Source organism: Pituophis catenifer, unplaced genomic scaffold, assembly GCF_029215685.1.
Source record: "Pituophis catenifer annectens isolate HBS135680 unplaced genomic scaffold, rPitCat1.0.hap2 SCAF_2, whole genome shotgun sequence".
Classification (NCBI taxonomy): domain Eukaryota; kingdom Metazoa; phylum Chordata; class Lepidosauria; order Squamata; family Colubridae; genus Pituophis; species Pituophis catenifer.
In genome coordinates this window covers 15,268,480-15,409,683 of record NW_027256882.1, presented here as the reverse complement: position 1 = coordinate 15,409,683, position 141,204 = coordinate 15,268,480, and the positions used below count along the sequence as shown (strand labels likewise).

The 141,204-nt window shown below is 47.6% G+C and overlaps 4 protein-coding genes and 1 pseudogene across 7 annotated transcripts; 4 read left to right on the top strand and 1 right to left on the bottom strand.

Annotated features, from left to right (window-relative positions):
- The window catches only part of LOC139311815 (class I histocompatibility antigen, F10 alpha chain-like), an 11,076-nt pseudogene extending 6,957 nt beyond the window's left edge, over positions 1-4,119 (bottom strand).
- Positions 4,120-14,601: 10,482 nt separating this feature from the next.
- On the top strand, positions 14,602-35,730 carry LOC139311807 (major histocompatibility complex class I-related gene protein-like). Of its 4 annotated transcripts, XM_070936329.1 has the most exons (7): positions 14,617-14,887; positions 20,703-20,978; positions 23,728-24,009; positions 26,398-26,490; positions 27,956-27,988; positions 29,213-29,246; positions 29,956-30,106. In XM_070936329.1, exons 1-6 carry the CDS (start codon positions 14,629-14,631, stop codon positions 29,230-29,232), a joined length of 963 nt encoding a protein of 320 aa, XP_070792430.1. In that variant the 5' UTR covers positions 14,617-14,628; the 3' UTR covers positions 29,233-29,246; positions 29,956-30,106. The 4 variants fall into 4 exon arrangements, with proteins under 4 accessions (XP_070792431.1, XP_070792430.1, XP_070792428.1 ...); XM_070936330.1 differs by lacking the exons at positions 29,213-29,246; positions 29,956-30,106 and adding an exon at positions 35,613-35,730 and having other exon boundaries at positions 14,602-14,887; XM_070936327.1 differs by lacking the exons at positions 29,213-29,246; positions 29,956-30,106 and adding an exon at positions 35,613-35,730 and having other exon boundaries at positions 26,389-26,490.
- Positions 35,731-45,623: 9,893 nt separating this feature from the next.
- On the top strand, positions 45,624-62,016 carry LOC139311821 (major histocompatibility complex class I-related gene protein-like). The gene is made up of 7 exons (XM_070936342.1): positions 45,624-45,703; positions 47,051-47,326; positions 58,093-58,368; positions 59,148-59,429; positions 60,625-60,726; positions 61,236-61,280; positions 61,958-62,016. Exons 1-7 carry the CDS (start codon positions 45,643-45,645, stop codon positions 62,014-62,016), a joined length of 1,101 nt encoding a protein of 366 aa, XP_070792443.1. The 5' UTR covers positions 45,624-45,642.
- Positions 62,017-76,434: 14,418 nt separating this feature from the next.
- Positions 76,435-100,164, top strand: LOC139311811 (class I histocompatibility antigen, F10 alpha chain-like). Its single transcript, XM_070936334.1, has 7 exons — positions 76,435-76,510; positions 81,580-81,855; positions 86,976-87,251; positions 89,218-89,499; positions 93,986-94,000; positions 99,541-99,618; positions 100,124-100,164. Exons 1-7 carry the CDS (start codon positions 76,435-76,437, stop codon positions 100,162-100,164), a joined length of 1,044 nt encoding a protein of 347 aa, XP_070792435.1.
- Positions 100,165-107,177: 7,013 nt separating this feature from the next.
- LOC139311804 (major histocompatibility complex class I-related gene protein-like) lies at positions 107,178-139,310 on the top strand. The gene is made up of 8 exons (XM_070936322.1): positions 107,178-107,412; positions 110,753-111,028; positions 120,548-120,823; positions 133,372-133,653; positions 135,730-135,831; positions 136,133-136,165; positions 138,140-138,173; positions 139,238-139,310. The coding sequence occupies exons 1-7, from the start codon at positions 107,343-107,345 to the stop codon at positions 138,157-138,159; spliced, it is 1,059 nt and encodes a 352-aa protein (XP_070792423.1). The 5' UTR covers positions 107,178-107,342; the 3' UTR covers positions 138,160-138,173; positions 139,238-139,310.
- The last annotated feature ends 1,894 nt before the right edge of the window (positions 139,311-141,204 follow it).

The window sequence follows — 141,204 nt, the reverse complement described above, 5'->3', positions numbered from 1 at the left end:
ACTTTGCTCCTCCCTCGGAAAGAAAAGAACCCCTCATTCATGGGCCTTTTTGCCCAAGTGGGGACACTACTAGTGTCTTATTAATGGTAGAAGTGGAGCCCCCCAGTGATGGGAGTGGGAGGTGCACCGTCAGGGACGAGACTGGGAGGGAGCCTTCTGTGAGATGTGAGGGGAAGGAGAGTTAGTGGGAGGAAATTAAGGTTGCCCACCACTCTTGGCTACAGTTTGGGTTGTTTCATTGAAGAACCCCAAATGGTGGCCTCACTGTGGGCAGTGAACAGGATACCCTTAAATGCTTTTCCTGCCTGATCCACACAGACACCCGCAAGGCAGAGGATGCATTTCCTGGTCCATTGAACGGCTGCCTGGCAATGGGAACCAATCAGTTCTTCCCATGTCCTGGAGAGGTGCTGGGAGGGGAGAAGAAGGATTCCCACCAGGGCAAACAGACTCCGCACAAGGGACCCAAAAGGGCTGAATGTGCACAAGAAATCCAACCGTAAAGGTGGAAAGTGTAGCCTGGATCGAGATACTCACCTCTCCTGAGCAGGGTCTCATTCCCATAGGACAGGTGCTTCCCCAGCCACTCAATGCAGATTTCCTCCAGGTAGGACTTGTCTCTCTGATTCAATCCTGCAATATGATCCCATTTCCTCTGGGTGATCTGGGCCAGAGGATCGGGAGCCACCCAGGTGAGGATCTCCTTGTCGAAGGTGAGGAAGGTCCTCCCTTCGTAGCCAAACTGCATAAACCCTCTTTTGCTCCCGTCTCTCCGGAGCTCACAGCCATACATCCACTGTATTATATGAAGTCCTGAAATAGGGACAAGATGATGGTTTGGGGAGTCCTCAAGATAAACAGAGATCCCCCTCCCTGCAGGGACTTTTGACACTGGAGGGAGGCACTGATTCCCCCATTTCCTCCCTAACAATCAAGGAAAAGAAAGACTCCATCACTAACCGCCCTTCTCCCCTCCCTCAACCCGCCTTCCTACATTTTCCCTCCCAGGATGGAGCCCCTGAACCTCCCCAGGAAAAAGCAAAGCTGGAAAAGCCAGCAGAGGATCCCAAGGGAGACCGAGAAAAGAAGGAGTCACAGAAGAAACGGAGGGACGGAAATCCCTTCCATCTTTCCTTCTACCATTTCTCTGTTGGGGAGACTCGGGGGGGGGCGGAGGAAGGGATCCCAGAGAGGGAACAGTTGCCTGAATCTGCGGCTGCAAAGAGGAACTCAAAATCTCATGGTCTCAAAGAGGATCTGGATGATCTACACAAAAGCTTGCAGGGATCCCTGTGACCATAAAACTTGGTCTACGTTCACAAATAGCACCAAGTCACAAAGGCTGGTTCCCACTTTGAGCTAACCAGAAACAAACCATGGCTTAATGTAATGTGGGAATGAAGCCTTGAAGGGCAACAAAGGAATATTTTCCTTAGTGACAGCAGCAAGTGGCCCAATCTGATCTGGACACCCAAAGGGTTATTGAAAGGAGTTTGAAATTTACAGTTTCTGCAAGGCCCTGGAGAAGATATTTCAACTTAAAGTGAACAGATACTTGGATTTAAAATAAAACTGAATGTTTGAAAAAACCAAAAGGAAATCCTGAAATGTTTCTACTCCTGTTTGGGCTTGAGAGGGAGGAAGGATGCCAGAAACTCTCAAATCTAATGGAAAACCACCTGTAAGTACAGTTGAACTAAACTGACCAGTCCTTTTCCTCCCTTTTCACCCCAGGAATGACGGGTTGAGGGATCCTTTCTCTGCATCTTCTGCTCAGCCAGAAAACTTCCCTTTGGAGGAAGAGAAAGATCCTAGTGAGCTGCAGTCTGATCCTGCCCTTGAGAAGAGATTCCCTGATCTCTACCTAGGAAAAATAGTTTTGGATTTCTGTTCAAGAAGAGTCTCCTGCCATTCACAGGAAGGCACTAAATATTTGGCTGCAGTTTTCAACTTCTGAGAACAAGCTTTTCTTATTTCAGAAGCATCAAAAGCTAAGACAGAAATTGTCTTATTTCACTTGAAGATGACATGTGTTCTTATCTCAAGTTTGGCACAGAACTGAATATTCCTGCAGCAAAAAGAAGGCACAGGGATCTCATTGAAAAGGCAAGTTTCATTTTTTTTATTTTTAGTGTAAGAACACTATTAATGCATCTCTACAGGTCTACGCATGAAACAATTTTGACCTTTCTCTGATCCTGCATGTTCAGGGGTTACCTGCGGCCTGAAAAATAGTTCAAGGGTTCCTGGAGAGTCAAAAGGCTGAGAATGGCTGCTTTAGAGCAGCTAAAATATATTTACATTTAGAACTACTGAGAGGAATATCAGAAGCCACTTTTTTGTATTTTTTCTTTATTTTCTTCAGTTGTTTTCTTTTCTTGTACTTTTTTATTTTTTTTTTATTTTTTTTAGCTCCTTTACTTTATGTTACCTTCTGTTAGTTTTTATTTTTTGTTTAAAAGGTTTAAGGCAAATTATATTAAAAAATTAAAAAGACCAACAGGATGTCAGCAATCATTAAAATGGTATTGAAACCAGAGAGGCTATTGTCACAAAGCCTTAGAGTAAATCAAGAGTGCCACCACATCTGGAATATTGTGAGCAGTTTCTGGTCACCAGACCTCCAAAAGGACTGGAGGGAGCCCACGAAGGTCCAGAGAAGGCGACTCAGGCGATGGGAAGGTGGAAGCAGCCTCCCTTTGAGGAAAGGTTGGGACATTTGGGGCTGTTGAGCCTGGAAAGGAGGCTCCCCTCCACTCTGGCCGGTCTCCTTCCTCCTTCCTCCACCAGGGGGAGCCCTCTGGGTCCAGCTCTGCTCCCGTGAGAGGCCAGCAGGGGGCCTGGAGGGATCTGGGGAGACCCTCAGGGATCAGGGGCAGAACTGGCAGAGCTCTGGGGGTCACCTGTAGAGGGGGAGGGGCAAGGAAAGGGGGGAAGAATTGGGGGGGCTGCAGCTCCTTGGGATGAAAGGAGGGAAAATGGCTCCTGTTTGTGGAGAAGGTTGAGCTCAGCCCAAAGCAGCCTCTCTTTACACACACATTTCCTTGCAGACCCTCCCCAAATAAGGTTCCTTGAAGGTGAATCTTGTCCCCCAAAGATGGCAGAAGGGGGGGGCTGCAGAAGAAAGAGTCTCCAGGGCAGCCCCACCAAGAGGGCCGTGCAGGAGTTCAGCCTGAGGGACCAAGGATGGGAAGCCATGAAGGCTCTGAGAGACTCTGGAAGGGCCCCAAATGGAGGTTTCTTTCTTTTCCGTCTCTTCCCCATGAAGATTGGGAGGATCCTGGCCCTGAGATCCCCCCCCACAAAAGCCCCCACCCCCCATTTGGTCCTCCCAGCCTCTCCTTCCAACTGGAGGGTGAGAAGAAGCTCCTGGCATTTGGGCCCCTCTCGCCCCTCCAAAAAGGGGGAGAAGGAAAGGGATCTAGTCTCCCCAGGTGGATCTGCACTTGATCCCTGCCTCTTTTCAGGGAGGGGGGTAGGCCTGTGATTCCCTTCCTCCCCCACAGCAGAAGATCCACCAAGGCCAGAACCTCCATCTTTCATGGGGGGAGGGGAGATTTCGGTCTCTTTTTACCTCAGTTTATATCCATATCCATATCAACATTCAGAAAGACAGAAGGATAAATTTAAACATCTTTTTATTAACTGCACTTGGCAGAAAATGTCAGCTATGGAGGGAAGGAGAAGCTTATATTGATTTAAAAAAAAGAATAAACATATAAAAAAGACTTTTTAAAAGGTGTGGAGGCAGCCTTTCCCTTTGAAGGGACCCATTACTTTCTCCCCCCTCTGGTTCCTGGGGAGGGGATTATGGGGCCGGAGGAGCCACCAGACCCATCACTCACCTTCGCTCTGGTTGTAGCGACTCCTCAGAATCTCCAGGTTTTCTCTGAACATCTCCTCTTGGGCACGTGCCATCTGGGTGTTTCTGTCCCAGTACTGGGGATCCTCCTTCCCCACCTTCTCCATCCAGGAGACTCGAGGCTCCATCCTCTGGCTGTGGCTGTCGTAGTGAACGATGACCTGACCATCCACGTACCCCACAAAGACAAAGTGGGGCAGCCCCTGATTGGGGTCCGAGATGGAGGAGTAGAAATACTTCATGGAGTGGGAGGAGGCGCCTGGAAGGGACCCAGGGGGGAAGAGTTAGGGGGCTTCAGTCAAGGACCCTGATCCCATGGAGGCTCCCATCTGAGGCTCTGGGGAGGAAGAAGGCAGAAGAAGAAGAGGAGGAGGAGAGTTGGGGGGCAGAGGAGGAAGTGGAGGAAGGAATGGGGAGATGGTGGGAAAAGAGGTAGGAAGTGAACTGAGGGAGCGACTGAGAGGGAAAGAAGCAGCTTCTGGAAGGACTGAAGAAGGTGGGGGTGAGAGAGGAGGGGAAGGGAAGGGAGCAGCAATGAAATGACTTGGCCCCCCAGATCTTCCTCCTCATCCCTGTCCTCCCACCCCCACCCCACTGGAAAATTCCCCCTCCCTTCCCAGAGACATTTGTTAAGTGAGTTTCGCTCCATTTTACAAATTTTCTTGCCACAGTTGTTAAATGAATCATTGCAGTTGTTAAATGAATAGCCCGGTTGTTAAGTGAATCTGGCTTCTCCATTGACTTTGCTTGTCAGAACATTGCAAAAGGGAGTCACGTGATACGGGGACACTGCAACTGTCATAAACATGAACCAGTTGCCAAGCATCCAAATCTCGGTCACGTAACCATGGTCATAAGTGTGAAAAATTGTCATACTGTCACTATTTTCAATGACACTGAAACTTTGAACGGTCACTAAATGAACTGTTGTAAGTCGAGGACTACCTGTAGTCCTACTGCCCATTCCCTCCAGTATGGTCTCTCAGCCCTTCCCAGTCCAAGGCAAAGGCCTGGGCCTCCTTCTTCCTGCTCCTCCCCACAATCCCAGGGGCTTCTCAGAGCTTTTGGGGAGAGGGAGCCCCAGATCCACTTCCTGCTCTGGGGAGATTTCAGAATCCAAAGGGATCAGAGCTTTTCTCTAAGAGAAGGAGGGGGGATCGGACTCTCCGTGATCCAGAACCTGCTTCTTTCCCTTGTGGGGCTGAGCAATGAGGAAGTCTGAAGTCTGCCTGGGAGGAGAAACATGTGAATCTAATGCAGGTTGGGCATCTTCACATTCATGAATCCTCTTTATGTCAGGAACGGCTGGTGAGTTTGGGCCTGTCTGTGTCCAAACAAGCGATTCAATTCATGGTCACCCTCCAGAGGTTCTTCTCTTCTTCTGCCTCCAACCCGGCCTTTTTCATCCTTAAGATCCTGACAGCTTTTTTAATGCCTTCGGAAATGCTGCTCCCTTCAAGCAGTAGTTTCTCAGAGCAAACAACCAGGAACACCCCAAGGCCCCTTCCTGATTCCTAAGGAACAATTGTACATTTTAAATACTTTGGATTCTGCAAACTGACCCATGCTGAGCACTCCTGAAAGGGAAGGAGGAGGATTTTGGGTGGTAAAATCCCTGCCTGGCCTAGAGAAAAGCTCTGGGGATGTTGGGGTTTAGGATGGAGGAGAAAGTGAACGTCCTAAAGGCAGAAACATTATTCAAGGAGTGTTTCTCTCCAAGCTTTTCTCCTGCTGCATTCACAGGGCAGCCTTATCCTGACACTTCAATGCCACCAGCCTTGGCATCGGCCAATACACCAAACAGCTTTTTTTTTTTTTTTTTTTTTTTAATTTGATTTATATGCCGCCCTTCTCCGGAGACTCAGGGCGGCTTACAATGCTTTGAGCAATAGCCTTCATTCTTTTGTATATTTTATACAAAGTCAGCTTATTGCCCCCACAAACTGGGTCCTCATTTCACCTACCTTAGAAAGGATGGAAGGCTGAGTCAACCTTGAGCCTTGGAGAGATTCGAACCAGCAGAAATTGCAGGCAGCTGTGTTAATAACAGGGTGCACTAAACCCTTGTACTATACGAGCATCGACTGCCAAGGGCTTTACTTCATCAGATAAACAGAAAATACATACAAATTGCAAATAGTCCAGTTCCAAAGAAGAAACCTTCGGCAGCTTTAAGCGTTGTTCAAGTGACTAGCCAGAGTTAGTTTTTGTCCGTCACAGAGTCTTAAATGGCCACCACACTCTCTTATATAGTCTCTGGGGTGTGGTCCAGTGACTCAGTTATAATCCCTGGCACGCCTCCTTAACTGCTGCAGCCGTTTATCACGCCTTCGTTGGCGTGGATCCAGGAACGACAGATCACCTCCCTCGCTCTCATCGGAGACACCTGGCTCCTGGCTAATCTCCTCTTCCTCGGCCGGCACTTGAGGCAGTGCCAGAGGGGAGGGGCCTGGAGAGGGAGGCCTGGCCGACTCCTCTTCTTCATGTTCGGAGCCTTCTTCCTCCGATGAGATAGGCTCGGAGGGCGGGGCCACAACACTCTGGCATGCAGAGCCCTCATCAGAGCCTTCCCCAGATTCCAGGACTGGCCCATGTTTCTCCCCAACCTTCTCACTGTCCGAGTCTGCCGCCAGTGGCAGGCCACAACAGTCAGCCCCAAGAAAGGCAGAAATGACCCCCAGGAAGCTTGGGGAGGGGGTTGATCTTGGCTATCCGACTCTTCTCAACATACAGGTGAAACTCGAAAAATTAGAATATCATGCAAAAGTTCATTTATTTCAGTAATGCAACTTAAAAGGTGAAACTAATATATGAGATAGACTCATTACATGCAAAGCGAGATAGTTCAAGCCTTGATTTGTCATACTTTTGATGATTATCAAAAGCATGAAAACCCTCATGAAAACCCCAAATTCACAATCTCAGAAAATTAGAATATTGTGAAAAGGTAAATAAATAACCGGGAGACCATAAATACAATACACAAAAGTGAAATGAGCACCAAGACTTTGGGAGCTGCTGATGACCTTGAGCTGGCTCTTGGACTGTGGACCAACTAAACAACTCTTTTGTATGCTCTTCTTTTAAATAAACACACACTCACACTTGGAAGGCAAGGCTTTACTTTGGTTGAGGTTCCTGGGGACATTGCTAATTCCATGACCTGAAAATCAAACTGATACTATAGGACTACAATTAATTACAGCCAGGGCTTCCCGGGATTTTAAGCTTCATTATTAGCACTTTAAAAGGGGATATTTGTGCTTTTAACTAGAGAGGCTGGGTCTCTTTTTTTTTAAACTTTAAGGAAGCATAATGTCTATGGAGATTCTCAGTCATCCGGGCCATTTCTTTTGGTATCTGAGAATTTTCTTCCTCAGCAACTACACAAGAGAAAATGTCTTCTGGAAGCCCTTGGATACACTTGCAAGCATTAATTGCCCCTTGTGGAATGCCCTCTAGAATCATCGTTTTCTATTGTTCAAGTTTTGCATTTAATCCATCTCTTTTTTTAATGTAAGGGTTTTTTTTTTTTTTTTAAGACAAACAAACATTTCATACATCAATCATTCCGCCCCTGTGGCATCTCGGGGTATCTTCTTCCATTCTTTTTGTTCTTCTTCTTCCAGAAGTTTCTTCTATCTTAATCGTCATCCAAACTACTATAACCGTTCATTCCTATAACCATATTCCTATCATCGAATTTTTACACCTAATTATAAAATTAATCATTTATATCTCTTTTCCAACCAGCAATAAAAATAATTGTATAATAAGTAGGGGGTTGGACTAGATGACCTCCAAGGTCCTGTTATTCTGTAAGAGCCAACAATAACACAGGTCCCTAGGCAACACACACACACACACAGAGAGACACACACTCTTTTCCACAGCTCCTGCATTCCTCATTGTGAGTTCTGCTACAGAAAAACACCCCTTTCTAACCGCTTTACTTCCACACAAGAATACACACCTTCTTTCCCCACACCCTCAGTTCTTTCACAGCACAACTTTTACTGGCCATTTTGTTGTACTCTTCCTGGGGAGAGGCCTTGAAGAGACAGGACGAAAACAGCACAGCTGGTAGCAACGTTCTGGACAGACGCCTCTGTCTCACACACAGCCCTTAAGGTCCCAAAGTGATGCCTGCATTTGCAGCCTTTTTTTCAGTGGTTCGTGAAATCCTTGTGCAGCTTCAGCAGCTCCTCGGCTCAAGGAAGGAGAAAGCGATTCAGCATGTTGAGTCCCATCGCGTTCCCATTGTTCTCTATTTACGTTGCCTCCAAAGTGAAAATTCAGAAAAAAGAAAAATGTTATCTTAAAATCAACTACGTCCCTTTTTAGTCAGTGGTGGTCTTTGGAAGGTGGAAGGAAGATGGCAGCACTCTTTGCCTTCTTAGCTGAAATGGTAGATATGGAATGGGAGACAATATACCTTCTTGGCTATGAAAGCAATGCCAGGTCTTTCTTTATCATCTCCCAAATAATAAAATTGTGTGTTCTTTTCAACACAGTTGAATAAAAATAATAACATTACAGCCTCAACCTTTTACTTTTCCAAACTTAATACGTATTAGCCAAAGGCTGTCCTGAGCTGCTTCGGCCTGTCTCCTGGCATTTGGCTCCTTTCCAAAATCCTGGCTCAGGAAGCAGCCCAGCCTCTCATTTGCCAGGGATTCTCCAGACCCACAAAGGCCAGATTCACACAGGAGATGTAACTGGGTCAGTCATGCATCTGAGAGATTCGTTTCCATAACCTTCTCACGTTGAGTTTCCTGCAACCTTGGTGAATTTTCCCTTCTGGGACTTGTGTGTATTGTGTGTGGATCCCAATTGCAGGAGATGCTGCACCATAAAGCGACCAGTCAGTTAAAACAGAGGAAGGTTACGCCTGCTGTGGACCCAGAGAGAAAAGAGAGGATCTGAAGGGGAGGCTCAACCTGCAGACGGCCGGTTTCCAGGGACTCACCAGGAATTGGAAGCTCCCTCTAATGGCCTCGGCCTTCTTCATCGGTAGAGATACAGATGGGTGAAAGGGAGGCAGAAAGTCCCTCGGTTAGCCGGAGCCTCCATTAGGTTCTGTTTTCCCTGCAAGGCTGGCCAAGAACTCAGGCTGGGAGGAGGGAGGCAACTGTCAGCTGTTTATTTCTGCAGAAATGGAGAGCCTGACCTTTGGGACAGAGGTCCAAATCTAGCATGCTGTGTAAAATACGGTTCAGATATTCACACAGAAAGTTTCTTATTTACAAGCAATCAATGTGAATTCTTTCACAGGATTAGTGTTCACATCTGGTCAATTACATCTGTCCTTTTGGGTACAAGATTACATTTGTTGTACTTCGTACAAGAGAGCAAAACCTTCCTATCCTATCATTGTCAGGAATCTCCTGTCCCAGGTCTGTAGTTTGTCTGTCTGTCTGTCTGACAAAGAAGCCGGCAAAGAGAAAGAGAGTTTACACAATCCAGCAGCTAATTGGATCAGTTCCATCTTTCGCTGGCTTGTTTCTACGTAATTTGATTAATTTCTGTCTGGATTGGTGCTTAAAACAGTATTTGAGACTTTTCTTCTGATGGGATGGTTTTCCCTTCCCCCCCACTTTGCTAATTGAGAGGAGAAACTGCTAAGCCTCAAGCCAGCAGGGGGCGCCATTCTCCACCTCATCCCTGTTTCCGGAAATTCTTAGGGCCTTGCTTAGACTTGGATCTGAATGATTTTTCAAACATTTATATTCTTTTATGTTCTATATTTTATATTCTTGAACTATCAAGCTATCCCCTCTTCTTCCCCACAGACAGGGCCTAATTTCCACTCTGTACATGCTCAGTGGAAAGGTGACTGCAGAAGAAAGGAGATGATTCAAGCCCTGAAAAGACCATTGGATGTTTCTCATACTTTGTTCATCGTAGGAAATGTAAAATCAGCTGAATTTCGGGATCTTAGTAACAACTGTAATCGGAAGAGGGATTTATTATTTTAGTCCAAGGAGTCTCCAGAAGAACCGCCAAAGGAGAGAGCAGCCATCTAAGTTTATTTTGGGAAAAGAGAAAAGTTTGAAGCTTCCTAAAGATTCATGGCTTCACCAGAGAAGAAAAAGAAACAGGGAATTTATATACTGTATTTGATACCTTTGGCATTTTCCCATAGAAAGAAATATCTTCGCCTTGAAGATGCCGCAAAAAAGCCTTTGAGCATTTTTATCCAGAGCGAAGATCATTTGGGGAGTCTGAGGTAAAACACAGAATCATAGGACTGGAAAGGACCTCAGAGGTCTCCTAGTCCAACCCTCAGATCCAGTCAGGAGACCTAATACCATCCAAGCTTAACTGTTCTCCAATCTATTTTTGGAAACTTCCAGTGAGGGAGGACTCACAATTCCAAGATGTAATTTATTCCACTGATTAATTGTTCTCATTTTAAAAAAAATTATCTTTCTAGAGATAAAAGAAATTGGATCTCTATTTAACAAGCTTCCAACCCAATGACTTCTTGTCCTGCCCTCTGGAGCTTTGGAGAAGAGGTCAATCCCTTCTTCTCTGGGATAGTCCCTCAGCCTTCCATCCTTTCTAAGGTAGGTAAATTGAGGACCCAGTTTGTGGGGGCAATAAACTGACTTTGTATAAAATATACAAAAGTATGAAGGCTATTGCTTAACGCATTGTAAGCCGTCCTGAGTCTCCGGAGAAGGGCGGCATATAAATCAATTTTTTTAAAAAAAGTGCTGGAAGACAGTTATCCTGACACCCCACTCCCCAGTTCTTCTGTTCCACAGGCTGGGCATCTCTTTCTCTCTCTCTCTCTCTCAATGGTTCCTCATACCATTTAATCTTCCTTTATCCTCTTTATTGCTTCTCTCCGCATTCTTTCCAGGGTCTCAGCATCTTTTTTGAATTGTGGAGATCAGAAGTGGATCCAGCATTTCAAGGGGGGCCTCACTTGTGCATTTCTCGGGTTCTCTGCATGTTCTCCTTCTGTTGATGCAGCCCAGGACTGCACTGGCCTTTTTGATCCCCTCCCCCTCGACTGCGCCCCTCCCCCCAGGTTTAAAGAGCCCCCCCCTCTCTTTTCCGAGTCCCGCAGCTCTGCCCCTCCCCCAAGAGGCGGAATGCCTGGAAGGGGATTTCCTGCTGGAACTTTCGCTTTCCTTTCCCCTCCTCTCTGGCCGGTTGCGCCTGGACATCTGCCTAGCAACAATGACGACACGGGGATATCTTTTTTCTACTGGTTGAGCCTGCCCAATCGCCGGCTTGCTCTGGGTTGTTGCGTTGTTGATCGCCTGGGCAGCTTCTTTCTCTGCCTGCGACTTCAGAAACCCTGAGCTGAGGTTCGCGGTCAGGATGGCTCTGCGCTCCCTGTCCCTTGTGGTGGTGGTGGCGGTGGTCGTTCTGCGGGAGACCTGCTTCGGTGAGTCCCTTTGGGGGCGTCGGGGGTTCCGGCCCCTTTTTCTATTGTTGGGAATCCATCCAGGGAATCTCTCTCTCTCCCAAAAAGTTTCTTCCCAGAAAGAGAATCCTGATTCGGTCCTCTTTCTAGTCCGCTCCCCCTCCCCCTCTGGCCACTCTCAGAAGGGATGGATGGGACTCTGCTGCCTATTCCCCCCCAGGAGAGCCCCCCCCCCGGAGCAGGACAAGGGTGGCCCCTCCAGATCTCAGTCCAGTCTACCTGAGTGCCCCTCCCAATTTCAAAGTGGAGGTTGTGGGAAAGCGGCGTTTCCATGGGATCAGGACAATTCACGAACCTCCTGGCTGCCTTCGCCCAACCCCTCCGCCTGGGTGGCCTCTCCTGCCTTTTGGGGGCCTTGGTGGCTCTTGGTGGCTTCTGGTGCTGGGAGGACCCGGCTTGTTTCTGGAAGCTGTTTGGTGTATTGGCTGATGCCAAGGCTGGTGCCATTGAAGTGTCGGGATAAGGCTGCCCTGTGAATGCAGCAGGAGAAGAGCCTCGAGAGAAACACTCCTTGAATAACGTTTCCGCCTTTAGGACGTTCACTTTCTCCTCCATCCTAAACCCCAAAATCCCCAGAGCTTTTCTCTAGGACAGGCAGGGATTTTCCACCCAAAATCCTCCTCCTTCCATTTCAGGAGTGCTCAGCATGGGTCAGTTTGCAGAATCCAAAGTATTTAAAAAGTACAATTGTTCCTTAGGAATCAGGAAGGGGCCTTGGGGTGTTCCTAGTTGTTTGCTCTGAGAAACGACCGTTTGAAGGGAGCAGCATTTCCGAAGGCATTAAAAAAGCTGTCAGGATCTTAAGGATGAAAAAGGCCGGGTTGGAGGCAGAAGAAGAGAAGAACCTCTGGAGGGTGACCATGAATTGAATCGCTTGCTTGGACACAGATAGGCCCAAACTCACCAGCCGTTCCTGACTGGAGGCACATTCCCCATTGTGAGGATGCCAAACCTATGCACACCTGTGTTATAGTCACACGTGTCATTTCTGACATGAAGAGGATTCGTGGCTGTGAGGACACCCAACCTGTGTTACATTCACACATTTCTCCTCCCAGGCAGACTTCAGACTTCCTCATTGCTCAGCCCCACAAGGGAAAGAAGCAGGTTCTGGATCACGGAGAGTCCGATCCCCCCTCCTTCTCTTAGAGAAAAGCTCTGATCCCTTTGGATTCTGAAATCTCCCCAGAGCAGGAAGTGGATCTGGGGCTCCCTCTCCCCAAAAGCTCCGAGAAGCCCCTGGGATTGTGGGGAGGAGCAGGAAGAAGGAGGCCCAGGCTTTTCACTTGGATTGGGGAGGGCTGGGAGACCATACTGGAGGGAATGGACAGTAGGACTACAGGTAGTCCTCAACTTACAACAGTTCATTTAGTGACCGTTCAAAGTTGCAATGTCATTGAAAAAAGTGACGTATGACCATTTTTTCACACTTATGACCATTTTAGCATCCTCATTGTCACATGACCGAGATTTGGATGCTTGGCAACTGGTTCATATTTATGACGGTTCCAGTGTCCCCGTATCACCTGATCCCCTTTTGCAAAGTTCTGACAAGCAATGACAATGGAGAAGCCAGATTCACTTAACAACCGGGTTATTAGTTTAACAACTGCAATGATTCATTTAACAACTGTGGCAAGAAAAGTTGTAAAATGGAGCAAAAAACTCACATAACAAATGTCTCACTTAGCAACAAAAAATGTAGGCTCAATTATGGTCATAAGTCGAGGACTACCTGTATTTATTTCTCTGGGCTTTGGAGGTTCTGCCCTTTTGTATGCAGACCCAGGTTCTGCCCAAATACGTCCCATGAACGATCCTGAAAATGATCTTCAAAATCTTTGGTGCCCTGAAATAATTTCCGATCTGAAGAGCTTTCAGAATGGACACAAACAAGGAGCCTTGGCGATTTTCCAGTTTAATCTTATTTTCTTTTAATTCTTTTAATCCACTTACAAGCCGTTGTTTTTCTGTTCATTGGGCAGCCTTAGAGTCTCTTCCGTTTTTCTATTTTGACCCTCCAGACAGAGACTGAATTTAGGGAGAGGACCCCAGCTGAGCCCCCCACCCCAAATATGGGCGATGGCAGCAGAAACTCCCAACATCCTCCTTGGGGGCAGGGGGTGGGCCCAGGGTGGGGAGGCCAATGGTTTTCTGGGGGTGAGGAGAATTCTGGGAGTTGAAGTCCAAGTGTCGGAGTCTGAGAAACTCTTAATTTAGGCCTTTAGGTTGAGAGTCACTGATCACGTGAAGAGTTGGGTAGCCAGGATCTCAATCCCCTCCAAGGTGGCTGAGGGGCATTTCTGCCTTTCTTTGTGCTGACCAAGTGCAGGATCAGCCCCAGAGGAGGAGAAGGGTCAGAGCAGCTTCTGGGGAAAGTGAAGGGGGAGATTCAGGGGAAATCTGGTGCATTGCAAAGGTCTTTGAAGGAGAGTTTGAGGGCCCTAATTGGGTTGCTGAAAGGAAGAAATCTGGGGATAATCAGACTGAGATTTTCTGTGGAAGGAGGAGGAGCCCCTCTGAGTCCTGGGTTCAAAATCTGATTCTTGCTCAGATGGCTGAACTCTGGGAGGGGAGGGGGGATTTTCCAGCCAGGAAGGGGGGGGGAACAGGGATGAGGAGGAAGATCTGGGGGGCTAAGTCACTTCATTGCTGCTCCCTTCCCTCCCCCCTTTGCCCTTCCCCATTTGGGTTTCCCCCTAAGGATCCCATGGCCTCTGCTCTCACCCGGATTCCCCCTCCCCCATTTTATAAAATCCCTCCCCAAATCTGCACCTATTAACAGTCCAGGTTGGCCTTCAGTGAAGTCAGGATGGTGTTTTTTTTTGTTCTGTGAATGGAAAGGAGGGGGGACCAGGGGGGGTTTCCTGCTGCTTTTGAGCTTCTGGGAGGGTGCAATCCCCCCTTTTACCTGTGCAGCCATTGCAGCTTCCTTGGGGCAGAGGCTGAGCAACCCAGAAGGGGGTTTGAGGGAGGCCTTGCTGGAAGGGGGGAGGGCACAATTGGGGCAGGTAAAGTTTTGGGGGACCCTCCCCTCCTCTCTCACCCCTCCCCCACCTTCCCTTCCCTCCAACCCTTCAGTCCTTCCAGAAGCTCCTTTTTTCCCCTTTCAATCACTCCCTCATTTCCATCTCCTGCCTCTTCTTCCACCATCTCCCCCTTCCTTCCTTCCTTCCTTCCTCCTCTGCCCCCCAACTCTCCTCTTCCTCTTCTTCCTTCTTTCTCCCCAGAGCCTCAGATGGGAGCCTCCATGGGATCAGGGTCCTTGGCTGAAGCCCCCTAACTTTTCCCCTCTGGCTCCCTTCCAGGCGCCTCCTCCCACTCCATGAAGTATTTCTTCACCTCCATCTCAGAGCCCAGTCAGGGGCTGCCCCACTTTGTCGCTCTGGGATTTGTGGATGATCAACTCTTCAGTTCCTATGACAGCCACAGCCAGAGGGTGAAGCCTCGAATCTCCTGGATGGAGAAGTTTGGGAAGGACAATCCCCAATACTGGGACACTCAGACCCAGGGAGTACGTGACTCTGAGGAGGCGTCCAGAGAAAACCTGGAGATTCTGAGGAATCGCTACAATCAGAGTGAAGGTGAGTGATGGGTCTGGTGGCTCCTCTGGCCCCATAATCCCCTCCCCAGGAACCAGAGGGGGGAGAAAGAAATGGGTCCCTTCAAAGGGAAAGGCTGCCTCCACACCTTTTAAAAAGTCATTTTTTATATGTTTATTCTTTTTTAAAAAAATCAATATAAGCTTCTTCCCTCCATAGCTGACATTTTCTGCCAAGTGCAGTTAATAAAAAGATGTTTAAATTTATCCTTCTGTCTTTCTGAATGTTGATATGGATATGGATATAAACTGAGGTAAAAAGGGACCGAAATCTCCCCTCCCCCCATGAAAGATGGAGGATCTGGCCTTGGTGGATCCCCTGCTGTGGGGGAGGAAGGGAATTACAGATCCCCCCCCAAAAAAAACAGGCAGGTGGATCCTAATTAAATCCTGGGGGAAGCAGGTCCTCCTCCTTCTGTCTGTTTCCACCCCAGAGAAATGAGGGATCGAGTGCAGATCCACCTGGGGAGACTAGATCCCTTTCCTTCTCCCCCTTTTTGGAGGGGCGAGTGGGGCCCAAATGCCAGGAGCTCCTTCTCACCCTCCAGTTGGAAGGAGAGGCCGGGAGGACCAAATGGGGGGCTGGGGGCTTTCGTGGGGGGGGGATCTCAGGGCCAGGATCCTCCCAATCTTCATGGGGAAGAGACGGAAAAGAAAGAAACCTCCATTTGGGGCCCTTCCAGAGTCTCTCAGAGCCTTCATGGCTTCCCATCCTTGGTCCCTCAGGCTGAACTCCTGCACGGCCCTCTTGGTGGGGCTGCCCTGGAGGGGGGGAGACTCTTTCTTCTGCAGCCCCCCCCTTCTGCCATCTTTGGGGGACAAGATTCACCTCCAAGGAACCTTATTTGGGGGGGTCTGCAAGCAAATGTGTGTGTAAAGAGAGGCTGCTTTTGGCTGAGGAAAAGCTTCTCCACAAACAGGAGCCATTTTCCCTCCTTTCATCCCAAGGAGCTGCAGCCCCCCCAATTCTTCCCCCCTTTCCTTGCCCCTCCCCCTCTACAGGTGACCCCCAGAGCTCTGCCAGTTCTGCCCCTGATCCCTGAGGGTCTCCCCAGATCCCTCCAGGCCCCCTGCTGGCCTCTCACGGGAGCAGAGCTGGACCCAGAGGGCTCCCCCTGGTGGAGGAAGGAGGAAGGAGACCGGCCAGAGTGGAGGGGAGCCTCCTTTCCAGGCTCAACAGCCCCAAATGTCCCAACCTTTCCTCAAAGGGAGGCTGCTTCCTCCCTCCCATCACCTGAGTCGCCTCCTCTGGACCTTCCCAGGCTCCCTCCTCCCTTTTCGGAGGTCTGGTGACCAGAAACTGCTCACAATATTCCAGATGTGGCTGCACCCTTGATTTATGCCAAGGCTTTCTGACATTAGCTTTTGTGATTTCAATACTAATTTAATGATCCCTCACATCCTGTGCACCTTTTAAATTTTTAAATATAATTTGTATTAAACCTTTTGAACAAGAGATAAAAACTAATAGAAGGTAACATAAAGTAAAGGAGATAAAAGAAAGAAATCAAAGGAAAAAACCGATTGAAGAAAATGAAGAAAAAAGACACCAAGAAGTGATTTTTGATATTTTTCATGGCAGTTCTAAGGTAAATATATTTTAGCCTCTCTAAAGCAGCTTTTCTGCACCTTTTGACCCTGGAGGAAACCTTGAACTATTTTTCAGGCCTCAGGAAACCCCTGAACATCCAGCCTCAGAGATAGGCCGGAATTGTTTCATGGATAGACCTGTAGAGATGCATTAATAGTGTTCTTCCGCTAATAATAAAAAAAAATGAAACTTGCCTTTTCGATTTGTTGCAGAGATATTCAGTTCTGTGCCAAACATGAGATAAAAACACATTTCCTCGCAGGATCCCTTCCCCTGAGATTGTTGGGTGTGATCCTCTCCTTTTGAGATTGGACTCAGGGGTTCAGTTGGGCTTGTTGCTGATGTACCTGCCTCCCAGCTGCGTTACAACAGCCCTGCCTGTGCTGCTAGAGGCGGTAGCTGGGCTGACGGTGGAGTTCCCCAGGCTTATGATACTGGGGGACTTCAATTTGCCGTCACTTGGTGAATCCTCAGATGCGGCTCAGGAGTTCATGGCTTCCATGACAACCATGGATCTGACCCAAGTAATTCAGGGTCTGACTCATTGGGTAGGGGGGGACACACACTTGACCTGCTGTTTCTTTCAGGGCAGTGGAGATATGATCTGGAATTAAAGGGTATAGATGCTTCTCCCTTGTCGTGGTCAGATCATTTCCTGCTAAGGTTAGACTTCAGGACGCTACTCCTCCATCGCAGGGAGGCGGAACCGATTAAGTGGTACCGCCCCAGGCACCTAATGGATCCTGAAGGGTTCCAGAAGGAGCTTGGGGAGATACCTGACTCCCATGTTCACAGTCCGGCTGAGTCCCTGGTGGCTGCCTGGAATAGGGTGGCATCTGGGGCACTGGACTGGATTGCGCCTTTGCGACCTCTCCATGGCAGTGGATCCAGGAAAGCTCCCTCGTTTATCGAGAAGCTCCGGGAGATGAAGCGCCAGAAGAGACGTCTAGAGCGACGCTGGAGGACCAGTAACTCTGAATCTGACCGAACACTCTTAAGAGCCTTTATTAGGACTTTTTTAGTGGCAATATGGGCAACAAAATGTTCGCATTTTTCTGCACTTATTGCATCCGCGGATTCGTGCCCAGCCGCCCTATTTAGGGTGACTTGCTCCCTCCTTAATGTAGGGGGAGTGGAGGAGCCCTTGCAGGGTAGAGCTGAGGAGTTTGTGCAGTTTCTGTCGGATAAAGTTGCTCAGATTCGGATGGACCTGGACTCTGATTGGGCAATTCCGACCGAGATGACGGGGACAGGTCTTAGTCCCATTGTGTGGGATGAGTTTGAGCCTGTGACTCCTGAGGAAGTGGACAAGGCTGTAGGAGCGATGAGTTCCTCCACTTGTTTGTTGGACCTGTGCCCCTCCTGGGTGGTTTCGGCCAGCAGGGAGGTGACACGAGGCTGGCTCCAGGCTTTAGTTAACGCGTCCTTGAGGGAAGGGGCCTTCCCGCAACCATTAAAGGAAGTGGTTGTAAGGCCCCTCCTCAAGAAGCCTTCCCTGGATCTAGCAGAATTAAAGAACTTTCGTCCAGTCTCCAACCTACCCTTTGTGGGAAAGGTTGTAGAGAAAGTGGTGGCACTTCAACTCCTGCGGTCATTGGAGGAAACGGATTATCTAGACCCTTTTCAGTCTGGCTTCAGGCCTGGCTACAGCACGGAAACTGCTTTGGTCACGCTGATGGATGATCTCTGGTGAGCCTGAGATGTGGGTCATTCCTCCATCTTGGTGCTACTTGATCTCTCAGCGGCTTTCAATACCATTGACCATGGTATCCTTCTGGGACGACTAAGGGAGCTGGGAGTGGGAGGCACCATGTTACGGTGGTTCCCCTCCTATCTCTCTGGTCCGTCATAGTCGGTGTTGGTAGGAGGACAGAGGTCGACCCCTAGGCCCCTCGTTTGCGGGGTGCCTCAGGGCTCGGTCCTCTCTCCCCTCCTATTTAACATCTACATGAAGCCGCTGGGTGAGATCATCCGATGACACGGGGTGAGGTATCAGCAATACGCTGATGATACCCAGCTGTATATCTCTACCCTGCGTCAATTCAGTGATGCAGTGGATGTGATGTGCCGGTGCCTGGAGGCTGTGAGGGTCTGGATGGGAGTCAACAGGCTCAGACTTAACCCAGACAAGACCGAATGGCTGTGGGTATTGTCTCCTAAAGACTATGTTGACTGTCCATCCTTGGTTCTGGGGGTGGGGGAGAAATAGTCCCCCTCAGAACGGGCTCGCAATTTGGGTGTCCTCCTAGGATTAGAGCAACATCTGACAGCTGTGGCTAGGGGGACCTTTGCACAGGTTCGCCTGGTGCACCAATTGCGACCCTACTTGGATCAGGAGGCTCTCCTCACAGTCACTCATGCCCTTGTCACCTCACGGTTAGATTATTGCAATGCGCTCTACATGGGGCTCCCCTTGAAAAGTGTTCGGAGACTACAGTTGGTCCAGAACGCAGCCGTGCAAGCTGTCGTGGGTGCACATTACACCAATTCTCTGCGAGCTGCACTGGCTCCCTATTGTTGTCCGGTCACAATTCAAGGTGTTGGTTATTACCTTTAAAGCCCTACATGGCTCAGGGCCAGGTTGTCTTTGAGACCGCCTTCTACCGCATAGCTCCCAGCGACCGGTAAGATCCCACAGAGTGGGTTTCCTCCGGGTCCCATCAGCTAAACAATGTCTGCTGGAGGGCCTGCAGGGGAGGGCCTTCTCTGTGGTTGCCCCAGCTCTCTGGAACCAGTTACCTCCTGAGGTCTGGACATCCCCACCCTATTGGCCTTCCGAAAAGCAGTGAAGACCTGGCTATTCTGGCAGGCCTGGGGCCGTTGATCTCGCTCTTGCGATCTGGCAAGATCCGGCCATGAATGGTATGAATGAGTTTTAATGTTTTTAATTTTTAAATGTTTTTATTAGGATTTTAAATGTATTGTGAGCTGCCCTGAGTCTTCGGAGAGGGGCGGCATATAAATTGAATTAAATTGAAATTGAAATTGAAAATTTCATCTTCAACTGAAAGAAGACAGTTTCTGTCTTAGCTTTTGATGCTTCTGAAGTACGACAGAGCTTCTTCTCAGAAGTTGAAAACTGCAGCCACATGTTCAGGGCCTTCCTGTGAATGGCAGGAGATTAATCTTGGACAGAAATCCACAACTCTTTTTCCCATGGGCAGATCAGGGAATCTCCTCTCGAGGGCAGGATCAGACTGCAGCTCACTAGGATCTTCCTCTTCCTCCAAAGGGAAGTTCTCAGGCTGAGCAGAAGATGCAGAGAAAGGATCCCTCACCTGTCAATCCTGGGTGTGGAAAGGGAGGGAAAGAACTGGTCAGTTTAGTTCAACTCTACTTACAGGAGGTTTTCCATTAGATTTGAGAGTTCCTGGCATCCTTACTCCCTCTCAAGCCCAAACAGGAGTAGGAACATTTCAGGGTTTGCTTTTGGTTTTTTCAAACATTTAGTTTTCTTTTAAATCCAAGATTCTGTTCACTTGAAGTTGAAATATCTTCTCCAGGGCCTTGTAGAGACTGTGAACTTCAAACTTCATTTCAAAGGTCAATAACCCTTTGGGTCTCCAGATGAGACTGGGCCACTTGCTGCTGTTGCTAAGGAAAATATTCCTTTGTGGCCCTTCGAGGCTTCATTCCCATATTGCACTAAACCATGGTTTGTTTCTGGTTAACACAATGTGGGAACCAGCCCTTGTGACTTGGTGCTATTTCTGAACGTAGACCAAGATTTATGGTCACAGAGGGATCCCTGCAAGCTTTTGGATAGATCAACCAGATCCTCTTTGAGACCACGACATTCTCAGTCCCTTTTGCAGCCGCAGATTCAGGCTTCAGATTCCCTCTCAGGGATCCCTTCCTCCCCCCCACCTCCCCCAGAGGAACAGCAGAAAGAAAGATGGAAGGATCTCCGTCCCTCCGTTTCTCTTACCACTCCTTCTTTTCTCAGTCTCTCTTGGGATCCTCTGCTGGCTTTTCCAGATTCCCATTTCCTGGGGAGCTTCAGGGACTCTGTACTGGGGGGAGGGGGGGAAATGCAGGGAGGCAGGTAGAGGGAGGAGAGAAGGGCGGTTAGTGATGGGGGTTTCTTTTCCTTGAAAGCTAGGGAGGAAATGGGGGTCTCAGTGCCTCTGTCAAAGTCCCTGCAGGGAGGGAGGCAGCTCCATCTATCTTTGGGACTCCCCAAACCATCCTCCTGTCTATCTTTTAGGCCTGCACACATGGCAGAACATGTATGGCTGTGAGCTCTGGGGAGACGGGAGCAAAGGAGGGTTTAACCAATATGGCTACGAAGGGAAGACCTTCATCACGTTTGACAAGGAGACCCTCACCTGGGTGGCTCCCGATCCCCTGGCCCGGATCACCCAGAGGAAATGGGACGCTGATCTAGGATGGAATCAGGGACAGAAGACCTACCTGGAGGAAATCTGCATTGAGTGGCTGGAGAAGTACTTGTCCTACGGGAATGAGACGCTGCTGAGGACAGGTGAGCATCTGAATGCAGACTGGACTTTCCTCCTTTATGGCCGGATCTCTTGTACACATTCAGCCCCTTTGGGTCCCTGGTCTGGAGCTTGTTTGCCCTGGTGGGAATCCTCCCCCTTTCAGCCTCTCTCCAAGACATGGGAAGCCCCGTTTGGTTCTCATTGCCAGGCAGCCATTCAATGGACCAGGAAATGCAGCCTCTGCCTGGCAGCTGCCTGGGTGGATCAGGCAGGACAATCACTTAGTGGTGTCCTGTTCACTGCCCACAATGAGGCAACCATTTGGGGCTATTCAGTGAAACTTCCACTAGCCAAACTGTAGTCAAGTGTGGTGGGCACCTTTAATTTCCCCCCATTAACTCTGCTTCTCCCCACATCCCCATAAGGGGTTCCCTCCCTGCCTTGTACCTGATGGTGCATCTCCCACCCCCACCACTAGAGGGCGCCACTTCTACCATTAATAAGACATTCTCAGTGCCCCCACTTGGGCAAAGAAGGCCATGGATGAGGGGTTCTTTTCTTTCCTTTCCAGGACGGTGGGGGGAGCAAAGTTTCTGTCAAACCTCAAACAGGTTCCCACAATTCTCAGTGAGCCTTTCTCAAAACAACCCCCTCCCCACCTTCAGGAACACCCCTCACCCCACAGGGCGGCTCACGTTACAATCGTTTCCTAGAATTTTTTATTACTTTACCATATAGACCCATGATGGCGAACCTATGGCACGCGTGTCACAGGTGGCACGCAGAGCCCTTACTGCGGGCATGCCAGCCGTCGCCCCAGCCCAGCTCCAAAGCACATGCGTGCACCTCCCACCTGCCAGCTGGTCTTCGGGTCTCTGCCACGTATGTGCACGGGGGTGGGGCCTTTTTTTTTTTTTAATTTGATTTATATCCCCGATCTCTGCAGGTTCCACCCTCTGCAGGTGCCTCTCCGTGGCAGGAAGGCAGGAGAAAGCTAGGACGCGATCGGGAAGAAACTGCAAAGATTGGAGGAGGCATGGAAGGCAGGAGGCAGCTAGGATTCGATGGGGGAGAAACTGTAAAGATTGGAGAAGGCAGGAAAGCAGGAGAAAGCTAGGATGTGATCTCCACAGTTTCTCCCTCATCGAGTCCTAGCTGCCTCCCCCCCCCACCCCGTTTTGGGCCTGAAAAGCCTCCTGCACCAACCCGGAAGCCAAAACGGGGCCCAGGGCGCATGCGCGGGGAGCACTCACATTGCATTTTGGGGGTCTGTCACGGGGGCACCAAAAAGGTTAACCATCACTGATATAGACCATTCCTCTCCCCTAGGTCTACCGATTCCCCCCTGGGGTCCTTAATCCCTCCAGGATCAGTTGGATGAAATTAGGATCAATGGAGGAATCCATCTCCCCCCCCCCCCCCCGATGATTGCCCACAGCCCATCCCAGCCTGGGGAGGACCTTCTCTCTCTTCCATTGGCATCAATCTCTCTCTCCTCCCCCCTTTCAGAGACAAAATCTCTTTTCCAAATTGGTCTGTGTGAGATTCCCTTTGATCTCTCTTCCCTTGGAAAGAGGCTTGGAGGAGCCTCAGGTTCAGGGGAGCAGAAGAGGATGCAAAAAGTAGGGAGAAACTTCTATGTTGTTGTCGTCTTTAAGGGAACTTAAAAGAGCATCTGCGCTATCCCTCCCCTGAAGGGAGCAGCCCAAGATCAGTCAGAGTTCAAAGCAATCAGAGAGGAACTTTCTTGGACCTTCAATTTGCTTCTGGAGGTTTTTCAGGTTGAGTCCCTGGGAACAGTGGTGGGTTTCAAAAATTTTTACTACCAGTTCTGTGGGTGTGGCTTGGTGGGTGTGGCAGGGGAAGGATATTGTAAAATCTCCATTCCCACCCCACTCCAGGGGAAGGTTACTGTAAAACCCCCATTTCCTCCCAATCAGCTGGGACTTGGGAGGCAGAGAACAGGTAGGGGCAGAGCCAGTCAGAATTTTTACTACCGGTTCTCCGAACCACTCAAAATTTCCGCTACCGGTTCTCCAAAACTGCTCAGAACCTGCTGAAACCCACCTCTGCCTGGGAAGGGCTCAAAACCAGGAGTTCTTGTGATTGAGCGTTTTCCAGATTTGGAGCATTTCCTGAAACTCTTGGAGACGCTGCAAGTGTGGAATTTAAATCTTTGGGTTAAAACAAAGTGGTGGGAGATTTCCTGCCCCTCTAAGTTTCTCATCCACGGACTGAAGGGAAGGGAAATTAGAGTAGGAGAGAGGGGAAGAGAGGAGGAGAAGGAGAAGGGGAGGGGAAGTAGATAAGAGAAGAGGAGGAGGAGGAGAGAAAGTAGGAAAGAAAGAAAAGAGCGAGATGGTAGGTTGGAGGAGAAAGATTGCTGCACAATAAAAAAGAGGAAATGGAAGAAAGGCAACCCCGAACAAATACAAATATATTAAGATAAAGAATGAATTGTTAAAGAATAAAAGGGAATAAACATGAATAAATAGTAAAATTAGAATGTAAGGGCAAATGAAGATATCGTGTATGTAAGTAAGCATAGAAATAGTGAGATATGATAAAAAAGTGGGGGGGGAGAAGATTTTGGCAAGAATTGTAATTGAGTAAAATATATTTGAATTTAATTAATTGTATAAGACAAGAAACGGCCAATACTCTGTTCAAAAAAGATGTGGGGAAATGGGGGGGGGGGGACCAATAAAACTTGTAAATGTGCAAGTTTCTCATCCACCTTCCAGGCTCTGGAGGGGCTCAGAGTTAATTCTGGGGGTGCCGTTTCTGCAGAGACCCCAAAGGTGACGGTGAGCAGCAGGACAGAGGTGGACGATGGGATGGAGACGCACATCTGCCAGGTCCACGGCTTCTACCCCAGGGAGATCGATGCCTCCTGGACGAGGGACGGGGAGGTCTGGCTACAGGACACCCTCCATGAGTCTGTGGCCCCCAATGCGGATGGGACCTACCACTACTGGATCAGTGTCAAGATTGATCCCAAAGAGAGAGACCACTATCGATGCCACGTGGAACATGACAGCCTGCAGGAGCCTCTGGACTTGGAACTGAAGGGTGAGAGGCTGCAGGGAGGAGAAGGCTGGGCTCTTTGGCAGGCTGGAGGGTTGTGGGAGAGAAATCTGACCCCAATTGTGTCCAGGTGTGAACATACCTGAGCTTTAATCCACTGGTTTTTCTAGAGTTTGAGGTTGGTGAAGCTGCAGGGACCAGACCATAGAACTGGCTTTAGGTGATGGAAACTACAGACTCCCATCACAATACTTGGCCGATCCTGATGAAATGCCCTTAGATCCTCTCTGAGGCCTTCCCTGTTTCTTGCCCCCAGCAGAAAAGCAGCAGTTATGCTGAGCACCAGAAAGAGATTTCCTTTTGTTTACAGTTCCTAAAGTAGAAGAATCAGGAGTCTGGTAGCCCCTTTTCTGAAGGCAAATTCTGATTAAAACGGATGAACTGCAGCTGAGTTCAGGAAATGCAGAGAGTAGCTGGACTGATGCTTCAGGAGTCAGAAAAGAAAGTACCAAAGTCTCAGTTTTTTCTCATTAGAGACTAACAGGATTTCCTGCTTTAAAGGTCAAAAGGTCACTCTGTGTTGCTGCTCTAAGAAAGAAGTTGCACATTATTTTATGATACGATACATGAATTCCCGAGGCTCAGCATAAAACCCAAGGAAAAGATCCCTCTCTCATAAGCGTCCCTAATGTTTTTTACATGGACGTCCAAATTTGCAAAATTCAAATTCTAATTTTTTTATTGATGATTGTCACCACGATACAAGAAATATTCAAATGTAATTGTTATGCTGATATCCCAGGGAAAATAAAATATTTCTTTTATTTTTCTGGTTGTTTATAGCAAGCATCAATTCACAAGTGGCATGATTGCTATTCAATGGGAATTCTGAATTTTGTGCAAGAGAAATTTAAATTTGAAGTTCCCTCCTCAAACCTGCCCCCCCTCCCCCAAGCAATACCAATTTATGATACTTTGCTAAGACCATACTTGGAATTCTTCATCCAGTTTTGGTCGCCACGATATAGAAAAGATGTTGAGACTCTGGAAAGAGTGCAGAGAAGAGCAAGAAAGATGATCAGGAGCCTGGAGGCTAAAATATATGAAGAGCAGTTGCAGGAATTGGGCATTTCTAGTTTAATGAAAAGAAGGACTAGGGGAGACATGATACGTTCCAATATCTCAGGGGCTGCCACAAAGAAGAGGGAGTCAAGCTATTCTCCAAAGCCCCTGAGGGCAGGACAAGAAGCAGTGGGTGGAAACTAAACAAGGAGAGAAGCAACCTAGAACTGAGGAGAAATTTCCTGACAGGGAGAACAATTCATCAGTGGAATGGCTTCCCTTCAGAAGTTGTGGCTGCTCCATCACCAGAAACGTTTCAGAAGAGACTGGAGAGCCACTTGTCTGGAAGGGTAGAGGGCCTCTGGAATGAGCAGGGGGTTGGACTGGAAGACCTCCAAGGTCCCTTCCAACTCTGTGACTCCGTTATTCTATTTCTGCCATTTGTGGGACCATCCAGAAGCTGCTTATCACCATATTCCATTTTTCATGCTAAAGTTCTGGAAGCACAAATTATAATTTTTTGTTATTCCTGGACTGGCCAAGGAAAATGAAAGTATATATTTAAAAAAAAAGTCTAGGAGATATGAACTATTTTACCTGAAATAATAAAATGCAAACATTCAAACTGAAGAAAAAAGCGTACAGATCTGCCCAATTCCACTCAGAGTCATGGCTTATTGGAGCAGCCTATAAAAACAACAAAAATGTTTTTGTTTTAACAAATTTTGTTGATATTATTGTGTTGGTGAAGTTTTTGTTTTGCAAGCTGCTAAGAGTCACAAGGTGGCAAACGGCTGTTTTTGAGTGGAAAAGCCAAAGATGAATTCAGTTGCCTTCATGCTGGGCTGGGGTGAGAAGGAGGCAGCGTCATGAGGACACGTCCTCTAACAACAGTTAGCAAGGCGTCTTCATCTTACCTTGAGAAGGACACAAAAATGAACCCTTGGAGTTTTTAATTTTGGGTATTTCCAGCATTCACTTCTTTAGGTCTCTTCCCTGATTGGGAGGATTGTTTGGGGTTCTCCGTCAATGATCTGCTCTTTCTCTGTGGGAGCCCCTGCCCTTTGGAATGAACTGCCCCCGGACATACGCAAGATCTCTGACCTCCGAGTTTTCCGCTGTGCTCTTAAGACCCTGCTCTTCCGACAGGCAGGGCTAGCTTCATAAATTGAGTTTTAAATTTGGAGTTCTTAAATTCTTGGGTTTTTTAGTTAATTGGTCTTAAATGTAATACTTTTAATAATTTTTAAATTTAAATTGTGATATTTATATTGTGTTTTTACCTGGCTGTACACCGCCCCGAGTCCTTTGGGAGAGGGGCGGTATAGAAATAAAATTATCTATCTATCTATCTATCTTCGGAACCAACAGATTCAAAATCCAACCTGGGGCTCATCATCGGCTACGTTGCGGCTGCTCTTGTCCCGGTGGGTGTGATTGCTGGGATCCTCCTGGTATTCTTCAGTAAGTATCTTTTCTAAGGGGGGGGGGGGTGATGGAAGGAAAATGGGGAGATTCCCTCCAAGTCTCTCCCTTTGGGAAACTTATCAGCTTCAGAAGTCCTGTTTTCCCAGCCCTCTTGGGGAGCATCTGAGATCTCAGCCTCTTGCTGGGACTCCAGTCTCAATTCAGCTGAGTCTGAGATTCAGGCAGTCCTGTCTTCTTCTGAGCTGGGAAGGGGCATCGCAGTTCCGTCCTTTTCAAAGGCTTTGGTCAAAGAGCAGCAGAGAAGGATTTCCATGGAAACCTTCCTCCCCTCCCAGTTGCTGCTGCTGCTTCCCCCAGTTCCCCTCCATCCATCTCAGAGGGAGCAGGTCTCTCTTGGGGCAAATCAGGAGATAGATTTGTATTTTGAAGATCTTTCTGTCTTTGTTCATGGGACAAAGTGACTGTGAAGTATCTCCTGGGGTTCTTTCTCCTAAGGAGGGGGAGTTTGGATGATCTCTGGTGGCTTCTTTTGAGCTTTCACTGATTTTTATCCTTGCAGAGAGACGTCAAGATGTCTACAGAGTAGCACCAAATGAGTGACTTGTCCTCTTTACATGTAATCTCCGATTTAGAGCAGGGACCAGAGGCACCATTAATTGAGAGGGGTGTGTGTATGTATGTTTGTGTGTGCTATCTTCCTCTTCCTTCGAAGAGGCCGGGGAAGATGGGCCCCCTTTTCATTACAGCTAGGCCAGGGATGGGTTACACTTACTTTTATTATTGTTTTACATTGGGAGCGCGTACAGTCCTTCTGCATGCGTGCAGCGCTTCTGCACATGCACTGAATGTCTGTGATGACGGGTGGGTGGAGCCTCCCACCGCCACTACTACCGGTTAGCAAGATCCGGAGCAAACCGGTAGGAATCCACCACTGAGCTAGGGTGTTAGTGGGAGTGGAGTCCTCCAGGAGAAACATCTGGGAGAAGGAACCTTCAAGACGATGAGAAGACCCGGCTGGTGGAAGGTCCCTCTGACTGAGAACATGCTCTGCTTCCCAAGTAGGCAGCAAGGGAAGGCTTGGCCAAAGGAGAGTCAGAAGCTCCATAAAATTAGGGGTCAACGGGGGGGGGCATTTTGAGAGAAAAGGAGCTTTGGGGGATGCCGCCTGATCTCCTCTTGGTCTCCCATCACAAGGCTCACTAAGTACGAACTGGTAAGAAAAAGAAACTTTGGATCCATCTGCATCTTTTTAAGTCAGCCCTGCCTTCTGGCTTTGTGTGATCTACACATACATTTTAAGAATTCTTTCCGATGCCTTTTAGCCAAAGCTGTTTGATCCAAACTCTCTCCATGTGTTTGTGAGTCTTTGATTGTGTGTGAGAGAGAGAGGGAGGGAGGGAGGGAGGGAGGGAGGGAGCTGGAGCCAGAAAAAGTTGAGCTTCTCCACCTATAAGCCAAGAGAGCAACTTTCTCACCCTCTTTATCTTTCTTTCTTTTCCAGCAAGTGACAAAGGATCCAACAGTTCAGGCCAGGGTAAGTCGGAGGGAGCTGCTGCTGCTCCTACATGAGCCATTCTGTCCCTTTGCAAGCCTTTGGGTGCATGGAAAGATGAAAAGAGGGAGAGGCCCCCCTTTTTAAAGCCCCCCCCCAATTCATCCTCCCTGGGTTCCCTCTATGTCCAGTTCTAGTGAAATAATTAAAAGAGTCAGTTTGGTTTAGTGTTGAGGGCACCAAGTGAGTCTAACTGGGTTGACGGTGAGTTCTAGTCCTGCCATAGGCATGAAAACCGGCCGGCTGTCACAAAATTCACTTTCCTTGCACTGGTTCATCCTGCAGAGGAGAAGGGAAACTCTCCCTGTTGGATTCAGGCAGAGGAGGCAGCCCACAGACTGCATGGTGGAGCCTTGGCCCCCATTGGAGGAAAGAGCCCTCAATTCTTTGAGGAGAAATGGGGAAACCACTTGCGATGCCATGATTCCCAGTGGTTAGAGACTCTTCTGGTGGCATAGCTGAGACGTGACTGACTGTGGAAGGGTTGGGGGGGGGATTCCCTCTTTCAGAGATGTGCCCAGCTGGGTTTAGGGTTTGGCCCCAACCAAGATCCCAGCCAAGATTGGTGGGTTTACAGTGGTCATCTGAGAATCTCTTCTGGCACTCAGGATGCTCCCACTCCACGATTCTGGTTGTGACTCCCTGTTTCTGAAGCTGGGCTCACTGGACCAGTTGGGCTTGTTGCTACCTTACCAGCCTCCCTGCTGCATGGCCACCTCCCTGCCTCAATTGCTGGGGGCCACCTCAGGGTGGGCATGGACTTGCCCAGGATTATGGTCCTGGGAGACTTCAATCTGCCACATCTGGGTTTGGCCTCGGAAGCAGCCCAGGGGTTCATGGCCTCCATGGTGGACATGGGCCTCTCCCAGACCATCCTGGACCCATCTCAAGACAGTGGTCAATAAACTCCGGATGTGATCTTCTTGTCAGACAAAGGCGACATGATCTGATGGGGGAATCTGGTTTTTATTTACTGTTTTAAATATTCTACATGGCATTTTATTGAATTTTACTGTAAACTTCCTAGAGTTACCTGGGCGAGATGGGTGACACAGATATTTAATAATAAATAAATAAATAAAAAGTCAGACGTCCTCTGAGAAGTTCATGAACCTGCAGAGGTTGAATGGTGAAGAGAGAGATTTGTCCTCCTCAGAGGATCCAGACAAGGCAGAGACTCACTCGGCGTCTTTCTCTCCAATGCAGGAAGCAACCAGGTCATTTAGCTGCTCCCTCGCACGTGAGTTTCCCCCTCTGGAGGCTGCATGGGGGGAGAGGGAGGGGGGGGCTTGACCTCAAATGACCAGTGGATGAGGAACATAGATTGGGAAATCCCTCTTCTCTCTCCTGTTCATCTCAACCACTGCAAGGGGAGGAATTGGGGGGGGGGGGAATTGGGACTATGGGGGAGGGTCTGCCTGCCCCCAAACTCTTATCCAGCAAGGCCAGACTGTGGCCAGACCCCTCTCACGATCTGACTATCTTGGGTCAGGAGGCTGAGAGACCTGCAAAGAGGAGATCAGAGGGTTCCCAGTGCAAGGAGGGAAAGAGGGACAAAAGAGGGACTTCCTGAGGGTCCTGCAGTCATGGATGGAGAGGGGGATTCTCTCCCCTCCTTGTTCCCATCTGGGAATCCCTCCCTCCAGATGCTGAAGGGAAGACCTGGACTCTCTGGAGGCCATGAATCCATTTCCACTTGTATTTGAGGGGGGATATTGATACGTGTTGTATAACTTGTGGGGCAGGTTCTCACCCCTCTCAGGAGCCAGTCCCAGCCCTGCCCCTCCCCTCCTGCAATTCTGAAAATCCCACCCGGCTGTTCCCTCTCTTGAGGCTTCTGCTCCTTCACTGGGCTGATCTTTGCTGATCCCTCAGCCTGGGCGGTGGGATTCCTCCTCTGGGCTCCCTCCCAGACTGACCCTGCTCCCTCCCTGACTCACCCTTGGCAGCATGAGTGGACACTCCCAGCATGAGGAGAGGAGAGAAAATGGGATCAGCCTTCTTCTAAATTAGGCCAGACTCTCAGGAGGAGCTTTTCAGGACCTTCCAACATGCTGGAACCAGGATATATTTTGGGTGTTTTGTGATGGCTTTTATCATCAAATCAGTAACCATTGCTTTTTTAATTGAGGAACAGAGGAAGAAAGAAAATCTTATATTTTTATAATTCTGGGATCAAAAGGACTCAACTCTGGGTTTAGTAGATATTTATTTAATTATATATATCCTGCTGAAGGTATCAAAGATACCCAACACACCTTCATCCTCCTATTTTCCCCACAACAAGGACAACCCTGTGAGGTGAGCTGGGCTGAGAGGGAGGGACTGGCCCAAGGTCACCCAGCTGGCTTCCATGGCTGACACAGGACTTGAACTCACAGTCACTTTCTAGCCTGCTGCCTTCACCACTAGACCAAACTGGCTTGTGGGGCTCGTAATATCTTTGTAACATAGCTTGTAGCAGCTATGTTGGGATTTCAGATGACCTTTAATGGGCTCCTGCTGAGTAACAGGTTTTAGAGAAGGATTCAGAGGAAATGGGGAGAGGGGAGTAATAGGATGAAGAGTTGCTGGTTTTACTTTAAGGGTGATTGAGAAACTGTTAATCTCCATCATACTTGCTTGGGTTGAAAGGGGACTTTTTTTCCCATCTATTTTTTTTATTAGTTGTATAATAGATAGTATGTATAACACAGGCCTGTCAAACTGGCGGCCCATGGGCCGGATGCGTCACACACAGGCCACGCCCACCCCGGCTCTGCAAAGGCAAAAAACGTCATAATCCGTCATGAGCCGACCCACAATGCGATCACGTTTAACATATCTGATATAATGTATAATAGAACCTTCCAAAAAATTATTTCTTTTAAAAAAGAAGCGTGCGTTTTGAGATTTATGCATTGAAGTAGTTAATGTATTTCAATGTTTTTAAAGATTAAAGTTGACCATTTGTTTGATCCTCCAAAGTTTGATAAATAATTAATATACCAAGTATAGCTTTCAAACACTAAATTTTTCAAGATTGTCATTTATGGATTTTCATGCTGTAGAAAAAGGGAACAAGAGATATGTTAAGGAATTCGCAGAGTAACCCTTAAGTAGCAAGGGTGTGCACATGAAAGCGATTGAGAGTAGTTACGAATAAACACAGCCAACACACAGATACACTGAGTTGTGTTTCCTTTCAGGAAATAGTAAGGCACAGTCCAATAAACAGTCCAGGTCATACATGTATAAAGCAGGAGATAGCAAAACGACAGTCCAGGGATAATCCAATAACAAAGTCTTCTTACCAGTCGTCGTAGTCATTCACAATAAACAGTTCTTCTGGATTTGCAAACAGTAGCATACAGAGATATCAGAGCAAGAACAACAAAGAGAAAACAAACCATGTTTCTAGCTTCCTCTCAAGGAGATTGGCTACAGAGCTAACCAATCAGGACACAGTATGATGCAATACAGCAGTCTTAAAGCTATATTGAGGGTTTATATATTGCCAACCCAAGAAGTCAGGTAATAATTATTTCCTAACAAGATCGATTTCATAGCCAGGCTGCCACTTCCTTAACAACTGTACATATATTGTAAAGATTGACAAAACTGTTTACTGAAAATAAATGCTTTTGCCTGGGATTTTAAGCTTCATTATTAGCATTTTAAAAGGAGATATTTGTGCTTTTTACGTGGCAGGCTGGATCTCTCTCTCTCTTTTTTTTTTACGTTAAGGAAGCATAATGTCTATGGAGATTCTCAGTCATCCAGGTCATGGTTGTCCCAAAGGCGCTTTTTCAAGAGGCAACTGGACTTTCCAGTTTTCCTTTGAAGATGTTTTGCTTCTCATCCAAGAAGCTTCTTCAACTCTGACTGGATGGTGGGGAATGGAAGGATTTGGAAGGAGAAAATGGAAGGAGGGTTACGACATCAGCTATCTCCAATCTACAACACAGTCCTTTCAACAGTTCCAAGAAGGCTCCACACCCATTTGCATCACTCAGGTGACCCTGATGATAAATTTCCAGGTGACCTTAACAACTTGCTAAAAGAACACAAACATCCAACTGTCTGCAAGGTGTATAAATCCTTCCATTCCTCCTCATCCAGTCAGAGCTGAAGAAGCTTCTTGGATGAGAAGCAAAATGCCTTGAAAACAAAACAAAACCAGAAAGTCTAATTTAAGGAAGCATGTTTTTGTCTCCTTAGCCAAGGCCGTTTCTTTTGGTATCAGAACTTTCTTCCTCAGTAACTACACAACAGAAAATGTCTTCTGGAAGACCTTGGATATACAGTACTTGCAAGCATTAAGCAAGATACAAATTGATCTAGAAAAGGGAATATGTAGACCATACGGTTTGCCACAGTGATGAAATCTAAAATTTGATACTACCAGTTCTGTGGGTGTGGGGGGGTAAAGTGACTGGGTGGGTGTGGCCAATTTTTTTTTAAAACTTTTAAAACCATTTTTTCTACAACCTCTTCGGTGAAGAGGTTGTAAAAAAAATGCTTTCAAAAGGCGCTGACGATCCCAGCTGAGTTGCCTGATCAGCAGAGGCTTTTTTTCTTTTAAAAGCCTTTGATGATCGCAGCTGAGCCGTGCGATCATCAGAAGCTTTTTTTTTTACTTTTAAAAACATTTTTTCTGCCGAAGAGGTGGTAGAAAATATGCTTTTTAAAGTAAAAAAAAAAAAAGCCTCTGATGATTGTGTGGCTCAGCTAGGCATGGGGGTGGGGGCAGGGATTTTTGCTACTGGGTCTCTGAACCACCCGCCTCCAGCGCTACCGGATCGGGTGATCCGGTCCGAACCGGGAGCATTTCACCCCTGGTTTGCCACTTGTTGAATGCCCTCTAGAATCGTCGTTTTCTATTGTTCAAGTTTTGCATTTAATCCATCTCTTTTATTGTTTTATCTCTTGCTTTCTGACATATCACATATACCAAAGGTTTGGATTTGTTTCTGTAACTGATAAAAAGATTTCGGCCCGTCACAGGTTCTTTTAACTATATACCCAATTTGGTGGACTCGCGACATATAAGTGGTCTAGGGTTTCCTGCCTGAGTAGGGGGTTGGACTGGATGATCTCCAAGGTCCTGTTATTCTGTAAGAGCCAACAATAACACAGGTCCCTAGACAACACACACACACACACTCCTCACACTTTTCCACAGCTACTCCAACCTGCATTCCTCACTGTGAGTTCTGCTACAGAAAAACACCCCTTTCTAACCGCTTTACTTCCACACAAAAATACACACCTTCTTTCCCCACACCCTCAGTCCTTTCACAGCACAACTTTTACTGGCCATTTTGTTGTACTCTTCCTGGGGAGAGGCCTTGAAGAGACAGGACAAAAACAGCACAGCTGGTAGCAACGTTCTGGACAGACGGCTCTCTCTCACACACAGCCCTTAATGAAGGTTTTATGTTTTGCCTGAATTTCTTGGTGTTTCCTATTTCCTGGTGGGCAAAGAAGCTCCTTTGCAAAGGGAAAAGCATCTCTCTCATATTCAGGGATCAAGTTCTTATCAGCTCCAGGCCAAAGTTGGGGTGCCGGAGTTTGGAGGCCACAGCAGTGCCTGCCTAAAGAATCTCTCTTTAATGGACGATACAGAGTTACAAATGGGCTGCCTGCAGTCCCTAAAATGGTGGAAGGCTCCCTGCAGTCAACTTAAAATGGCTGATGGTGACTGCCAAAAGGGTCCGACTCAACATGGCAGATGGTGCTTCCCCCCACCACTTGAAGTTGACAAAAAACCCCAGTCCCTCAGTGCCTCCAGGCGTGTCAAAAAGATATGCCTGCATTTGCAGCCTGTTTTCAGCAGTTTGTGAAAGCCTTGTGCAGCTTCAACAGCTCCTCGGCTCAAAAAAGGAGAAAGCAATTCAGCATGTTGAGTCCCATCGTGCTCCCATTGTTCTCTATTTACGTTGCCTCCAAAGGGAAAACTCAGAAAAAGGAAAAAAATCTTATCTTAAAATCAACGACATCCCCCTTAATCAGTGGTGGTCTTTGGAAGGTGGGAGGAAGATGGCAGCATTTGGTTTCTTCTTAGCTGAAACGGTAAATGTGGGGTGGGAGATAATAAACCTTCTTAGCTATGAAAGCAGTGGCAGTTCTTTATTACCTCTCAAGTAATAATATTGTGTGTTCTCTTCCATACACTTGAATAAAAATAATAACATTAGAACCTCAACCTTTTACTTTTGCAAACTTAATATGTATTAGCCATTTCTATAAGAAGAAAATTTTTCTAATCAACAAAATCCAAACTCAATGTATCATATTTTTCTACCCCAACCACAGAATCCAGAAGTGGTTTCCAAGTAGAAAGAAAATTGGATGTATTTTTTTTCTTTGATTAAAGCACTTAATCTGGCCCATTCTCACTGCTGTCGACATGGATAACAATGAAGTTATCTTTGTTTTATAAAGTTATCGCTGTTAAAAGAAAGCTATTTTTGCAAGTTCTTTGTCCATTACTCCTAAAAGAAAAGTCTCTGGTTTAATTTTTATATTCATTTTGAGAATCTTTATTAAAAGAATTCTTTATTAAAATATGAATGTTATCCCAATAGTTTAAAAACATTGTGCAATTTTTATTGAGTCATTTTATTATTAATTGGCTAGAATGAAGGATTTGATGTGATCAGCAATGCAGCCAGTTCCTTGAGATCCCTAATCCCATTCCCAAAACCATATTTTAAGAGACTCCTGGAAGGATATCAAGGATGGCTACCACAGCAGAAAAGGCCCATCTCCTGGGCCCCATTACATGTGGCGCCTTAACAGCCAAGACCCACAACATACCTCTTCTGTTAGAGCTGGTGGGGTGGCAGATGTAATCGGAAGAGGGGGTCTCATTCCATGAAGGGCTTCAAAGGTCAAAAACAGCACCCTCTATTGGACCCAGAAGGAAACTGGCAATGAACGCATCTTGTGGAGCAAAGATGTAATGTGTGCCGTTCTTGGGGTGCATATATTATAACTGCCCTGTGCTGTTACAGATAGTGAGTTGCGGTAAGTAGTTACCTTAAGAATTAAGAGCTGTCTCCTTAAGAGATTGCATTGTGGGAGATGTAGTGAGAGATCGCATTATGGGAAATGTAGTCCATGACATGTGACCTTATCTGTGTGTCTGATTGGCCACTGAGGCTCTCTGCCGGGATTTTAGAACAAAGACCTGGCCATATGTTGAATTACCTCAGAGGAGAGAACATGCTTTCTGAACAGGGAGTCAGAACTACCATCCTTTTACACTAGGAAATGGGACAGATTATGAAATATGGATGCACCTCACCTGGACTCACTATGATTGTAAGTCTTATGTGTTCAAGGATTCCCAAATAAATATAATCTGCATGAAAACCTGTTTGCTAGAGTTTATCTGCCTGTTCCCAGTGGAGCCAGATGCCTGGGGAACAGAACAGTAAAAGGATGTAGATGCCTGGACCCCTCCCTTTCTTTTGGAGTATTGATGGACATTCTGTTTGAGTGAAAATGCATCTCTTCTCTGTGCACAACTTATAAAAGGACTTTGTTTGCATCTAATTGAGACCTTTGCTTAGCCATGAAAGTGACAAAACTTGCTTTCCTTCTCTTTGCCTGAGTGAAGTATTCTGCTCAGCGGTAAAAGGCAGAAGAAGAAAGACAGTTCTTGTGCTAGCTAAGAAGATTGCCCTGCCATAAAGAGGCCCAGGGGCTGCATGTTTGAATCACCTTTGGCAGTAAAAGGACAGAAAGAGAAAGACAATTCTTGGGCTAGCTAAGAAGACTGCCCTGCCATAAAGGGGCCCAGGGCTGCATGTTTCAATCACCTTTGCAAAGTTTGTGTGTATGTTGTTTAGAAGTTTACTTCGTCAGTAAAACGAAAAGCCTTATTTTAACACGAAGTAATCCGAGCCACCTAGGCTCTTTGGAGATTGAATTTGCATGATACAAGTTGCTTCCCAGCCTGACCACTCAATGTGCATTTGAAAAGAAACAATCCAGCCACAGTGCATGCTGTTGCTTTGAATCTTGCTTGAATAAAATACTGGAAAGCTAAATCCCCTTTACAGGGCAAGCAACTAAAGCCCAAAGGAACCCAAGTCGAGGAAAGCCTCTTAGGGTCTTCAAATAGGACAGTTGCTTTGCAGCTCTATACAAAGGAACACGCTGAAACCAGTTTAACCCAAGCATTAGTTAGGTAACAGCACCCTAGTGGCCAAAGGTGTACTGCACCCCCAGTGGTCAACAGGCAAACTGCAACAACGTCTCCTAAAGTTTGCAATGCACCCCAGTGGACAACAGGCAAACTGCAACGACGTCTCCTAGAGTTTGCAACGCACCCCAGCGGTCAACAGGCAAACTGCAACAACGTCTCCTAAAGTTTGCAACGCACCCCAGTGGACAACAGGCAAACTGCAACGACGTCTCCTAGAGTTTGCAACGCACCCCAGCGGTCAACAGGCAAACTGCAACAACGTCTCCTAGAGTTTGCAACGCACCCCAGCAGTCAACAGGTGAACTGCATCGACATCCCCTAGAGTTTACAGCGCACCCCAGAGGTCAACAGGCGAACTGCAACAACGTCTCCTAAAGTTTGCAACGCACCCCAGTGGACAACAGGCAAACTGCAACGACGTCTCCTAGAGTTTGCAACGCACCCCAGCGGTCAACAGGCAAACTGCAACAACGTCTCCTAGAGTTTGCAACGCACCCCAGCAGTCAACAGGCGAACTGCATCAACATCTCCTAGAGTTTGCAGCGCACCCCAGAGGTCAACAGGCGAACTGCAACAACATCTCCTAAAGTTTGCAGGAAGTTCCCCAAGTTTCCCAGTCATGGCTGAGACCTCTAATAAGTCAGCAGAGTTGAACCTCCCAGCTAATCTTGACACACCTGAAGCATCGGAGGCCGTGGAGTCTTATCCAATCATGGCAGAAGCATATGATTCATCAGGAATGATGACCCTTCCATCACCCAACCTCGACACAATTCCAGAAGTGAATGTCCAAAATTCCAAAGAGGCTGAAGCTCATCAGAGAACCTATGACCTCAGGCAGCACAGGAAGCTCACTGGTATTATGCAGTCAAGCCTGAAGGAAGATTGGGACAAGCATTATCGTCGCAACAAAAGGTATTGGGAGAAGTTGCAACAGATCTGCAACAGGCCCGTGGATGAGCTTTCACAGGGCTGCATCCGTACGTTGGTGAATGAAATGGATGAGCTTTATAAGCAATGGAAGACTTCTGAAAGCCATCTTGTCAACATCCAGCAGCAGCTAGAAGACCCAGAACTCGTGGGGGACATGCAACGCTTAGAGATGTTGAGTGCGGAACGTAGGAAAATATTTCAAAGTTGTAAGGACTCCTTCCACACGGCGCTCCAGGCGAAAGGCACATCAAGGAAGAAAGCCTCCTCACCCCAACGCTCACATGCATCTATTGCTCATTCTTTCAAGAAAGCTGCGAGTGAGAAGGCCCAATCCAAAGCAACCCATCGCTCACACGCATAATCCCATCGGTCACAAGTGGTCCCCTCTTACAAGTCATCCCGGTCTCGGCAGGGTAGCAGTGTTTCACAACAATCTTCTGCCTCAGGTTCCTTCCATCCTTCCAAAGCATCTTCCCATCACAGCCATTCATCCAGAGCCTCCACAGCGAGGAGTTTCGCTGCCCGGGCCGCAGAGGCACGAGCCGAAGCTGCAGTGGCCAAAGCAACCTTGAGAGTGGCAAAGGAAGAACAATTGCTGAAGGAAGAAATGGCCAAAGTTCAGGCCAGAAAACAGGAAGAAATGGCCAAAGTTCAGGCCAGACTAGACTATTTGAAGTATGAAAAAGAGACACTGGGAAAAGTAACACTGGCTGAAGCTTTAGAGGCGGCGGCTGAACACGCTTCACTCAACTTCAATCCTGGACAGTTAGAGGAGGAGGACTCGGATGAGCGTGTCAAAGCCTATGTTGAGGACCAGAACTCCCCACAGCAGGGACAAAGAGGAGAACTTCACCCACCGGCTCTACGAATTACTCAGACAGCAGATATCGTAAGATCTAGACCACGAAACTCCTCCTTTGAAAATGCACGACCTACCCCGGCAAATGAAGACATTCGGGGCAACCAGAGTACTCCTTCAGCAGCAATGAAGGCATCTCTGGAGCCAAGCCCGCAAACAACCATGAGACACCACCTCAGAGTGGAGGCTAAGGAGTTCCAGCCAAACCTGCCAGGCGTTCCGAGTGCCGACGTCCAGCCCAATGGAGGTACTCCACTTGCCTGCCAGAAAAAGGACCTATCATCACCTGTGGCATGGAAAGATGAAATTGGCCATAAACACTCTGTAGGGAACTACCAGCCAGCGTTGGCACTTAATCCTGCCCTAGCCAACGCAGTAGGGCGAACCTTGCCACCACCCCCATTGTATAACTCTTCTGAAGTCCAAAAGGATACTGCAACATCCTGGAGAAGGATGGACCTGGCACATAGGGGAGTACACAAGTTCTCCGACAAATCAGGCATAGATTACATGCTATGGAAGCTTCTGTTTGTAAATGCCATTAAAGGCGAACGACTGGAACCAGTCGAGGAACTCGGTCATATGTTCACATGGCTAGGCCCACAATCAGTACAAGCAGTAAAGGGGGTCTACGCAGCAAAAATGTACGAGCCAGTCGAAGCCCTCAAGCTATCATGGGAAATACTTGATGAGCGGTATGGGGCAGCTACGATGACAGAATCCTCATTCCTAGAGCGGGTCGACAACTTCCCTGCCATGGATCTCAGTAACCCTGAAGAACTATGGAACTTCTCTGATCTCCTTACACAGCTACGATCAGCACAAATGGATCCCACCTTGCCGGGACTTAGCTGTCTCGACCTGTATAAGACACAAAGGTCTATCGTTGAAAAACTGCCAATGAAACTGATTGATGCATGGATCGAGCTAGCTAATAATTACAGGGCAAAGAACCTTGGCAGAGAACCACCCTTCGCCGCCCTTCAAGAATTTGTTGCCCACATGTCGAAGAGGTACAATGATCCACGAAATAAAGGTTTTACAATACGAAGAACCTATGCCAGCAGAAAAACCAATCAAAGCCTTGGTCCGATCAAGAGCCCAGTGCAGGCCGCAAGAGGAACAGCCGCTGTGTCAGTGCATAGCACAGAGGTCATTCCCCTGTCAACAAGGAACTCCGATGTAAAGCCGTCTAAGAGTGCTCTACATCAACCTCAGAAAGCGAAGGAAGAACCCATTTGTCCACTGCACAAGACCTCGCATTCTCTGAATAAGTGCAGAGAATTCCGAAAGAAGCCCTTGGGTGAAAGGAAGGCACTGATCAGGGAGTACAAAGTCTGCTTCAAATGCTGTGAGTCTGCAGACCACATGGCCAAAACTTGCACAGTTAAGGTGCTATGTTATCTATGCAAAAGTGACCAGCACCCAACCGCCTTGCATCTAGAGCATGAGTCGACACCACAGCCGATTCCCACTCCACGGTCGACCTCTACCTCTCCTACGACTAATGAGTCTCAGAATGACAATGAAACGCACCCAGAAGTGACAAGTGTCAACTGCACTTCAGTATGCGGAGACTCACCGTCACCTCGTTCATGCCACCCGATCTGCCTAGCTAAAGTCTATGCAGCTGGACACCCAGAAGAAGCAGTGAAAATGTATGTGGTAGTGGACGCGCAGAGCAACCAATCGTTGGCCAAACCAGCTTTCTTTGACCGCTTTAACATTCAATCCAAAGAAACGCACTTCACAATGTCGACATGTATGGGGGTACAGCGCACGGCGGGGAGGAGAGCTACCGGATTCTGCATAGAATCAATAGATGGGAGTGCTAAATTCACATTGCCACCACTGCTAGAATGTGACGCTTTACCAGACAACCGCAGTCAAATCGCAACACCAGAGGTAGTAAGCAATATACCTCACCTGAGACACATAGCCAATCTCTTCCCCTCCCTAGACCCTGAAGCCGAAATCCTGCTCTTGTTGGGTGCAGACGCCCCCGAAGCCTTCCCTCCCCAGGAAGCGGTCAGAGGCCCAGCAGGCTCTCCGTGTGCCCTCAAGACAGACCTTGGATGGGCCATCATAGGACCTGTTTGTATCGACCGGCTACGAGACCCCCCCTGACTTCTACCAAGTAGTTCTAGACCAGTCACCAACATGGAAGAAGACCTTGAAGATTGAACCTCAAGCTTTGCATGAATCGTGTCCACTTCACTGTTTGCATTGTTTGATGCTATTACCTTGTTTACTTTAGTCACTTAGATAGCCACATTGCATTGTTTCTGCTATGCCTTTGGTTATCTCAGTCAGGTACTTAGTTAATTAGTTACGTAGATAGTTACATTGCATTATTTTCTGCTATGACTATGTTTATCTCAATTAAGTAGTTAGTTAGTAGTGGAATTTATAATTCCAGGCGGGGAGTGTGCTGTTACAGATAGTGAGTTGCGGTAAGTAGTTACCTTAAGAATTAAGAGCTGTCTCCTTAAGAGATTGCATTGTGGGAGATGTAGTGAGAGATCGCATTATGGGAAATGTAGTCCATGACATGTGACCTTATCTGTGTGTCTGATTGGCCACTGAGGCTCTCTGCCGGGATTTTAGAACAAAGACCTGGCCATATGTTGAATTACCTCAGAGGAGAGAACATGCTTTCTGAACAGGGAGTCAGAACTACCATCCTTTTACACTAGGAAATGGGACAGATTATGAAATATGGATGCACCTCACCTGGACTCACTATGATTGTAAGTCTTATGTGTTCAAGGATTCCCAAATAAATATAATCTGCATGAAAACCTGTTTGCTAGAGTTTATCTGCCTGTTCCCAGTGGAGCCAGATGCCTGGGGAACAGAACATGCCCACATCACCACATTTTGTACCAGCTGAAACTTTCCAGATGCTCTTCTAGGGCAGCCCCATGTAGAGTACATTAGCGTAGTGCATCCAGGATGGCGATATACATTTGACTAATAAATCAATAAATCCTGGGCATCCCTAAGGAAGCAGTCCGGAGAGGCTGTGCGTGGGGAGTGTCTGGGTAGATAAGGGTCCTCCCCAAATGGGGCATGTGGAGGGCTGTGCCTGGAGAAAGGGGACCGAGAATGTTTGGGCAAAGCAGCTGCCTCTCCTTCCTCTGATTTCCACAGGCAAAGGCTGTTCTGAGGGGCTTTGGCCTGTCTTATGTTTGGCTCCTTTCAAAAATCCGGCCTCAGGAAGCAGCCCAGCCTCTCATTTGCCAGGGATTTTCCAGACCTGTAAAGGCCAGATTCACACAGCGGATGTAACTGATACAAGAGATACATTTCCATAATCTTCTCACATTGGGTTACCTGCAACCTTGGTAAATTTTCCCTTCAGGAACTTGTAATGTGTCAGGATTCCATTTGCACAAGATGCATAAACCAACCAGCCAGTTAAAACCGACGAAGGTTACGCCTGCTGTGGACCCAGAGGGAAAAGAGAGGATCTGACGGGGAGGCTCATCCTGCAGAGTCCGGTTTCCAGGGACTCCCCAGGAATTGGAAGGTCCCTCTAATGGCCTCGGCCTTCTTCCTCGATAGACGGGTGAAAGGGAGCCTCCGTTGGGTTCTGTTTTCCCTGCAAGGCTGGCCAGGAAGTCAGGCTGGAATGAGGGAGGCGACTTTCAGCTGTTTATTCCTGCAGAAATGGAGAGCCGGACCTTTTGAACAGAGGTCCAAATCAAGGTGCTGTGTAAAATGCATCTCAGATATTCACACAGAAAGTTTGTTATTTACAAGCAATCGATGTGAATTCTTTCACAGGATTAGTGTTCACATCTGATCAATTACATTTGTCCTTTTGGATACAAGGTTACATTTGCTGTACTTAATACGAGAGCAAAATCTTCCTATTCTGTCATTGTCAGGAATTGCCTGTCGCAGGTCTGTACTTTGTCTGTCTGTCTGTCTGTCTGACAAAGAAGCCGGCAAAGAGAAAGGGAGCTTACACAATCCAGCAGCTAATTTGATCAGTTCCATCTTTCGCTGGCTTGTTTCTACGTAATTTGATTAATTTCTGGCTGGCTTGGTGCTTAAAACAGTATTTGAGACTTTTCTTCAGATGGGATGGTTTTTTCTTTCCCCCTTTGCTAATTGAAAGGAGAAACTGCTAAGCCTCAAGCCAGCAGGGGGCGCCATTCTCCACCTCATCCCTGTTTCCGGAAATTCTTAGGGCCCGCCTTGCTGAGACTCTCTGGATTTGAAAGATTTTTCAAAGATTTATATTCTGTTATGTTCTATATTTTATATTCCTGAACTAGCAAGCTATCCCCTCCTCTTTCCCACAGACAGGGCCAAATTTCCACTCTGTACATGCTCAGTGGAAAGGTGACTGCAGAAGAAAGGAGATGATTCAAGCCCTGAAAGGACCATTGGAAGTTTCTCATAATTTGTTCATCGTAGGAAATGTAAAATCAGCTGACTCTGGGGATCATAATAACAAAAGTAATCGGAAGAGGGATTTATTATTTTAGTCCAAGGAGTCTCCAGAAGAACTGCCAAAGGAGAGAGCAGCCATCTTACTTTATTGTGGGAAAAGAGAAGAGTTTGAAGCTTCCTAAAGATTCATGGCTTCACCAGAGAAGAAAAAGAAACAGGGAATTTATATACTGTGTTTGATACCTCTGGCATTTTCCCTAGAAAGAAATATCTTCACCCTGAAGATGACACAAAAAAGCCTTTGAACATGTTTATCCAGAGCAAAGATTATTTGGGGTGTCTGACATAAAACACAGAATCATAGGACTGGAAAGAACCCCAAGTCCAGGCAGGAGATCTAATACCTTGGGCCTTGGATCGAGTGGTGCCTTTGCGGCCTCTGACCCGGTGTCAATCCCTCGCAGCTCCTTGGCTCACCGAGGAGCTGAGGGAGATGAAACGCCGGAAAAGACGCCTAGAAAGCGGTTGGAGGGCCAGTCTCGCTGAATCTGACCGAACACTGGTAAGGTCGCATATTAAGACCTACTTAGTGGCGATAAAAGCGGCAAAGTTTAATTACTTTTCTGCTCTTATTGCATCATCAGAGAATCGTCCGGACGCCCTGTTCAGGGTGACCCGCTCCCTGCGTGGGAGGACTCCCTGGAAGGCAGGGCCGAGGATTTCGGACAATATCTGTATGACAAAATTGCTCAGATCCGGGGGGATTTGGACTCTGACTGGATAGATTTGGGCAGGGTGGCGAGGAATAGTCTTGAGAACGTTATCTGGGAAGAGTTTGACTCTGTGACCCCTGATGACGTGGACAGGATTCTGGGGAGACTTAGTGCAGCCACATGTTTACTGGATCTGTGTCCCTCCTGGTTAGTACTGGCTTCTCAGGAGGTTACACGAGGCTGGCTCCAGGAAATTATTAACGCTTCGTTGAGTGAGGGTTACTTCCCCACAGCCTTGAAAGAGGCGGTGCTGAGGCCTCTCCTCAAGAAGCCTTCCCTGGACCCGGCAGTATTAGCCAACTATCGTCCTGGCTCCAACCTTCGCTTTGTGGCAAAGGTTGTCGAGAGTGTGGTCGCATGACAGTTTCCGCAGTACCTGGAGGAAACATCTTATCTAGATCCGTTCCAGTCGGGTTTCAGGCCCGGGCACAGCATGGAAATGGCATTGGTCGCGTTGGTAGATGATCTCTGGATGGCTCGGGACAGGGGTTGCTCCTCTGTTCTGGCCCTGTTAGACCTCTCAGCAGCTTTTGATACCATCGACCATGGTATCATGCTGCACCGGTTGGAAGAGTTGGGGATGGGGGGTATCGTGTTACGGTGGTTCTCCTCCTTTCTCTCAGACCGGTCGCAGTTCGTGTTGGCAGGGGGGCAAAGGTCGACCTCGAGGCCTCTTATATGTGGAGTGCCTCAGGGGTTGGTCCTCTCGCCGCTTCTGTTCAACATTTATGTGAAGCCGCTGGGCGAGATCATCCGTGGCTTTGGGGTGAAGTACCACCAGTACACTGATGACACCCAGCTGTACATCTCCACCCCAGGCCACCCCAACGATGCCCTTGAAGTGATGTCCCGGTGCCTGGAGGCTGTGCGGATCTGGATGGGGAGACACAGGCTCAGGCTCAACCCTTCCAAGACTGAGTGGCTGTGGTACCTGGCACCCCGATATAGTCAGTTGACTCCATCACTGACTAATGGGGGCGAGTCTTTGGCCCCCTCGGAGAGGGCTTGCAATCTGGGAGTCCTCCTCGATACGCAGCTGTCCTTGGAGGAACATTTGACGGCTGTTGCCAGGGGGACTTTTGGTCAGATTCGCCTAATCTGCAAGTTGCGGCCATTTCTTGATCGGGATTCCCTGTGCACAGTCACTCATGCCCTCGTCACCTCTCGCCTGGACTACTGCAACGCTCTCTACATGGGGCTCCCCTTGAAGAGCACCCAGAGGCTCCAACTGGTCCAGAATGCGGCCACGCGGGTAGTCACGGGAGCCGCATGGCGCTCCCATACAACACCTCTCCTGCGTGAGCTGCACTGGCTCCCAGCGGTCTTCTGGGTGCGCTTCAAGGTGTTGGTTATCACCTTTAAAGTGCTCCATGGCATAGGACCTAGTTATCTTTGAGACCTCCTGCTGCTACCGACGGCCTCCCATCGACCTGTGCGCTCCCACAGAGAGGGCCTCCTCGGGGTGCCATCAGCCAAACAATGTAGGCTGGTGACCGCCAGAGGGAGGGTCTTCTTTGTGGGGGCACCTACCCTCTGGAATCAGCTGCCCCCAGAGATAAGGAGAATCCAAGACCTCGGTGCCTTCCGCCGTGCCCTTAAAACCTTCTTTTTTCCAGCAAGCCGGGCTGGCCTAACACTTTTTAAAATTAAAAACACTTTATATATATATATAATTTATATATATCTTTTTAATTGTATTTTAATGTTTGTAGTTTATGCTTTTACTTGGCTGTTCACCGCCCTGAGTCCTCAGGGAGAAGGGTGGTATACAAATTTAAATAAATAAATAAATAAATAAATAATACCATCCAAGCCTAACGGTTCTCTAGTCTATGTTTGAAAACTTCCAGTGATGGAGCTCTCACAATTCCAAGATGTCAGTTATTCCACTGATTAATTGTTCTCATTTTAAAAAAAATTATCTTTCTAGATTGGATCTCTGTTTAACAAGCTTCGAACCCAATGACTTCTTGTCCTGCCCTCTGGGGCTTTGGAAAAGAGGTCAATCCCTTCTTCTCTGGGATAGTCCCTCAAGTGCTGGAAGACAGTTATCCTGACACATACACCTGTTCGATAGGCTGGGCATCCCTCTGTTTATGCAGCCCAAGACTGCCTTGGCTTTTTTGACAGCTCCACCTGATCCCCTCCCCCTCGCCTGCGCCCCTCCCCCCAGGATTAGAGAACCCCCCCTCTTTTTCGACTCCGCAGCTCTGCCCCTCCCCCAAGAGGCGGAATGCCTGAAAGGGGATTTCCTAATGGAACTTTCGCTTTCCTTTCCCCTCCTCTCTGGCCAGTTGCGCCTGGACATCCGCCTAGCAACAATGACGACATGGGGATATATTTTTTCTACTGGTTGAGCTTGCCCAATCACCGGCTTGCTCTGGGTTGTTCCTTGTCGGTGACCCGGGGCGCGTCTTTCTCTGCCCGCGACTTCAAAAGCTCTGAGCGCAGGCTGAGGATCGCGGCCTGGATGGCTCTGCGCTTGCTGTCTCTTCTGGTGGTGGGGGTCGCTCTGCTGGAGAGCTGCTTCGGTGAGTCCCTTTGGGGGCGTCGGAATTTTGTATCTTTATGTTGGATTCCCCAGAGGGGCTTTAAAGATGACAGGACCCTCCAGACAGAGACTGAATTTAGGGAGAGGATCCCAGCTGAGCCCCCCACCCCAAATATGGGCGATGGCAGCAGAAACTCCCACCATCCTCCTTGGGGGCAGGGGGTGGGGCCAGGGTGGAGGGGCCAATGGTTTTCTGGGGGTGAGGAGAATTCTGGGAGTTGAAGTCCAAGTGTCGGAGTCTGAGAAACTCTTAATTTAGGCCTTTACGTTGAGAGTAACACTGATCATGTGAAGAGTTGGGTAGCCAGGATCTCAATCCCCTCCAAGGTGGCTGAGGGGCATTTTTGCCTTTCTTTGTGCTGACCAAGTGCAGGATCAGCCCCAGAGGAGGAGAAGGGTCAGAGCAGCTTCTGGGGAAAGTGAAGGGGGAGATTCAGAGGGAATCTGGTGCATTGCAAAGGTCCTTGAAGGAGAGTTTGAGGGCCCTAATTGGGTTGCTGAAAGGAAGAAATCTTGGTTTAATCAGACTGAGATTTTCTGTGGAAGGAGGAGGAGCCCCTCTGAGTCCTGGGTTCAAAATCTGATTCTTGCTCAGATGGCTGAACTCTGGGAGGGGAGGGGGGATTTTCCAGCCGGGAGGGGGGGGACAGGGGGAAGATCTGGGGGTCTAAGTCACTTCATTGCTGCTCCCTTCCCTCCCCCCTTTCCCTTCCCCATTTGGGTTCCCCCCAAAGGATCCCATGGCCTCTGGTCTCACCCGGATTCCCCCTCCCCCGTTTTATAAAACCCCTCCCCAAATCTGCACCTATTAACAGTCCAGGTTGGCCTTCAGTGAAGTCAGGATGGGGTTTTTTTTGTTCTGTGAATGGAAAGGAGGGGGGACCAGGGGGGGTTTCCTGCTGCTTTTGAGCTTCTGGGAGGGTGGAATCCCCCCTTTTACCTGTGCAGCCATTGCAGCTTCCTTGGGGCAGAGGCTGAGCAACCCAGAAGGGGGTTTGAGGGAGGCCTTGCTGGAAGGGGGGAGGGCACATTTGGGGCAGGTAAAGTTTGGGGGATCCTCCCCTCTTCTCTCACCCTCCCACCTTCCCTTCCCTCCAACCCTTCAGTCCCTCCAGAAGCTGCTTTTTTTCCCTCTCAGTCGCTCCCTCAGTTCACCTCCTGCCTCTTCTTCCACCATCTCCCCCTTCCTTCCTCCCTTCCTCCTCTGCCCCCCAACTCTCCTCCTCTTCTTCTTCCTTCTTTCTCCCAGAGCCTCAGATGGGAGCCTCCATGGGATCAGGGTCCTTGGCTGAAGCCCCCTAACTTTTCCCCTCTGGCTCCCTTCCAGGCGCCTCTTCCCACTCCCTGAAGTATTTCTATACCGCCATCTCGGAGCCCAGTCAGGGGCTGCCCCACTTTGTCACTCTGGGGTTTGTGGATGATCAACTCTTCAGTTACTACGACAGCAACAGCCAGAAGGAGCAGCCTCGAGTCTCCTGGATGGAGAAGTTTAGGAAGGAGGATCCCCAGTACTGGGACAGAAGCACCCAGGGAGCACATAGGGAAGAGGAGGCGTTCAGAAAAAATCTGGAGATTCTGAGGAATCGCTACAATCAGAGTGAAGGTGAGTGATGGGTTGGGTGGGTCCTCCTGCCCCATAATCCCCTCCCCAGGAACCAGAGCGGGGAGAAAGCAAAAGTTCAAAGCGAAAGGCGGCTTCCACATCTTTTAAAAAGTCTTTTTTTATATGTTTATTCTTTTTTTTAATAATATAAGATTGTCCTTACCACCATAACTGACATTTTCTGCCAACTAGAGTTAATAAAAAAATGTTTAAATTTATCCTTCTCTCTTTCTGAATATTGATATGGATATTGATATAAACTGAGGTAAAAAGAGACTGAAATTTCCCCTCCCCCCATGAAAGATGGAGGTTCTGGCCTTGGTGGATCTCTTGCTGTGGGGGAGGAAGGGAATCACAGATCCCCCCCCCCCCATAAAAGCAGGCAGGTGGATCCTAAAGAGATCCTGGGGGAAGCAGGTCCTTCTCCTTCTGTCTGTTTCCACCCCAGAGAAATGAGGGATCGAGTGCAGATCCACCTGGGGAGACTAGATCCCTTTCCTTCTCCCCCTTTTTGGAGGGGCGAGTGGGGCCCAAATGCCAGGAGCTTCTTCTCACCCTCCAGTTGGAAGGAGAGGCCGGGAGGACCAAATGGGGGGTGGGGGCTTTTGTGGGGGGGGATCTCAGGGCCAGGATCCTCCCAATCTTCATGGGGAAGAGACGGAAAAGAAAGAAACCTCCATTTGGGGCCCTTCCAGAGTCTCTCAGAGCCTTCATGGCTTCCCATCCTTGGTCCCTCAAGCTTAACTCCTGCACGGCCCTCTTGGTGGGGCTGCCCTGGAGGGAGGGAGACTCTTTCTTCAGCAGCCCCCCCTTCTGCCATCTTTGGGGGACAAGATTCACCTTCAAGGAATCTTATTTAGGGAGGGGCTGCAAGGAAATGTGTGTGCAACAATAGGCTGCTTTGGGCTGAGATCAACCTTCTCCACAAACAGGAGCCATTTTCTCTCCTTTCATCCCAAGGAGCTGCAGCCTCTCCCCCTTCTTCCACCCTTTCCTTGCCCCTCCCCCCTCCAGGCAGACCCCAGAGCTCTGCCAGTCCTGCCCCTGATTTCCGAGGGTCTCCCACCCCCATCCCTCCAGGCCCCCTGCTGGCCTCTCAGGGGAGCAGAGCTGGACCCAGAGGGCTCCCCCTGGTGGAGAAAGGAGGAAGGAGACCAGCCAGAGTGGAGGGGAGCCTCCTTTCCAGGCTCAACAGCCCCAAATGTCCCAACCTTCCCTCAAAGGGAGGCTGCTTCCACCCTCCCATCACCTCAGTCGCCTCCTCTGGACCTTCTCCGGCTCCCTCCTCTCCTTTTGGAGGTCTTTGACCAGAACTGCATACAATATTCTAGACGTGGTGGCATCCTTGATTTACTCTAAGGCTTTGTGACAATAGCCTCTCTGAGTTTTCAATACTATGTCATGATCCCTGTCATCCTGTTCGCCTTTTAAATTTTTTAATATAATTTGTATTAAATCTTTTCAATGAGAACATAAAAACCAATGTAAAATAATGCAAAGGAAAGATGACAAAGGAAAGAAATCAAAGAAAAATAAAACAAGAAAACAAGTTGAAGAAAAGGACTAAAGAAAGAAAAACATAAAGTGGCTTCTGATATTCTTCACAGCAGTTATAAATATAAATATATTTTAGCCTCTCTAAAGCAGCCTTTCTTAATCTTTTCACCCTGCAGGAACCCTTGAACTATTTTTCAGGCCTCAGGAAACCTCAGAATATCCAGGCTCAGAGATAGCCCAGAATTGTTTCATGCGTAGACCAGTAGAGATGCATTAACAGAATTCCTACACTAAACATTAAAAAATAAAACTTGCCTTTTCAGTGTCATCCCTCTGCTTACATTTTGCTGCACAAATATTCAATTATGTCCAGTGGTGGGATTCAGCGAGTTCGCACCACTTCGGGAGAAACGGTTGTTAACTTTCTGAGCAGTTTGGCAAACTGGTTGTTGGAAGAAATCATTTGGGCAGAGAACCGGTTGTTAAATTACTTGAATCCCACCAATGATTATGTCCCAGATATTTCATCTTCAACTGAAATAAGACAATTTCTGTCTTAGCTTATGATGCTTCTGAAATGAGACAGAATTTGTTCTCAGAAGTTGAAAACTGCTGCCAGATGTTCAGTGCTTTCCGGTGAATGGCAGGAGATTCTTCTTGGGCAGAAATCCAGAACTCTTTTTCCCATGGGGAGATCAGGGAATCTCCTTGTTAGATTGGCGCAGGGAAAGGAAGACGCGACCAGCGTTGGTCCATTCAGTACCTTTATTTCAGCTCTGAATGAGGGCAGACGGCTGTGCTGCCGGAGCTCTTTTATACGCTTCGGCAGACTCAGCCGTCCAATGACAGTTGTTTGAATTTCCCGCCGGTGGATTAGCCAATCCCCGGCGGATGTCCTTATAAGGACATAACACCCCTCCCCTCCTAGTTCGAAGTCTGTCTATCAACACTAATGAATGTCCCATAGTCCCGCAGGTAGGAGGGAAGCTTGTTGGTCCTGGCTGACCTGCGCAGTTCCATTTGAGTTTCGCCGCCGGCCGGAGCAGGCAGAGCTCCTGTCCCCTCCGGCTCCCGACCCGGGATGGTCCGGAATTCGGCCGTTGAGTGTGCGGGCCCTGACCCAGCACCTCCGGCCGCATCGTCTGGATTTACCCGCTGGTGGCACTGGTCCTTTCCCTGACCGGGATCCCTGGAACCTCGCGGCTGGGCATCACTGTCGACCCGGGGGTGACGTCTGATGTCCGGTAAGTCCATTACCATTACCATTACCATTACCCTTGCGGCTTCTGTTGGTGGCTCTGTTGTTGTTGTTGTTGTTGTTGTTGTTGTTGTTGTCTTTGTGTGTTGGCTTGTCGTGGCGGGTGGCCGACCCCGCCGGGGGATCGCCCGTCTATCGTGTCGGGCTGGTGCAGTTCGACCTTGCTGGGGTGGTGTTGGTCGACCCTGCCGGCGTGGTGATGGTGGTCTCCCTCACTGGGGTGTCGCTGGCTGGCTCTGCTGGGGCGTTGTGGGCCTCCCTCCCTGGGTTGTCCCTGGTCTACTACCTTGCATCGGTGGAGGTCTCCCTCGCCGGGGTGTGGTAGGTCGCCCTCGCCGGGGGGTTGCGGATCTCCCTCTGTGTGTTGTCCCCGGTCTACTTCGTCGTGGAGGTGGAGGTCTCTCTCGCTGGGGTGGCGAATGGCCTCCTCACCGGCGTGGTGCTGACTCCCCTCGGGCTGCGGGTACCGGTCTACTCCCCTGGATCGGTGATGACTCGACTTGCTGTGGAGGTGTGGGTCTACCTCGCCGGGATGGGGCAGGCCTACCTCGCCGGGGTGTTGCAGGCCTACCTCGCTGGGGTGTGGCAGGCCTACCTCATCGGGGTGTTGCAGGCCTACCTCATCGGGGCATTGTAGGCCTACCTCGTAAGGGTGTTGGAGTCCTACCTTGTCAGGCTGGTTTCCTTCCGCTTCCCTCCACCTTTTCCAGAGCTGGTCGATGTGACGTCTACAGACCTGTCCATCTTCCAGCTCCACTCTATAAGACTTCGGGCCGGTTGTGCTCTCAATTCTTCCTTTAAGCCATTTTGGAAACCCGTGGAAATTGAGCACGAAGACCAGGTCTCCTATGGCAAAGGCGCGGGGCAGGCGTCTGGCATCTGATGGCACCTCCGGATTGTACAGGGGGTGCAGCCGGTCCAGATGTGACCTCAGTCTTCTGCCTATCAGCAGTTCGGCCGGGCTCTTGTGCGTTGTTGAGTGCGGCGTGATGTGTTGGGTGAGGAGGAACTGGTCGATCCTCTCTTGCCAGTCGCCGGTGCCCATCTTGGTGAGAGCTTCCTTGGTGAGCCTCACCATCCTTTCAGCTTGCCCATTTCCGGCCGGTCTGTAGGGGGCAACCAGGGCATGGCAGATGCCCAGTCCTGCCAGGAACGTTTCCATGGGCTTGGATGTGAGCTGTGGCCCATTGTCGGAAACGAGGACATCCAGTAGCCCGTGCGTGGTGAATAGTGTCCGGAGCGCCTTGGTGGTGGCTTCTGTTGTTGTGGATGCCATGGGCACGACCTCCAGCCACTTCGAGAAGGCATCCACGACGATGAGGAGGTATCTTCCACTCATTGGACCTGTGAAGTCTATGTGGATTCTCGACCATGGACTGCTGGGAGCCTCCCACTCTGTAGACTGGGCATGAGGTGGCGCTGGGCGGACTTCCTGGCACGGGTCACATCTGGCTACCCAGGTTTCTATATCCTTGTCCAGGGTTGGCCACCACACGTAGCTTCGTGCCAACCCCTTCATGCGAACGATGCCTGAGTGCCCCCTATGCAGAGTCTCTAGTGTCTTATGTTGGAGTGATCTGGGAATCATGACCTTGTCGCCCCACAGGAGGCAGTCTTTCATGGTGGCTAGCTCTTGCTGCTTCCTGACAAATGGGGTGAATTCTTCTGCCATCTTCCCCGTGGGCCACCCGCGCAGAACCCAAGACAGTACATGTTTGAGTGTTTGGTCCTTCTGGGTCTGCGCTGCCACATCTGCGGAGGTGACTGGGCAAGCGAGGTCATTGTCAATATGGAATAGTCCAAGTGTGGGGGCTGGGTCTTCCACCGGCTCCTGGGATGGGCATCTACTCAGGGCATCGGCGTTTCCGATGGTCTTGCCGGGTCTGTGGGTTAGGATATATGAGTACCCAGCAAGGAAAATTGCCCAGCGTGTCATCCTGGGAGACATGTAGCTTGGTGTGGGTTTGTCGCCCGCGAACAGTCCCAACAATGGCTTATGGTCCGTGATAACTGTAAAGCTCCTGCCATACAGGTACTCATGGAAGCGCTTGATGCCCGCGACGATGGCCAAGGCTTCCTTATCCAGCTGACTGTAGTTCCTTTCGGTGCTGGACATCGTTTTTGAAAAATATGCGATGGGCACCTCTGTTCCATTTGGGAGTTGGTGACTGAGGACTGCTCCAATCCCGTATGGTGACGCGTCGCAGGTCAGCAGGAGGGGTAGCGTCTCGTGGTATTGCATGAGGACGCTGTCTGAAGAGAGCAATCCTTTGATGTTTTGAAAGGCTGTTTCCTCCTCTGTCCCCCATTTCCACGTACCGCTTTCCCCAACAGGCGATGGAGTGGTTCAGCAGCTGTGGCTTTCTGTTTTAAAAAGACACTGTAAAAATTCAGTAGTTCCAAGCCTGAAGCTCCGCTTTGTTTTTGGGGGCTGGAGCTTCGTGAATAGCCTTAACTTTAGATTTGGTGGGGTGGATGCCAGTTCCATCAATGAGATAGCCCAGGAACTCGACCTCCTGGACCCCAATGATGCACTTATCTCTCCTGACTCTTTTTTTTTTTTTATTGAAAAAGTTTTCAAATACAAATTTCCCCCCCTTTTTTTTCCCCCTCCCCCTCCCCCTCCCTAACCCCCCCTCCCCACCCATCCCCCCCTGTGACTTCTTCGTAACCAAAAAAGAAAAACCCTAATTCATAACAGATTACTTACTCCCTCCTCTAAATATTGACCTTTACTTACTAAAAATATTATTAATATTATAACATCCCCCTTTATCCATACATTTCAGAAAAGAAAAAAAAAAGACATTATACTATAACATTATAAAATAACTTCTAATTTAGCATAATAGTATTATAACTCCCAATTTGGCAATAATCTGCCCTTTTTCTCCTCTCACAAACTTAAATCTATATATTATTACAACAATTCAAAACCACCTTCCACTTTAAGACTATACGATAAATCCTACTTTAACATTTAATCTTCTACGTATATTACTATAACCTTACAAAGCGGCCTTCCCGATAAAATCTAATTTAACATTTATTCCACTCTATCCATTTCCTCCACTCCCCTAAATATATCACTTAAAAATCCCTTTTCTTAAACTAATCAGTCTAATAACTAGCTTATTCACCCACTATCCTGCAAAATTACCATACACAACAATTCTTAATATCTTTGATTCACTGCCCACACTACTTAAATATATATATATATATATATATATATATATATATATATATATATATATATATATATATATATATTCCTTTATATCTAAATAAAAAAGAAAAGACAATGACTTTAAATTTATAGTCCAAACAATATCTTCTTTGAAGTCTTTCCACTGGATTGGTAGAACCAACATCCATAATAGGGTAACATAGCTTGCTGGTGCAACAGTTTATTCAGAATCTTCAATCATATCTACCCCCATCAGTAGCAAATATCTTCTTATATGTATAAAAGTAAAAACAACCACCCGAGTGACATTAAAATTATATTCCATATAGTAATAATTGTGGGTTTCATCAGGATTATTGATTCCCATCATCGTAGTGGGTAACAAACCGATCTTCTGCATGCCCCAGCATAATTCTCTTGCCTTATGATTCAAAATAATTATAATATATTTATCAACACAAAAATAAATTCCAAAGTGGATAATTCAGATCCATCAGTTTAAGGCTCTTTTCACGTCCCAAGATTACGGCCATGCAGAGATCTGCCCCTATCCTCAGGATGATATTGACCAATACGTCGCCTCCTCTATGTTTTCACATAATCATTCATATTTTGAAGTCACTGGCTTCACTGTTGCTTGATTTAGAAATTTCTATTTTTATGCAACCTATTTCTTTTTTTCTTTTCTTTTTGTGGGTTTAATTTCCATCCTGGTTTCCTTTCTACAAATTGTGTATCATCTGGTCGGTTTTCATTCTGCTTTGTAGATTGGTCTTGTTGGTTTTGTTTTTGTGTCTCATATTTCTTTTCCCCTAATTGGTTTCCATACTTGTCTTTGCCTTGATGAGTCATCACATTAAAGTTTTCTACTTTACCAGACTTTTGATCAGCATCCATTTTAGGTTTTTCTTCTGAGCCATTATCCTGAGTGTTTGTCAGATCATTTTCAATTTTTTGAATTCTATTGTCCAATTTATCTTGACTTTCTTCCATTTTAGACTCTAGTAAATTAATATTTGTAGCCAACTGTATCATAAATTCTGAAAAACCATTAGCCACTTTTAAAAATTTTTGCTCCAAAAAATCAAACTTAGATTTCACCAATTCTTTAATTTCCTGCTTAAATTTTTCAAGTTGCTGATTCACAATCTCATCCCTTCTTTCAATCTCCTCTAAAAGAAATTCTATTATATTAAAATCAGGTTTCTGAGACTGAAGAGTTAAAACTTGTTCCTTTAAATTGTTAGTGGGGGAATCCCCCCCCCTACTTGTTTATCTGACTTTGCAAGTCTCAGTGCCATGTTTCCGCCCAGGCAGGCTTTGTTAAAAGAAAAAAAAAAACAAGAAAAAAGACTTCTTTCCAGTCAGCAACAATATCAAGTCTCCAGGGGAAAAAGAGAGAAAGAAACACAGGAGCGGAGTTTTGTCTACAAATGTAGCCAGTGGTATTTATTCCGCTACATTGTAATAATAGAAAACGGAAGGACTTTCCCTTTCAGACTCTTCTCCAGTCGCGGCAGACGCCATTTTAAAAAACTTTTTTCCTCTTTCTCTTCCTCTTTTCTCTTAAGTAATTTTTAAAAGATAAGTAAAATACTTGCGCTTCAGTATTACAGGTCCAGCTCACATTTTCTTTGAGTAATCTGTCAAATTCGCAGGCTTGCTTTTGACGCCTGGCTCTGCATTAGCAGAGGTCTCCCAAAGCCCGGAGCAGCGGCTGGGGATACGGGGCATCTCATCCGCTCCGTCCCAAAAGTAAAAGAAAAACTTTTGGGACTCTGCAGAGAGTTCTACCCACCCCTGCCGGCTCTATCTCTGTTTCCTCATGGAAACGGAGTTTTTTCGAGCCGCCATTCCGTTGTGAAGGCGGCTCTGACAGGCAATGGAAGCTGACGATCCCGAAGGAGCATCTGGCGGCGGCCAGCAGCAAACCGGAAGCCTTCTCTCCTGACTCTTAAACCCTTCTCCTTAAAGCACTGCAGAACTCGCTTCAGTCGCTCAAGTAGCTGGGTTTTAGAGTGGCCAGAGATTAAGACATCGTCGAAATATGGCACCACCCCTGGAATGCCTTGAAGAAGGCGTTCCATCATAGATTGAAATATTCCTGGGGCTGCGCTGACTCCAAATTGGAGGCGGTTACATTTAAATGTGCCCCTGTGGGTGACAATTGTTTGTGCCTCTGCTGTTTTTTCATCTACTGGCAGTTGCTGGTAAGCCTGGGCCAGGTCCAGTTTGGCAAATATTGACCCACTCCCCAGTGAATGCAGCAGATGTTGCACCACTGGAACTGGGTATGCACTCTGTTGCAAGGCCTTGTTGATTGAACATTTATAGTCAGCACAGATGCGCACAGATCCATCATGTTTCATGGGGGTCACAATGGGGGTCTCCCATGCCGCATGATCAATTGGCTCCAATACGCCTTGGGCAATCAGCTTATCTAGCTGAGCATCTACTTTGGGCCTCAAGGCAAAAGGAACTCTGCGGGGCTTAAGCCTAATTGGTGTAATTGCCTTATCTAAATTGAAGGAAATGGGCTTTCCCACAAATTTCCCCAGCTTACCATCGAAGACTTCCTTGAACTCTTCGAGGAGGGTGTCGAGTTCATCCTGCCGGATTTGGTGAATCCCTCTGATCTCGAGCCCTAGTGGCTTGAACCATTCCATGCCTAATAGGTTCGGGCAGCTGTTCTGAACAATGGTGATGGGGAGATCGCCCTGGAAGTTGTGGTAGGAAATCCGAAGTGACGTTCTTCCCAGGACTCCAATCGGGTTTCCTCCAAAGTCGACCAGCCTTGACCGTAAGGGCTTCAAGTCTCTCTTGCAGACTCCAGGCTTGAGACGCTTCAGCTGCTGCCAGTCCATGATGGAGTAGATCGATCCCGAGTCTACTTCCATGGAACATGGAGTCCCTTCCACGTGCACCGTCACGTGGCACTTGGTGGTGCTGTTGTCGTCTGAGTGGTCTATGGTCGTCTGATGGACTGCTTTCCTCCGGGCGCCGTCACTTTCTCCCCATCTGGGCTGGTAGGAGGACCGTCTAGATGATCTCGCGTAGTCGTCATGATTTTCGCGCGGCTGGTGGCTGGACGGTTCTGGGGCTGGATCCTCGGCTCTGCAGGCTTCAGCGATGTGACCCCTCTTGTTGCAGCGTCTGCAGGTCACATCTCTCCACCTGCACTTGGCCCTGGCATGGTCTCCTCAGCAGCTGGCACAACGCTCCCCCCGGTCGCCATTTTGAGTGGTTTCCCACCTTGGGGGTCTGCAGACCTTGTGAACGGCCATTTCTTCCTCCAAGTCTGATCCGGCAGCTGACTCTTCCGTGGATGATTGGGGTGCCCTATGGATCTTGTGGATCCCCTTGGCTCTTAGCATTGCGGCTGCTGCTTTCTGGCTCTTCTGCGGTCGTCGTCCAGGTCTCGGATGTTGTTGCCCCTCAGGAACTGGCGAAACCGAATCATGTAGGACTTCCATTTCTCCTTTCCTGGTCGGAAAGGGGCTAGCATCAGCAAAGCGGTTTCTGGTGCTGCCATGCTTCAGGTGGCCTCTAATCAGTGACTCCAGCTCAGTGACTAGCTCTTTTGCGTTGTTGGCAGAGTGCCACGAGGTTCGTCGCTGTGGTCCTTGGTACCTTCGTCGCCAGTGTTAGATCAGCGCAGGGAAAGGAAGACACGACCAGCGTTGGTCCATTCAGTACCTTTATTTCAGCTCTGAATGAGGGCAGACGGCTGTGCTGCCGGAGCTCTTTTAAACGCTTCGGCAGACTCAGCCGTCCAATGACAGTTGTTTGAATTTCCCGCCGGTGGATTAGCCAATCCCCGGCGGATGTCCTTATAAGGACATAACACTCCACTCGAGGGCAGGATCAGACTGCAGCTCCCAAGGATCTTCCTCTTCCTCCAAAGGGAAGTTCTCTGACTGAGCAGGAGATGCAGGGAAAGGATCCCTGCAGGCCTTCCAGGTGATTTTCCATTAGATTTGAGACTTCCTGGCATCTTTCCTCACTCTCAAGCCCAAGCAGATGTAGAAAGGTTTCAGAATTTCCTTTTCTTTCCTTTTTAAATCCAAGAATCTGGTCACTTGAAGTTGAAATATCTTCTCCAGGGCCTTGCAAAGACTGTGAACTTCAAGCTCCTTTCAAAGGTCAATAACCCTTTGGGTGTCCAGATCAGACTGGGCCACTTGCTGCTGTTGCTGAGGAAAAGATTCCTTTGTGGCCCTTCGAGGCTTCATTCCCTCTTTGCACTAAGCCCTGGTTTGTTTCTGGTTAGCCCAAAGTGGGAAGCATCCCTTCTGACTTGGTGCTATTGGTGAATGCAGAGCATGATTTACAGCCACAGGGATCCCTGAAAGGTTCTCAGATCGTCTGGATCCTCTTTGAGGCCACAAGATTCTTAGTCCCTCTTGGATGTTGTTGATTCAGGCAACTGTTTCCTCTGGGATCCTTTTCTTCCCCCCCCCCCCGAGCCCCCTCCCAGCATAGGAGAGAGAGAGAAAAAGACAGAGGAAGCTCTGCCCCTCTGTTCCTTCTGCGCCCCCTTCTTGGTCCTCCTCAGAATCCCCACAGTTTTTTATTGATCCTGGGAAGCTGAAAGGGGGATTCGCCAGCTGCCCATTTCCTGATGAGGTTCAGGGGCTCCATCAGGGGAGATGCAGGAACCCAGGCCGACCTGTAGGGGGTGCTGAAATGGGACAGTTGGGGGGAATTGCTATGGAGGAAATGGAGGTGTCAGTGCCTCCTTCCAGTCTCAAATCCCTGTAGGGAGGGGGGGCTCTGTGTCCCCTGATGACTCCCCAAACCATCCTCCTGTCCCTCTTTCAGGCCTTCACACATGGCAGAGGATGTATGGCTGTGAACTCCAGGGAAACAGGAGCAAAAGAGGGTTTATGCAGTATGGCTACGAAGGGAGGCCCTTCATCGCCTTCGACAAGGAGACCCTCACCTGGGTGGCTCCTGAACCCCTGGCCCAGCTCACTCAAAGGAAATGGGATGCTCTTTCATTACGCAATCAGTACTTTAAGTTCTACCTGGAGGAGAAATGCATTGTGTCCCTGAAGAAGTACCTGTCCTACGGGAATGAGACGCTGCTGAGGACAGGTGAGGATCTGGACCCAGGCTGGACTTTCTTCCTTTATGAACAGATTTTTGGACACATTCTGCCCCTTTGAGTTCTGGTTTTCAGCTTGGATGCCAGGGTAAGAATCCTCTTCTTAAGCCTGTTTGGGATCCATTAGAGACCCCTCCCCACAATTGCCAACAGCTCCTCTCTCTTCCATTGGCCTCACCTCGCTCTGCTCCCCTTTGAGAGAGAGAATCTCTTTTCCAAATTAACCAGGGAGAGATTCCTAAAGCCCTGAATTCCTTGCTTTGGTTCCCATTCTACTCCTCTTGGAAAGTGTTGCCCTATGCTAAATAAAATAAATAATCCTGAAATTGTGGTTGTGTCTCTTAAAAGAGCCCTAGAACAGCCTCAGATTTGGAGAAATGGATCCCAAGAGTAGGGAGAAATATCTGCATTGTTATATTTTTATGGGAACCCTTAAAGAGCATCTCCACTATCCCTCCCCTGAAGGGAGCAGGCCAAGATCACTCAGAGTTCAAAGCAGTCAGAGAGGAATTTCCTTGGACCCTCAATTCACTGCTGGAGGTTTTTCAGGCTGAGTCCCTGGGAAGGACTCAAAATCAGGAGTTCTTGTGGTTGAGCATTTTCCAGATTTGGAGCATTTCCTGAAACTCTTGGAGACGCTGCAAGTGTGGAATGTAAATCTTTGGGTAAAAGCTAAGTGACGGGAGATTTCCTGCCCCTCCAAGTTTCTCATCCACCTTCCAGGCTCTGGAGGGGCTCAAAGTTAATTCCGGGGGTGCCGTTTCTGCAGAGACCCCAGTGGTGACGGTGACCAGAAGGACGGAAGTGGAGGATGGGATGGAGACGCACGTCTGCCGCATAGATGGCTTCTACCCCAGGGACATCGATGCCTCCTGGAAGAGGGATGGGGAGGTCTGGGAGGAAGAAACCTTCCATGGGTCTGTGGCCCCCAACGCAGATGGGACCTACCACTACTGGATCAGCATCCGGATTGATCCCAAAGAGAGGGACCGCTATCGGTGCCACGTGGAGCACGACGGCCTGCAGGAGCCTCTGGACGTGGTCATAAAGGGTGAGAGGCTGCGGGGAGGGAAAGGCTGGGCTCTTCAGCAGATTATAGGATTATGGGAGAGAAATCTGGCCTCAGCTGTGTCCAGATGTGAGCATACCTGAGCCTTAATCCGTTGGTTTTTCCCATGTTTCAAATTAATGGACCTGCAGGGACCAGTCCATGTAATTGGCTTCAGGGGACTTTAGAGAAGCAACAGAGCCCATCATAAGATCTGGTGAATCCAGATGAAGTGCATTTAGATCCTTCTCTTGGCCTCTGTCCCTCCCCTGTTTATTGCCTCTAGCCGAGGAGCAGCAATCATGCTGAGCATCCCCAAAAGATGTTGTTTTCTTGAGAATCCCCAAAGTCAGGAGGAGTCTCGTAGTCCAGGGGTGGGTTCTACTTACCTTTACTACTGGTTCGCAACGGGGTCACTTCTGCGCATGTGCAGATCGTCATTTATGACATCTGGGCGGATGGGTGGAGCCTCCCACCGATTTTACTACTGGTTCTATAGAACCGGACAGAACCGGGAGCAACTCACCACTGTCGTAGTCCCTTTTCTCAAGGCCAACTTTCATTAAAATGGATGAAGTGCAGCTGACTCCAGGAAATGCACAGAGTGGCTGGCGTGATAAAGGGGTTATCGGTCTGAACTTTTGAGCTGAGCAGCTAAAGAGGAATGTCAGCTGCCTTCATGAGCTTGGCTGTTATGAAATGAAGACAGTGTCATAAGAACATGTGAAGGTGTCTTCAACCTACCATTAGAGGGAGCCCCTTAGACTGTTTAATTTGGGAACTTTCCAGTCATTTGGCTGCACATAAAACCCTGGTGGCTCAGTGGTTGAAAAGCAGCATTGCGGGCTAATTCTGCCCACTGCCTGGAGTTCGATCCTGATGGGCTCAAGGTTGACAGCCTTCCATCCTTCCGAGGTTGATAAAATGAGGACCCAGATTGTTGGGGGCAAGATGCTGGCTGTGTAAATTGCTTAGAGATGGCTGCACAGCACTGTGAAGCAGTATATAAGCCTAAATGCTATTGCAATTCCACAGAAAATCTGGGATTATCCAAAGAGTTTTTCATTTCAGCAGCCCAATTAGGGCCTGAATCCATAATTTCCAGGTGCTAGAAAGGTTGTTGTTATTAGGCCTTTGCCCTAATTGGGATGATCATTTGGGGTCATCCTTCAATTATCTGCTCTTTCTCCCAATTCAGAACCAACCAATTCAAAATCCAACCTGGGGCTCATCATTGGCTGCCCAATGGCTGTACTTGTGATTGTGATTGTTGTGATTTTGGCTTTTTGTTACTTTCGCAGTAAGTATTCTTTTTTGGATGATTGGGGGAAGATGGGGAGCTTCCTCCCAAGTCTCTCCCTTTGGGGAGCTTCTTCTGGGCTTCCTTCTGTCCTGTTTTCCCAGCCCTCTTGGGGAGCATCTGAGATCTCAGCCTCTTGCTGGGACTCCAGTCTCAATTCAGCTGAGTCTGAGATTCAGGCAGTCCTGTCTTCTTCTGAGCTGGGAAGAGGCATCCCAGTTCTGTCCCTTTCTAACCCTTTGGTCAAAGAGCAGCAGAGAAGGATTTCCATGAAAACCTTCCTCCCCTCCCAGTTGCTGTTGCTCCCTTCCCCCATTTCCCCTTCATCCATCTCAGAGGCAGCAGGCAGCAAATCAGGAGATACATTTGTATTTTGAAGATCTTCCTGTCTTTGTTGATGGGACAAAGAGTCTGTGAAATACCTCCGGGGGTTCTTCCTCCTACAGAGGGAGTGATTGGGTGATCTCTGGTGGATTCTTTTGAGCTTTCACTGATTTTTATCCTTGCAGAGCGACGTCAAAAGCGACGTCAAAATGACTGCAATGCAGCACCAAGTGAGTGATTTGTCCTCTTTACATGTAATCTCCAATTTAGAGCAGGGATCAGAAAGACCATCAGTTGAGGTGTGTGTGTTTGTGTGTGTGTGTGTGTGTGTTTAAACACAAAAGAATCTCATGCAGCTACAGAGTTGTACTGTCTTCCACTTCCTCTTAAGAACTAGACAGGGGAAAATGGGTCCCTTTTCATTACAGCCAGGCTGTTCTTAGGAGTGGAGACACCAGAGGTCGCCATGGGCAAATAGGTGGCAATATAAAACAAAGAAACAAACAAATAAATACAAATAAGCAAGCAAACTTTGGTGGATCTCCTCTTGGTCTCCCATCACAAGATTCTCTAACTACGAACTGGTTGATAAAAGAGATTTTGGCTCCATCTGTATCTCATGCCGGCCCTGCCCTCTGGCTGAAGAATTGTTGAATTATTGTTCTGTATGGACATACCTGTATATATAAATTTCAAGAATTCTTTCTGATGCCTTCTAGCCAAAGCAGTTTGGTTCAAACTCTCTCCATGTTATTTGTGGGTCTTTGATGGTGTGGGAGAGAGAAAGGGAGGGAGGGAGCTGGAGTCAGAAAGAGCTGAGTTTCTCCACCTATAAGCCAAAAGAGAGAGAGGGAGGGAGGGAGGGAGAGAGACCTCCTCACGCTCTTTTCTTTCCTTCTTTTTCCAGCACCTGAGGAAGGATCCAACTGTTCAGACCAGGGTAAGTCAGAGGGAGCTGCTGCCTGAGCCATTCTGTCTTTTTGCAAGACTTTGGGTGGATGGGGAGATGAAAAGAGGGAGAGGCCCCCATTTTTTAGAGCCCCTCCCCAATTTCATCCTCCCTGTGTTCCCTCTGTGTCGGCTTCTGGTGAAATAATTATAATTAGAGTCAGTTTCATTTAGTGGTGAGGGCACCAGGCGAGACCATGAGTTCTAGTCCCGCCTTAGGCATGAAAGCCGGCTGGGTGTCACACATTTCACTTTCCCTGCACTGGTTCATTCTGCAGAGGAGAAGGGAAACTCTCCCTGTTGGATTCAGGCAGCCTAGAGTCTGGCCCCCTTTGGAGCAAAGAGCCCCCAATTATTTGAGGGGAAATAGGGAAACCACCGTCGATGCCATGATCCCCAGTGGTTAGAGACTCTTCTGCTGGCATAGCTGAGACCTGGCTGGCTCTGGGCTGGGGTGGGGGGGTTTCCCTCTCTCAGAGATGTGCCCAGCTGGACTTAGGGTTTGGCCCCAAGGAGACCCCGGGGCAGGGGAGGTGGGGTGGCAGTGGTCCTCTGAGAATCTCTTTTGGCTTTCAGGGGCCTGGCTCCCCACGTCACTGGTTGTGAAACCCCATTTCTGAATCTGGTGTTTATTTATTGTTTTAAATATTCTACATGACATTTTATTGAATTTTATTGGCGAGATGGGTGAGATAGAAATTTAATAGCAAATGAAGAAAACATCTGATATCCTCTGAGAAGTTCATGAAGCTGTGGCCTCTCAGAGAAAAGAATGTTATTTTGACTGCCTATCTCCCCAGCTCCATACTATCCCCCCTCCCAGTTATCCACAGTACTAAATGTGGCAGGCCTGAAGATCCAATGCCCAAAATGGCTTCCAGGCCTGACATAAAGACTCACTCTTTGTGAGTCGGGTTGTGAGTCACGGAAACGGCATTGGTCGCATTGGTAGATGATCTCTGGAGGGCTCGGGACAGAGGTTGCTCCTCTGTTCTGGTCCTATTAGACCTCTCAGCGGCTTTTGATACCATCGACCATGGTATCATGCTGCGCCGGTTGGAGGGACTGGGAATGGGAGGCACTTTCTTACGGTGGTTCTCCTCCTATCTCTCCGACCGGTCGCAATCCGTGTTGGCTGGAGGGCAGAGGTCGACCTCATTTGTGGGATGCCACAAGGGTCGGTCCTCTCGCCTCTCCTATTCAACATTTATGTGAAGCCGCTGGGCGAGATCATCCGTGGTTTTGGAGTGCAGTGCCATCTGTACGCTGATGACACCCAGCTGTACATCTCCACCCCGGACCACCCCAACGATGCCTTTGAAGTGATGTCCCGCCTGGAGGCCGTGCAGGTCTGGATGGGGAGGAACAGGCTCCGACTCAAACCCTCCAAGACTGAGTGGCTGTGGCTGCGTGCCATCGCTGACTATTGGGGGCGAGACATTGGCCCCCACGGAGAGGGCGCGCAACTTGGGTGTCCTCCTGGATGCACTTTAGAAGAGCATATGACGGCCGTGGCCAGGGGAGCTTTCTATCAGGTTCGCCTGATACGCCAGTTGCGCCCCTTTCTGGATTGGGACTCCCTATGCATGGTCACTCATGCCCTTGTTACTTCCCGCCTGGACTACTGCAATGCTCTCTACCTGGGGCTCCCCTTGAGGAGCACTCGGAGGCTCCAACTGGTGCAGAATGCGGCCGCGCAGGTGCTTATGGGGGCGACATGGCGCTCCCACGTGACACCTCTCCTGCGCAAGCTGCATTGGCTTCCAGTGGTCTTCCGGGTGCGCTTCAAGGTATTGGTTCTCATCTTCAAAGCGCTCCATGGCTTAGGGCCCGGTTATCTACGAGACCACCTTCTGCCACCGATAACCTCCCACCGGTCAATACGCTCCCACAGAGAGGGCCTCCTCAGGGTGCCGTCTGTCAGGCAATGTCGGCTGGCGACCCCCTGGGGAAGAGCCTTCTCTGTGGGGGCACCCGCCCTCTGGAATGAGCTACCCCCAGGGATACGACTGATCCCGGACCTCCGTACTTTCCGCCGGGCCCTGAAGACTTTTTTATTTCAGCAAGCCAGGCTGGGTTAAAATCTTTTAATTGGGGAATTTTATGGGTAAGGGGTTTTAAATTGGGGAAGCCATCGATTTAATTTCGTTTTAAAGTATTTTAATATTTGTATTGTGTGTTTTTAATCTTGGCTGTTCACCGCCCCGAGTCCTTCGGGAGAGGGGGCGGTATAAAAATTTAATAAATAAATAAATAAATAAAATAAATACTCTTTGTCTGTCTCTCCAATACAGGAAGCAACCAGGTGCTCTTGCAGCCCTCTTGCAGGTGAGTGGCCCCATTGGCCGCTGTATGGGGGGAGAGGGAGTAAGGGAGGGGAGAGCTTTGAAGTCCAAGGACCAACTGATAGTGAAGATAATTTGGGAAACCCCTCTTCTCTCTCCTGTTTATGTCAAACACTGCGGGATAAGGAATTTGGGGCTCTGAGGAAGGGTCTGTCTGCCCCAACCTCTTATCCTGAATGGCCAAAATGTGGCCCCTCTCAGGATCTGACTGTCTTGGATCAGGAGGCTCAGAGTCCTGCAAAGAGGAGATCTGAGTGTTCTTATTGTGGGGGGGGGGGGGAGACAAGGGGGAGACAAGGGCCGTCTTGAGGGTCATGGATGGAGAGGGGGCTTCTCTCCCCTCCTTGAGTCCATCTAGGATTCTCTCCCTCCAGATGTTGAAGGAACATCTGGACTCTCTGGAGGCCATGAATCCATTTGCACTTGTCTCTGAGGGCAAAATTGCTTAGCGCATTGTAAGCCGCCCTGAGTCTCCGGAGAAGGGCGGCATATAAATCAAATTAAAAAAAAAAAAAAATGGAGTAGAATTGAATTTGTGCATTTGAGGGGCAGGTGGGGCAGGTTCTCACCTATTTTAGCAGCCAGTCCCAGCCCTGCCCCTCCCCTCTTGTAAATCCCACCCAGCTGATCCCTCTCTTGAGGTTGCTGCTTCTGCTCCTTCACTGGGCAGATCGGTGCTGATCCCTCAGCCTGGACTGTGTGATTCCTCCTCTTGGCTCCCTCCCAGACTGACCCTGCCTGATTTTTCCCTCCTTTTTGCAGTGCGAGTGGACACTCCCACCATGAGGAGAGAGAAGAGAAGATGGAATTGACCACATTGAGAAGGGACTGAAGGGCTCCTTCTGAATTAGGCCGGATTCTCAGGAGGAGCCCTTCAGTCCCTTCCAGCATGCTGGAACCAGGATATATTTGGGGTCTTACTCCTCAGGTGCTTAATTTTATGCAATTTTATGCCCAAGAGTGCAGAGACCCTTGATAAATGGGGAAGAAGTCCCCATATTACAATGGATGCTTTCTAAGCAAAGAAGTGAAAATAGTGAAAGTGAAAAGTGAAATTGAAAAGAATGGGGTCTTTCACCCAAACTCCTTTTGGGCTTCCCAGATGCCTTCAAGAGCTGGCCATCTTTGAGAGGCTATAAATTAGACTATTTAAAGCAGGCACTTCCAACCTGGGATCCGTGGACCACCTGCAGCCTTGGACAGCTACAGGCCCACAAAACTTTTAATGTTATAGTAAAAATATAAAGGAAGTTATTTATATACGTTAACTATATTATATATTTTATTTGCGGTCCAAGACAATTTCTCCTCACTCAGTACAGGCCAGGCAAATCCAAAAGTTGGACACGGTTGCTTTAAAGCATTTTGTGAGGATTCAATCAGTATTTGAGCATTTTCTACCGATTCAAAAGTTTTAGAAATGTATTTATTTCTTAAGACACCTAAACAACTTTAGGCAGCTCATAAAAATAGTCAAACTATGAAGAACATAAAAGCTGTACGACAAAAACTAAAAACTTGGGACCTCCACCTTCCTTTCTGGAGCCCCCACATCCTTCTGCAGAATGGTACAAGGTGCTACGCATGGTGGCCACCGCATCAAACATGGTTGCTTTCCCAAGTCCCTCCTCGGCCAGCAACAATATTCTTTAGCCAAGAGCTGGCATTGACCATTTTTCCTGAAGTCGGGACATGGCTACAAAGCCAGATTTTGATGCCCTTCTGAAAGGCTAAGAGGAGGGGGAATCTGCTCGTGGGTCTTCCAAAATGTAGGGGCAGCCATGAGAAAGGGAGACTTCCAAGGCTTTAGGAGATGGCCTTATTTCAAGAAGGGAAGGTGTCCACCCTATCCGGTCTAGTGGCAGATACCCTCGGTGAGAGACGATACCGCAAACAGCCTGATCTGATGCCATGCCATGTATTTCATTCAATGTAATGAGGAACTGGAGAAGCAATCACAGGGAAAATTTTTTGAACAGAGACAAAATGGCTGAAAATTACACAGCAACTACTTTTATACTCTCACAAACACATTCCACGCTTCTTTATCCCTTCAAGAGTTGCTGCCAGGGAGACATTTTTCACTGAGGTAGTTTTTCTCAGACAACATGGAGTCCTCCAGATAGGTTAGACTTCAACTCCCATCATGCCCTGCTGCCAGGCTGCTCTCTGGAGACAATTGACCTAAGCTGGTTGCAAATAAAGCAAATTCTCTGAAAGAATTTGGTAATCCAGGAGCGAGATTCTCCCTTTCAGGGAAATGGGGCGAGGGGAAATCATCTTGTCTTTTTTCAGATTAAACAAGAATTTGCAATGGCCTTTTGATGGTTTTAGCGCTGTAGGGGAAGGAGTGGCAGAGCCTGCAGGTGGCGTTAAAAGAGGGATCAGCCTAGAATCCCTACATAGCCACAAGCAAGCTAAATCCAATCCTTCAATTCTGTTAACTTTTCTTTAACTCCTATGAGGTGCTAACTGTTAGCTGAGAAGATTCCTGTGCATAGGCATGGGTAACAATAAATCAGTTTAATTCGACCTTCGTGTGTGGACTTGCTCTTTCATCCCTGACAGGAGCCTTGCCAATAAACACATTGTCCGGCTGCCCTTAGACTTCCCTTCGAAGATGACTACCCAGAAACATCTGGGTTTCAAAGTTTCCTTGGTTATCTTGACTGTCACAAGGGAGGCTCAGATTGAGGGGAGGAGACCGAAAATGAGCAGCCAGCTCCAGAATTATTGTCAGGGAATTGCGCAAGTGGTGTCCAAATGGAGTCAGATGCAACCTTGTAGTTTTAAATAAATGAATATATTTACAGTAAATAAGATAGGCAAACAGGAGCATTGCCAGGTAAATCAATACAACAGGTATATCATGAGGTAAATCACAGAGAACCCACACAGCCCACAGGAAAAAAAATGGCGGGAAACAAGGAAATTCCCCTTTGACAGCAACCAATCACAGCTCAGATTCCCTCATGCAGTGGCCAGCTCTCTAACCAGTTAGCTATAACTCTCTGTTCTTACTAATTGCCCAACCCTGCACTACTGCTGCTATTAAACTTTAAATATCTTAACAATTATTGACAGATAATGAACTAAAGGCCCTGGATAGGAAGACAAGATGGGTGGGTGGGTGGGTGGGTGGATGGATGGATAGAGTGATGTGGCAACCAGGGAGGTGACTGGAGACTGGATCCAGGGAACTATCAATGCTTCTTTGAGGGATGGGGTCTTCCCTGCTGTACTTAAGGAGGCGGTGGTTCGTCCCCTTCTCAAGAAGCCTGCTCTGGATCCGGCCTCCCTGAACAACTTTTGTCCTGTCTCCAATCTTTGCTTTATAGCGAAGATTGTTGAGTCTGTGGTGGCATACCAACTTCCACAATTCCTGGAGGAAACGGATTACCTGGACCCGTACTAATCAGGCTTCAGGCACGGACACAGCACGGAAATGGCATTGGTCGCCCTGGTGAATGATCTCTGGCGTGCCCGGGATTGGGGTGATTCCTCCATCCTGATGCTACTTGACCTCTCAGCGGCTTTCGATACCATCGACCATGGTATCCTACTGTGAAGGCTCCGGGGGCTGGGAGTGGGAGGCACTGTTTTACAGTGGTTCTTCTCCTATCTCTCGGGCCATACGCAGTTTGTTTGGGCAGGGGAGGGCAGAGATCCTCCCTGAGGCCCCTCACTTGTGGGGTGCCGCAGGGGTCGGTTCTTTCCCCCCTGCTCTTTAACAACTATTTGAAGCCACTGGGTGAGATTATTCATCGTTTCAGGGTGAGGTATCAGTATGCTGATGATACCCAGCTCTACATCTCCACCCCGGACCAACCCAGTGTTGCCCTTTCCGTGATGTCCCAGTGCCTGGAGGCAGTACGGGTCTGGGTGGGTAGGAACAAGCTCAGACTCAACCCCTCCAAGACTGAGTGGCTGTGGATGCCGGCGTCACCTGATCTAGTACCCCCACCACTTCAGATGGGAGGGGAGTTGCTGACTCCCTCTGAAAGGCTTCATAATCTAGGCGTCCTCCTTGATCCTCGGCTGTCCCTGGTGGATCATCTGATGGCCGTGACAAGGGGGGCTTTTGCACAGGTTCGTCTAGTGCGCCAGTTGTGTCCTTTCCTAGACAGGGATGCCCTTCGCACAGTCACTCATGCTCTCATTATTTCTCGGCTGGATTACTGCAATGCCCTCTACATGGGGCTGCCCTTGGGGTGCACCCGGAGGCTTCAACTGGCCCAGAATGCGGTCCAGAATCACATTACCCCACCACCACCAAGCCACGCCCACAGAACTGGTAGTAACAAATTTTACATTTCACCCCTGCCCTGATCTTAACCACAGCAGAGATTTATTATTTTAGTCCCAGGATTCCCCAGAACTGCCAAAGGAGAGAACAGCCATCTGTTTATTTTGGGAAAACTGAAGAGTTTGCAGCTTCCTAAAGCTTCATGGCTTCACCAGAGAAGAAAAGGAAACAGGGAATTTACATCCTCTGTTGGATACTTCTGACCTTCTCCCCTAGGAAGACGGCTCTGCACTTTGAAGATGCAATAAAAGCTTTTCATCCAGAGTGAAGATCACTTGGGGTTTTTCACCTACAACATAAGTTCATCGGGCTGGAAGGGACCTCAGAGGTCTTCTAGTCCAACCCTCAGCTCAAAGCTAGAGAGCTTACTCCATCCTAGTCAAAACGGTTGTCTTGTCCATTTTTGAAAACCTCCAGTGACCCACAACTCCAGGAGGCAAGCTATTCCATCGATTAATTATTCTCAATATCAGAAAATTTCCCCTAAAATTGGATCTCTCTTTAACAAGCTTCCAGCAGAGGTGGTATTCAGCAGGTTCTGGCCAGTTCTGGAGAGCCGGTAGCGGAAATTTTGAGTAGTTCGGAGAACTGGTAAATACCACCTCTGACTGGCCCCACCCCCATCTTTTCTCTGCCTCCTGAGTCCCAGCTGATCAGGAGGAAATGGGGATTCTGCAGTAACCTTCCCCTGGAGTGGGGTGGGAATGGATATTTTACAGTACCCTTCCCCTGCCATTTATTTATTATTTATTTATTAGTCATATTTCTATGCCGCCCACTCTCCAAGGTCTCTGGGCGGCTATGCCATGCCCAAGCCACGCCCACCAATCTATGCCATGCCCACCAATCTATGCCACACCCACCAAGCCACACTCATAGAACCAGTATTAAAAAAATGGGAATCCCACAACCGGCTTTCAGCTTTTGTTTCTTGTCCTGCCCTCTGGGGTTTAAAGAATAAATCAATCCTCTCTTCTCTATGACAGCTCCCCATGTACTGGGAGCCTGTTCTCATGTCCCCCCTCAACCTTCCCTTGGATAGGCTGGACATATTTAGGTCCCTCAGACATTCTCCAGACAACTTTATCATCTTCCTTGATCTTCTCTGCACCCTTTCTAAGGTCTCTGCATCTTTTTTTTTGTATCCTGGTGACCAGAATTGTTACCCAGTATCCCAAATGTGGCCTCACTAGTGCAGGATAAAGCGGTGCTATCACTTCTCCTGATCTTGATATTATCCCTCCGTTGATGCGGTGCAGGGCTGCACTGGCTTTTTTGGCAGCTCCCCCTGATCCGTGGCTGCAAGGGGCTCTGAGGGGGTCCCCCCTTCCTCTTGCCTGCGCCCCTCCCCCAAGACCCAGAGAGCCCTCCCCCTTTCCCCAATCCTGCAGTTCTGACCCTCCCCAAAAGAGGCGGAGTCCCTGGAAGGGGATTTCCTGATGGCCCTTTCACTTTCCTTTCCCCTCCTCTCTCGCCTGGACGTCTGCCTAGCAATAATGACGACATGGGAAAAGCTTTTTTTTTTTTGATTGGTTGAGCTCAGCCAATCGCCAGCTTGCTCTGAGTTGTTCCGTTGTTGATGACCCGGAGGGGGGTCTTTCTCTGCTTGCGAATGCTGGAAAGCGGAGCACAGTTTAGGATCACAGCCAGGATGGCTCTGCGCTCTGTGGCTCAGTCGCTTCTCCTGTTGGTGGCGGTCGCTTTACAGGAGAGGTGCTTCGGTGAGTCCCTTTGGGGACTTCGGGGGCTCCTGGCTCTTTTTCTCCTGGCGGGAATCCATCCAGGGAATCTCTCTCTTTCTCCTCCCTCCCAAAGTTTATTTCCAGAAAGAGAATCCTGATTCGGTCCTCTTTCCAGTCTGCTCCCACTCTCAGAAGAGGACCCCAAAGCATGGGTGGGACTCTGCTGCCACCCCGTCCCCCTCCCCGGAGAGCCCCTCTGGGAACAGGACAAGGGTGGCCCCTCCAGATGTCAGTCAAATCTGCCTGGGCACCCCTAAATGCAATTCTTTCCCTCCCCCAAAGTGGAGGTTGCTGGAAAGCAGCGTTTGCACGTGATCAGGTCAATTCACGAACTTCGCCCAACTCCCTCCGCCTGGGTCGCCTCTCCTGCCTTTGATGGGGCTTTTTTGGCTCATTGTGGCTTCTGCTGCTGGGACCCGGCTTGTTTCTGGAATCGGTTCCGTGTATTGGAAGATGCGGGGACTGCTGGAATCTAGCGATCGGGTTAAGACTGCCATTCGAACGTAGCAGGCTAAGAATCCGGAGAGAAAGGCTCCTTGAATAATAAGCTTTCTAATGATCCCCCCTTCTTGACTGTCACTTTCTCCTCGATCCTCATACCCCCCCTCCCAACCCCCGTCCTAAACCCCGATATCCCCGAGGCTTTTTTCTAGAACAGGCAGGAATTTTTCCACCTAAAATCCTCCTTTTTCCATTTCAGGAGCATGGGACAGTTTGCAGAATTAAACATATTTAAAATTTACTATTAGTAAATTAGTAATCAGATAGGAGCCTTGGGTGTTCCTAGTTGTTTGCTCTGAGAAACTATTAATGGAGCAGCTTTTCTAAAGGCATTTTAAAAAATGTCAGAATATTAATCATTGAATAGGTGGGTTGGAGGCAGAAGAAGAGAAGCAGCTCTGAATAGTGAGCTTGATTGGACAGAGACAGGCCCAAACTCTCCAACCATTCCTGACTTGAGGAGGGTTCATGATTGTGAGGACGCCCAACCTGCATTACAGTTACACGTTTCTCCTCCCAGGCAGACTTCAGACTTCCTCATTGCTCAGCCCCACAAGGGAAAGAAACGAGTTCTGGATCATGGAGAGTCCGATCCCCCCTCCTTCTCTTAGAGAAAAGCTCTGATCCCTTTGGATTCTGAAATCTCCCCAGAGCTAGAATTGGATCCCTCTCCCCAAAAGCTCTGAGAAGCCCCTGGGATTGTGGGAGGAGCAGGAAGAAGGAGGCCCAGGCCTTTGCCTTGGGACTGGGAAAGAAAAGGAGAGGAGAGGAGAGAGGAGAGGAGAGGAGAGGAGAGGAGAGGAGAGGAGAGGAGGGAAGGGAAGGGAAGGGAAGGGAAGGGAAGGGAAGGGAAGAGAAGAGAAGAGAAGAGAAGAGAAGAGAAGAGAAGAGAAGAGAAGAGAAGAGAAGAGAAGAGAAGAGAAGAGAAGAGAAGAAGAGAAGAATATTCTTGACTGAAACCCCCTAACTCTGCCCCTCTGGCTCCCTTCCAGGCACCTCCTCCCACTCTCTGAAGTATTTTTCCGCCACCATCTTGGAGCCTTTGTCATTGTTGGGTACGTGGATGGTCAGGTCTTTGTTCACTATGACAGCCACAGCCCGAAGATGCAGCCTCAAGTCTCCTGGATGGAGAAGTTTGGGAAGGAGGACCCCCAGTACTGGGATAGAGAGACCCAGCTATGACGTAAACCCCTGTGTATTGTAGCTGGTGGCCAACCCTTTAATTGTAGAATTGCCCAAGAGTTCTGGAAACACAGTGATCTGGGTTGTCACAGATCTTTTCTCAAAGCAGGTTCACTTCATCCCATGCCAAAAGATCCCTACGACCAAAACTTTAGCTAAGCTGTTTTTGGTCCACATATACCGCTTGCACCTCCACAATGTATTATTTCAACAGAGGGGTCAGTTCACATCCAAGTTCTGGAAAGCCTTTTTGGACCTATTCGGAACCAAACAGGGACTTACATTAGTTCTAGTTATCATCTGTGAACAAATGGGGCCACGGAACGAACGAACTCAGTTCAGGAAAAGTACCTGCGTTTTATTAACTATCAGCAGGACAACTGAACCGAGTTATTGCCTTTTGCAGCCTATAATAATGCAGTTCACACTAGCACAGGGTTTACCCCATTCAGAGTGGCCACAGGGCAAGAATTTAATGCTATGCCTGTGTTACCCTCACATGAACCAGATATACCCTCCTTGAAACAGTGGATCAGTCATTTGCAAACCATTTGGCCGGTGGTCCGCAAAGCCTTGGATGAAGCCATGGCTGCCTATAAAGCACAAGCAGATAACAAACGAATAGAACCTAAACCTTACAAAGTGGGGAACAAAGTTTCCACCAAGTTTCTAAAATCTTTGCAGCAGTTTAAAAAGCTGAGCCCTAAATACATTGGGCTTTTCCCTATTGTTCGTATTATTAACCCTGTCATCGCGTAATTGCAACTCCCAAAGTCATTACGGGAAGTCCACCCCATTTTGCCTTGTAGCTTGCCGAAACCTGAAGTCACCTCTGACCTTTGCTGGCTACTACCCCTGTTCCACTCCCTATTATGGTAGAGGGAGAACAAGATTTTGAAGTTCAAGAAATTCTAGACTCTAGGAAATTCCATGGAGTCACTCAGTACCTGGTAGCTCGGAAACACCTCCCCTTCTCACACAATGAATGGGTTCACAAAAAACATGGGCATGCCCCTAAATTAACATGTATATTTCATCAATTGTACCCTGATAAACCTCACTGATTTTATGCTTCCTTTGTCTCCCCTTCCCTTTTTTTGTTTTCTTTCAGGTGGACTTCCCATTTTTCTAGGAGGGGCGACATGTCAGGTCTCATATATTTCTATAGGGACTCTGGCATTCTGGTGGGAGGGGGGAGGATCGGCGAGATCTCTATATGAAGTTTCTGTTTCCATTTCCTGCATTGCTGTGCTGTGGCTTTCTGTTTCCTGCATTGCTGTGCTGTGGGAGGAGTTGTGTGTGCACTGCTTTAAATTACTGTTTTTTAAGTGGGAAAATTCCTGCCTAGATCTCTTGCTATCACAAGCCTTTCAATAAAAGCTTCTTTTGGAACAACTTCTGTTTCAAGAGTCCTGCTTTCTTGGGAAGATTGGAGAGGCAAGACCTTACAGTGTTTCTTAGTTGCGGTTGATCAGAATCAAATAGAAAACAGATCAAGGGATCTTTAAAAGATGACAATATCATCTGGATGTTCTGGATGTCAGTGTACCAGCACTGACTTTTGGGGGCGAGTCGCTGGCCCCCACAGAGAGGGCTCGCAACTTGGGCGTCCTCCTGGATTCACGGCTGTCCTTAGAAGAACATATGATGGCTGTGGCCAGGGGGGCCTTCTATCAGGTTCGCCTGATTCGCCAGTTGCGGCCCTTTCTGGATCAGGATGCCTTACGCACAGTCACTCATCCCCTCGTCACGTCCCGCCTGGACTACTGTAATGCTCTCTACATGGGGCTCCCCTTGAGGAGCACCCGGAGGCTCCAACTGGTCCAGAATGCGGCCGCGCGGGTGGTTATGGGGGCGACTCGGCGCTCCCATGTAACACCTCTCCTGTGTGAGCTGCACTGGCTCCCGGTGGTCTTCCGGGTGTGCTTCAAGGTACTGGTTACCACCTTTAGAGCGCTCCATGGCTTAGGACCCGGGTACTTACAAGACCGTCTTCTGCCACCGGTAGCCTCCCACCAACCAGTACGCTCCCACAGACAGGGCCTCCTCAGGGTGCCGTCGGCCAGACAATGCCAGCTGGCGGCCCCCAGGGGAAGAGCATTCTCCATGGGGGCACCTACCCTCTGGAACAAGTTGCCCCCAGAGATACGGCGGATCCCTGACCTTCACGCTTTCCGAACTGCCCTAAAGACGTTTTCGTTTCATCAAGCCGGGCTGGCCTGACCTACTCTTTATAAAAGGAATTGTTTTAAAAAATTAGGGGTTTTAATATAGGGTTTTTAACTATGGGCCAATTGATTTAATTGGATTTTGTTTTAAATTTTGTATTTGTGTATTTTATTTGCTGGCTGTTCACCGCTCCGAGGGAAAAAATATAGAAAGAAAGGAAGATTAATTTTCTTTGGTTTAATAATTGATGTATTAATGACTAATTGCAATGATTAAGTAAATGAATTAAGAATTCAATTAATGATTAATTAAGGTTTAAGAAAAAATATCTGAATTTTGAGAATAAAAGTAGGAGGGAGAGTAAAATGATTAAGAAAATGAACTAAGAACTTCTTACAGATGTATTATGAGAATTCTAGGCTCTGAATGATCTATTAGTGTTTGTTCATGTTTTTTAAAACTCTTAGGCCTAAAGGATTATATGTTATTTTGAGTCTAAAGGGAGGTTGATGAATAATTTGTAGAAGGGGAGTTAAGGGGTCTAGGGAGTTACAGTCTTGCATTAACTTAGCATATTTTAGCGTATGTTTGATAAAACTTATACCCTGTTTTTCTTCTGGGAAGTCGGGGGAGGGGGGGTGGGAAGGGGGGGTGGAAGGGTGGGTTTATAAATGTTTAAATATACAAGTGAAAATGTTATTTGTTTGATTATAAAAAATAATAAAAGCTTTTTTTCAAAATAAATAAATAAATAAAAACCCCATTTCCTCTCCGTCCCTCTCAGAGGCAAATCAGGTGGTGTGTTTGTAGTTTGCAGATCTTCCTGTTTTTCTTAATAGGAGCAGCCTGGAGTGGTTGTGGTTAAACAAGTGTGAAAACCTCTCCTGGGGCTCCTACAGAGGGGGAAATTTGATGATCTCTGGTGGATTCTTTTGAGCTTTGACTGATGTTTCTTTTTGCAGAGAAACATCAAAATAGACGCAGAGCAGCATCAAGTGAGTGATTTGTCCTCTTTACAGGTGAGCTCCAATTCAGAGCAAGAATCAGAGGCAGCCTCAGCTGAGATGTGTTTGTGTTTGGAATTTATCTGGAAAACAGAATTTGCACCTCACAAGTTTGCCACTAAAATTCACTAAAAAAAGAGAAAAAGAATGTCATCTAAAATCATTGTTTTCTCTTATTCAAGGTTCGCTACTTGTCCATCTCTGATTGTTTGATCTCTTGCTGTTTGACATATCAGATATGCCAATTTTGTACTTGTTTCTGTAACCTATAAAAAGACTTGATCCCCCCCCCACCCACACACACACACCGCCCATCACAGGTTATTTTACCTATATCAGGCTTGGTGGACTCAAGACACACAAGTGCCAACAACAACACAGGTCTCTAGACAACACACACACACACACACACACACTTCCATACTGTTACTACTAACACTTTTCCACAGCTACTCCCTGTACTTCCACCTGTACTACTCATTGTGAGTACTGTTAGAGAAAAACATCCCTTTCAAAGAGTGGTGAAATCCAAATTTTTTTCACTGTGGGCATGGCTTGGTGGGCGTGGCATGGCATGGCTTGGTGGGCGTATCAGGGGAAGGATACTGTAAAATCTCCATTCCCCCCCCCCACTCCAGGGGAAGGTTACTGCAAAATCCCCATTCCCTCACGATCAACTGGGACTCGGGAGCAGAGAATAGATGGGGGCGGGGCCAGTCAGAGGTGTTCTGTTCTCCGACCTACTCAACGTTTCCGCTACTGATTCTCCACAACTGGTCAGAACCTGCTGAAACCACAGAGACAGGATGAAAACAGCACAAGAGGTTGCAAGTTTCTGGGCAGCTTCCTCTCTCTCTCTCTCTCTCTCTCTCTCTCACACACACACACACACACACACACACACACACAGCCCTTAATGAAGGCTCTTTGCTTTGCCTGAATTACTGATGCAATTGCCGTGATTCACATTTTCAGGAGGGCAAAGAAGCCCCACTTTCGCTTTCCTTTTCCCAACTGTCGGTTGCACCTGGACGTCTGCCCAGCAACAATGACGACATGGCAATATCTTTTTTCTACTGGTTGAGATTAGCCAATCACCAGCTTTTGCTCTTGGATTGTTGCATTGTCGATCATCCAGAGCGCGTTTCTCTGCCTGCGAATTCAGAAGAGGGGAGCGCAGGTCGAGGATGGCGGCCAGGATGGCTGGGCGCTCTCTGTCGCTCCTGATATTGGCGGCGGTCGCCCTACGGGAGAGCTGCTTCAGTAAGTCATTTTTGGGGATGTCGGGGGTTCCGGCCTCTTTTTCTGCTGTTGGGAATCCATCCAGGGAATCTTCCTCTTTCTCCTCCCCCCCAAAAGATTATTCCCAGAAGAGAATCCAGATTCGGTCCTCTTTCTAGTCCGCTCTCCCTCCCCCTCTGGCCACTCTCAGAAGGGACCCCAAAGCACGATGGGACTCTGCTCCCTCCCCCGTCTCAGGAGAGCTCCTCTGGGAATAGGACAAGGGTGGCCCCTCCAGATGTTAATCAAGTCTACCTGCAGACTCCCAAGTCCAATGCTTTCCCTCCCCCAAAGTGGAGGTTGTTGGAAAGCATCCTTTGCAGGTAACCAGGTCAGTTCACAAACACCTGGCTGCCTTCACTCAACCCCTCCGCCTGGCTGGTCTCTCCTTCCTTTGGACAACTGCGTGGGTCTTTCTGGCTTCTGGTGCTGGGAGGACCAGCTTGTTTCTCCACTCGGTTCCGTGTATTGTCCGACATGGAGGCTGCTGCAATTGAGCCATTGGGTTAAGGTGACTGCAGCAGGAAAAGAGCCTAGAGAGAAACGCTCCTTTGAATAATTTTCCTAAAGATCCGTCTTTGTTGAGTGTCACTGTCTCCTCAACACCGCCCCCCCCCACCCCCCCAAGCCCCAATATCCCCAGGGCTTTTTTCTAGGACAGGCAGGATTTTTTCCACCCAAAATCCTCCTTTTTCCATTTCAGGAGAACTCGGCATGGGTCAGTTTGCAGAATCAGAAATATTTGAAATGTACTATTGTTCCTTAGGAATCAGATAGGGGGGCTTGGGGTGTTCCTGCCTCTTTGCTCCGAGAAACTATCAATGCACCAGCTTTTCAAAAGGCATCAAAATAGTTGGCAGGATCTTAACGATAAATAGGTGGATTGGAGGTAGAAGAAGAAGAGAAGCACCTCTGGGTGATGACCGTGAAATGAACGACTCGCTTGGACACAGACAGGCTCAAACTCAGCAGCTGTTCCTGACTTGAGGAGGATTCACGATTGTCAGGATGCCCAACCTGCGTTACATTCACACATTTCTCCTCTCAGGCAGACTTCAGACTTCCTCATTACTCAGCCCCACAAGATCCCATCCCCCCTCCTTCTGTTGGAGAAAAGCTCTGATCCCTTTGGATCAGGGGTGAAATGTAAAATTTGTTACTACCGCTTCTGTGGGCATGGCTTGGCGGGGGTGGGGTAATGTGACTGGGTGGGCGTGGCCATTTTTTTAACTTTTTTTTTTATTAAAAAGTTTTATCAAAGATACAAACATTTTCTCCCCCCCCCCCTCCCAACCCCCCTCCCTCATCCATTCCCACCCCCCTCGCCCACCCACCCACCCATTCCCCCTCCCCCTTCCCCCCATCCCCCTCCCTGGACTTCCCAGAACAAGTACCGGGTATAGCATTTTACAAATATAAAACTAAAATATGCTAACATTTTATAGACTTCAAATTCTCCCTAGGTCTTTAACTCCACATAGTTCAGAAAACTATAAACATAAACTAAAAATTAGATTAAATATTTCATTCATAAACTACTTGAAACTTCTTAGTCTGATACTTGTTTTGAATATAGTCAATCCATCTTCTCCACTCCAATATATATCTTTCATTTGAATGATCTTTCAGGTATGCTGAAATTTTTGCCATCTCTGCCAGGTTCGCTACTTTTAATATCCATTCCTCAATAGTAGGTAAATCTTCCTTCTTCCAGTACTACGCCATCAGAAGTCTGGCTGTTGTTATTAAGTTTAAAATCAACTTAGTCTCTATAACCGTACAGTCTGTGATTATACCCAACAAAAAGAACTGTGGGGTAAATTTTATCTTCTTCTTTAAAATATTTTGAATAATCCACCATATTTTTTATCCAAAAAGCCTTAATTTTTTTACATGTCCACCATATATGATAATACGTAGTATCTTCACATTCACATTTTTTTAAACTTTTCAAAGCATTTTTTTCTAATGCTTTGAAAAGCCTCTGCTGATCAGGCAACTCAGGTGGGATCGTCAGAGACTTTTCAAAGCATTTTTTTTTACCAACTCTTCGGTCAAGAGGTTGCAGAAAAAAATGCTTTGAAAAGCCTCTGACTATCCCAGCTGAGCCGCACGATCATCAAAGGCTTTTTTTTTTACTTTTAAAAGCATTTTTTCGTGGGAAGAGGTTGTAGAAAAAATGCTTTTAAGAGTAAAAAAAAAAAGCCTCTGATGATCGTGCGGCTCAGCTGGGCATGGTGGGGGGTGGTGGTTCAGGGATTTTTGCTACCGGTTCTCCGAACCACCCGCCATCCGAACCAGGAGCATTTCAACCTTGCTTTGGATTCTGAAATCTCCCCAGAGCAGGAAGTGGATCTGGGCCTCCCTCTCCCCAAAAGCTCTGAGAAGCCCCTGGGATTGTGGGGAGGAGCAGGAAGAAGGAGGCCCAGGCCTTTGCCTTCCACTGGGAAGGACTGGGAGACCATACTGGAGGGAATGGGCAGTAGGACTTTATTTTTCTGGTCTCTGCAAGTCTTTCCTTTTTCTGTGCTGACCCAGGTTTTGCCCAAATAAGTCCCGTAAATTATCTTTAAAATCTTTGGTGCCCTGGAAGAATTTCTGATCTGAAGAGCTTTCAGAATAGACACCAAAAAGGGGCCTTGGAGATTTTCCAGCTTATTCAATTTCCCAGGAGTATTTTAGTTTCTTTTGATTCTTTTAACCCACTTACAAGCTGTTGTTTTTCTGTTAATTGGGCAGCCTTAGAGTCTCTTCCATATTTGTATTCTGACAATTAAAAATAAACAGTGATTTTATGTGATTTTTTTGGTCATATTTTCCATAGTTTATGTCTTGAGCATTTAGTCTATCCTCCGAGGAAAGGCTGAAAAAACTCTGATGCTTCTTAGTCAGGACTTTGCATGATAGTAACTCAAACATGGGTGTTGGCAGCAGGGATTCCCAAAGCAGCTTCAGTGTGGGCAGGGGGTGGGGGCAGGGTGGAGAGGCCCCATGCATTTCTGGGGATGAGGGGGGATTCTGGGAGTTGAAGTCCAAGTGTCGGAGTCTGAGAAACACTAATTTAGGCCTTTACATTGAGAGTCACTGATCATATAAAGAGTTGGGTAGCCGCGATCACAATCCCTTCCCAAGCTGGCAGAGAGGCATTTCGGCCTTTCTTTGTTCAGCATCAAAAAGGAAAACTTTCAGAGAAAGTGAGATTCAGAATAAATCTGGTGCCTTTCAGGCACTTGGGAATTATGGTTTCAGACTCTAATTGGGTGGCTGAAATTCTTTGTTTATTCTCTCTTGGGATAATCACAGATTTTCTGTGGAATAGCAATAGCACCAGCGTCAAAGGAGGACAAGTTTCAGAGCAGCTTCTATAGAAAGTGAAGGGTGTGTCAGAAACAGTACGAGTTCGCATATGGAACTACAGTGGGATTCAAATAATTTAATAACCGGTTCTCTGCCCGGTTGCTGGATGGGTGTGGCCATGGTGGGCGTGGCCTCGTCGGCCTCCCTGCACCCCTCCAGGAGCAAAAATCGGCTGGGGGGGGCATGCCGCACCCTCCGTGCCCCATTTTCAATCTAGTAGGCCTCCCTGCAGCCCCCGGGAGGAAAATGGGCCATGGGGGGGCGCACCACACCCCCCGTGCCCCGTTTTCAACTTAGTAGGCCTCCCTGCACTTATCTGGGAGCCAAAACGGGCTACACGGGGACTCCTGGGAGGGGCGAGGCAGGGTGGTGTGGGGCCAGCCAGTCGTGGGAACTACCGGTTCGTCGAACTGGACATAAAATTAATATCCGGTTTGCCCGAACCAGTGCGAACAGACTGAAGCCCACCTCTGGTACCAGAGACAATAACTTGGAAGCAGCAAATATTTAATTCACATATTTGCAAACAGGGGTGCAGACAAGGGGAACCCAGAATGAGGTGTTCATTAGCATTACCCCCTCCCCTCACCCCTTGGCACAACATCCTATCGAAAATATCTATCTTATATGGTACGTACTTCCCCCCCCCAAAAAACCTCACTTTCGTTTTAGCAATTTAACCCTAACCTAGTTTTTGCTAGCATAACCTCTATTTTTGTTTTTGTACTTCCTCAACTGGCATTTAGCCACGGAAACAGTCTAGAATTTTCCATTTAGCATAGATGTTAAGGAACAATAATAATTCTATTTTCTTGATAAATGACAGGTGGGATTCAGAGTAAATGTGGTGCATTGCAAGCGCCTGGGAATGATGGTTCCAGTGCCCTAATTGGGTTGCTGAAATGCAGAACTCTTGGGATAATCGCAGTGAAATTTTCTGTGGGATGAGGAGGAGCCCCTCTGAGTCCGGGGTTCAAAGCTGATTCCTGCTCAGATGGCTGAACTTTGGGGGGGGAGGGATCTCTGAGCTTTGGGGGGTGGTGAGAAGATGCCGGGGGGTGGGCTGCATTGCTACTCCTTTTTCTTCCTTCCTTTGCCTCCCCATATCTCCCTGTCAGTTGCTTTGACTTTCCCCTTGGGCCTCTGGTCTCTCCTGGATTCCCCCTTTTCCTACTCCGTTTTACAAAATCTCCCCTAAAGTCTGCAGCTATTAATCATCCATGCTGCCAACAGTGAAGGGAGAATTTTTTTTCTTCTGTGAATGGAAAGTTGGGGTGACCGGGTGGGGTTTCCTGCCGCTTTTGAGATTCTGAGTGTAGGGCAACTGCAGCCTCCTTGGGGCAGAGAGTGAGCAATCCAGAAGGGGATTTGAGGGAGGCCTTGCTGGAAGGGGGGAGGGCACAGTTGGTGTGGGTAAAGTTTGGGGGACCCGACCTTCCCCTCCTCTCTCGCCCCACCTTCCCTGCCCTCCAACCCTTCAGGGGCTCCAGAAGCTGCTTTTTTCCCTCTCAGTCGCTCCCTCATTCCACATCCTGCCTCCTCTTCCACCATCTCCCCCTTCCTTCCTTCCCCCCTTCCTCCTCTGCCCCCCAACTCTCCTCCTCTTCTTCCTTCATTCTCCCCAGAGCCTCAGATTGGAGCCTTCATGGGATCAGAGTCCCTCAGCTGAAGCCCCCTAACTTTGCCCCTTCCAGGCGCCTCCTCCCACTCCCTGAAGTATTTCTACGCCTCCATCTCGGACCCCAGTCAGGGGCTGCCTCACTTTGTCACTGTGGGGTACGTGGACGGTCAGGTCTTTGTTCACTATGACAGCAACAGCCGGAAGATAGAGCCTCGAGTCTCCTGGATGGAGAAGGTGGGGAAGGAGGATCCCCAGTACTGGGACACAGAGACCCAGATATCACGTGGCCATGAGGAGGTGTTCAGAGAAGGCCTGGAGACTCTGAGGCGTCGCTACAATCAGAGCGAAGGTGAGTGATGGGTCGGGTGGCTCCTCCAGCCCCATAATCCCCTCCCCAGGAACCAGGGGGGGGGAGAAAGGGGGGTCCCTTCAAAGGGAAAGGCTGCCACCAAACCTTTTAATAAATCTTTTTAATGCATTGATTCTTTTTAAAAAATCAGTACGATTGTCTGTGCCTCGTTAGCCCGCCTTATCTGCCAATTGCAGTTCTAAGAAAAACATTTTTAAAGTTATCCATCTATCTGTCCGAATGGTGACAGGATATAGATGTTGATATACACTGAGGCAAAAAGTGACCGAAAGAGACGCCAGGAGCTTCTTCCTATCCTCCGCTTGGAAAAAGTGGCCAGGGAGGCCCAAATGGGGGGGAGGGGCTCTTGGATGGGGGGGAGGGGTGATACACAGGACCATTCACAGTATCATTCCCATCTTGGGGACAGGACAAAACAGAAAAGGAAACACCCTCCCCCAATTTGGGGCTTTTCCTGAGTCGGTCAGAGCCCTCATGGCTTCCCATTCTTGGTCCCTCAGGCTGAACTCCTGCCCTGCCCTCTTGGTGGGGCTGTCCTGGAGGGGGGGGAGGTCTTCTTCAGCAACCCCCCCCCCTTCTGCCATCTTTGCGGACAAGATTCACCTTCAATGAACCTTATTTGGGGGGCTGCAAGGAAATGTGTGTGTCACAATAGGCTGCTTTTGGTGGAGGTATACCTTCTCCACAAACATTTTCCCTTCCTTCCTCACAAGGACATGCAGCCAGGGCCGGATTTTCCTATAGGCTAACTAGACTTCAGCCTAGGGCCTCAAGATCCAGAGGGGCCTACACAGTGGTGGGATTCTGGGGGTTCTAGGGGGTTCGGCCGAGCCCTTTGTTAAATTGCTGGCTCGCCCGCCCCTCGCCTCCCACCTGCGCGGCGCCAGCCTACCGTAGCCAGGGGTGGGCAATTGTGGCTCTTTTACAACCTGTGGACTTCAACTTCCAGAATTCCTGAGACAGCTTGGCTGTAAAAGAGCCACAATTGCCCACCCCTTCCCTAGCCTGAGTTCCGCTGCCTGGGATCCACGTGGGCTGCCACGTGGTTCCCCACCGGCTCCGGATGGAGAAAGCAGCTTCCAGCCTTCACTCACCCTCACTCTCTGCTCTGTTGGATCGCCCCGCCCACTCCCCATCTATTGCTGCCTCCGATGGCTAGAGGAAAAAAAAACTTCAAATTCTTGCCGCGGGGCTTCAAAGGGCCGCCTTATAGCCAGTGGTGCAGCCGAACCGTTTGTTAAATTGCTGGCTTGCCCCGCCCCTCCGCACCACTATTTATTGCCAATAAATAGTGGTGGGCGAGGGGCGGGGGAGCCAGCAATTTAACAAAGGGTTCGGTGTTTTTTTTTTGTAATTTTATTGGCCCCCGGAGCTTCAGCATAGGGTAATTGGCCTCCCGGCTCTCAGCTGATTTGTCTCGGCTGTTTTGCTCAGGGCTCTTCTGCTTCCTTGCAAAGAAACGAAACTGAAACTGCTTTGCTGTTGCTGCAAGGTTGGAAAATTAGGCAGGCAGAATTCTTTTCTTTTTCCTCACCAAAAAAGGTAGGTGCAAACAATGGGAAATTTAGGGAAAAAGAGGAGAGTTCAGGATTTTAAAACACAAAAGAAAAAAAAGCTCTATTTAACTAGGGAATTGTAATAATTGAGATACTATTTATTGTATATTTCTGAAAGCAGAAATGGTTAACTTGTGGTTTGGAGGAATATATGGGGGAAATTATTTGGTTTATTATTATTGGTAAATATAATTAATTGATTTGTAAGAAATTGGATTGCATGGAAATAATTGGAATATTCATGTTCATATTGATTAATATACAAAAAAGGTAGTTATATAACTAATTGATTTATATTAAAATGTTGAATTTATATTAAACAACTAATATTACATAATTAACCAATGTGAGGATGGATATAAAAATAGATGACAATGGGAAGGGGTATAATATAGAATAGAAGGGAAAAATTGAATTTGATTAAGATTAGAGATGAGGATGAAGGGTAATATTGGTTTTTTACAAAAATAGATGAGGAATAAATATGGCAAAAAGGAAATATAGAAATTGTAAATTTAATTGAAATGACTAAACACTGTTTAAATTTGTGAACCAGCCAAATACTCTGTTCAAAGAAAATACATTGTATGTTTGTATGTGTGTTTCTAATTATTATTTATTCATATTTGTTCTCTTTTATTCTTTAAAGTTTAACAATTCATTCTTTATCTTAATATCTTTATATTTGTTTGGGGTTGGCTTTCTTCCCTTTCATCTTTTTTATTGTACAGCAATCTTTCTCCTCAAACCTACCACCTCTCTCTTTTCTTTCCTTCTTACTTTCTTTTCCTCACCCTCTTCTTCTCCTCCCTACTTCCTCTTCCTTTCTCCTTCTCCTCTCTTCCTCCCTCTCTTACCCTCACTCCTACTCTAATTTCCCTTCCCTTCCTTCATCCCTCTCTTTTGCTGTATCCTTTTATGCATATGGACTACTCAGAGGGCTGAAAAAGTTATTTCTGACTGGTCCTCGCACTTTTGACCAGTCCTCGAACTTACGACTGTCCTCACATTTTACGTTTTTGCCTTATCTTGTCACCATGGTGAAGAGAAGCAGTTGTGAAATGAGTGATACGGTTGTTAAGAATGCTACAATGGGCATAAATGATGACCAGTCATAAGTGCGAAGACCGGTCAAAAGTGCGAGGACCTGTCAGAAATCACATTTTTCAGCCCTCTGGGTAGTCCTTTTGTGCATAAGGACTACTCAGAGGGCTGAAAAAGTTATTTCTGACTGGTCCTCGCACTTTTGACCAGTCCTCTAACTTACGACTGTCCTCACATTTTACATTTTTGCCCTATCTTGTCACCATGGTGAAGAGAAGCAGTTGTGAAATGAGTGACATGGTTGTTAAGAAAGCTGCACGGGCATAAATGTGAGGATGGTCATAAGTGTGAGGACTGGTCAAAAGTGCGAGGCCCAGTCAGAAATGACTTTTTTCAGCCCTCTGAGTAGTCCCTATGCACATAGCCATGCCCACCCGGTCACATGATGAGCTACCCATGCCTACACAGTCACGTGACCAGCTAGCCACGCCCACCCAGTCACATGATTGCCAAGCCACACACCCCAACTAAGCCACGCCCACAGAACTTGTTGTTAAAAAAATTGAATCCCACCCCTGGTGAAAGGGCCTCATAAGTGGAATAGCCTAGGGCCTCTTTTCATCTAAATCCGGCCCTGCATGCAGCCCCCAATTCTTCTGCCCTTTCCTAGCCTATCCCCCTCCAGGTAGATCCCAGAGCTCTGCCAGTTCTGCCCTGATCCCTGAGGGTCTCCCCAGATCCCTCCAGGCCCCCTGCTGGCCCCTCAGGGGAGCAGAGCTGGACCCAGAGGGCTCCCCCTGGTGGAGAAAGGAGGAAGGAGACTGGCCAGAGTGGAGGGGAGCCTCCTTTCCACCTTTGATTTATGTAAAGGCTTTGTGATATTAGCCTCTCTGTGTTTTTTGCAATACCATTTCAATGATCCCTGACATCCTGTTGGCCTTTTTCATTTTATACATATAATTTTTATTAAAACATTTCAACCAGAAGATAAAATTCTCTTTTTAAGTAAAGGAGAGAATGGAAACCAATTAAAGAAAAGTAAAAAATAATAAATAAAAAAAAAACAAGTGGAAGAAAATTAGTAAAGAAAGACATCATGAAGCAATGATTTCTGATATTCTTCACGGCAGTTCTAAACTTAAATATATTTTAGCCCCTCTAAAGCAGCTTTTCTGAACCTTTTGACCCTGCAGGAACCCTTGAACTATTTTTCAGACCTCAGGAAACCCCCTGAACATCCAGGCTCAGAGAAAGGCTGAAATTGTTTCATCCATAGACCTGTAGAGATGCATTAACAATAATAACTAATAATAAAAGATGAAACTTGCCTTTTAGATGGGATCCCTGTGGTTGCTTTTTTTTTTTTTTTTGCACAAATATTCAGTTCTGTGCCAAACTTGAAATAAGAACACATTTCATCTTCAAGTGAAATAAGACAATTTCTGTCTTAGCTTTTGATGCTTCTGAAGTACGACAGAGCTTGTTCCCAGAGGTTGAAAACTGCTGCCACATGTTCAGGGCCTTCCTGTGAGTGGCAGGAGATTAATCTTGGGCAGAAATCCAGAACTATTTTTCCCACGGGGAGATCAGGGAATCTCCTCTCGAGAGCAGGATCAGATTGCAGCTCACGAGGTTCTTCCTCTTCCTCCAAAGGGAAGTTCTCTGGCTGAGCAGAAGATGCAGAGAAAGGATCCTTCACCCGTCATTCCTGGGTGTGGAAAGGGAGGGAAAGGACTGGTCAGTTTAGTTCAACTGTACTTACAGGAGGTTTTCCATTAGATTTGAGAATTCCTGGCATCCTTCCTCCCTCTCAAGCCCAGACAGGAGTAGAAACATTTCAAGATTTCCTTTTGGTTTTTTCAAACATTCAGTTTTCGTTTAAATCCGAGAATCTGTTCACTCGAAGTTGAAATATCTTCTCCAGGGCCTTGCAGAGTTTATGAACTTCAAACCCATCTCAAAGGTCAATAACCCTTTGGGTCTCCAGATCAGACTGGGGCCACTTGTTGCTGTTGTTAAGGAAAATATTCCCTTTGAGGCTTCATTCCACATTGCACGGAGCCATTATTTGCTTCTGCTTAGCTCAAAAAGGGAACCAGCCCTTGCAGTTTGGTGCTATTTCTGACTGAAGACCCAAGATTTATGATTATAGGGATCCCTGCAAGCTTTTATGTAGATCAACTAGATCCTCTTTGAGGCCACGAGATTCTCAGTGACTCCTTCTTTTCTCCGTCTCTCTTGGGATCCTCTGCTGGCTTTTCCAGATTCCCTTTTCCTGGGGAGCTTCAGGGACTCTGTACTGGGGAGAGGGGGGAAATGCAGGGAGGCAGGTAGAGGGAGGGGAGAAGGGCGGTTAGTGATGGGGGCTTTCTTTCCCTTGATTGTTAGGGAGGAAATGGGGGAATCAGTGCCTCCCTCCAGTGTCAAAAGTCCCTGCAGGGAGGGGGATCTCTCTTTATCTTGAGGACTCCCCAAACCATCATCTTGTCCCTATTTCAGGACTTCACATAATACAGGTGATGTATGGCTGTGAGCTCCGGAGAGACGGGAGCAAAGGAGGGTTTATGCAGTTTGGCTACGAAGGGAGGACCTTCCTCACCTTTGACAAGGAGACCCTCACCTGGGTGGCTCCCGATCCCCAGGCCCAGATCACCCAGAGGAAATGGGATGCTATTCCAGGATGGAATCAGAGAAACGAGGTCTACTTGGAGAAAATCTGCACTGAGTGGCTGGAGAAGTACTTGTCCTACGGGAATGAGACGCTACTGAGGAGAGGTGAGCATCTGGATCCAGGTTTCTTGCACGCATTCTTTCCCTTTGGGTCCCTGGTCTGATAGGCCCCTTGTTTGCCCTGGAGGGAATCCTCCTCCTCCTCCCCTTCCAGCCCCTCTTGCAGGACACGGGAAGCCCTGTTTGGTTCGCATTGCCAGGCAGCCATTCAATGGACCAGGAAATGCAGACTCTGCCTGGCAGCTGTCTGGGTGGTTCAGGCAGGACAATCACTGTTCACTGCCCACAATGAGGCAACGGGGCCACTTGGGGCTCTTTGGTAAAAAACCCACTAGTCCAGTGTGAGAGGCACCCCTAATTTCCCCCATTAACTCTCCTTCCCCCTGTATCCCACTGGGGGCTCCCTCCCTGCCTTGTACCTGATGGTGTACCTCTTTACTTTACTTTACGTTACTTTTATTTGATTTATATACCGCCCTACTCCCGAAGGACTCAGGGCGGTGAACAGCCAACAATAAAATACATACATACAAAATTTAAAAAGCAGAGATAAAATCAAATTAAATAGTTTGGCCCAGACAGATTTAAAACCCAATCAATTTAAAACAAATTTAAACTTTGAATATTAAAAATACTAAAAAATATTTAAAATGTTTAAAAAGAGGGAGAAAGTTAGGCCAGGCTCGCCTAGTGAAATAAAAAGGTCCTTAGAGCGCGGCGGAAGGTGCGCAGATCCGGGATCCTCTGTATCTCCGGGGGGAGCTCGTTCCAGATAGTAGGTGCCCCCACAGAGAAGGCTCTCCCCCTGGGAGCTGCCAGTTGACATTGTTTGGCCAACGGCACCCGGAGGAGCCCCTGTCTATGAGAGCGTACCAGCCGATGGGAGGCTATTGGTGGTAGTAGGTGGTCCCGCAAGTACCCAGGTCCTGAGCCATGGAGCGCTTTAAAGGTGGTAACCAAAACCTTGAAGCGCACCCAGAAGACCACCGGAAGCCAGTGCAGCTCACACAGGTGGGGTGTTACATGGGAACGCCATGTCGCTCCCATTATCACCCGCGCGGCTCCCTCCCACCCCCACCATTAGAGGGCTCCACTTCTACCATCCATAAGACATCAGTGTCCCCACTTGGGCAAAAAAGATCATGGATGAAGGGTTCTTTTCTTCCCGGGGGAGGGAAGGGGAAGCAAAGTTTCTGTCAATCTTTCTCTTAGACCTCAAACAGGTTCCCCCAATTCTGACTTAGTGACTCTTTCTTTGGAACAACCCCCTCCCCACCTTCAGGAACACCCCTCGCCCCACAGCGGGATTCACATTATTACCATCTTTCCCTGTGCTTTTCCCATCTAGACCTCCGGGATCAGATGGGTGAGATTAGGTGCCATTGGGGAATCCCCCTCCCCACAATTGCCAGCAGCCCCTCCCTGCCTGGGTAGACCCTTTCTCGCTTCCATTGGCATCCCTTCTCTCTGCCTCTTTTTGAAAGGCTGAATCTCTTTTCCAAATTAACCAGTGAGACATTCCAGAAGTCCTGAGCCCCTTTTTGCTTTGATTCTGATTCTTTGCTCTTCTTGAAATTGTAATTGTGTCCCTTGGAAAGAGGCCTGGGGCAGCCTCAGATTCAGGGGATCAGAAGAGGACATGAAAAGTAGGGAAAACCTCAGAGTTGTTGTTGTTGTCTTGAAAGGGAACTTAAAAGAGCATCTCCACTATCCCTCCCCTGAAGGGAGCAGCCCAGGATCAGTCAGAGTTCAAAACAGTCAGAGAGGAATTTCCTTGGACCCTCAATTTGCTGCCGGAGGTTTTTCAGGCTGAGTCCCTGGGAAAGACTCAAAATCAGGAGTCCTTGTGGTTGAGCATTTTCCAGATTTCGAGCATTTTCTAAAATTCCTGGGGACGCTGCTGGTGTGGAGGGGGAAATAGTGGGAGATATTCCTGCCCCTTCAGTTTTCCCATCCACCTTCCAGGCTCTGGAGGGGCTCAGATTGTATTCTGAGGGTGCCTTTTCTACAGAGCCCCCAGTGGTGACGCTGAGCAACAGGACGGAAGCTGAGGATGGAACGGAGACGCACATCTGCCGAGTCCATGGCTTCTACCCCAGGGAGATCGATGCCTCCTGGACGAAGGACGGGGAGGTCTGGCTGCAGGACACCTTCCATGGGTTTCTGGCCCCCAATGCTGATGGTACCTACCACTACTGGATCAGTGTCCGGATCAACTCCAAAGAGAGGGGCCGCTATCGGTGCCACGTGGAGCACGATAGCCTGCAGGAGCCTCTGGATATGGTCCTGAATGGTGAGAGGCTGTAGGGAGGGAAAGGCTGGGCCTTTGGCAGGCAGGAGGATTGTGGAAGAGAAATCTGACCCCGGCTGTGTCCAGATGTGACCCTACCTGAGATTTAATCCATTGGTTTTTCCATTGTAGAAGTTGGTGGACCTGCAGGAATCAGTCCACAGAATTGGCTTCAGATGACGTAAAGCAAGCAACAGACCCCATCACAAGAGTTGGCCAGTCCTGATGAAATGCCCTTAGAGTCTAACTTAGCCTTTCTTCTTCCCCTGTCTCCTGCCTCCAACAAAGGAATTATGCTGAGCACAGATATACTCTTGTTTAATTTTAGATTTGTTACAAAAATCAGGAGGTGTCTGGTAGCCCCTATTTTGAGTACCAAATCTTATTAAGATTTGTGAACTGCAACAGACTTCCTGAAATGCATAAAGTGGCTGGACCCATGCATCAGTAGCTGTCTAAGGGGCTGCTGGTCTCACTGTTTTCCCCAGCAGAAAGTAGCACCGCTTCCTCGCTTTAGATTGTGACCACTTAGGAAACAAAAGTGAAAGATGCAAGTCTTGGGTGGAGGAAACGTGGCTTGCTAAAAATGTTATGTAATAGCGGTTGAAAGGAGACTGGATAAGAGTCAGAAGCATAAAGTATATAGATGTATGTGTATCTATATCCAACGTTGAAGGTAATTTTCTCCCTGTGTTCTGCCCTGATCTTCAAGGGGAATGTCCAGTTCTGGACAAGCCCCATTAATAAGAATAAGCTCCAGTTGAGGTTGATCTGGGACTGGAAATGGAATCCTCTGGACATGAATAGCGTTCTGTCCCCGTCTCCACACACACACAAACACAGCCAGCCGAGGGTTAAGAAAGCACTTGGCACGTACACAGGTTGTTATCTAAAACTTGGCAGCTATACGAGCATCGACTGCCAAGGGCTTTACTTCATCAGATAAACAGAAAATACATACAAATTGCAAATAGTCCAGTTCAAAACAAGGAACCTTCGGCAGATTTAGGCGTTGTTCAAGTGACTAGCCAGAGTTAGTTTTTGTCCGTCACAGAGTCTTAAATGGCCACCACACTCTCTTATATAGTCTCTGGGGTGTGGTCCAGTGACTCAGTTATAATCCCTGGCACGCCTCCTTAACTGCTGCAACCGTTTATCACGCCTTCGTTGGCGTGGATCCAGGAATGACAGATCACCTCCCTCGCTCTCATCGGAGACACCTGGCTCCTGGCTAATCTCCTCTTCCTCGGCCGGCACTTGAGGCAGTGCCAGAGGGGAGGGGCCTGGAGAGGGAGGCCTGGCCGACTTCTCTTCTTCATGTTTGGAGCCTTCTTCCTCTGATGAGATAGGCTCGGAGGGCGGGACCACAACAAATAGAAGGAGGCTTAGCCTGTTTAGTCTTGAGGAAAGAGTGATGGAGATGGGCGGTAGGATAGGTGATGGGCCTTTCCTGGAGTCTTGCTCCTAATCCTGGTATCATTGCTCCGAGTAATGATCCCAATCAGTTCAAGACTCTGAGGCTGTAGCTTTTCTCAAAGACCTCGCTTATTGGATACATTATATCAGCACGTTCAAATGCGAAGCCAACTCTGAATAATTCCCGTGCTTTGGTATAATTGAAAGAATAGATACTATCCATCCCACTAGCGTCACATGTCATGTTAACCAACCAGGCAGGAAGGGGGGAACTTCCTGGCACTCCCTCCGGCCCTTGTGAGGGCATCTTGGTTCTCATGAGCCATATTGCTGTTATGTCTGGCACTTTGGAGGAAAACATTCTACACTCCATAGGCTCCCCTACCCCCCCCCACCCCCCCACCCCCCATGCATGGCAATTAAGAAACGAAGCAAAGAAAATATGGCTTCATGTTAAAGTCATTTTGAGAATTGACATCTGGTGTGTGTGTGTGTCACAAGAGGACCCCCACATGCTGGGCTGTGTTCCTGGCAAGTTAAAAGCTTCATATGGAAAGGCTGACACGATTTCTATCCTGGCCAGATGACTGAGGGGGTTTAAAGGAAGAATTAGTTCCTTTCTTCTCCTCTAGGGGGACAGATCAATCTTACAAGGGATGAAGCAAATGAAACTCTGTACTTAACTCACTGTTAGGCGATACCAATCCTTAAAAAATAAGAGGCAAATATTCAAGGTAAAAGATACCATTAAGAAGGCAGTATTGCTAGCTAAATCACTGCTCACTCCAAGAGTTCGAACCTGACCGGGTCACGATTGACTCAGCCTTCCATCTTTCTGAGATTGATAAAATGAGGACCCAGATTGTTTGGGGCAATATGCTGACTCTGTAAACCGCTTAGAGAGGGCTGTAAAGCAATGTGAAGCCGTATATAAGTCTAAGTGCTATTGCTATCCCTCCCCTAAAGGGAAGGACCTAAGATCTTGGAGACGCTGCAGCTGTGGAGTGGGAAGTAGTGAGAGATTTTCCTGCCCCTCCAAGTTTCCCATCCACCTTCCAGGCTCTGGAGGGGCTCAGACTGAATTCTGGGGGTGCCTTTTCTGCAGAGCCTCCCGTGGTGACAACGAGCAGGACGAAGATAAAGGATGGGATGGAGACACATGTCTGCCGCATGGATGGCTTCTATCCCAGGGAGATCGATGCCTCCTGGAGGAAGGACGGGGCGATCTGGCTGCAGGATACCTCCCATGGGTCTGTGGCCCCCAACGCAGATGGGACCTATCGCTACTGGCTCAGCATCCAGATCGATCCCAAAGAGAGGGGCCGCTATCAGTGCCACGTGGAGCACGTCGGCCTGCAGGAGCCTCTGGACGTGGCCATAAAAGGTAAGAAGCTGTAGGGAGGGAAAGGTTGGGCTCTTTTTAACTGAAGGATTGTGGTAAACTAATTTCTTGCAGAAATCTGACTGGGTCCAGATATGAACATACCTGAGCTTTAATCCCTTGGTTTTTCCATAGTAGAAGTTGGTGAAAGGCGAAAGATTTATATGATCAGAGCTCTCTTGAATGTAAATTTAGACACGTCACTGAGAATTGCGTTACTGTTGCTGGTGGAAAACCAGGATATATATGAAACAAAAAAGGAATTGATTGTAAATTTGATAATGGCAGTTAGATTAGTGATGGCTAAATATTGGGGACGAAATTGGGATAGTCAAAGAAATGAGTGGTATAATGAAATTTGGAGTACGGCAACAAATGATAAATTAACAACGGAAATTAAATTTAAAAAAGGGATCATAAAAGCAAACAATTATAATGAAATATGGTGGGATTTTACAAAATCAATGTTGCTGGAAGGCAAAGGGAATAAACCTACTCAAGAATGTATGTTATTTTGGAAGGGATAAGGGGACAATTGGAATATATTGTATATCTTTTAGTTGTTATATAGATGAAAAAATACAAGGGGGGGAACAGGGTCTCTGTGGGTGCACTGTACTATAATATTAGGGGTTTTTCTTTCTTTTCTTTCTTTCTTTCTTTCTTTTTTCTATTTAGATGTATATGTACTATGTTTGTATTATTTGCATTTTAAAAATTACAAAATATAATTTTAAAAAACTTAGTAGAAGTTGGTGAATCTGCAGGGACCAGTCCAAAGAACTGGCTTCTGATGATGTAAAAGTCCATCACAATATTTGTCCAATCCTGATGAAATGCTCTTAGATCCTCTCTTAGCTTCTGTTCCTCCCGTTTCCTGCCTCCAGCAGAGAAGCACCAGTTATGCTGGGCACAGATTTACTCTTGTTTCATTTTAAATTTGTTAACAAAAATCAGGAAGTGTCTGGTATTTTGGGTAGCAAATTTTATTAAGATTTGTGAACTGCAAAAGACTTCATGAAATGCATAAAGTGGCTGAGTGATCTTGGAGACGCTGCAGGTGTGGAATGGGAAGTAGTGAGAGATTTTCCTGCCCCTCCAAGTTTCTCATCCACCTTCCAGGCTTTGGAGGGGGCTCAGACTGAATTCTGGGGGTGCCGTTTCTGCAGAGACCCTCATGGTGACAATGAGCAGGACGAAGATGAAGGATGGGATGGAGACACATGTCTGCCACATGGATGGCTTCTATCCCAGGGAGATCGATGCCTCCTGGACCAAGGACGAGGAGGACTGGCTGCAGGATACCTCCCATGGGTCTGTGGCCCCCAACACGGTTAGGACCTACCGCTACTGGCTCAGCATTCAGACTGATCCCAAAGAGGGGGACCGCTATCAATGCCACATGGAGCACGAAAGCCTGCCGGAGCCTCTCGATGTGGCCCCGAAAGGTGAGATTTATTTATTTATTTATTTATTTATTTATTTATTTATTTAGTCAAGCATATATAAGATAACAGGTAAAAGTATAAACATAATTTGAATACATGAAAAGAGTAAGTAAAAGGGAATATTAGGACAGGGATGGTAGGCACGCTGGTGCACAATTTATGCACGCCCCTTACAGACCTCTTAGGAATGGGGTGAAGTCAACAGTAGACAGTTTAAGGTTAAAGTTTTGGGGGTTTGGGGAAGAAACCACAGAGTCAGGTAGTGCATTCCAGGCATTGACCACTCTGTTACTGAAGTCATATTTTCTGCAATCGAGTTTGGAGCGGTTTACCTTGACTTTGTATCTATTATTTGCTTGTGTATTGTTGTGATTGAAGCTGAAGTAGTCATTGACAGGTAGGACATTGTGGCAGATAATATTATGTACTACACTTAGGTCAGGCTGAAGGCATAGTTCTGAGTTGTCTAAGCCCAAAATTTGGAATCTGTTGGTATAAGGTATTTTATTGTGGGTAGAGGAATGGAGGACTCTTTTTGTAAAATATCTCTGGACTCTCTTTATTGTATTTATGTCCGATATGCAGTGCGGGTTCCAGACAGATGAGCTGTATTCAAGAATTGGTCTAGCAAATGTTTTGTATGCTCTAGTTAGTACTACAATATCACCAGAGAAGAAGCTACGCAAGATTAGGTTAACAACTCTTAGTGCCTTTTTGGCAATGTTGTTACAGTGGGCTCTGGCACTTAGATCTTTAGAAATGAGTACTTCAAGGTCCTTGACAGAGTGAGGGTCATCTACAAGGTCATGTCCCTCTAATTTGTATTTTTTGTTATGATTTTTTTTTTGCCAATGTTTAAGACAGAGCATTTGTTGGTTGAGATTTGAAGTTGCCACTTGTTAGACCAATCTGACACATAGTCAAGGTCTTTTTGAAGGGTAGTTGCATTGTCAGTGGTGTTGAATAGTTTAACATCATCAGCGAAGAGAACGCAGTTGCTTTTAATATGATCGCAAAGGTCATTTATGTAAAATATGAAGAGTGTTGGACTTAAAACTGCCTTGGGGAACACCACTATTAACAGGTACAGGATTTGATAGAGCACTTCCTATTTTGACCACTTGTTGTCTGTTTGACAGGAAGGCAGCTATCCATTTATGTAGGGGTATAGAATTGCCATAGCATTTTAGTTTTAGAAGTAATTTGTCGTGTACCACTGAATCAAAGGCTTTACAGAAGTCTACATAGATTGCGTCTATTGCTTTGCCCTGATCGAGATGTATAGTCCATATGTTTTTGCAATGTAGTACCGTATTTTCCGGCGTATAAGACGACTGGGTGTATAAGATGACCCCCTAATTTTCTTGTTAAAATATAGGGTTTGGGCTATACTCGCCGTATAAGACTACCCCTCTTCCAACGCACACCAAACAAAAATTAAAAAACATCAACTGGCTCACCCACAATGTAAAAGCAGCTGTGCTAGACCCAAAATGGCCCCTGCAACAAGCAGGAAGCTCACACAGCCACAAAAAGCCCCAAAAAACAACTTTCACACTTTACACACACACAACACAACACAACACAACTGGCTCACCCACAATGTAAAAGCAGCTGTGCTAGACCCAAAATGGCCCCTGAAACAAGCAGGAACCTCACACAGCCACAAAAAGCCCCAAAAAACAACTTTCACACTTTACACACACACAACACAACACAACACAACTGGCTCACCCACAATGTAAAAGCAGCTGTGCTAGACCCAAAATGGCCCCTGAAACAAGCAGGAACCTCACACAGCCACTAAAAGCCCAAAAACCCAACGTTCACACTTTACACACACAAAATTCCACATACAGCTTTGTGAGATTTTGTGTGTTTGTGTAGTTAGAGTGAAACACTACAAAAACATACTAAATCTCAGAAAGCTGCACAAATATTATTTTATTTTATTTTTATTTTTATATGAAAGCTAAATTTAAAACTTCCTAAACTTTAAATGGCTAGGTCTAAAAAAGAACAACTAAAAAAAACCCCAATTAACTATTTTTTTTAAAGATCCCAAACGGGAAAAAAACTTACCCAATAGAACAGGGGTCTCCAACCTTGGCAACTTTAAGACTTGTAGACTTCAACTCCCAGAATTCCTCAGCCAGCTTTGTTTTGCTGGCTGAGGAATTCTGGGAGTTGAAGTCCACAACTCCCTGCCTGCTTGATTGCAGGCAGGGAGTTGCTTGCTGATGGAATGGATTCAGGCAAGCGAAGCAAGGCAAGCAGCTAAGGTAAGCAAGCTGGAGGGGAAAAACTTTTTTCCTTCTCCATGGCTCTGGCGATCCCAGTTGAGTTGCCTGATTAGCAGATCGTCAGGGCTTGGATCGTCAGAGCCAGTTAAGGCTTGTCAGAGCCTTTCGGGCTGGTCTGCCTGGTTACAGGAGAACGACACCCGGCGTATAAGACGACCCCCAACTTGAGAAGATTTTCATGTGTTAAAAAGTCATCTTATACGCCAGAAAATACGGTAGTTGTCGATTACAGGATAATTTTTTTCTGAAACCAAATTGTTTGTTAGAAAATAGGTTGTTTGTCTCTAGCTGGAGGGTAATAGATTGGTTAATGATTGATTCCATGACTGTGCAGGTGACGCAACATAAAGAGATTGGTCTATAATTTTCAACTAGGCTAGGGTCTCCCTTTTTGAAGATAGGGATGACCTTGGCTTGTGACCATCGGTAGGACAAGGTGCTGGTACTGAAAGATTTTTCAAAAATTATGCTCAGAGGTTCTGCAATTGCAATGGAAAGCTTTTTTAAGAAGTATGCACATAGTCCATCAGGTCCAATAGATAGAGATGGTTTTAGATTGCGTAGTGCCTTTTCAACATTGTCTTCTGTAAAATCAATATGTATAAGAGCACCGTAATCGTTGTAATTGTCTGTAGTATGACTGGGAAATATTGGGCATATGTTGTTGCTGTTTACAAAGACTGAGCCGAAGGACATGTTAAAGGGATTTCTCAATACAGTCTTTGTTGTTTGGTCCTTTTAGGGGTGGGATCGAGTCTTTAAGTTTGTTGTTTACAAAATTATAGAAGGCACGGGTGGATTTTGTGCATAGAAGGTTTCTTCTTGCTTGATGTGATAATTGGTGCATTCAGTCTTTATTTGTTGGCATAAGTTTTTGTAGCGGGTTTTGAAGTTAGCTACGTAGTTAGTTTTGTTTTTTCGCCAAAGAGAGTTTTTCTGGATTGTAATTTCCTTATTGTTATTGGTAGTTTATTTTTTGTGGTATATTAGTGGTACGTAAAGTTTAATGATTCTTTTGACTTTGCACACGAAAATGTTACAATGGTCGTCAGCAGTATTACAGCCAGAGAATAGAATTTGCCAATCAAGATATGAGAGTTCACAGTCTATGAGATCATAATTTTCTTGCAGAAATCTGACTGGGTCCAGTTGTGAGCAAACCTGAGCTTTAATCCATTGGTTTTTCCATAGTAGAAGTTGGTGAATCTGCAGGGACCAGTCCAAAGAACTGGCTTCTGATGATGTAAAAGCCCATCGCAATACTTGACCAATCCTGATGAAATGCTCTTAGATCCTTCCTTAGCTTCTGTTCCTCCCGTTTCCTGCCTCCAGCAGAGAAGCATCAGTTATGCCGAGCACAGATTCTTTCATTTTAAATTTGTTACAAAAATCAGGAAGTATCCGGTAGCCCCTATTTTGAGTAGTACATTTTATTAAGATTGGTGAATTGCAGCAAACTTCGTGAAATGCTTAAAAGTGGCTGGACTGATGCATCAATAGTTAGACAAGGACCTGCTGGTCTCATTTGTTTTCCTATCAGAAACTAGCACAGCTCCCTCCCTTTACAGCACAATGTCCTTCACTTAGGCAACAAAGGCAAGCCAATGTCGTCTTGCTGTGCCCCAGGGGTAGGGCGTTCTCTGTGGGTGCTCCCACCCTCTGGAATGAATTACCTTCTGAGTTCCGGATGGCTCCTGATCTCCGTTCCTTCCGTCGGGACCTGAAGACTTGGCTGTTCAAACAAATAGGCTGACTCTGATTCCGGGTTTTATTATTTACCCGGTGGTCTTCCGGGTGCGCTTCAAGGTGTTGGTTATCACCTTTAAAGCGTTCCATGGCATAGGGCCTAGCTATCTTCGAGACCGACGACCTCCCATCGACCCGTGCGCTCCCACAGAGAGGGCCTCCTCGGGGTGCCATCAGCCAAACAATGCAGGCAGGTGGCCCCCAGGGGGAGGGCCTTCTCTGTGGGGGCACCCACCCTCTGGAATCAGTTGCCCCCAGAGATAAGGAGAATCCATGACCTCAGTGCCTTCCGCCGTGCCCTTAAAACCTTCTTTTTCCAACAAGCCGGGCTGGCCTAATTCTTTTTAAGTGTTTTTAATTGTTTTGTTTATCGTTTTAATTAATGGGGCCAAATCTATATATATATTTTTAACTGTATTTTAATATTTGTATTTGATGTTTTTATTTGGCTGTTCACCGCCCTGAGTCCTCAGGGAGAAGGGCGGTATACAAATTCAAAATAAAATAAAAAATAAAATAAAATAAATTAGTTATTTGGTTTAAAATGGGATTTTATTGTACTTGTTTCTTAACCTGTGTTCGCTGCCCTGAGTCCTTCGGGAGAATGGTGGCATATAAATAAATAAATAAATAAACAAAAATGAAAGACTCAAGTATTGCATGGGAGATACTTGGGTTTTGACAGAAGACCGGATATGAGTCAGAAGCATAAAGTATATATAAATACACACACATACGCACGCACACTATACTTATATATATACATGTGTGTGTTTGTGTGTATCCCAAATGTTGCAGACAATTTTCTCCCTGTCTTCTGCCCTGATCCTCAAGGAGAACATCCAGTTCTGGACAAACCCCATCAATGCACTTTCAGAATCATTGAAAAAGCTCCAACTGAGGTTGATCTGGGACTGGTAATTGAGTCTTCTGCCCCTGAACATAAGGAGGATTACTCTGTTTATTCTTCAGGAAAGAGTGAGAGTGGACGGTGGGATATGTGATAGGCCTTCCCTGGACTCTTCCTCCTAATCCCGGGGTGTGTGTCACAAGAGGATCCCCACATGCTGGGTTGTTTTCCTGGCAAGCTAAAAGCTTCATATACGAAGGCTGTAACAATTTCTATCCAGAGGACTGAGAGCATTTGAAGGAAGGATTTGTTCCTTTCTTCTCCTGTAGGGGAACATGGGCCAATCTTACAAGGGATGAAGAAAATGAAACTCTATACTTAAAACACAGATAGGTGGTATGAATCCTTTCATTTTCTAATAGTAAAATGCAAATATTCAGGCTTAAAGATAATCTACAGAGCTGTCTGATTCCAGTCAGAGTCGTGAAATATTGTGACAAACGATAAAAAGAACAAAAATGAAAACATTTTTAATGTTTCACAAATTTTGTTTATATTATTCTGTTATGGAAGTTTTTATTTCTATAAACTGCTGAGACTTACAAGATTTCAAACAGCTGCTTTTTTTTTTTGCTGACCAGGTAAAGATGAATGTCAGCTGCTGGGCTGACATGCTGGACTGGGGTGAGACAAAGGCAACAAGCCAACATCGTGTCCTCTAACAATGGTTGTCAAAGTGTCTTCCTTCTACCATTAAAGGGACATGAAGATGAGATCTAAGACTTTTTTATTGGAGGAATTCCCAGTCCTTTGGCTGCATTAGGTCTCTCCTCTAATTGGGATGATTTTGGGGGAGGGGGCTCCTTCAATGATCTGCTCTTTTTCTCAATTTTGTTCCAGAATCCAACCGGGGAGTTATCATCGGCTGCGTCGTGGTTGTTGTTTTACTGGTGATTGTTGGGACTCTGATATTCTACAGTAAGTATCTTTTTCTGGGTGATTGCAGGAATATGGGGTGATTCCTCTCCAATCTTTCCTATGGGGAGCTCCTTCAGGGCTTCCTTACTCCTTCCCTGTTTTCCCAGCCCTCTTGGGGAGCCGCTGAGATCTCAGCCTCTTCATACAATCCTGTCTTCTTCTGAGTTGGGAAGAGGCATCCCAGTTCTGTCCCTCTCAAAGGCTTTGGTCAAAGAGCAGCAGAGAAGGATTTCCATGGAAACCTTCCTCCCCTCCCAGCTGCTGCTGCTTATGCTTCCCCCAATTCCCCTCCATCCATCTCGGAGGCAGCAGAGTTCTCTCTTGGAATAAATCAGTTGGCTTCCTTGTAGTCTGAATGTCTTCCTGCGTCTGATAATGAGAGTGGCCAGGAGACGTGGCTAAACAAGTGTAAAAACCTCTCCTGGGGCTCTTCCTCTTACAAGGAGAGAAATTGGGTGATCTCTGGTGGATTCTTTGGAGCTTTCACTGATTCTTCTCTTTGCAGAGAAACGTCGGAATGGCTACAATGCAGCATCAAGTGAGTGATTTGTCCTCTTTTCATGTAATCTCCATCTCAGAGCAGCCACCAGAGGTAGCATCAGTTGAAGGCCATACGTGTGCATTTGGGCGTCTTGTCTTTCAAAACACAAAAGCAGCTCATGAAACGGCAGGGGGTTTCTGGGTTCCTCTTCCTCCCAAGAAGTTGTCTGGGGAAGATGGGCTCCCTTTTCTTTACAGCCAAACTGTTCTTGGGAAGGAAGTGAGACCCCAAGGAGAAGCATCTGATACAAGGAATCCTCAAGAAGAATGAGAAGACCCGGCTGGGTGGACGATCCCTCTGATGAGAAGCTGTTCCATTTTCCAAGTGGCTGGAAATCAACGGCTTGGCCATAACATGGTTAGGGAAGTCTGTGAAAATAGGGAACAGTAGTGAGCATTTTGAGAGGAAAGGAGCTTTGGTGATGCCAGCTGGATCTCCTCTTGGTCTCCCATCCCAAGGCTCTCTACCTCTGAACTGGTTGAAAAAGGAGACTTTGGAGCCATCTGTATCAGGGGTGAAATCTAAAATTTGTTACTACCAGTTCTGTGGACGTGACTTGGTGGTGGGGGGTAATGTGACTGGGTGGGCGTGGCCAATTTTTTTTTTTTTTTACTTTTAAAACCATTTTTTACATGTAAAACCATGTAAAAAAATGCTTTCAAAAGGCTCTGACAATCCCAGCTGAGTTGCCTGATTGACAGGCAACTCAGCTGGGATCGTCAGAGCTTGGATCGTCAGAGCCATTTAAAAGAAAAAACTTTGGCTCTGACGATCCTAGCTGAGTTGCCTGATTAGCAGGCAACTCAGCTGGGATCGTCAGAGCTTGGCTCGTCAGCCATTTAAAAGAAAAAAAAGGCTCTGATGATCGTGCGGCTCAGCTGGGCATGGGGGGCTGGGGGCAGGGATTTTTGCTACCGGTTCTCCGAACTGCCCGCCACCATCGCTACCTACTCGCCCGAGCCGGTCCGAACCAGAAGGATCTCACCCCTGATCTGTATCTTCCTGTCTGCCATGATCTCTGGCTGAAGAACTGCCGAACTACTTGCCGTATGTGGAGAGAGATCCAAGTGTTAAGAATTCTTTCCTATGTTTCTTAGCTAAAAGAGTTTGGGTCAAACTGTTTGGGTGTATTTTGTTTGCGTTTGTGTGTGTGTTTGTGTGCCTGTGTTTGAAGGAACTGATGTACAAGTACAGAACAGGGTGGTTTCTGGCTCAATGGTAGTATCTGTGAGAGGGATCTAGGAGTCCTAATAGATCACCACTGAACCTATGAGCCAGCAGTCTGCTGCAGCTGCCGAAAAAGCTAATGCAGTCCTAGGTTCCATCAACAGAGGGAATTTCACATAATAGTAGTGCTTTATATTGCATTTGTGAGGCCACATTTGGAATATTGCTTCCAGTCTTGGTCAACACGATACAAAAAAGATGTTGAGAGACTCTAGAAAGAGTGTCGAGAAGAGCAACGAAGACGGTTACGGGCCTGGAGGCTGAACCGTACAATGAACGGTTGAGGGAAACTCGATACGTCTAGTCTAATGAAGAGAAGGACTGGGGGTGATATGAGAACAGCCTTCCAGTATTTGGGGGGGCTGTCACAGAGGGGAGGGGGCCGATCTCTTCTCTAAAGCACCAGAGGGCAGGAGGAGAAGTCACCAGTGGAAGATAGTTGAAGAGCGCTCCAACCTTGAGCTAAGGAGAAATCTCCTGACATGTTAGAACAATTAATCATCGGAAGGGCTTGCCTTCAGAAGTTGACAGTGCCCAGTCACTGGAGGTTTTCAAGAAGAGATTGGACAGCCATTTATCCGGAACGATAGAGGGTCTCCTGCTTGAGCAGGAGGTTGGACTAGAAGACCTCAAGGTCCCCTCCAACCTTATTGGTCTATGCTCTGTCTTCTCCGTCTCTTCCCCTCCAGCCAAGAGACTGACTGACCTCCCCATCTTCTTTTCTTTCTACTCCAGAAAGCGACAAAAGTACCTAAAGGAGATTATTTGTAGTTCAGGGTTGACATGAGGGGTCCTTGGTGCTCTCTGAGCTGGCTTGTTTCATTGCAGACGTTTTATTGCCCAACTAGGTAACATCATCAGTGCTAGTCTGTAAGCACCAGGTACTACAACATCCGCAAGAAAACAGGCAAGCTCACAAAGCACCAAGGACCGCAGAAATGACAACGGAGCTGGCAAGTCAGAGGGAGCGGCTGCTCAATGAGGAAGGGCCACCCTGACTCTTAGCAAGACTTTTGGGGGCATGGGAGGGGGTGAAAAAAGGGAGAGACCCCCCCACTCCTGTTTTTAAAGGGCTTCCTAACGCACACAGACACCCACCCACCATGTGTTCCCTCTGTGTCTGGTTCCGCTGAATACAGAATAGATTTGGCACCGTTTGGCCTCGTCGTGAAGGCACCTGAGAGAAACCAGGGGACCGTGAGTTCTAGTCCCGCCTTATCTTTGAAGAACTGGCTGGGTGATTTTGAGAGCCCGTCGTTCTCAACCCAACACACCTCACAGGGTTGTTGTTAAGGGTGAAAATAGGAGGAGGAAAGACTATTAGTTAAGTTTACCACCTTGAAGTGATTGATAAAAATAATAGAAAGGTTAGGAACAAAATAAATAAATTAACTTGGAGGGAACTCGGATAAAGAATAGAAAAATCTATTGAGATTGCGCCTTCAATTGAAATTGTCTATCCTTTTATGGCTGTTTTTCCATCTTTGGAGCAAAAAGCCCATCAGCTCTGGGGAGGGAAATTAGAAAATCCACAGTGAAGCCATGAGCCCCAGTGGTTAGAGACTCTTCTGGTGACACAGCCTGGTCTCCTGTGAGAAGGTCTTGAACCTGCAGAGGTTGATTGGTAAAGAAAGAGATTTGTCCTCCTCAGAGGACCCAGACAAGGCAGAGACTCACTCGGTGTCTTTCTCTCCAATGCAGGAAGCAACCAGATCAATTAGCAGCCCCCTCCCAGGTGAGTTTCCCCCTCTGGAGGCTGTATGGGGGGGGAGGGCTTTGAGAAACAAGGAACAACTGATGTTGAAGATACTTTGGGAAACTCTCTTCCCTCTCCTGTTCATCTCAAGCACTGAAAAGCAAAAAGTTTGGGGGAGGGGCATTGGGGCTGTGGGGGAGGGTCTGCCTGTTCTCCACGCTCTTGTTCTTCAAGGCCAGATTGTGGCCCCTCTTAGGATCTGAATGTCTTGGATCAGGAGGTCAGAGACCTGCATAGAGGAGATCCAGTGCAAGGGGGAGGGGAGGGAGGGGGCAGAGGAGGGACTTCCTGGGGCCCCAGAGTCAATGGATGGAGAGGGGGCTTCTCTCCCCTCCTTGAGCCCAGCTGGGCATCCCTCCAGATGCTGAAGGAAGACCTGGGCTCTCTGGAGGCCACGAATCCATGGGCACCTGTCTCTGGAGGCAACATGGAGTAGAATTGGACTTACGTATTTGAGGGGAGGCATCCATACACGTGGGCCAGTCCCAGCCTTGCGTCTCCCCTCTTGTAGCTCTGGAAATCTCACTCTTGAGGCTGCTCCTCCTGCTCCTTCCCTGGGTTGATCTTTACAGATCCCTCGGCCTGGATTGTGTGATTCTTCCTCTTGGCTTCCTCCCAGACTGACCCTGCCTGCCTTTTCCCTCCTCTTTGCAGCACGAATGGACCATCCAGCTTGAGGAGAGAAGATGGGATCGACCTTCTTCTGCATTAGTCAGGGGGAGCCCTTCAGACCCTTCCAGCATGCTGAGATCCAGGATCTACGTTGGGATGAACGATGAAAGACCCAAAATATACCCTGGTTCCACATGCTGGAAGGGCCTGAAGGGCTCCTGTCTCATTTGCTATCTCTTATTCTATGGCTTTATGACAATCTCCTATTTTATAACGCATAACTGGACTTTTTACAAGTTTTTTTTCTGTTCTTTTTCACTATGATATTCAGAATTACTTTTTTAACTGTAAGGAACTTGCGGTGGATTTACAGGTACATTTACACAGCAGTATACTATCAATCTTGCTTTTTCTAGCTTCTTCCTCTTTTTTAAAAAAGAGCCTCAATATTTATCCCTTAATTTTTCAATGGGAAAATTTTCCTTTCTTTAATCCTGGGGGGGGGGGGGGGGGGGGGGGACAACCTCTTTCCCTGTAGAAGCTGTTGCTTATCTGCTTTTCTTGTCCATGAGGAGAGAACAAAAAGTGTTTTTTGTGTCTTTGAAAGGAGATCAATTATTTTGGGAGGTAATTGAAAGAAAACTCTCCATCGTACAGGTTTTACTTGAAAATATAAACAAAAAAATTGATGGCTCAAGAACGGTTCTGGAAAATCAAGATGATCTCCCAAAGCAGGAAATAACAATCAGACCTGATTTGCAATTTGAGGAATTGAGGAATTGGATTTGTGGCTGTCAGATACGAAGAAGAAAGTAGTTGGTTTGTCAGAAAAGATGGAAAAGAATACGGACACAAGGAACTCTGAGATTATTCAACATGGATGCAGAGACATTGCAGAGATATTTACAGCAGAGACTCCTGAACTGTGGAAATGAGATGCAATTGTTGGTAAAGTTCCTACTTAAAATCCTAAGGAAAGGTTTTACTACAGTGTTAAGAACCAAACAAAGAGTATTTGATCTGATCGGAGTGATTTGTGCTAAAATAAGGAACCGTGGAGACTTTCTATGAATAAATTATAATAAGAGACTGTTAACAGTTACTTTGCATTTTAACTTTGCTGTTTTTCAACCTATTAACTATTTTTCCTTTCACATATGTAATCTATGACAGGTCAATTAGGTTGCAAATAGATGTACAAGATTATAAATTTTAAACCTCTTTTGCAAGGCAGGAAGCTATTATTGTTCCCATAGGTTTCTTAGTGTTCAACTAGGGAGACGTAATATGTGTTTTCCTTTTTTTAAATTAATTTTTTCCCCAATAATTTTGTTTAGTTTTGTTCTGTCTCTGCTCAATTCTTTTGAATAATCTTTTGAATAAAATAAAATGATTAATTCTAAGCAAAATGGAACAGGAGATCCACAGTTTGGCCTGGCTCCTTTCCCCTTAACCGTTCCCCACCTACTGTAAGAATACGAAAATAGTTTGCTGAAAATAAATGCTTTTGCTTTCTTCTCACCTGACAGTTTCTGCCTGTTATGGGAAGTTGGGAATAGCACAGAATTTCCCCTCCTTGTTGATTAGAGACCCCGATTTCTCTTTGAGTGGGAGGAAGGGGAGGAACGAAGGCAAAACCTGGAAGGAGCAAGAACTGGGGAGGGTTCCTGTGTGCTCCTTTGGGGAGAAGGCAGCCATTTTGTTCCTATGTCCAGATGTTTCTCTAGCATCACCAGCTCATCTTCCGTAAAATGGCCATTGGTCTTGGCTTGGTGGTGGCAGCAACATATCCACCTTTTCCCTCATATATCATATCCACCTTTTCCTCAGCTGCTGGCCAAATGGTGGTCTCTGAGCCTCACCCAGTGGCCCTTTGGGAGACAGGAGTTCAGTGACCGGCCATAGCCGTCCTGGTCCCCTTGCAGAAGGACAGCTTCTCCTCTTCTGGGAGATCCTCTCTGGGCTCCTCAGCTGCCCATATGATGCAGTGGCCCAAGAGTGGGGAGACCCCTGATTGATGGGAAAGATGTCCCCCATATTACAGAAAGTCTTCAACCTACGACCACAATTGAGCCCAAAATTTATGTTGCTATGCGAGAAATTTATTAAGCGAGTTTTACCCCATTTTACAACCATTCTTGCCACAGTTGTTAAGTTAATAACACAGCTATTAATTGAAACTGGCTTCCCCACTGACTTTGTCAAAAGGTCGCAAAAGGGGACCACATGACTGGGACTCTGCAACCGTCATAAGTATGAGGCAGTTGCCAAGCGTCCGAATGTAAATCACATGAGCCATGAAGATGCTGAAACGGTCTACGTGTGAACAATGGTCATATCTCCCTTTTTCAGTACCGTAACTTTGAAAGGTCAATAAATGAACTGTTGTAAATCGAGGACTACCTGTGTAGTGGATGCTTTCTGGGAGAGGAGTGAAAAGGGGGGTCTTTCACCCCAATTCCTTTTGGGCTCCCCAGATGCCCTCAAGAGCTCCCATCTTTGACAGCCTAAAAAGTGGAGAGTTTCCACCTGCAACACAAGAGTCGCATTCAGCCTTGGGCAGCTAATCATGTAACCCACCAAACTTTTAATGTCATAATAAACAATGTAAAAAAAACAATAGAAGGGTTTACTGACTATATTCTATAATTTATCTGCAGTCCATGACAATCCCTTTTCACTCAGTGCTACCCAGGGAAGCCAGAAGGTTGGAGACGGCTGCTTTAAAGCATTTGGTGAGAATTCAATCCCTATTTGAGCATATCAATTCAAAGGTTTTAGAAATTTTCTCCTTACTTCTAGGTTGGATCTCTCTTTAAGAAGCTTCCACCCATTTTTCTTTTCTCCTGCCCTCTGCAGCTTTGGGGAAGAAGCCGATCCCCTCTTCTTTGTGGCAGCCCCCCCTAAGTACTGGAAGGCAGTTATCATGGGTCCCCCCCCCCCGATTCTTCTCTGCCAGAGGCTAGAGATCCCTCCCTCCCTCAGTCTCTTCCCATATAAGATTTGGCCTCAGGATCCTTTATGATCTTTTGTTGCTCTTCTCTGCACACTTTCTAGGGTCTCAGCGTCTGTTTTGTATCGTGGTCCCCAGAGTTGTACCCAGCATTCCAAGGGTGGCTTCACTTGTGCAATATAAACCGACATTATCGCTTCTCCTGATCTTGATCTTCTCCCTCTGTTGATGCAGCCCAAGACGGCCTTGGCTTTTTTGGCAGCTCCCCCTGATCCCCGGCTAGGAGGGGCTGTGCAAGATCTCCCCTCCCCCTTGCCTGCGCCCCTCCCCCCAGGCCCTGAAACACCTCCCACTTTTCCCAGCCCCACAGTTCCACCCCTCCCCCAAGAGGCAGAATCCCTGGAAGGAGATTTCCTGATGGAACTTTCCTTTTCTTCTCCACGCCTCTCTCGCCGGTTGCGCCTGGACATCTGCCTAGCAACAATGACGAACATGGGGTTACTTTTTTTTCTACTGGTTGAGTTCGCCCAATCGCCAGCGGCCTCTGGATTGTTGCTCTGTTGACCACCCGGAGCCCCTCTCGGTTTGCTTGCGACTTCAGGAGAGCGGAGCGCAGGTTGAGGATCGCGGCCAGGATGGCTCTGCGCTCTGCGCCCTTCCTGCTCCTGGTGTTGGTGGCGGTCGCCCTACGAGAGAGCTGCTTCGGTGAGTCCCTTTGGGGGCCTTGGGGGGAGTTTCTCCCTTTTTATCTGCCAGGGAATCTCTCTCTCTCCTCCCCTCCCCTCCCAAAAGTTTATTCCCAAAAGGAGAATCCTCTGAGATTAGGCTCCGACGTTGCCCCCCTCCAGGAGAGCCCCTCTGGGAACAGGACAAGGGTGGACCCTCCAGATGTCAGTCAAGTCTACCTGGGCGCCCCGAAGCTCAATTCTTTCTCTCCCTTCCAAAATGAAGATTGTTGGAAAGCAGCGTTTGCACGTGATCAGGTCAGTTCACAAACTTCCTGGCTGCCTCCGCCCAACTCCCTCCGCCTGGATCCTCTTTCCTGCCTTTGGCGGTGATCTGTGGCTCTTTGTAGCTTCTGGTGCTGGGAGGACCCGGCTTGATTCTCGGTTCCCTGCATTGGCAGAGGCGGAGACTGGTGCAAAGGAGCGACCGGGATAAGGCTGCCCTGTGAATGCAGCAGGATGAGAGTCTGGAGAGAGAAAGTCTCCTTCAATAACCTTCCTCAAGATTCATCCTTTCTTTCTTTTCACTTTCTCCTGGATCCTCCTCCCCCTCCCACCACATCCTAAACCCCAAGATCCCCAAAATTTTCTTTTCTGGGACAGGCAGGGATTTGCCTCCTCAGGTGTTCCTTCTTCCATTCCAGAAGCCACCAAAGTGGGAAAATTTGCGAAATTAAAAATATTTAAAATGTAATATTATGATGTTATTATTCCTTAGTAATCAGGAAGAGGCCTTCGGAAGTTCCTAGCTGATTGCTGAGAGAAACTATCACTGAAGCAGCTTTTCCAAAGGCAGAAAGAAAAACTGTCAGGATCTTAACCATTAAATAGGCTGGGTTGGAGGCAGAAGAAGAGAAGCAACTCTGGATGCTGACCATGAAATGAACGGCTTGCTTGGACACAGACAGTCCTGACTTGAGGAGGATTCATGACTGTGAGGATGTCCCACCTGCCTTAGATTCACACATTTCTCCTCAGCCCCACAAGGGAAAGAAGCGGGTTCTGGATCATGGAGAGTCTGATCCCCCGCTCCTTCTGTTGGAGAAAAGCTTTGATCCTTTTGGATCAGATGTGATCTCCCCAGAGCAGGAAGTGGATCTGGGGCTCCCTCTGCCCAAAAACTCTGAGAAGCCCCTGGGATTGTGGGGAGGAGCAAGAAGAAGGAGGCCCAGGCCTTTGCCTTGGACTGGTCAGGCCTGGGAGACCATACTGGAGAGAATGGCCAGTAGGACCACAGGTAGTCCTCAATTTACAACAGTTAATTTAGTGACCGTTCAAAGTTTGAATGTCTTTGAAAGTAGTGACAGTATGACCATTTTTCACACTTATGACCATTTTAGCATCCTCATGGTCACGTGACCGAGATTTGGATACTTGGCAACTGGTTCATATTTATGACGGTTGCAGTGTCCCCTGATCATGTGACCCCCTTTTGCAACGTTCTGACAAGCAAAGTTAATGGAGAAGCCAGATTCACTTAACAACTGCAATGATTCATTTAACAACTGTGGCAAGAAAAGTTGTAAAATGGAAAAAAACTCACTTCACGAATGTGTCACTTAGCAACAAAAAATGTGGGCTCATTTATGGTCATAAGTCGAGGACTGCCTGTATTTATTTCTCTGGGCTTTGGAGGTTCTGCCCTTTTGTATGCAGACCCAGGTTCTGCCCAAATAAGTCCCGTGAACGATCCTGAAAATGATCTTCAAAATCTTTGGTGCCCTGAAATAATTTCTGATCTGAAGAGCTTTCAGAATGGACACCAGAAAGGGGTCATGGAGATTTTCCAGCTTAATCGATTTTCCAGCAGCATTTTATTCATTTTATTTTCTTTTGATTCTTTTATCCTGCTTAGAAACGGTTGTTTTTCTGTTCATTGGGCAGCCTTAGAGTCTCTTCCGTGTTTCTATTTTGACGATAAAAACTATAAACAGTGACTTAATGTGATTTTTTTTTGGTCATTGTTAGTAAAGTTTAGCATAGTTTTCTGTCTTGTGAATTGAGCCTGTCCTCCAAAGAAGGGCTGAAAAAACTTTGATGCTCCTCATTCCAGAGTTTGCATGATAGATCCCAGCTGACCTCTCCTCCCCGAAATATGGGCGATGGCAGCAGAAGCTCCCAACCTCCTCCTTGGGGGCAGGGGGTGGGGCCAGGGTGGAGGGGCCAATGGTTTTCTGGGGGTGAGGAGAATTCTGGGAGTTGAAGTCCAAGTGTCGGAGTCTGAGAAACTCTTAATTTAGGCCTTTACTTGAGAGTCACTGATCATGTGAAGAGTTGGGTAGCCAGGATCTCAATCCCCTCCAAGGTGGCTGAGGGGCATTTCCGCCTTTCTTTGTGCTGACCAAGTGCAGGATCAGCCCCAGAGGAGGAGAAGGGTCAGAGCAGCTTCTGGGGAAAGTGAAGGGGGAGATTCAGAGGAAATCTGGTGCATTGCAAAGGTCTTTGAAGGAGAGTTTGAGAGCCCTAATTGGGTTGCTGAAAGGAAGAAATCTTGGTTTAATCAGACTGAGATTTTCTGTGGAAGGAGGAGGAGCCCCTCTGAGTCCTGGGTTCAAAATCCGATTCTTGCTCAGATGGCTGAACTCTGGGAGGGGAGGGGGGATTTTCCAGCCAGAAAGGGGGGGGGGAACAGGGATGAGGAGGAAGATTTGGGGGGCTAAGTCACTTCATTGCTCCTTCCTTCCCTCCCCCCTTTGCCCTTCCCCATTTGGGTTTCCCCCTAAGGATCCCATGGCCTCTGGTCTCACCCGGATTCCCCCTCCCCCATTTTATAAAACCCCTCCTCAAATCTGCACCTATTAACAGTCCAGGTTGACCCTCAGTGAAGTCAGAATGGGGTTTTTTTTTGTTCTGTGAATGGAAAGGAGGGGGGACCAGGGGGGGTTTCCTGCTGCTTTTGAGCTTCTGGGAGGGTGGAATCCCCCCTTTTACCTGTGCAGCCATTGCAGCTTCCTTGGGGCAGAGGCTGAGCAATCCAGAAGGGGGTTTGAGGGAGGCCTTGCTGGAAGGGGGGAGGGCAGAATTGGGGCAGGTAAAGTTTGGGGACTCGACCTTCCCCTCCTTTCTCACCCCCCCCCACCTTCCCTTCCCTCCAACCCTTCAGTCCCTCCTGAAGCTCCTTTTTTTCCCACTCAGTCACTCCCTCATTTCCATCTCCTGACTCTTCTTCCACCATCTCCCCCTTCCTTCCTTCCCCCCTTCCTCCTCTGCCCCCCAACTCTCCTCTTCCTTCTTTCTCCCAGAGCCTCAGATGGGAGCCTCCATGGGATCAGGGTCCTTGGCTGAAGCCCCCTAACTCTTCCCCTCTGGCTCCCTTCCAGGTGCCTCCTCCCACTCCCTGAAGTATTTCTACACTGGCATCTCGGAGCCCAGTCAGGGGCAGCCCCACTTTGTCGCTGTGGGGTACCTGGATGATCAACTCTTCAGTTACTACGACAGCCACAGCCAGAAGATGAAGCCTCGAGTCTCCTGGATAGAGAAGGTGGGGAAGGAGGATCCCAAGTACTGGGACAGAGAGACCCAGAGAGAACGTAACACTGAGGAGTCGTTCAGAGAACACCTGGAGACTCTGAGGAGTCGCTACAATCAGAGTGAAGGTGAGTGATGGGTTGGGTGGCTCCTCCAGCCCCATAATCCCCTCCCCAGGAACCAGAGGGGGGAGAAATGGGTCCCTTCAAAGGGAAAAGCTGCCTCCAAACCTTTTAAAAAGTCTTTTTTTATATGTTTATTCTTTTTTTTAATAATATAAGGTTGTCCTTCCCTCCATAGCTGACATTTTCTGCCAATTGCGGTTAATAAAAATGTTATGTCCTTATAAGGACATCCGCCCGGATTGGCTGCCAGCCATCGGGCGGGAAAGTTTGAATCCCTGTCAGGGGCGGTGCGACTGCCGGAGCGAATATAAGGAGAGCTCCGGCAGCGGCGGCCAGTCTTGTCTTGTCTTGTTACTGTAGCTAATAAAGTTACTAAATGTATCGAGCTGGTCACGTCTTCATTTCCTGCGCCTGATCTAACACTGGCGACGAAGGACTAGAGAAGAGAACCTGAGCAAGACTCGTGGCAGGATCGCCCAACCGAGCTGAAGTCACTCAACCACAGCGACCTTCAGAATGGCAAACCCGCAAGCACCACCGATTGCCTCGCTGAACCCATTCGACCCGGCACAAGAGAAATGGAGGTCGTACATGGTCAGATTTCGGCAATTCCTGCGAGGGAATGGATACCAGAACCTCGACGACGAGCGAAAAAGAGCCCTATTCCTGGCTCACTGCGGGTCCAATGTCCTGGAAATGGCAATTGACCTCGTGGCGCCCAGGGACATTGAGGAGATGTCCTGGAATGATCTGCAGGAAGTCCTACAGGAGCACTACGCACCCACAGGCACCCCGATCACCAACAGGTTCACTTTCCAACAGAGAAACCAACGGGAAGGTGAATCCATCAAAGAATTCGTGGCAGCGCTTCGCCAAATCGCTGCCAATTGCGAATTCGACAACGTGGATAATGCCATCCGGGACCGCGTTGTTTTCGGAATGCGGGATGTGGGTCTTCAGAAGAAGTTCCTGAGCCGCAAGAGGATCCCACTCAAGGAAGTCCTCGATGAAGCCACAGCTGCCGAGACGTCCGAAAAAGCAGCCGCCGCGATGGTGAAGGCAAGAGGGATCCACAAGATCCACAAGTCCGGCCTGAACTCATCAGATGATTCGACCATGCCATCAGAGTCTGATGAGGAAATGGCCGTCCACAAGGTTTCCCGCCCTCCCAGGCAGGAAAACCCTCAGCATGGTGACCGGGGGGAACGTTGCGGCAGCTGCAAAGGCGACCACCCCAGGGCAACCTGCAGATGGAGAGACGCAACCTGCCGCCGCTGTCTGAAGAGGGGACACATCGCCGAGGCCTGCAGAGCAGCAGATCCAGCCCCGGAACCACCCAGGCCAAGATTCCGCGAGAAGCACAGAGAAACCCAGAGGACATCCAAACGGTCCTCGAACCAGTCCCGGCGCGGAGAGGAGGAATATCCACACAGCAGAGCAGTGCACCAGACCACCATCGCCCACACGAACGACGAGGGTGCCACCAAGTTCCACGTGACACTGTTGGCAGAGGGGTCACCGTGCAAAATGGAAGTAGACTCCGGGTCCGCCTACTCCATCATGGACTGGCAGCATCTGAAGCACCTTAAACCATCCTGCAAAAAGACCCAGCTGAAACCCCTGAAGTCGAGGCTCGTGGACTTCAGCGGAAACCCCATCGGAGTCCTGGGCAGAACCACCATCCACATCACATTCAAGGACTTCCAAGGCGAGCTTCCCATCACAGTCGTGGAGAACAGCCGACCGAACCTGTTAGGAGTGGAGTGGTTTAAGCCGCTGGGGCTATCCATCGGAGGCATCCACCAAATTCACAGGGATGAACTCGACAACCTCATCGAAGAGTTCAAAGAAGTCTTCGATGGTAAGCTGGGGAAATTTGTGGGAAGGCCAATCTCCTTTAATCTGGACAAGGGAATCACCCCAATTAGGCTAAAGCCCCGCTGGGTTCCTTTTGCCCTGCGGCCGAAAGTAGACGAGGAGCTGGATAAGCTGATCGCCCAGGGCGTCCTGGAACCGATCGATCATGCTTCATGGGAGACCCCCATTGTGACCCGACTGAAGCATGATGGGTCTGTGCGCATCTGCGCCGACTACCGTTGTACCATCAACAAGGCGTTGGCACAGAGCGCATACCCAGTCCCAGTAGTGCAACATCTGCTGCATTCCCTGGGATCTGGCTCAATTTTTGCGAAACTGGACCTGGCCCAGGCTTACCAGCAACTGCCAGTGGACGAAAAAACGGCGGAGGCACAAACAATTGTCACGCACAGGGGGGCATTCAAATGCAACCACCTCCAATTTGGAGTCAGCGCTGCCCCCGGCATTTTCCAATCTATGATGGAACGCCTTCTCCAAGGCGTTCCAGGGGTGGTGCCCTACTTTGACGATGTGCTAATCTCCGGAGACTCACAAGCACAACTCCTTGAAAGGCTCAGGCTTGTCCTGCAGCGATTCAAGGCCAAGGGCTTGAGGGTCAGGCGTGATAAGTGCATCCTAGGAGTACAGGAAGTCGAGTTCCTGGGCTATCTCATAGATAGTACTGGCATCCACCCCACCAAATCAAAAGTGAAAGCAATCCATGAAGCTCCAAGCCCAAAAAATAAAACGGAACTTTAGGCATTCCTTGGGTTGCTTAACTTCTATGCCATCTTTCTCAAACAGAAAGCCACAGTTGCTGAGCCACTCCACCGCCTGCTGGGGAAAGCGGCTTCCTGGAAGTGGGGCCAAGAAGAGGAAGCAGCATTCCGAGCCATAAAAGGACTTTTAACTTCCAAAAGCGTCCTCATACAGTACAACGAGATGCTCCCCATTAAGCTGACTTGCGATGCGTCGCCATACGGGGTGGGGGCAGTCCTCAGCCACGAACTGCCCAACGGCGCTGAAGCCCCAATCGCATATTTTTCTAAAACCATGTCCGGCGCAGAACGCAACTACAGTCAGCTGGACAAAGAAGCCCTGGCCATCGTTGCAGGAGTGAAACGATTCCACGAGTATCTCTACGGGAGGAGTTTCATTATAGTCACCGGTCACAAGCCACTCCTGGGGCTCCTCGCAGGCGACCAACCCACCCCAACCTTCATGTCCCCACGGATGACGAGATGGGCCATCTTCCTAGCCGGCTACTCCTACAGGCTCGTGCACCAGCCAGGCACAGCCATAGGAAACGCTGACGCGCTGAGCAGATGCCCATTGAAGGATCCTGTAGAACAGTGGTCCCCAACCTTTTTATCGCCGCGGACCAATCAGCCTTTGATAATTTTACCGTGGCCCGCTGAGCGCGCGCAGGGGTGGGGGCTTTGGGCCACACGTGCGTACCTGCGCGGGGCTCTCTTCCCTGGAGCCTTTGCGCACGGCCCAGGAGCTTTTGCGCACGGCCCAGGAGCTTTTGCGCACGGCCCAGGAGCTTTTGCGCACGGCCCAGGAGCTTTTGCGCATGGCCCAGGAGCCTTTGCGCTGCAGCGTTCATGTCCCCCGGCCGCTGCGCGGCCCGGTGCCAGGTACTCCACGGCCCGGCACCGGTCCGCGGACCAGTTGGGGACCACTGCTGTAGAAGACCCAGCCCCCACGCTCCACCTATTCCACATAGACGACGACGCCAGCTGTCCAGTCTCATCTGCAGATGTGGCCGTCCACACCCAAAAGGATCCCACACTCCGCCAAGTGAAGTCCTGGATCCTCAGGGGGTGGCCATCGGAGAAAACGGAGGAGAGGTTCAGCCCGTTCGCCAGGAAGCAGAAGGAGCTGTCCACCATGAAGGGCTGTTTGCTATGGGGAGACAGGGTGCTGATCCCAAGCACTCTGCAACGGCGGACGCTAGAGACTTTACACAAAGGGCATCCGGGCATCGTCCGCATGAAGGCCCTGGCACGGAGTTATGTCTGGTGGCCCTCACTGGACAGAGACATCGAAGAGTGGGTCTCCAGATGTGACCCGTGCCAAGAAGTACGCCCAGCGCCACCACAAACCGAGACAGCAAAGTGGGAGACCCCCAGCAACCCCTGGTCACGGATCCACATCGACTTCGCGGGTCCGATGCAAGGGCGACACCTCCTCATCGTGGTAGATGCCTTCTCCAAGTGGCTCGAGGTGGTACCCATGGCATCTACCACAACAGAAGCAACGATCCGGGCCCTGCGCCGCCTTTTCACCACCCATGGCCTACCGGATGTGCTGGTCTCTGACAACGGCCCCCAACTCACATGCCTGGCCATGGAATCATTCCTGGCAGGACTGGGCATCCACCATGCCCTGTCTGCCCCATACAGGCCGGCTGGGAACGGACAAGCGGAACGGATGGTGAGACTCACCAAGGAGGCACTCACCAAGATGGGCACGGGAGACTGGCAGGAACAGATAGACAACTTCCTCCTCACCCAGCACATCACGCCGCATGCCACCACCCACAAGAGCCCGGCCGAACTGCTGACGGGCAGAAGGTTGAGGTCACCCTTGGACCGGCTGCACCCCCAATACAGCCCAGAAGTGACCGCAACAGCCAGCCGCCCGCTTCGCGCCTTCAGCAAGGGAGATTCAGTTTTCGCGCTGAATTTCAACGGCTCTCCTAAGTGGCTGAAGGGGAAGATAGACAGCACAACCGGCCCGAAGTCCTACACCGTGGAGCTGGAAGATGGACAGGTCTGTAGACGTCACATCGACCAGCTCCGGAAAAGGTGGGGGGGAACGCACGAAAACCAGCCTGACGAGGGAGGCCTACAACACCCCGACGAGGTAGGCCTGCAATGCCCTGGCGAGGTAGACCTACAACACCCAGACGAGGTAGGCCTACAAGACCCTGGCGAGGTAGGCCTACAACACCCCGACAAGGCAGGCCTACCACACCCCTGCGAAGCAGACCACCGCCATCCCGACGAGGCCGGCCAAGCACACTACCAGGCACTGTCACGTCGACAGTCCAGCGAGGTAGACCGGGGCCAGCCGCATGGGGGATGGCAACACCAACCCAGCGAGGTGGGCACCCGGCACGACAGGGCAAGGGACTACCAACCCAGCCCCTGAGTAGACCGGGACCTGCCCAGAGGGGAAGCATCGCACCCCGCCAGTGAAGGCAGCCGACGCCAGCCCGGCCAGGGAGACCTCCGCTCCAGGAGAGTAGACCGGGACCTCCGCTCCAGGAGAGTAGACCGGGACACCATGGGTGAGGGTGGCACACGACTCCCCGGCGAGGGGGACCCCCGCCCAACACAGAAGACAGCCCGGCAACAACAACCCGACCCAGATGACCCCAGTCACCAACCGGTGGTAGACAAGGGACTAGGGCAAAGGGAAAGCCAACAACAACCCGGCCAGGGAGACCTGCACCACCCCGGCAGGGGAGACCTCCGCCGATCCGCAGAGGTAGCCCCTCAACAACATCCCGACCAGGTCGACCACCGCCGACCCGACGGGGTAGGCCAACGCCAGCCCAACCAAGGGGACCTGCGCCACCCTTGCGAGGTCGGACAGCACGACACGAGCCAACACCACCCACAGCTGGCAGACCAGACCCGAGGGCACTGATCCGAACCACCCCCCAGACGACAACAAGCCGAACCGCAGCCGAACCGCAGCGCCCGGGAGACCGGGGAGGAGCAAGTGACAGCCTGGGACTTACCGAGACTCAGACGCTCTTCCCGGGTCGGAACCGAGCAACCGCGACGAGACGATAGATCCACAGGCCAGGAGGAAGACCACCAGAACCAGCCATCCAAGGTCTGCGATCTGGCCGGAGGCGCTGAGGGTGACCCCGCACACTCGCCAGCCGAACCGAGCCCGGTTCCGGGGAGGGAACCAGGAGACACAGGAGCCCCGACCTCGGGTCAGAACCGAGCAACCGCGACGAGACGATAGATCCACAGGCCAGGAGGAAGACCACCAGAACCAGCCATCCAAGGTCTGCGGTCCGGCCGGAGGCGCTGAGGGTGACCCCGCACACTCGCCAGCCGAACCGAGCCCGGTTCCGGGGAGGGAACCAGGAGACACAGGAGCCCCGTCCGTCCAGGTCGGGGACGAGGAAGAAGTGAGACTGCGCAGGTCAACTAGGGTGCCGAGGCATCCTACGTACCTGCGTGATTACGTGACTTTCATTAATGAGAATTGACAGTTCCCGGACTAAGAGGGGAGGAGTGTTATGTCCTTATAAGGACATCCGCCCGGATTGGCTGCCAGCCATCGGGCGGGAAAGTTTGAATCCCTGTCAGGGGCGGTGCGACTGCCGGAGCGAATATAAGGAGAGCTCCGGCAGCGCGCGGCCAGTCTTGCCTTGTCTTGTTACTGTAGCTAATAAAGTTACTAAATGTATCGAGCTGGTCACGTCTTCATTTCCTGCGCCTGATCTAACAAAAAAGATGTTTAAATTTATCCATCTGTCTTTCTGAATGTTGATATGGATATGGATATAAACTGAGGTAAAAAGAGACTGAAATCTCCCCTCCCCCCCATGAAAGATGGAGGTTCTGGCCTTGGTGGATCTCCTGCTGTGGGGGAGGAAGGGAATCACAGATCCCTCCCCCCCCAAAAAAGGCAGGTAGATCCTAATTAGATCCTGGGGGAAGCAGGTCCTCGTCCTTCTGTCTGTTTCCACCAAAGAGAAATGAGGGATCGAGTGCAGATCCACCTGGGGAGACTAGATCCCTTTCCTTCTCCCCCTTTTTGGAGGGGCGAGTGGGGCCCAAATGCCAGGAGCTTCTTCTCACCCTCCAGTTGGAAGGAGAGGCCGGGAGGATCAAATGGGGGGCTGGGGGCTTTTGTGTGTGGGGGGGATCTCAGGGCCAGGATCCTCCCAATCTTCATGGAGAAGAGACGGAAAAGAAAGAAACCTCCATTTGGGGCCCTTCCAGAGTCTCTCAGAGCCTTCATGGCTTCCCATCCTTGGTCCCTCAGGCTGAACTCCTGCACGGCCCTCTTGGTGGGGCTGCCCTGGAGGGACGGAGACTCTTTCTTCTGCAGCCCCCCCCTTCTGCCATCTTTGGGGGACAAGATTCACCTCCAAGGAACCTTATTTGGGGAGGGTCTGCAAGGAAATGTGTGTGTAAAGAGAGGCTGCTTTTGGCTGAAGAAAAGCTTCTCCACAAACAGGAGCCATTTTCCCTCCTTTCATCCCTAGGAGCTGCAGCCCCCCCAATTCTTCTACCCTTTCCTTGCCCCTCCCCCTCTACCGGTGACCCCCAGAGCTCTGCCAGTTCTGCCCCTGATCCCTGAGGGTCTCCCCAGATCCCTCCAGGCCCCCTGCTGGCCTCTCAGGGGAGCAGAGCTGGACCCAGAGGGCTCCCCCTGGTGGAGGAAGGAGGAAGGAGACCGGCCAGAGTGGAGGGGAGCCTCCTTTCCAGGCTCAACAGCCCCAAATGTCCCAACCTTCCCTCAAAGGGAGGCTGCTTCAACTCTTCCATTGCCTGAGTCGCCTTCTCTGGACCTTCTCGGGCTCCCTCCTCTCCTTTTGGAGGTCTGGTGACCAGAAACAGCTCACAATATTCCAGATGTGGCTGCACCCTTGATTTTTTTTTTTAATTTGATTTATATGCCGTCCTTCTCCGGAGACTCAGGGCGGCTTACAATGCGTTAAGCAATAGCCTTCTTACTTTTGTATATTTATACAAAGTCAACTTATTGCCCCCACAAACTGGGTCCTCAATTTACCTACCTTACAAAGGATGGAAGGCTGAGTCAACCTTGAGCCTGGTGAGATTCGAACTTACAGTAATTGCAGACAGCTGGTGTTAATCACAATGCTATCAGTCTGTTGAGCCACCAGGCCCGTTTGCTCTAAGGCTTTGTGATATTAGCCTGTGTTTTCAATGCCATTTTAATGATCGCTGACATCCTGTTGGTCTTTTTAATTTTTTAATATAATTTGTATTAAACCTTTTAAACAGAAGATAAAAACTAATAGAAGGTAACATAAAGAAAAGGTGATAAAGAAATCAAAGAAAAATAAAAAAAGTACAAGAAAAGAAAACAATTGAAGAAAATAAAGAAAAAAGACATAAAGAAGTAGCTTCTGATATTCTTCACAGCGGTCCTAAATATTACTACATTTTAGCCCCTCTAAAGCAGCTTTTCTTAATCTTTTGGTCCTGAAGGAACCCTTGAACTATTTTTCAGATCTCAGGAAGATCCTGAAGATCCAGGCTCAGAGAAAGGCCGAAATTGTTTCATGCATAGACCTGTAGAGATGCATTAATAGTGTTTTTACACTAATAATAAAAAAAATGAAACTTGCCTTTTCAACGTGATCCCTGTGCTTTCTTTTTACTGCACAAATATTCAGTTCTGTGCCAAACTTGAAATAAGAACACATTTCATCTTCAAGTGAAATAAGACAATTTCTGTCTTAGCTTTTGATGCTTCTGAAGTACGACAGAGCTTGTTCCCAGAAATTGAAAACTGCTGCCACATGTTCAGGGCCTTCCTGTGAATGGCAGGAGATTAATCTTGGGCAGAAATCCAGAACTATTTTTCCCATGGGGAGATCAGGGAATCTCCTCTCTAGAGCAGGATCAGATTGCAGCTCCCGAGGTTCTTTCTCTTCCTCCAAAGGGAAGTTTTCTGGCTGAGCAGAAGATGCAGAGAAAGGATCCTTCACCTGTCATTCCTGGGTGTGGAAAGGGAGGGAAAGGACTGGTCAGTTTAGTTCCACTGTCCTTACAGGAGGTTTTCCATTAGATTTGAGAATTCCTGGCCTCCTTCCTCCCTCAAGCCCAGACAGGAGTAGAAACATTTCAAGATTTCCTTTTGGTTTTTTCAAACATTCAGTTTTCGTTTAAATCCAAGAATCTGTTCACTCGAAGTTGAAATATCTTTTTCAGGGCCTTGCAGAGACTCTGAACTTCAAACTTCATTTCAAAGGTTAATAACCCTTTGGATTTCCAGATCAGACTGGGCCACTTGCTGCTGTTGCTAAGGAAAATATTCCTTTGTGGCCCTTTGAGGCTTCATTCCCGCATTGCACTAAACCATGGTTTGTTTCTGGTTAGCCCAAAGTGGGAACCAGCCTTTGTGACTTGGTGTTATTTGTGAACGTACACCAAGATTTATGGTCACAGGGATCCCTGCAAGCTTTTGTGTAGATCAACCAGATCCTCTTTGAGGCCATGGGATTCTCAGTCCCTCTTTGCAGCCGCAGATTCAGGCAATTGTTCCCTCTCTGGCATCCCTTCCTTCCCCCCACCCCCACCCCCGAGTCTCCCCAACAGAGAAATGGTAGGAGGAAAGATGGAAGGGATTTCCATCCCTCCGTTTCTTCTGTGACTCCTTCTTTTCTCCGTTTCCCTTGGGATCCTCTGCTGGCTTTTCCAGCTTTGCTTTTTCCTGGGGAGGTTCAGGGGCTCCATCCTGGGAGGGAAAATGTAGGGAGGCGGGTTGAGGGAGGGGAGAAGGGCGGTTAGTGATGGGGGCTTTCTTTCCCTTGATTGTTAGGGAGGAAATGGGGGAAATCAGTGCCTCCCTCCAGTGTCAAAGTCCCTGCAGGGAGCGGGATCTCTGTTTATCTTGAGGACTCCCCAAACCATCATCTTGTCCCTATTTCAGGACTTCACACATGGCAGTTGATGTGTGGCTGTAAGCTCCGGAGAGACGGGAGCAAAGGAGGGTTTATGCAGTATGGCTATGAAGGGAGGACCTTCATCACCTTTGACAAGGAGATCCTCACCTGGGTGGCTCTCGATCCCCAGGCCCAGATCACCCAGAGGAAATGGGATGCTATTCCAGGATGGAATCATGGACGGAAGACCTACCTGGAGGAAATCTGCATTGAGTGGCTGGAGAAGTACTTGTCCTATGGGAATGAGACATTGCTGAGGAGAGGTGAGCATCTGAATGCAGACTGGACTTTCCTCCTTTATGGCCGGATCTCTTGTGCACATTCAGCCCCTTTGGGTCCCTGGTCTGGAGCTTGTTTGCCCTGGTAGGATTCCTCCCCCTTTCAGCCTCTCTCCAAGACATGGGAAGCCCAGTTTGGTTCTCATTGCCAGGCAGCCATTCAATGGACCAGGAAATGCAGCCTCTGCCTGGCAGCTGTCTGGGTGGATCAGGCAAGACAATCACTTAGTGGTGTCCTGTTCACTGCCCACAATGAGGCAACCATTTGGGGCTATTCAATGAAACCTCCACTAGCCAAACTGTAGTCAAGTGTGGTGGGCACCTTTAATTTCCCCCCATTAACTCTGCTTCTCCCCACATCCCCATAGGGGGTTCCCTCCCTGCCTTGCACCTGATGGTGCACCTCCCACCCCCACCGCTAGAGGGCTCCACTTCTACCATTAATAAGACATTATCAGTGCCCCCACTTGGGCAAAGAAGGCCATGGATGAGGGGTTCTTTCCTTTTCTTTCCAGGACGGTGGGGGGAGCAAAGTTTCTGTCAAACCTCAAACAGGTTCCCACAATTCTCAGTGAGCCTTTCTCAAAACAACCCCCTCCCCACCTTCAGGAACACCCCCTCACCCCACAGGGCGGCTCACGTTACAATCTTTCCCTAGAATTTTTTATTAGTTTACCATATAGACCCATGATGGCGAACCTATGGCACGCGTGTCACAGGTGGCACGCAGAGCCCTTTCTGTGGGCATGCCAGCCGTCGCCCCAGCCCAGCTCCAAAGCACATGCGTGCACCTCCCACCTGCCAGTTGGTCTTCGGGTCTCTGCCACGTATGTGCACGGGGGCGGGGCCTTCCCCGATCTCTGCAGGTTCCACCCTCTGCAGGTGCCTCTCCGTGGCAGGAAGGCAGGAGAAAGCTAGGACGCGATGTGGGGAGAAACTGTAAAGATTGGAGGAGGCACGGAAGGCAGGAGGCAGCTAGGATTTGATGGGGGAAACTTTGGAGATCGTGGAAGGCAGGAGGCAGCTAGGATTTGATGGGGGAGAAACTGCAAAGATTGGAGAAGGCAGGAGAAAGCTAGGATGTGATCTCCCTCATCGAGTCCTAGCTGCCTTCCCCCCCACCCCATTTTGGGCCTGAAAAGCACTCACATTGCATTTTGGGGGTCTATCATGGGGGCACCAAAAAGGTTAACTATCTCTGATATAGACCATTCCTCTCCCCTAGGTCTACCGTTTCCCCCCTGGGGTCCTTAATCCCTCCAGGATCAGTTGGATGAAATTAGGATCAATGGGGGAATCCACTCCCCCCCCCACTGATGATTGCCAACAGCCCATCCCAGCCTGGGGAGGACCTTCCCTCTCTTCCATTGGCATCAATCCCTCTCTCCTCCCCCCCCCTTTCAGAGACAAACTCTCTTTTCCAAATTGATCTGTGTGAGATTCCTTTTGATCTCTATTCCCTTGGAAAGAGGCTTGGAGGAGCCTCAGGTTCAGGGGAGCAGAAGAGGATGGAAAAAGTAGGGAGAAACTTCTATGTTGTTGTAGTCTTTAAAGGGAACTTATTTATTTATTTATTTATTTATTTAATTAATTAATTAATTAATTAATTAATTAATATACCGCCCTATTCCCGAGGGACTCAGGGCGGTGAACAGCGAAAGATAAAAATACATGTAATACAAGCGTTAAAAAACCAATTAAAATATACTAAACACTCTGGTCCTAGATAATTCAAGACATCCCAGTTTAAATCAAAATCAAAAGCAATATAAATGGAAAGTTAGGCCAGGCTGGCCTTCTGAAACAGGAATGTTTTGAGGGCACGGCAGAAAGTGCGCAGGTCCGGGATCTTCTGTATCTCTGGGGGGAGCTCATTCCAGATGATGGGTGCCCTCACAGAAAAGGCTCTCCCCCTGGGGGCCGCCAGTCGACACTGTTTGGCTGATGGCACCCTGAGAAGCCCCTCTCTATGGGAGCGTACTGGGCGGTGAGAGGCTATTGGTGGCAGAAGGCAGTCTCGTAAGTACCCCGGTCCTAAGCCATGGAGCGCTCTAAAGGTGGTAACCAAGACCTTGAAGCGCACCCGGAAGACCACCGGGAGCCAGTGCAGCTCACGCAGGAGGGGAGCCACATGGGAGCGCCATGCTGCTCCCATAACTACCCGCGCGGCCACATTCTGGACCAGCTGGAGCCTCCGGGTGCTCCTCAAGGGGAGCCCCATGTAGACAGCATTACAGTAGTCCAGGCGTGAAGTGACGAGGGCATGAGTGACCGTATTTAACGAGTCCCGATCCAGAAAGGGACGCAACTAGTGAATCAGGCGAACCTGATAAAAAGACGTCCCGGCCACAGCCGTCAAGTGCTCTTCTAAAGTCAGCCGTGAGTCCAAGAGGACGCCTAAGTTGTGAACCCTCTCCGTGGGGGGCAATGACTCGTCCCCAGTAGTCAGTGATGGCACCAACTGACTATATCGGGACGTCGGAAACCACAGCCACTCGGTCTTGGATGGGTTGAGCCTGAGTCTGTTCCTCCCCATCCAGATCCGTACAGCCTCCAGGCACCGGGACATCACTTCAAGGGCATCATTGGGGTGGTCCGGGGTGGAGATGTATAGCTGAGTATCATCAGCATACTGATGATACTTCACCCCAAAACCACAGATGATTTCACCCAGCGGCTTCACATAACTGTTGAACAGAAGGGGCGAGAGAACCGATCCCTGTGGCACCCCACATACAAGGGGCCTCGGGGTCGACCTCTGCCCCCCTGTCAACACGGACTGCAACCGATCAGAGAGAAAGGAGGAGAACCACCACAACACGGTGCCCCCCACCCCTAGCTCTTCCAACCGGTGCAGCATGATACCATGGTCGATGGTATCAAAAGCCGCTGAGAGGTCTAATAGGACCAGGATAGAAGAGCAACCCCTGTCCTGGGCCCTCCAGAGATCATCTACCAATGCGACCAATGCCATTTCCGTGCTATATCCAGGCCTGAAGCCCGACTGGAACGGACCTAGATAAGCCGATTCATCCAAATACTGAGGAAGCTGTCGCGCTACCACACTCTCAACAACCTTCGCAACGAAGCGAAGGTTGAAGACTGGACGGTAATTAGCAAACACTTCTGGGTCCAGGGAAGGCTTCTTGAGGAGAGGCTTCACCACCGCCTCTTTCAAGGCAGCGGGGAAGGCACCCTCCCTCAAGGAAGCATTTATAATCCCCTGGAGCCAGCCTCGTGTAACCTCCCGAGAGGCCAGCACCAGCCAGGAGGGACTTAAAAGAGCATCTGCGCTATCCCTCCCCTGAAGGGAGCAGCCCAAGATCAGTCAGAGTTCAAAGCAATCAGAAAGGAATTTTCTTGGACCTTCAATTTGCTTCTGGAGGTTTTTCAGGTTGAGTCCCTGGGAACAGTGGTGGGTTTCAAAAATTTTTACTACCAGTTCTGTGGGTGTGGCTTGGTGGGCATGGCAGGGGAAGGATACTGTAAAATCTCCATTCCCACCCCACTCCAGGGGAAGGTTACTGCAAAATCCCCATTTCCTCCCAATTAGCTGGGACTTGGGAGGCAGAGAACAGGTGGGGGCAGGGCCAGTCAGAATTTTTACTACTGGTTCTCCGAACTACTCAAAATTTCCGCTACCGGACTTCCTGTGGCGCCACGAACACTGATGGCAGCTCCTTTTGGAGCTCCAGCCCCGAGATTTCGTTAGCCGCTAGAACAGCGAAAAACAGCTGTCTAGCGGCTCAAAACTCTCCCCCTGGGGAAAAGGGGGGAGGGAAGAGCAGAAGGGTTTGGGTAGAGCTCCCCTAGATCCCCAGGCTTTCTTTTTTTTTAAGCCTGGGGGTTGCAGGGTGAGAGCTCCCTGGAAGCCCTTCAGTGCTCTGGATCCGGGACGTATCTGCCTCAGGCAGAACGGGGCATCGCGACCACACCAGCAGCAAAAGATTAAAGATTTAAAGATTTATTTCTTGAGACTTAAAGACACTTTAATTCTGGATGCTGGCAGAGCAGAATCAGGAGAGCAGAACATGCAAGTATAAAAGCTTTAACTCCATTCAAAAAGGGGGGAAAATGGCATTGAAGAAAATGGAACTTATCAGTGAAAGTGCTTGTTAACGCCTGCAACATTGTTAAAGGTATTGGATTATATAGAGAAGAAAAAGAAAAAGATTTAAAGTGGAAGTGGAATGGAAAAGACTATGGTATGGACCTCAATTAATGTACATTGTTAAAGTGTGTGGAAAAGAATTGGACTTACCTATTTGATAGCTGAATAAATATAAAGTTAAAACTGAAATATGGCTGCCATTAAGGAAGGAGGATATGAGTCAGCAAATTCACAAGTTCTGACTGTAAAGGTTTCACAAGAACTTTTAAATGATTTTACTTCTGATATACTGGATTCAGCTAAAATGATTATTCAAGATTGTAAATTGGAGTATTACAATGATTTGCTGGCTGGAAAAGAGGAAGAAATCAAGCAGGTTAATGTGATTTTGGAGGATAAAGGAGAGGCTGACAGGATTAAGATGGAGTTTAGCACACTGCAAACCAAGGTTTTGGTGGAGGCTTCCACACAATTAACTGGAAAGTATCAAGGAGACTTATCACTGCAGATTGGAAAATATTTTGACAATTTTTGGCTTTACAGACAGAGTCAATACTTAAATTATGAAGTGACTGATTATACAAGCAGGAAGAGCAGAGATGGGGGCTCCAAAGTGAAAGAAATAATTTTGAAAGGAGAACGAATTTCTAAGACACATCAACTACAAATCCAATTTCAAAAATTTTTGAAAATAAAAGCAGGGGGATGAGCAACACCGAAGAAGAAAGTGTTAATGAAGAAGAACGACTGGAAAAAATACAGAATGAAAGGAAGAATGCGAGGTTAACTTTTTGAAGGAATATTTGGAAGACTATTGATGCCTAATTAAAATGTTTAACTAAAAATGGATAGCTCTTTAAGAGTTACTGAGGTATTAAAAGGTCAATCAAAAATTTAAGGGGTAGCTTTTTGAAAGTTTTGGAATCTATGTAATACTTTTAGGGTCATCTTTGAACAATGTTTTATTGAAACAAAAGGTTTAATTAAAGTTGGATAGCTTTTTGAAATGTATTGCAGTTTTAAAGTGGTTAACCTAAAATTTAATGGATAGTTTTTTCTTTTTCAAAAGTCTGGAAATTTAGATCATGAAGAATGTCTTACTGAAACATGAAGAAGTATTAAAATATTTTAAAATGTTTAACTTGAGATTATAGAACTCTTAAAAGGCATATATAATTAAATGTTTATGTTTGATGTTACTTAATTTAAAGATTAAAAATGTTACTCTAAAGATATGTTTTAAAGAAAGTTCTACAATGTTTAATTGTTTAATTAAGTTAGTATATGTTAGTTTAGGATTGCTAAATGATATATCCTGTTTTTGCCCTGGAAAGTCGGGGGGGAGGGGGGGTTGAGGGGTGCTGGGAATAAAATTGTTTTATGATTTTTAATAAAGTAAAAAGAAAGGCAAATGTATTAAAAGAGAAGTAAGAAGAAGATATAAAAGATGTATTAGATGATATATTCAATGATTGATTATGTATTGTTTGTATGTTTGATTATAAAAATAAAAAACTTTTGTATTAAAAAAAAAATTCTGCTACCGGTTCTCCAAAACTGCTCAGAACCTGCTGAAACCCACCTCTGCCTGGGAAGGACTCAAATGTCAGCGTCCCAGCACTGACATATATAAAGAGAGGAGAAGCTTGAACTTTTGTCTACTAAATCCCTTTGAAGATTCTGTCTCCTCGGAGATGGGAGGGGGGAGACATTCCTGTGATCTGACGAAGAAGGGATGAGGAAAGTGGCTTGGAAGATAGCCAATGAGAAGCAGAGAATTGGGGATCGGAAAGGGAAGAATTGGGGGTAAAGGTCAGTACTGACCGCAAAAGAGCCAGGATCAGATCGCTATGCCCAATAAAGAGAAAATTTCTTCAAAGATCGGCAGTTTGGAAATTCATTTATTTTGAGATAGCATCGAAACCTGACATTAAAATCAGGAGTTCTTGTGGTTGAGCGTTTTCCAGATTTGGAGCATTTCCTGAAACACTTGGAGATGCTGCAAGTGTGGAATTTAAATCTTTGGATTAAAACTAAGTGATGGGAGATTTCCTGCCCCTCTAAGTTTCTCATCCACGGAAGGAAGGGAAGGGAAATTAGAGTAGGAGAGGGGAAGAGAGGAGGAGAAGGAGAAGGGGAGGGGAAGTAGATAAGAGAAGAGGAGGAGGAGAGAAAGTAGGAAAGAAAGAAAAAAGGGAGATGGTAGGTTGGAGGAGAAAGATTGCTGTACAATAAAAAAGAGGAAATGGAAGAAAGACAACCCCAAACAAATACAAATATATTAAGATAAAGAATGAATGTTAGGGAATGGGGTTGAGGGGTACCCCGGACCGTGAACCAGCTCATGAGCAAACACACTGGGACTGAAATAATCTGACAGAGTGGTCTTGTGTAAAAATATAATTTACTTTAAAATGTTTAAAAAGCACTATGTCTTTAAGAAAGCCCATTAAAAACAAAGTCTTATCTTGGTTATGTGAAGCAAGGCTATCTCCCTAGATTCCTCTCCACAATACCGAAACAGTTCACAAGAGAATAAAGCTAACATGAAGATAAGCAGCTTCGGTGTCGATACATCATCGAGGTAGTAGAAGGGCGGCAGCACAAACTTCACAGCTAAAAGTCACCTGAAATAAAAACAGTTCAAACAGCAAACGTAGCTTGAAGTTTGTGGGAGGAAGAATGTCCAGCAACAGCAGTCCCAATGATAGCTTGCGTGCTTCAAAACAGCAAAAGGCAAGCATCCGTAGGAGTTTCTCTGCAACAGTGTCTGGAGTCCTTATCTGTGCTTCTCCCATCTGCGACGTTGCACTGACCTCTGCTTGCAGCTTCCAGCAAGGGCTCTTGCATCTAAGCCTAAAACAGCATTTAGGCCCAAATAGCAAGTGAAAAGGTCCTTGCTTATATGGGGAGTTAACCTGCAATTAACTAGGGTGGGGAAGGCTTGCAGGTAATTACATACAGGAGATGGCTTGATTAAAACCATACTGTTTGTGAGTAGGCAAGTAGCCACAGCAATCCTGGAAACACTCGTGACAATCCCCTTCTCTGCGGCTATTTGACTCGTTAACAAACATACATTCTACATTGGGTACATGTACATATCAATGGTAAGTACATTCACATAGCCATCGACATTTTACTCAGAAGATAGAGGTGTTGGTCATGGGGCAGCGGTTTGGTAAACACATCCGCTACCTGTTCCTTAGTTTCACAATACACAGTTTTAATGAAACCTGTTTTCACCAATTGCCTCACATGTTTGTTTTGTATATCAATATGGCGCGATCTCTGGCCTACAGCATCGGCTTCCGATATGTTAATGGCAGCCATGTTGTCCTCATAGACTTTTATAGGTTGCATGGGCTGCCTCCATAAGCTTACCAGAAGATCGTCAAACCAAACTAGGTTATTGGAAGCTTTGGACAAACTCACATACTCAGCTTCCGCTGTGGAGGTTGCAATTAGCTCCTGCTTCCCAGAGTACCAATACACGGGGCTACTATTTAGGTATACAATGTACCCCGAGGTACTTTTTCTAGATCTAACATCCCCTGCCCAATCGGCATCTGAAAAACAACTCAATCTTAATTCTCTAGTTGCTTCTGGTTCCAATAATAATGAATAGTTCACAGTACCTTTTAAATATCTCAGGAGTCGTTTGATTCCGCTCCAATGGTACTGTGTGGGATGTTCAGAATGTCTAGATAACACATTTACACTTAGACTGATGTCCGGACTAGTCCAATTTGCAATGTACAACAACGACCCAATCACGGACTTGTAAAGGGTCTTATCTTCAAACTCCGTGCTCTGAGTGTACATACTCTTAAGGAAGTCTGTTGCCATAGGGGTATTGCATGGCTTCGCCTCTACCATGCTACACTTTTTAAGCAATTCCTGAATTTTATCTTCCTGAGAGAGCCGAAACCCCTTCTCGGTTTTTACGAATTGCACCCCTAAAAATTTGCTAATGTGACCTAATGGTTTTAAGGCGAAACTCTTACTTAGGTCCTCAGAGAACTTCTTATGCCTGTTCTCTGATCTGCAAATATATAGGATGTCATCAACGTACAACAGTACCGTTTTCCTAATGCCCTGATCTTCCTTGACAAAAAAACACTCGTCAGTCGACAATGGTAAAAAGCCCATCTCTCTCAGGCTTTTAGTGAGACACTCGTTCCATCGCTTACCAGATTGTTTCAAGCCATATAGGCTCTTGTTCAACAACCACACATCGTCTTCCCGATGGCTTACTCCCTGAGGAATCCTCACTTACAGCTCTTTGTCTAACTGGGCGTGCAGGTACGCGGTCTGAATGTCAAACTGATATACATGTTTGCCTCGCATGGTAGCGATAGTGAGAGCTGTTCTCACGCTCTCAGGGCGCACCGTGGGCGAGAAGGTGTCCTCATAATCGTCAGGGAATCTCTGCAAGAATCCCTGCGCTACTAGTCTCGCATTATAGACAAAGCCCCCATCTTCAATGGGCTTTTTCTTGAAAAGCCACCTGGTGCCGATCACCCTCTTGTCTTTGGGCAATCTTGTTGGCGTGAATACGTCCAGCCTTTTCAGGCTGTCTAATTCCGTATTCATGGCGGCAAGCCACTTCTGTCATTCATGGTCAGGTAAGGCCAACACATCCTCATATCTCTGAGGGGTGGCCAAAACCTGGTCGACTGAGGTAACAAAGTCGTCGTACCTCTTAGGCTTATTGCCTCTGGTAGCCCTAACTGGTCTGCCTTTTGGAGTGTCACTCACATCAGAGTCATCTGATGAGTCATCTACCTCGTGACTATCACTATGCTTCTCAGAAGCTGGGTGCCTATCCTTTCTGGCTACCCCCATCTTACGCTTCAATACCCCTTTCAAGGGTGCCTGGGATGCACGCTTCCCAGAACCAGATGTATCCCTATCCTCGGGTAGGTTCTCCGATATATCCTCCGCTCGTCTACAACAACTACGGGAAGGGTTCCGAGTAAGAATCTCATTGGCATGGTGTGATGAAATGGGGTTGAGGGGTACCCCGGACCGTGAACCAGCTCATGAGTAAACACACTGAGACTGAAATGATTCTGACAGAGGCGTCTTGTGTAAAAATATAATTTACTTTAAAACATTTAAAAGGCACTATGTCTTTAAGAAAACACATTAAAAACAAAGTCTTATCTGGGTATGTGAAGCAAGGCTATCTCCCTAGATCCCTCTCCACAATACCGAAACAGTTCACAAAAGAATAAAGCTAGCATGAAGGTAAGCAGCTTCGGCGTCGATACATCATCAAGGCCATCATGGTGGGAGCAGCACGAGCTTCACAGCTGAAAGTCACCTGAAATAAAATCAGTTCAAACAGCAAACATTGCTTGAAGCTTGTGGGAGGAAGAAGATCCAGCAACAGCAGTCCCGATGATAGCTTGCGTGCTATAAAACAGCAAAAGGCAAGCATCCGTGGGAGTCTCTCTGTAACATCTGGAGTCCTTATCTGCATTCTTCTCCCATCTGCGGCATAGCACCAAGCTTCCTGCAGGAACTGTGCTTTTAGGCCTAGAAGACTAGGCCCGAGTAGCAAGCAAAAGGTCCTTGCTTATATAGGGAGTTAACCTGCAATTAACTAGGGTGGGGAAGGCTTGCAGGTAATTGCCAACAGCAGATGGCTTGATTAAAACCATACTGTTTGTGAGTAGGCAGATAGCCACAGCAATCCTGGAAACACTCGTGACACATGGATTTTACTCCAGTTGGCCCCTTCGTGAAAGGTGGCAGACCTTGAAATCATCAGTTTTCCGTTAGGGTAGGCAAACCTAAATGCCTTGGAGCCCTGCTCGTAACCAACAAATCTCAGCTTAACTGAGATTTGGTCTCCCTTTCTCCTGAGCTCCTTCGGGACATGAACATCGGCCATCACTCCGAAAACGTGGAGGTGTGCCAAGCTAGGCTTATGGCCGTATAGCACCTTGCATGGGGTCTTCTGCACCACGCTAGACCACACTCGGTTCAAGGTGTAATTCACGTATCTAACTGCTTCTACCCAGTACGCGAAGTTTAATCCGGAATCCTCTAGGGCACACCGCATCATTGTTTGTAATACGTCGCTGCGCTGTTTTGCGACGCCATTTTGAAACTTAGAGTAAGGCACGGTGCGTAAGTGGACTATGCTCTTACTCCTCAACCAGCTAGAGAACTGACCCGAATTAAATTCAGTTCCTCTGTCAGTTAAGATCTTCTTAACTCTGACCTTGTGCTGGTTCTGGACTAAGTTACAAAATTCTTTGAACCTAGTCAACGTTTCACTCTTGGACATTAGGGGAAAAACGAATCCAAATCTGCTATGGTCGTCTACTATGGTAAGGAGGTACCGTCTCTTACCCACGGAAGGTGCGAATGGACCCACCAAATCCATGTGGACGAGCTGAAACGGGTGTTCGGAGTACCTCTGAGACCTCTTGGGCGCAGATTTCACCTTCAACTTTGCACTCCTACAAATTGAACAATCTAGGAATGTGTTACAGTCATTGATCTTGGTTCCCCTTGAGTGATCGGTTACCTTTTTCACTATAGGAAAACTCACATGACCTAACCTGCAATGCATCAAGTGAGCACATTCATTGTGCAACGGCTCTCCTATAGAAATTGCATTAGCATTTTCAGGTTCCCTATTATCTGACTCTAGATTAAAATTTAAAAACTTTTTATTAACTTTACATTCATTATTGCAAGACTTCCTCTGATGAAAGTCTTGATCCTCATCACCTAGTTCTAACTGTGATTTATTGTTACTACCAAATGAGATAGTATAATTGCTAGCACCAAATGTTTCAGCATCCGTATTCGGGGAATAATAAGGTAAACCACCTATCTTCAAAACCTCCCCAATCACACATTCGTTATTCTTGATCACAGCTGTTCCTCCTGAGAACAGAATCTCCATTCTGGGGTTCTCACATATCCTCATTAGGCTTAGCAAATTATGATCTATCTCAGGTACATACAATGCTCCATGAATCTCTCCCATCCCAGGTATATAAACATCTCGAATGCCAACAACATTCACCTTTTTAACGTTTGCAACTTTGACCATGGATTGATGCCTTCTCATATTAACAAACAACCTTCGGTCACTGACAACATGGTTACTGGCTCCACTGTCCATTAACCATAGTTGTTCTCGCTGTTCCCTTGTAAGCTCTGACTCAGTAGTTTCCACTATACCTACAGAACTATCATTAAACCTGGGATTGTTCCCTTTGTTGCCTCTATTTGGCTTTTTACCCCTTCTGTGGTTGGGAACATCTCCACTTGGCTTTCTGCCGGGAGGAAATGATCTCCTTTTACATTTATTATCAGAAGGTGTCCTTGAGCATGCCCTAGCATTCACATTTTGTGGGCAATCCCTTCTATAATGTTCTCGTGAACCACAATTGAAGCATTCTCCGATAGCATATGCTCTATCTGAACTATCGGGCCTTCTTAAAGGTTTTTCCTTTTTTGAAAAGCCGCCCTGCATTTTCGCAAGTTATCTTCTGCAATCAATCTGCCAGATAACACTTCTAAAGATAAGTTATTACAACTAACATTATCCAGTTGCGATATAAAATTATCCCAGCTAGGATCAAGAGAATTGAGTATAACAGTAATGAGGGTTTGTTCAGACACTGTTTCCCCCCTCAACATCAATTCCTGCCTTAACCTGTTTAACTCACATAAGTGTTCATTAATATCTACTCCCGCCTTCAACCTTGCGGAATAGAACTCCCTATAAACCACTTCTGTCGTTCCTGGTCAGGTAAGGCCAACACATACTCATATCTCTGAGGGGTGGCCAAAACCTGGTCAACTGAGGTAACAAAGTCGTCATACCTCTTAGAATTATTGCCTCTGGTAGCCCTAACTGGTCTGCCTTTTGGAGTGTCACTCACATCAGAGTCATCTGATGAGTCATCTACCTCGAGGAGGAGGAGAGAAAGTAGGAAAGAAAGAAAAGAGGGAGATGGTAGGTTGGAAGAGAAAGATTGCTGTACAATAAAAAAGAGGAAATGGAAGAAAGACAACCCCGAACAAATACAAATATATTAAGATAAAGAATGAATTGTTAAAGAATAAAAGGGAATAAACATGAATAAATAGTAAAATTAGAATGTAAGGGCAAATGAAGATATCGTGTATGTAAGTAAGCATAGAAATAGTGAGATATGATAAAAAAAGGCGGGGGAGAAGATTTTGGCAAGAATTGTAATTGAGTAAAATATATTTGAATTTAATTAATTGTATAAGACAAGAAACGGCCAATACTCTGTTCAAAAAAGATGTGGGGAAAAGTGTGGGGGGGGGGCAATCAATAAAACTTGTAAATGTGCAAGTTTCTCATCCACCTTCCAGGCTCTGGAGGGGCTCAGAGTTAATTCTGGGGGTGCCGTTTCTGCAGAGACCCCAAAGGTGACGGTGAGCAGCAGGACAGAGGTGGAGGATGGGATGGAGATGCACATCTGCCGAGTCCATGGCTTCTACCCCAGGGAGATCGATGCCTCCTGGACGAGGGACAGGGAGGTCTGGCTACAGGACACCCTCCATGAGTCTGTGGCCCCCAATGCTGATGGGACCTACCACTACTGGCTCAGTGTCAAGATCGATCCCAAAGAGAGAGACCGCTATCGATGCCACGTGGAACATGACAGCCTGCAGGAGCCTCTGGACTTGGAACTGAAGGGTGAGAGGCTGCAGGGAGGGGAAGGCTGGGCTCTTTGGCAGGCTGGAGGGTTGTGGGAGAGGAATCTGACCCCAATTGTGACCAGGTGTGAACATACCTGAGCTTTAAGCCATTGGTTTTTCCAGTGTTTGAGGTTGGTGAAGCGGCAAGGACCAGACCATAGAACTGGCTTCAGGTGATGGAAACTACAGAATCCCATCACAATACTTGGCTGATCCTGATGAAATGCCCTTAGATCCTCTCTGAGGCCTTCCCTGTTTCTTGCCCCCAGCAGAAAAGCAGCAGTTATGGTGAACACCAGAAAGAGATTTGGTTTTTAAAGTAGAAGAATCAGGAGGAGTCTGGCTGCCCCTTTTCTGAAGGCAAATTCTGATTAAACCGAATGAACTGCAGCTGAGTTCAGGAAATGCAGAGAGTAGCTGGACTGATGCTTCAGGAGTCAGAAAAGAAAGTACCAAAGTCTGAGTTTTTTCCCATTAGAGACTAACTTTCCTGCTTTAAAGGTCAAAAGGTCACTCTGTGTTGCTGCTCTAAGAAAGAAGCTCCACATTATTTTATGATACGATACATGAATTCCCGAGGCTCAGCATAAAACCCAAGGAAAAGATCCCTCTCTCATAAGCGTCCCTAATGTTTTTTACACTGGACGTCCACATTTGCAAAATTCAAATTCTAATTTTTTTATTGATGATTGTCACCACGATTCAAGAAATATTCAAATGTAATTGTTATGCTGATATCCCAGGGAAAATTTATTACATGTATTTAAATATTTGTTTTATTTTTCTGGTTGTTTATAGCAAGCATCAATTCACAAGTGACATGATTGCTATTCAATGGGAATCCTGAATTTTGTGCAAGAGAAATTTAAATTTGAAGTTCCCTCCTCAAACCTGCCTCCCCTCCCCCAAGCAATACCAATTTATGATGCTTTGCTAAGACCATACTTGGAATTCTTCATCCAGTTTTGGTCACCACAATATAGAAAAGATGTGGAGACTCTGGAAAGAGTGCAGAGAAGAGCAAGAAAGATGATCAGGAGCCTGGAGGCTAAAATATATGAAGAGCAGTTGCAGGAATTGGGCATTTCTAGTTTAATGAAAAGAAGGACTAGGGGAGACATGATAGGTTCCAATATCTCAGGGGCTGCCCCAAAGAAGAGGGAGTCAAGCTATTCTCCAAAGCACCTGAGGGCAGGACAAGAAGCAGTGGGTGGAAACTAAACAAGGAGAGAAGCAACCTAGAACTGAGGAGAAATTTCCTGACAGGGAGAACAATTAATCAGTGGAATGGCTTTCCTTCAGAAGTTGTGGCTGCTCCATCACCAGAAACGTTTCAGAAGAGGCTGGAGAGCCACTTGTCTGGAAGGGTAGAGGGCCTCTGGAATGAGCAGGGGGTTGGACTGGAAGACCTCCAAGGTCCCTTCCAACTCTGTGACTCCGTTATTCTATTTCTGCCATTTGTGGGACCATCCAGAAGCTGCTTATAACCATATTCCATTTTTCATGCTGAAGTTCTGGAAGCACAAATTATAATTTTTTGTTATTCCTGGACTGGCCAAGGAAAATGAAAGTGTACATTTTAAAAAAAAGTCTAGGAGATATGAACTATTTTACTTTAAATAATAAAATGCAAACACTCAAACTGAAGAAAAAAGCATACAGAGCTGCCCATTTCCACTCAGAATCATGGCTTATTGGAGCAGCCTATAAAAACAACAAAAATGTTTTTGTTTTAACAAATTTTGTTTATATTATTGTGTTGGTGAAGTTTTTGTTTTGTAACCTGCAAAGAGTCACAAGGTGGCAAATGGCTGTTTTTGAGTGGAAAAGCCAAAGATGAATTCAGTTGCCTTCATGCTGGGCTGGGGTGAGAAGGAGGCAGCGTCATGAGGACACGTCCTCTAACAACGGTTAGCAAGGCGCCTTCATCTTACCTTGAGAAGGACAGAAAAATGAGCCCATGGAGTTTTTAATTTGGGGAAATTCCAGCTTTCACTTCTTTAGGTCTCTTAGGTCTGATTGGGAGGATTGTTTGGGGTTCTCCGTCAACGATCTGCTCTTTCTCCCAATTTAGAACCAACCAATTCAAAATCCAATCTCGGGCTCATCATTGGCTGCGTTGTGGCTGCTCTTGTCCTGGTGGGTGTGATTGCTGGGATCCTCCTGGTATTCTTCAGTAAGTATCTTTTGGGGGGGAGGGGTGATGGAAGGAAGATGGGGAGATTCCCCCCTAAATCTCTCCCTTTGGGGCGCTTCTTCTGGGCTTCCTTCTGTTTTCTCAGCCCTCTTGGGGAGCATCTGAGATCTCAGCCTCTTGCTGGGACTCCAGTCATTTGTATTTTGAAGATCTTTCTCTTTTTATAAATGGGAAAAAAGTGTCTGTGAAATATCTCCTGGGGTTCTTCCTCCTACGGAGGGAGAAATTGGGTGATCTCTCGTGGATTCTGTTGAACTTTCACTGATTTTTATCTTTGCAGAAAGACGTCAAGATGACTACAATGCAGCACCAAGTGAGTGAATTGTCCTCTTTCCATGTAATTTCCAACTTAGAACAGGCTTCAGAGGCATCATCACTTGAGGATTGTTTGTTTGTGTGTGTGTGTGTGTGTGTGTGTGTGTGTGTGTGTGTATTTAAAAACAAAAGAAACTCATGAAGCTGCAGAGTTGTGCTATTTCCTCCTAAGAACTAAGCTGGGGAAGGAGGCCCCCTTTTCATAACAGCCAGGCTGTTCTTGGGAGTGAAGATCTAGGAGAAGAAACCCTCAAGGAGATGAGAAGATCCATGTGGGTGAAATATTTCCTCTGAGTGAGAAGCTGCTCTGTTTTCCAAGTAGGAGGAACTTACAAAATTCAATTTACTTGCACTGGTTTGTTCCTGCAGAGGAGAAGGGAAACTCTCCCTGTTGGATTTCCAGGCACTTTCATTCAGGCAGGGAAGGCAGCCCACAGTCTGCGTGGTGGAGCCTGGCCCCCTTTGGAGGAAAGAGCCCTTCACTCCTTAGGGAAATAGGAAAACCTCCACAATGCCGTGATCCCCAGTGGTTGGAGACTCTTCTGGTGGGATAGCTGAGACCTGGCTGAATCTGGAAAGGAGGATGTTCTCCTCTCAGAGACATGTCCAGCTGGGTTTAGGTTTGGCACCAGCTGATACCCCAGGACGCAGCCCAGTTGGGATAGCAAGTGGTCCTCTGAGAATCTTCTTTGGCTTTCAAGGGGCCTTGTGCCCCAAATTTTTGGTTGTTACTCCCTGTTTTGGAGCTAGGTTCATGAAATCAGTTGGGCTTGTTCCTACTGTACCAGCCTCCCTACCTGAGTGCTGTAGATTATTTGGGGTTGGCAGTGGAGTTCCCCAGGATTATGGTCTTGCGAGAGGGGTCCTTGGTGCTCTCTGAGCTTGCTTGACTAGCACTGAGGATGTTACCTAGTTATGGTAATGAAACATCTGCAAGAAAACAAACAAGCTCACAGAACATCAAGGACCCCTCATTTCAACCCTGAGCTACAAATATTCTCCTTTATTGGTCTTGGGAAACTGCAATCTGCCATCCTTGGTTTTGGCCTCGGAAGCGGCCCAGGATTTCATGGCCGCCCTGGTGACCATGGGCCTCCCCCAGATCATCTTGGACCCGACCCAAGGCAATAGTCAATAAACACCGGATATGATCTTCTTTTTTTCAAGTTTTAAAAAGTTTTTATTAAATATAAAAAAATCCATTTCTACATAAATAGTGTGTTGTCTAAGTACAATTAATTTTGAGAAATAGTAATAATAATAACAATAATATTCATAATATTGATCACATATTTGCTTATCCATTTTGATAAACCTTCCTTATGTAATTAATCGTTCTCTTATGCTTCCAAATTTCTAAATTCTGTTTCTGCTAGTTAGCCATTAATAAAATAAGTCCCATGTTAAAAAGTATTCAGTTTTTCCTTCTCCTTAATTTTAAGGGTTAATCTATCCACTTTTGCGCATTCTAGTATTTTTTTCATTACATTTTCCACTGCAGGGATCTCTTCACTTTTCCACTGTTGTGCAAACACGATTCTAGCTGCAGTTAAGACATGTAAAATTAAGTATGTGTTCCCTTTATTGTATTTTTCCGGTAAAATGCCCAAGAAGAATATTTCTGGTTTTAGATCTATATGTTGCTTTACCATTTTTTCTAACCATGTATGTATTTCTGTCCAATATTTTTTTGCCTTTGGGCATGTCCACCACATTTGATAATACGAACCCGGTGCCTGATTTTTACATGGCATTTTATGGTAAGCTTCCTAGGGTCACCTTGAACAGATGGATGGCATAGAGGTTTAATAATAAACTAAATAAATAGGCTGGTATCCTTTGAGAGATTGATGAAGCTGCAGAGGTTTAATGGTGAAGAGAGAGAGGATCAGGACAAAGCTATTCCTGTCCCTATCCTATCCTATCCTATCCTATCCTATCCTCTCACTCTGTGTCTGTCTCTCCAATGCAGGGAGGAACCAGGCCATTTAGCAGCCTCCTCGCAGGTGAGTGGCCCCACGGGGGCCTGTGTGGGGAGGAGGGAGGCAGGGAAAGGAGGGCTTTGAGGTCCAAGGGCCAACGGATGGTGAAGATGCTTTGGGAAATCCCTCTTCTCTCTCCTATTCATCTCAAAGGCTGGAAGGGAAGGAATTTGGGGGAGATCCAGAGGGGCTCTGGGAAGGGGGGCTCTGCCTGCCCCCAAACTCTTCTCCTGCAAGGCCAGACTGTGGCTCCTTTTGGGGTCTGACTGTCTTGGATCAGGAGGCTCAGAGAGCTGCAGAGAGGAGATTTCTCAAGGAAGGACGTAGCAGCTGTCCAGCTGAAGTCAAAAGACACTGAGACAAACTTGTAGGTTAGATATATAAATGTATTTAACATTTATAGTTGCAGCAGACAAGATAGTCAGGAAGACAGGAATATCTTGAGGTAAATCAAACGGCACACGGAACACACAGACGAAAAAGGCGGGAAAAAGGGAAACTCCCCCTTTAAACCCACAGCAACCAATCACAGCGTGGATTGCCTCATGCAGAAGCCAGCTCAACCAATCAACTACTGCCTATTGTACATTTTCCTGTTCCAGCTACCAAATTTAATATCCTAACAAGCCTGGGGGGTCCCCTGTGCAGGAGGGAAAGAGGGGCAGATGAGGGGCTTCTTGTGGGTCTTGCAGTCATGGATGGAGAAGTGGAAAGGGCCACTCCTTGGAGTCCTCTGGGGATCCCTACCTCCAGATGCTGAAGGAAGACATAGGGGGGAGATAGGGATCCATAGGTCTCCGGGAGCAACATAGACTAGTATTGGATTCCTGTATTTGAGGGGGACATTGATTTTATGTAACTTGTGGGGCAGCTTCTCAGCCGCCTCAGGAGCCAGTCCCAGCCCTGCCTCTCCCTTCTTTCTACCTTGGAAAATCCCACCCAGCAGATCCCTCTCTTGAGGAAGCAGCAGTTCTCAGGAGTGGGATCAGCTGGGTAGATTGGTGCTGATCCCTCAGCCTGGGTGGTGGGATTCCTCCTCTGGGCTCCCTCCCAGACTGACCCTGCCTGCTTCTTCCCTCTCTTTGCAGCACGAGTGGACAGTCCCAGCATGAGGAGAGGAGAGAAGATGGGACCAACCTTCTCCTGAATTAGGCCGGACTCTCAGGCCCATCCTGCATCCTTGGAACCAGGATGCATTTGGGGTCTTTCACCATCGCTTTTATCATTGGATCAGTAACCTTTTGTATTACGATTGAGGAACGGAGGAGAAAAGAACATTTTAGGTGTTTATAATTATCTAATCAAAAGGATTCAAACTGGGATTAGTAGATATTATTTTATTTTTTATTTATTTGTATCCTGCTGAAGACATGGAAGATATCTAACACCTTCTCCTCCTATTTCCCCCACAACAACCACCCTGGGAAGTGGGTTGAGGTCAGAGAGAATGACTGGCCCACCCAAGCCGTCTTTCGTGGCTAAGGCGGGACTTGACCTCACAGTCGCTTTCTAGCCTGGTGCCTTAACCACTACACAAACTGCCTTGTACAGCTTGTAATAGTGTTGTAATATAACTTGTAGCAAGTATGTTGTTATTTCTGATGTCCTTTAATGGGTTTCTGCTGATTAACAGGTTTTAGAGAAAGGCCCATAGCGAATGGGGCGAGGAATAGGATGAAGAGTTGCTGGTTTCACTTTAAGGGAGAGTGGATTGGAAGTAGAGGTTTTTTTCCCTCTCATTTTTCTTTATATAAGTTGTATAATGAATAGTATGTACCATATACTGCCATTTATGGATTTTTACAGTTTTGAAAAATGTAACAGGAACCTTCTCCCATCATGCCGTGCTAAATGGACATAATTTTTTTTTGCTGCCAATGAACAGCTGATTTTGCCACAAAGTTGGTTATTTGGTGGCTTTGCTCCCTGTTTTTTAAAGGGGAGACTAGGAACAACCCAAGATGACCTTCGGACAATCATGCACAGACAGAGAAAAGAGGGGGCTGGATCTCTTGCCATCCTTTCCCTTCAGCTGCTCAGCTTTCTTAAGCACACCTGGGTTTTAATTGCACTCCTGAAGCTTTACAATCTCTTGATTTATGTCTAGCTCACTTCTGACCTATTTTATAACCTGGACTTTTACAACTTTTTTTTCCCTCCTCTTTCATTGTTTACCATTAAATTTAAATTATTATTTTTTTAATCGTAAGAAAGTTGCAATGGATTTTATGTTTATATGTACACAGGATTATACTATAAATCTTGCTCTTTCAATCTTTTTTCTTTCTTTTTTTAAGTGTCTCGATATTAAACTCTTAATTTTTATGGAAAAAAATCCCCTTTTTTAACGCTGGCAGAAAAAATCCTTTCCCCCTGTGGAAGCTGTTGCTTATCTGCTTCTCTTGACTTTGAGTAGAAAACAAAAAGTATTTTTCATGTCTTCGCAAGGCGATAAATTATTTTGGGAGATAACCGAAAAAAGAATGCTCTCCAACTTACAGGATCTACGACAGGTCTGTTAGGCTGCAAATAGATCTACAGGATTATAAATTTTGGACTTCTTTTGCAAGGGGGAAATAGATTTCTCAGTGTTCAACTGGGGAGGGCATAATATGTCTTTTCCTGTTTTTTCATTAATTTTTTTTCCATGTTTTTGTTTAGTTTTGTTCTGTCTCTGTTCAATCCTTTTCTTTTGGATATAAAACTTTTACATAAAATACAATAAAATGGTCAATTCTAAGAAAAGTGGAACAGGAGATCCACAGTTTGGCCAGGCTCCTTTCCCCCTAACTGTTGCACACATACCATAAGAATACGAAAATAGTTTGCTGAAAATAAATGGTTTTGCCGCCTTCTTACCTGAGTTGCTTCCTATTATTGGAAGTTGGGAATAACAAGGATTTTCCCCTCCTGGCTGTTCAGAGACCCTGAGTTCCCTTTGAGTGGCAGGAAGGGGAGGAACCAAGGCAAAAACTGGGGGGCTCCTTGGGGAGGAGGCAGCCATTTTGCTCCTGTGTCCAGATGTTTCTCTTGCCTCAGGCTGTTGGCCAAGTGG

Bases quoted from the DNA above. Each gene is read 5' to 3' on its own strand.
- LOC139311807 (XM_070936327.1), top strand. From the start codon at position 14,629: ATGAAGTATTTCTTCACCTCCATCTCAGAGCCCAGTCAGGGGCTGCCC. The intron at 14,888-20,702 runs GTGAGTGATGGG...TCTATCTTTTAG, and splicing joins TCGCTACAATCAGAGTGAAG to GCCTGCACACATGGCAGAAC. The intron at 24,010-26,388 runs GTGAGAGGCTGC...ATCTATCTTCGG, and splicing joins TCTGGACTTGGAACTGAAGG to AACCAACAGATTCAAAATCC.
- LOC139311821 (XM_070936342.1), top strand. From the start codon at position 45,643: ATGGCTCTGCGCTTGCTGTCTCTTCTGGTGGTGGGGGTCGCTCTGCTG. The intron at 47,327-58,092 runs GTGAGTGATGGG...TCCCTCTTTCAG, and splicing joins TCGCTACAATCAGAGTGAAG to GCCTTCACACATGGCAGAGG. The intron at 61,281-61,957 runs GTGAGTGATTTG...TTCTTTTTCCAG, and splicing joins TGACTGCAATGCAGCACCAA to CACCTGAGGAAGGATCCAAC.
- LOC139311811 (XM_070936334.1), top strand. From the start codon at position 76,435: ATGGCGGCCAGGATGGCTGGGCGCTCTCTGTCGCTCCTGATATTGGCG. The intron at 76,511-81,579 runs GTAAGTCATTTT...TGCCCCTTCCAG, and splicing joins CCTACGGGAGAGCTGCTTCA to GCGCCTCCTCCCACTCCCTG. The intron at 87,252-89,217 runs GTGAGCATCTGG...CCTTTTCTACAG, and splicing joins TGAGACGCTACTGAGGAGAG to AGCCCCCAGTGGTGACGCTG.
- LOC139311804 (XM_070936322.1), top strand. From the start codon at position 107,343: ATGGCTCTGCGCTCTGCGCCCTTCCTGCTCCTGGTGTTGGTGGCGGTC. The intron at 111,029-120,547 runs GTGAGTGATGGG...TCCCTATTTCAG, and splicing joins TCGCTACAATCAGAGTGAAG to GACTTCACACATGGCAGTTG. The intron at 135,832-136,132 runs GTAAGTATCTTT...TTATCTTTGCAG, and splicing joins GATCCTCCTGGTATTCTTCA to AAAGACGTCAAGATGACTAC.